Genomic DNA, 144,179 nt, shown 5'->3' with positions numbered 1-144,179 from the left:
GCACCCCCAAAAAAGGTAAGTGTGCACAAATGGCACACACACATGGCACTTTAAAAAATGCACTTTTATGCATTTTTCAAAGAATTCACAGATTACCATCAAATTGAAATTGATGGTAATTTGCGATTACTAAATGCAAAGTCACATTTTGGAAATGCTACATGCATCCCATTTAGGGAATCGCAAATTGCGATTCCCAAATGCATTCGCAAATTAGGTAATCGTAAAAATTGCAATTTCCTATTTTGCGAATGCAACTTTTTTGATGCATTTTACCGGTCACAAACGGGCCTATTCGCAGAATTCAGTAAAATGCTTGATGCATGTGCCCCTAAATCTGGTGTTGAATTGGGAGCCACTTTAAGCACTGCCTGAAGAGTCACTGATTTCAGATCATTTCTTCTGGAAAGCGCTGGAGCGCAGACGCCACCCAGGTCTGGGTAAGGTACCAGCATGCACAAGTTCATCTATGCTTTCTTATGGTGGCATTTCTTTCAGCATGGCCTCTTCACTTGGTGCGCCCTCTCATACAAAAGTCGTGTGAGATACCACCAACTAAACTTTGCATAAGTGTACCCTAAGTTTATGAAATTTCAGACAATATTTGCATTGCACAATTTTGCACCATCATAGGTGAGGCGAGAGTGTTGCAGATGGTTGCGGTGTATTGTGACACAAATATCTCCTCCTTTGGCTTCAAATTAGCTCACTTGTTTGGACCAATCAGAATCAATGGTTTCTGATCTGATTCAAACCAATTGTAAGTCAAAACAGAAATTTGTAGACTTTGTTCAATCCTCCCTCCCTGCCATCTCACTATTACACTGTTTTACACCATAAATTACGTCATTTTTGTTGAGCACCTTAAAGTGCACCTCCGTGGCTATCTGGTGCACTGATATTTGTTTACTGTCAATTACAGCGAATTCATAAGGATATTCATGGTAGCCAGGTAAACATTTCTCCACTGATTACTTACCTTACCATCTCTCGCTCAAAGAAGTCAGAACACGCCTCATGACTCTCCGGTTTTACTTTTGCTCATTGCATTTTCATATTTAATTTCATTCAACGACCCTACCATCAATCGCTGTCACTCTTGTTTTACATGATCTTTCATTTGTTTTCCTTCTGACACTGTTGATTTTAACTACTTTGTGGCTTGTCTATTTTCTCTTAGTAACTCGAGCACAGCTCAGGAATGGTTTGACACCTTTGCACCCCCTTGCACTGTTCCAGCGCCTTGGAAGAGGACTGTCTGTTCATTTCTGCTAATAAATCTAGTGTCCCACAAAGTTATCTCTGGGACATCTCTTCTTTGCACTTTATACTACTTGTTTCTTTAATCCTCTAGCTTGTCTTTCTGGTAGATTTATATGCTGATGGTTCACAGACTACCAATTTTCCAAAGCCATTTTGAATCACAAGTCCTGTGATTTACGAAATCATGAGGTGTGCGACTGCACAAGGTTTTTTGTATTTACACAAATTGCGCACATTTCTGACTTGCACACTGTGTTTTGCGATCCATTCCCAATACGAAGGGGCTCGAGAGAGGTTCCCCCTCCTAACGGCTAATCACAATGATATGTAGCAATTGTAAACAGAAACCACCAATCAGTTACCAACACCTCAAAGAAGGCGGTGACCTATTTGCAAAGGGGTAGGTATCCCCAAGGGGGAAGGTGTCCCTTGGGACGTAGCCCCCTTGTGAATCCTATGGGGCCACTTCAATCAGTGCCAACTGTTGCCCAAGTGGCCATAGTTTACTCCTCTCAATGTATTCTGAAAGAGGATTTTTTTTACAGCACCAGTTCCTTAAAGAATCATGAGTTGCTTTAAAATAAATGTTTCTCTTTTGGGAATGCGAACACATGGATAGAACAGGTCTGATGTTCCTTTCTGACCTGTGTTTGTAGCCAATCATGGGGGCTATTAGGGTTGCAAATAATGACCTGGCTAATTCTCATTCATCATGTCATTACGCAACTCCCTGTTCATAAAAAGTTTGTGGTGCAACTTATTAGCACATAGGTCTTATCACAAAGTCAGAGACAGGTCCCAAATAGTCAGTGCGCAAGGTGTGCCCACTTTTTTTTCTTAACTTTTTTTTCTTTCCTTTACTAACTTTGTCCACGCCTGTATCATGTAGTAAAACAGCGAAGTTCAATTCAGTTCAATAAGGGCCATATGTATCATGCAAATTCGCAATCCCAAAGGCCGAAATTCACAGAATTTCAGCCTTTGCGAATGTGAATTTGCTAAATGGAATGTATGAATCAAAACTGGTGCAAAATAAGGAATCGCTAAATTTGCGATTCCTTATTTTGCAATTGCATTTAAGGAATCTCAAATTTTGCGATTGCTTAAATGCAATGTATGTAGCAAAATAATTTATCAAAAAGCCCTTAAGGAATCGCAAATTACCACCAACTTCTAGTTGGTGGTAAGTTGCACATTCCTTGAAAAATGAAAATTTTTGCATTTTTCAAAGTGCCATGTGACGCACATACATGCACTTAGGGCATGTATGTGCGCCACATGTGTACCCATGCATATTTCAGGGGTGTAACAGGGTGTCCTTTGGACACCCATGCACCCTTGAAATTATTCTCAATTTGCGATTAGCCAATTGCGAATCGCAAATTGAGAATAACTTCCCTTTCATTCCTATGGGCATCCTGGCCCATAGAAATGAATGGGAAATTATTTCTTAATTGCAATTCGCAATTTGATAATCGCAATTAAGGAATTCTAAGGAATCGCAAAAAAAAATTCGATTCTGTACATACATACCCATTTGCGATTCTCAAATAGCGATTTCTTAAAAATCGCTATTTTAGAATCGCAAATGGGTATCTTGATACATATGGCCGATAATCTTTATTCGGATCCATTTATCTTATCCATAAAAGCACAGGTCTAAAATCAATTTACAAAATGCTTAAATTCTTTAAAATACATAAAGATACAGTTTTCAAAGAACAAAAGAAGAATGGCATGTGGAATGTGCACAAGAGATGTATTATTACCCATTGTTTGTAACCAAATTTTAACAAGACTAGGATTCAACCTTCAATCATCGCACATAGAAGTAGTGCCCGGACAGCTGCTTTCAAAAAAGAACATACTCGAATGACCAGAACATCTTCTTCCAAACGAAGAATTTTAGTGTAAGCTGTTTTATGGTCAATGATGGGAGTTTCCTTAAAAAACGGAATTAGGAATAGTTTGGTATACAGTAGATAAAAATGACAAACAAAAATGCAAAGTGAACCATGGTTTGTTTGCCGTGGTTGTCACAAGGGCACGTAATTTGCTCAAGATTACCGCTATACCCTAACGGAAAACAAAGCATATATTTCATGGTATCCACTATTAACCGAAACAATAATCCTCTTTCCCATCGACTAATGTTCTTCAGGAGGTAACCTAATGGCAATTTAGGTGAAATGTTCTCTATTTACATGTACCTTTCTACTGACTGTTTGGGCATCTCTTCAGCCTGTCCCAACGTATTATACTTTTTATATAGCCTCCCCTGAAGTAATTTTCTATTCACACTGCCCAAGTCGCTGGGGTTTGAAAAGAGGTGCTCGAGGTTTACCCTGGATAGGCTTTTTCGCACGGCCGAAAGCCATGGTATGTCCATCCCCTTGCCGCAATTGAGGCAGTCAGAGATTATGCTTGGTGTTAGTGTTGCCGCAGTGTTCTGCCATACTTTAAACCAGAAGATAGCTGGCTGGGCTCTGATGAAATCTTCTATGCATGTCAAATTCAACTTCCCGTGGCAAATGTAATTAGATGCAGTAATCGGGGCGCATAGCAATTTTCTGTAGAATCTATTTTCCTCGGTTTGAATACCCTTACAGCCTGAGTATCCCCAAACCTCTGCCCCATAGGTTGCCACCCGGATATATTGTAATTTGAAAATGTTAATACTAGGTAATACTGCCTCTGTCTTTTTGGGTTGGGGTAATGAAAGAACGGAATTAATGGCTTTAGCAAATGTGCCTCTGCTATATGAGACATGAGTAGTCCACAAGCCATTAGCTGCAAATATCAGGCCAAAATAGGGGAAGTCCTAGATGGGTGCTGTTAGATCTGTTTTGCATAAAGTATAAAAGAACGCCATTTACTTTTACCACTTCCACTCCGATGCAGATGGCATGTAAACATACCTATGTGTAGGCCAATCCTGTATCAAATGCCTGGTGGCCACTGAGACCTGAATGAAACACAACAGCAGAATATTAGGAGGTGACAGACTGAATGTCTAATCTTTGCACACTCACATCCTAAAAAACACACTGACCTTATTTGAGTCATCTGTTGCCATCAGGGCCCATGTGAGAGTCTTAGGACTCAAACTGACCTCTGACCTCAACTTTAACAAAAAGGAGCAGCAGACAAGTCAACCTTCTTCCAAATGAAACTCCTAAAAATACCCAACAATTTATAACTTCAGGCGAACACACAATGTCAATCAGTGCCCGCAAGGCGTAAAGAGCGAACATATTACAAAATGCAGCAGGATGCCTCCTATATGTAGGAGAGAACCAACAAGCCTATGATGTCTTCCATGCCAGCAAGTTTCTACACCATGTACACAAATGGATAAACCTGAACTCAAATACAAATAAAGCACAATCACAAAGTACCAGCCCCCATCCCTTAGGCTTTGCTTAAAGCAGCCAATGGTTCATGCTCAAATCCTGATACAAGAGCACCCATGAGCACTTGCAATGCAACCACAATGTACCAACCCTCAAGGTCATCAGCGGCAAAGTAAAAACTCACTTTTAATTAACTCATACCAAGGGCCACAACAAAAATGCTCATACCACACAAACCAAAAAATGTACATACTGTATCCAACCACAAAATGCCTATCAGTTGAAATGTCCTAGGCTGTCTCTTAAGATAGCCCCATGAAACACCTCCACTCAATCAGTGTGTCTCTCTTGACATGGAATTCCTGCCTAGGTAATTGTCATATTTGTTGTGCCAAGGTAGGGAGCAAACACAGTAACCATGACCCACTCCTCCCATCTCATGGTGACCTCTGTCTAACATGCACCTAAAGGAAACGGTGGACAGCAGCAAGCACTACACAAATTGATATAGGTAAACACTTAATTCATCCAAAACAAAACAAAATCACTTTCTGATAGAGCTGCAAATTTTTGTGAAGTCGATATTACCCTACTTTGATTTTAAAAGTTCAAATATTTCGCTAGCTTCTTGCATTTAGTAACGTTTAAAAACAACCTTCCAAGGAGAAGCAGGTTTGTGGAAAAGAAATCACCCCAAAATTGCAAAAACATTTTTTGTGACACATTTCACTCAGTGGTCAAGTTTTGAAAAGTCGACAATCTCCCCAGCATTGTAAATTCATGATGTTGCAACGTTTGTTTCCAGTCTCCGCTCAGCATTCAGTCCTTCAGAGAGTTCTGGTTCAATGGATAGAACCTCACGGTTTCATCTTTCATGCTCATGAAGTTGCCGCTTCTGTTTTAAAAAATAATGGGGCCGATTAGGATGGCGGGGAATCCGCATCCTCTGGGACGGCGGAAGCCACCGTTAGCCTGGAGGATGCGGATTCAGCGCCGCAGACAATGGAAACACCCACCGCCACATTTGGATGGCGGTGGGATCAGCGGCGGATGGCAAGTCCGTCCGCCGCTGATCCGCCGTGTATGCAGGCAAATATGGTGGTGGTGTCTGCAAGATACCGCCAGCCATATCAGGATGCAGGCTGAAACATGCTTTTCCACTGCGGCTTTTCCGCTGTGGAAAAGCATGTGGTCTTTTGTGTTTGGGGGCTCGTTGCACGCCCCCAGGGTGTCGGGGTGGGGGTTGCACATGGGGGGTACCTATGATACCACCTGCATTTACATGCACAAAGCGGCAGGCACCGCGTGGTGCCTGCCGCTTTGTGCATGTAAATGCAAAGCATGCATTTTTAACCTTGCGGCGGGTGCTGCTTTAAGCAGCACCCACCACAAGGTTAAAGATACGGGATGTGACCGCCAGGGCGGCGGTCACATCCTAATTGGTATGGAGGGACCGCCGCTGCCCCTGCGGACGGTCCCTCCACCTCGGGTGGCGGACGGGCGCAGGTCCGTCCGCCATCCTAATAGGCCTCAATGTTAGGTCCTGGCGGCAACTCCCATGACCCACTGTTTTGAGAATGGCTTACCTTATTTTTGGGAGAGGGACTATTGTCCATGCACCTATCTCTAGATTCTTAACCCGTTGCAGTGTACTTTTTAGTTAAATGACTTCTTCATCAAGCTCCTGATAACAGTTTTGGCAACCCAGAAGGATGTATTCCTAACCTTTCGGGTCATGACCGATCAGCTGGACATGAACTCATGGCTACTTTGTTCTACCTATCTTTTCCCTACTGGCTTCCGCTGTAGCAGAAGTACCCAAGAAGGTGGGGGGAAATGCCCAGTGGGTAGGAAACTTTGACATATAAGCTTAGACTTTGTTGTTATACTATATTAAACGTTTTCACTGAGTGCATCTTCATGAGACACACTTTGCTGCAGACCCTTCAGATACACCTTTTATTTAAATATTATTAGATTGGAAGCACTTGACCATGTTTTTCTCTCTGTGTTCTGCAATGCTGTATGTTTTTGGTCTCAGCTAGACAGCACTTACACTGACTCTTCCAGACATGTTGTATATACTCTATGGGCCTGCAGCCCGCCCAGTTCTTTTTTTGTTCTTTCCATTGTCCTTTAAAAATGCTTACTTGCTAGTGGTGAATCCTTCTTCCTTGTCCCTCCTTTTCGTATTTAACTCCCATGGAGCACCGTCCAAGTACTGTATCTTGACGCTTTGGTTGTTTATGTGCTTGTTTTGTGGGACTATTTCTTTCTTCCTTTGCTGTGCGTGTTTGCTGTTGAAATTTTTTGAGTCATTCGTTCTTTACTGTTATGTGAGCGTGTGCTTGCAATTCTTTTTTAGTAGTTGAAGGCTGTGAAGCGTGATGTATTACAAGCAGAGAAACAAATTATCTCTAAAATGTGCACCCAAGGCAAATGTGAAGAAATAGATTGTGTTTCTAGGTTGAGTAAAACATGCTCTTAAATGGGCTTAAGTCTCGGCCGTTTGCTCCCGGCCTACTCCTCCGAATGGCCGGTGCCTGCCCCTTTAACAATCCTTGTGCCCTCGTGCTCCGCTTTGCCTTAAACTCTGCCCCTTTAATTTCATTTCTTCATCAGGTGTAGCCAGGAAAGAGCAGCTGTTGTGCTCTGATCAGAGCTGCTGCAAAAGGGGTGCTCTGCTGCTCAGTGAGTGTAGATACAATCTCTCATCAATCCTGCTCGTTCTTTTAGTGTGATATAATCTGCTTACAACATATAAGCCCCACCCCAATCCCTCCATTGCTTGCTCCTTGTTTAATTTGTTTTACCTTCATGACATTTCCATCTCCCAGCTCTCGCAGGTCCTGCTCTAGACGGTGTCACACTGAGGTCACTTCCACGGGTATTTTCATGCACATCCACATCATCCCTGTGAGCACTCTTGCAGCTCCACGTCCTCACAAACCCTCAGCTGCACGGTCTTCCTAAACCATGCAGTTGTACCATGTTCACTCTCCACAGAGGGTAATGCTTCAACGCACACCCTTTCAGGTTTGTAACACTCACTTCCATTCTCCGCACTGTGCTGCACACCCTCAGAGTTACAAACAGTACTCCCTATAATACTCTAGAGAAGCATTCCCCAGCCTTGTGCTTTCTCAGCGCCACATAACATCCTTGGATGTCTAGCTCTGCTAAGCGCTATATCGATCGCCTTTACGTATTCTATGGGCACAGTGCTGTGAGGTGAACAAGAGACCTCACTTCCTCATGACTGCGAGCGTCAGCAATCTGAGTTTATGAGGCAAGTGAGAGGCGGAGTTGAGGGACCAGTTGATGACGTCTCGGAGGTGGGGTGCGATAATGGAGTCTGCTTTGTTGAAGATGTGGTGGGGACATGGGTCTGTTGGGGATCCTGAGTGGATGGAGTTCATCAGGCGAATGGTGCCATCAATGGTGATTGGGTCCCAGTCGTAGAGGTTGTTCGAGGGGAGTTTTGGTTCAGAGGTGGGTGGGGTGGACTGGTCTCCGGGTTGGTTGTCAAAGCTGTTGTGAATGTCGGTGATTTTGTTGTGGAAGAATGAAGCTATGGAGTCGCAGAGGGAGGGAGTGATGTCGTTGGTGCTGGCGGGGGGGTTGGTAAATTCTTTGACGATGTTGAATAGTTCCTTGCTGTTGTGGGCGTTGTTGTCTAGTCGGTCTTTGAATGCTGATTTCTTGGTTGTCCGGATTAGTTGGTGGTGTTTGCGGGTGGCGTTTTTGAAGGCGGCTCGGGTGATAGTGTTTGGGTCTTTTTTCCAGGCTTTCTCAAGGGTACGACAAAGCTTCTTGGATTTCTTAAGGTCATCGTTGAACCAGGGGCATTTTTGCTGCCTGGTTTTTCAAGGGTGCTAATTCGTCAGCGCTGTGGGTGATCCATTGTGTGAGGTTGATGGCTGCTTGGTTTGGGTCCGATGAATTGGCAGGAGGGTTTTGGAGAAGCGATGTGAAGATCTGGTCGGTGGTGATTTTGTTCCAGTTTCTTCGCAGAATTGGTTGAGGGTGGTTGTGGATCGTGGTCTTTTTGTAGTTGAAGTGAACGCAGCTGTGGTCCGTCCAATGGAGGGCTGTGGTGTGTGTAGGAAGGTACATCCTGACTATGGTTGCCCCCAACTTTTTGCCCTGTGTTTTAGCTGGTTTTGGACATAGTCGACCTGGGACCCTGCCAATCAGGACCCCAGGCCTACTGCTCTCTCTTTAAAATGGATTCCATGTACCCTAGGTACATTTCCAATTGGTACTGGGCCACCCTATCAGACCCTGTAACTCAGGGCATAGGTGTACCCAGGGCTGCCAGGGGCTGCAGCATGTATTGTGCCACCCCTGGCTGGCCTCCTAAATTTGACACAACTGGCTGCATGACAGCTGGGGCAAAGTCGTGTAATCACCCTTTGCTGTAGGTGTAGTATACCTATACCTAACCCTAACATGGACACACAGATTCCTATCAGTCACTCCTATGGCAGGCCTTGACAATCCTGAAGGCAGAGTGCTTGGAATCGTGTGAGATGGTGCTCTGGCATGAGCTGAGCCTGTCTGCAGCTTGCGGAATCAAGTCCTAATAGCTGCTCCATGATATCGCATACCATATACTCTTAAGTGCATTATAATCCTCGCGGTTAAATGCTATCTTTGGTATTGCTTTATCAAAACATGTCGAGTAAGGTGTCATACGAATTGGAATACTAACCCCTCGCCAATTCTGGCGACGGGGTTAGCATTCCACCCTTCTAGAGGGACACGACATGTATGTAACTGTGAACCCCGGTTAAAGTTAACTGAAGCCTCAGCTCCACAAAATGGATGCTGCCACCACAGACACGAGTCTGACCCCCTACAGCTGGGAGTCCTTCCAGCGAGGGGAGCCTGGACAAAGGGTTTCCTGTCAGGGGCGGTGCTAGCACCGTCCCAGACATGGTTTTGTGTATCCTGGGTAGGCAGGGCTTTACAGGAAGGTGACTGCTGAGTGGCACCCCGGTGCTCACTACGCATAGGCCGGTCTGAACCAGTTCCAGGGGCACACCAGCCCCTGGCCTGGGGAAGTCCGGCATGGCTGAGGGGTGTAACCACCCCCCACCTAGTCCCACCCATAGGCAGGACCTAGTCACCGGGTCAGCCCCCTTTTTTAGTATAAAGATGGGAGCGGGCCCCCTGTTAAAATTAGATCATCTTTGGAATCAAGATACCACTTTCTTCGAAAGGACTTCACGATTTCTTCTTCAAGATTCTCCCTTGTGGCTAAGGAGTAGTCACCCTGCATCCGCAGGCACCATCCTAAAGAACACTGCGGCCTGCTGCAAGTCCTTCATCACGAATCCGACGACCCAGCACGACGAGACCCGGCTTCCCTGGCACCTCTGACCTCTACTCACCTCTACAGCAAAGCTGAGAACCGTGAGTGCGACGAGACCTCAAGGGACCGACGATCGCCAAGACTGCACGACATCTTTATTGCAAGCCCACCGAGTCTTCCACTGGTGAGTGCTTTGGGGTCCGAGAAGCCCCAACCCTGCGCAGCTCCAGCACCCAAGATCAGCCTCCCTGCATCTCCACGATCGGCGTGGGGCCCTTCTGCTGTTTGCTGTGCACCGCGTTGTTTGGCTACTAGCCGGCTGGCTTGTGGCCTTCTGAACGACGCCCGACGACAACTCTTCTGCTGGTCTGGTTGCTCCAGGCTGGCCCTTGCTTCCTTCTTCAAGAGAGGCACCCCGGACCCTCCTGGTCCACTCCAGACGCCATTTTAGGTCCACCGCGTGGGCTTGAATTTGCCAAGGCTTTGTTGCCCAATCCTGGGTCCAGCGACGCCGACAGCTTCTATCTTCGTGGGACAGCTCGATCCTCCATCCTGGTCGCCGACAACGCCTCCTGGTCCGTGAGATCTTCGAGTCAAGCGTCACCCACTCACCTTGTCGAGGTGGCTACCATCCGGTGCCCTCCTGGTGCCACTGACTACTGGCTAGTAGTCTCGAACTTGGTCCCCTCTGCTTTCAGGTGTCATCTATCTTCAAGATCCAGGCTTGGATCCGACTGAACTTTCTTCACTGGTCACCGGCCAGCATCTTTTCTTCCGGCTCCTGGTCCGTCTACGAGGATTCCCGACGTCTTTTCAGACCTATGCAGCTGCAGCCCCTGGGCTAGGTAACTTCGGCATTTCGGTGCCCCAGCATAGCCTCACTATCCAAGGGTCAGAATCTACTTTCGTTTTCTCCCTACCAGGTCGGGTTCGCCCGAGAACACTAACTTTCTATTTCCTAGCTACCATAGACTTTTGTCCCGCATCTCGCGTGAGAGTGCACACACTGCACCCGAGTCCCCTAGGCCTCCTAGACGTAATCTAACGATTCCCTAGTCAAGTCCTAGCGATTCCAAAAGCTATTAGTACTGTACTTACCTGCTAGGAATTTCGCATTCCACTTTCAGAGTATATGGTTTTTCCGTGCCCCTCGGGCATTTGTATATACTGTGCTAACTTAAGTATTTTTGTAAGAGTTTTGGTTTGTGCTTAGTACCCTGTCCTCATAAAGAGTACAGGGCGGTTGTGATCTTTAAATAAATAACTGTTTATTTTCATAACACTTGTGTGGTGTCCTTTCACTTGGTATTCAAGGGGTATATGTGTGGTAAACAGCTGGCTTAACGCGCCCTCTCGAGTCTTTAGCCTTAGACTGCTCGTATCCACGCTACTAGGATAGCTGGTCTATAAGGTTGACTTACAACCAATCATCAATAAGGGTTGCTGGACTGATACATAGTGTTCACTAGAATAGTGAGCACTGCATATCAGGCCACCTTCTCACATTGGTGACAGACATTCATGGAATGAAGAGAAGGCATCCCATGGCAGTAGTCAAGCTCAGCTGGGGTAATGTCACAGGGCCCATGAGAGTGGCAGTGACAGATAACCTACCTGTAGATTGCTTACTGGGGAATGACCTGGAACTCTCAGCATGGGCTGAGGTGGAACAAGAAACTCATTCCAGAATGATAGGCCTATCCAGACAGGTTAGTGGGGCAGTAATAGCTACAGCCCCAGTCCAAGCACCAGTCCTCCCTGAAAAGGTTGGAAGGGCAGTGGTAGCCACTGCCCAGGCTCAGACAGACTTTCCAGAACAGGATAGGAGGGCTGTGACAGTCACAGCCCAAACACAAACTGAGTGCCCTCCTGAAAAGGTTGGCAAGGTTGAAATGGTCTCAGCCTCTACTCAGACAGATAGTGAGGTTGTGAAGCCTGAAACAATGGATCACTCCACTCAAACAGAGAGCATTGAGGAGGAAGAAGAGTCTTCCCCCTCCCAGACACTAGGTGAGAGCCAGCCTCCTCAGGGAACTGACTCTACCCCTGTTGAAGGAACTGCCCCAGAGGTAGTCAGGCCTAGCCTGGCAGAGCCCCTGATGGCAGTGGACCCTTCCCAGGTGGGACCCAGTCTGGAGCAGGTAACCTGCACCTCTCTACCCTGCCTCAGTCAGCCCAGGGCTGAAGAGACCAGGGAGGCCAGTGGTGGACCCCAAAGGGCCCCCTGTCCAAAAGAACCACTTAATCAGCAGATTAGGGTCACTGAAGCTGGTAAACCCAGCCAAGTGAAAATAAGTCAGACTCCTGAGGGATCCCCCTTAAAAGTAGTTAGGGAACTCCCACAGCTGGACACTGTTGGGCACAGCCAAACATGGGGCCTAAAAACCCCAGACCTGACCTGTCCCTCCAGTAAGCCAAACAGAGGGACCCAGCCTCCAGCTTTAGGTAGCCAGAGGCTGACCCTGAGAGCTCAGTGCATCTCAGCTAAAGAAAGAAAGGCACATATGATGGATGGTGATTGGAGGAAGTTGAGCCCAAAGGTAGAGGAGCCTCACTTCAGTACTCCATCCCAGCATCAGCCTTCTTCTTTCCCAAGACACACCAGAGACAGAGATTCCCTATGGTGGAGACCCTCAGATACCCTTAGGGTGAGGGGTTGCCTAGTGGACCATGACACAGGGGGAAACCAAGCCAGAGCTGGTCCTTCCTTATATGGCCACTTAGGTAATAGAGGCTTACCTGGACAAGGATAGCCTTATCTCCTTTCGTTTGGGGGGGGGTTGTGTAGGAAGGTACATCCTGACTATGGTTGCCCCCAACTTTTTGCCCTGTGTTTTAGCTGGTTTTGGACATAGTCGACCTGGGACCCTGCCAATCAGGACCCCAGGCCTACTGCTCTCTCTTTAAAATGGATTCCATGTACCCTAGGTACATTTCCAATTGGTACTGGGCCACCCTATCAGACCCTGTAACTCAGGGCATAGGTGTACCCAGGGCTGCCAGGGGCTGCAGCATGTATTGTGCCACCCCTGGCTGGCCTCCTAAATTTGACACAACTGGCTGCATGACAGCTGGGGCAAAGTCGTGTAATCACCCTTTGCTGTAGGTGTAGTATACCTATACCTAACCCTAACATGGACACACAGATTCCTATCAGTCACTCCTATGGCAGGCCTTGACAATCCTGAAGGCAGAGTGCTTGGAATCGTGTGAGATGGTGCTCTGGCATGAGCTGAGCCTGTCTGCAGCTTGCGGAATCAAGTCCTAATAGCTGCTCCATGATATCGCATACCATATACTCTTAAGTGCATTATAATCCTCGCGGTTAAATGCTATCTTTGGTATTGCTTTATCAAAACATGTCGAGTAAGGTGTCATACGAATTGGAATACTAACCCCTCGCCAATTCTGGCGACGGGGTTAGCATTCCACCCTTCTAGAGGGACACGACATGTATGTAACTGTGAACCCCGGTTAAAGTTAACTGAAGCCTCAGCTCCACAAAATGGATGCTGCCACCACAGACACGAGTCTGACCCCCTACAGCTGGGAGTCCTTCCAGCGAGGGGAGCCTGGACAAAGGGTTTCCTGTCAGGGGCGGTGCTAGCACCGTCCCAGACATGGTTTTGTGTATCCTGGGTAGGCAGGGCTTTACAGGAAGGTGACTGCTGAGTGGCACCCCGGTGCTCACTACGCATAGGCCGGTCTGAACCAGTTCCAGGGGCACACCAGCCCCTGGCCTGGGGAAGTCCGGCATGGCTGAGGGGTGTAACCACCCCCCACCTAGTCCCACCCATAGGCAGGACCTAGTCACCGGGTCAGCCCCCTTTTTTAGTATAAAGATGGGAGCGGGCCCCCTGTTAAAATTAGATCATCTTTGGAATCAAGATACCACTTTCTTCGAAAGGACTTCACGATTTCTTCTTCAAGATTCTCCCTTGTGGCTAAGGAGTAGTCACCCTGCATCCGCAGGCACCATCCTAAAGAACACTGCGGCCTGCTGCAAGTCCTTCATCACGAATCCGACGACCCAGCACGACGAGACCCGGCTTCCCTGGCACCTCTGACCTCTACTCACCTCTACAGCAAAGCTGAGAACCGTGAGTGCGACGAGACCTCAAGGGACCGACGATCGCCAAGACTGCACGACATCTTTATTGCAAGCCCACCGAGTCTTCCACTGGTGAGTGCTTTGGGGTCCGAGAAGCCCCAACCCTGCGCAGCTCCAGCACCCAAGATCAGCCTCCCTGCATCTCCACGATCGGCGTGGGGCCCTTCTGCTGTTTGCTGTGCACCGCGTTGTTTGGCTACTAGCCGGCTGGCTTGTGGCCTTCTGAACGACGCCCGACGACAACTCTTCTGCTGGTCTGGTTGCTCCAGGCTGGCCCTTGCTTCCTTCTTCAAGAGAGGCACCCCGGACCCTCCTGGTCCACTCCAGACGCCATTTTAGGTCCACCGCGTGGGCTTGAATTTGCCAAGGCTTTGTTGCCCAATCCTGGGTCCAGCGACGCCGACAGCTTCTATCTTCGTGGGACAGCTCGATCCTCCATCCTGGTCGCCGACAACGCCTCCTGGTCCGTGAGATCTTCGAGTCAAGCGTCACCCACTCACCTTGTCGAGGTGGCTACCATCCGGTGCCCTCCTGGTGCCACTGACTACTGGCTAGTAGTCTCGAACTTGGTCCCCTCTGCTTTCAGGTGTCATCTATCTTCAAGATCCAGGCTTGGATCCGACTGAACTTTCTTCACTGGTCACCGGCCAGCATCTTTTCTTCCGGCTCCTGGTCCGTCTACGAGGATTCCCGACGTCTTTTCAGACCTATGCAGCTGCAGCCCCTGGGCTAGGTAACTTCGGCATTTCGGTGCCCCAGCATAGCCTCACTATCCAAGGGTCAGAATCTACTTTCGTTTTCTCCCTACCAGGTCGGGTTCGCCCGAGAACACTAACTTTCTATTTCCTAGCTACCATAGACTTTTGTCCCGCATCTCGCGTGAGAGTGCACACACTGCACCCGAGTCCCCTAGGCCTCCTAGACGTAATCTAACGATTCCCTAGTCAAGTCCTAGCGATTCCAAAAGCTATTAGTACTGTACTTACCTGCTAGGAATTTCGCATTCCACTTTCAGAGTATATGGTTTTTCCGTGCCCCTCGGGCATTTGTATATACTGTGCTAACTTAAGTATTTTTGTAAGAGTTTTGGTTTGTGCTTAGTACCCTGTCCTCATAAAGAGTACAGGGCGGTTGTGATCTTTAAATAAATAACTGTTTATTTTCATAACACTTGTGTGGTGTCCTTTCACTTGGTATTCAAGGGGTATATGTGTGGTAAACAGCTGGCTTAACGCGCCCTCTCGAGTCTTTAGCCTTAGACTGCTCGTATCCACGCTACTAGGATAGCTGGTCTATAAGGTTGACTTACAACCAATCATCAATAAGGGTTGCTGGACTGATACATAGTGTTCACTAGAATAGTGAGCACTGCATATCAGGCCACCTTCTCACAGTGTGATTGAAGGAGATGTGCTTGCTGGAGGTGAAGATAGGGTCGAGCGTGTGCGCCTGCATAGTGGGTGGGGGTGTTTACAAGTTGTTTGAGTCCGAGATTGGCGAGGTTGTCCAGAAGGGTGGTGGTGTTGCAGTCGTTGCTCTTTTCCAGGTGGAAATTGAGGTCTCCCAGTAGAATGTAGTCCTCGGAGGGGAGGGCGTGTGGGGTGATGAAGTCAGTGATGTCTTCGCTGAATTGTGTGCGGGGTCCTGGTAGTCTGTAGAGGAGGGTGCCTCTGCAGGAGAGACTTGAGGTAATTTGTACTGATTTAAAAATGAATCAATTAAAGAGACATCACAAGGTACTGGTTTACTATATAACTGAGAATAAAAATTTAAAAATTCTTGCACAATATCATTATGGGAAATAGCAACACGACCACTAGGACTACGAATTGATGTTATTTGAGTTTTGTCCCTCTTAATACGTAAATAGTTTGCAAGAAGTTTTCCAAATCTATTGGTGTTAAAGCGAAATTTAGCATTAGATTTTGTAAGTTGGATTCCTGCTCTAGTACTAAGTATAGCATTAAATTCATAACAAAGCTTCTGCAGTTTAGATTTGTACTGAAGGTCATTAGAGGAAATAAATAAACGTTCATATTTAGCCATTTGTTTTTCCAAATTAGTAATATTAGAGTTAAATTGTTTATTTTCATGTGCCATAATAGAAATAGTGGCACCTCTGATGTAGGCCTTAAAAGCATCCCACCTATTCACAATAGAAGTTGAACCTTCTGGGTTGAATAAAAAATAGTCTTTAATAGTTTGTAAAAGTTTGGACTTATGTTTATCATTGAGAACTATATTTGTGTTCATACGCCAATGATTTTGCCTAGTAAAAGTAGAGGAAATATTTAACACAAAGGAAATCAACGCATGGTCTGAAACATCAATATTACCTATAACAGGGTTGGTGGCTGATTGAAGTAAAGAGGGTGAAAGCAAAAAATAATCAATTCTGGAATGTGAATTATGGAAAGGGGCGACCACTCGGTCCCCCCGAACGTATGGTAGGGTGCCCCGATCCCCCCAGGAAGCCATTTTGGGCGGGAGGCGTGTCTCGGCTGGTATGCCCGAAGCGGCGTAGCCGGGGCGCGCCTTTTTCCCGCCCAAGAGGGGTTGTCCTAGACACCTACACCGTTGGCCACGCGCTGTAGGCAGGCCGGAGGAGGGTACACGCCCTCCCGAGGAAGAATAAAAGGAGCAACAATCCAAAGAAGCATCCTCTTGTTCCTGTGCTTGGAAGCTGCACCTCCTCGTTGCACGTGAGCCCTCGACGGAACAAGGAGCCAATTTTGAGAACTTGTAATCTTTGTGTTTCTCTTCCAGGAGCCTTTCTCTTCCCTTCGAACCTCTGGATCCAGGACCTCGTTGAGCAGCTAAAGCAGCAAAGGTTGAGTATCCAAACAACGATGCCGGGCAAAAAGGGTGGAAAGAAGGCAGGGACGGAACAGATGCTCCGAATGCTGGTGAAAGATATGGCGAACATGAAGAAACAAATGGCGGCAATGAACAGTGCGGGCAGACCGAAGAAGGTCGTCGGACCAGCATTGCCGGGAGTAGTCCCCGCAGGGAGAGGTAAAAGGGCCAGGAATAGGGCGGCAGGGGGGGAAGCCCCAGTTCCTGAGTCACCCCCGGCAAGCCCGGTTAGTCCAGTGGAGGCCCCCGTTCCGATCCCGGACGCGGGACAACCGATCCCCGTTGCAGTTACGCCCAATAATGAAGGGGATATGCCTCCGGAGTTGGCCGCCCAGTTGGCCGCATGGCTGGGGAAAAATACAGAGGGTGCTACGGCGCCAGGGGACACGGCCAAAGAGGCCAGGTTACTAATGAAGCAGTTGCGGCAATCGAGAGATGCTGCGAAGGCGAATCTCCCTATTGTTTCCCCTCAGGTTCCCTCGGAACAACCGGCGTCTGGTGTTGGAACAACAGCAGGATCAGCTACCGATTCGGGTAAGCAGCCGTTGCCAATGGCAGGGGAGGGATCTTTACCCTCGAGGAGGGAAAGGGTGGTTCAACATATCCCGCTGGCCACGAAAGAAATGATTTGGGCTGATAAATATGTGAATATGTTTTCTCTCTTAACTGACCACCACGAGATAGAGCACGGTAAAGGTCAGAAGGATTTGTTGCACCCGAGCGTATGGCGTGCAAAAATGGATGGATTCAGGGTGGATGAGACGATCTCTAATTGGGCCAGGGCATTTGCAATGTTCACTGCGATTATGGGGGAACGTAAGCCCGAGGTGTTGACTGAATTGGCCTGCTACCAGACACGTATAATGGGTTTCTATGAAACATATGAAGGCAATCACTGGTTGGGTTATGATAGTAAGTTTCGTAAGGCCAAGGAGCACGACTCATCTCTGACGTGGGATTGTTTCAACTCCATCTCTTGGCAGAAGCAGCTTATGCCGGGCACGACGAAGTCGTCTTCGCTTGGCGGGAATGGGGCGGAGCCCGCCCGCCATTATTCGGCGGCGCCCTTTCGAGCAGGCACCAATAGTGACCAACAATCAAGGAATGGTGGGAATTCGGGTAGGAAAGGGGTCTGTTGGAGCTTCAACAGAGGCAAGTGCACGAGGCCACAAGGGACATGTAAGTTCAGGCATGAGTGTGCGGGGTGCGGACAATCTTCACACCCTGAGAGTTCGTGCAGAGCCAAGAATGGTGATACAGGGGGTAGAGGAGGGGCCAAACAGGTCTAACATCGACCGAGGGGCACCACTGCCTACTCCCGTAGACATCATGGCAATGATCCCTTGGCTGAACGAATACCCTGATCATGTCTCCGCTGGGGTGTTGCGAGACGGTTTCTCGTATGGTTTCCACATCCCGGCGGGGGATTTTCGGGGACAATTGCAGTGTAAGAACCAACTATCGGTTCAGCAGAATACGGCGGTGGTGCAGGCTAAGATTGCAAAGGAGGTTGCCCGTGGCCGGGTTGCTGGCCCATATGGGCAACCGCCAGTCGCTAACTTCATTTGTTCACCGTTGGGAGTAGTCCCCAAGAAGGACCCAGGTGAGTTTAGGTTGATTCATAACTTGTCGGCTCCGAGGGGTCTCTCGGTGAATGATGCGATTGACCCAGGAGTTTGTTCGGTGCGGTACGCATCCTTCGATGAGGCCGTCGCCATGTTGAATCGCCTGGGGCCCGGAGCGCTGATGGCCAAGTCGGATATTGAATCAGCGTTCCGGTTGCTCCCGGTACACCCTCAGGATCAGCGTCTGCTAGGCTTTGTGTTTCAAGGACGCTATTACATGGATAAATGTATGCCAATGGGTTGCTCCATCTCTTGTGCTTATTTTGAGAAATTCAGTTGTTTTTTGCAATGGGCGTTCACCAGAGCTACGGGCTATACGCAGGTTATGCATTACCTTGATGATTTTTTGTTCTTGGGGACAGCCGGTGACACGGAATGTGCACAGGCTTTACTGGAATTTTGCGATCTCATGAAACGATTCGGCGTGCCATTGGCACCAGGGAAGACAGTGGGGCCATCTACTTCACTCGAGTTTCTTGGAATTGAGCTCGATTCAGTGGAGGGATGCTTCCGTCTGCCCAGGGAAAAAGTAATGAAATTTAGGGCCTCTCTAGAATTGTGCATCAGCAAAGAAAAAGTGACTCTCCATCAGTTGCAACAAGCAGTGGGCCAGCTTAACTTTGCCCTTAGAGTGATACCTATGGCTCACCCCTTTTCCCGCTCTATTGCACAAGCCATGGTCAGTCTCAAGTAAGGGCACCACCGCACAAGACTGTCTGCAGAGGTTCGCCAGGATATGCGCATATGGTTGGCATTTCTGGCGGATTTCAACGGTCGCGTCGTGTGGAACAAGCCACCAGCTTCCTCCGAGGAGCTGGATTTATGGACCGACTCGGCGGGGAGTGTGGGATTTGGCGCCATCTTCGGTAATCGATGGTCGGCACAAATATGGCCGACGTGGTGGCACGACAGTGGGCTCACGGGTAACATTGGGTTTCTTGAGCTGTTCCCCATTTTTGTGGCCTTAAAGACATGGCCAGAGGGGTTTTGTGATCGCACAGTGGTGTTTTGGTCCGACAACATGACCGTGGTTGAATGTATCAATAATCAAGCAGCACGCTGCAAATGGATTTTGAGAATACTGAAGGAAATTGTTCTACTGTGTTTGAGACTAAACGTCCAGTTTAGGGCAAGGCACGTGCCGGGTGTACTGAACCAGGCGGCTGATGCACTCTCTCGTTCCCACATGCAGGCCTTCAGGGGTTATCTACCTTCCGCGGACTTGGTGGCGGCACCATTTCCCGAAGCTCTCTGGTTACTCGGTGCCCCGGATTACAGGACCTCGTGGGAGCAAGTCTAGCACCCAGGACAAGGAAGGCATACGAAGGAGCGTTCCGTTCCTATTGGTCATTTTTGGGTCCAGCTATGGGGGATCATTGGGGGCAGGAAGAGTATGTCCTGAAGTTCCTAGTGTCACTTCACCAGGCAATGGCCAATACGCACCGGGCCGCCATTGCCTTCATGGCGCAGACGCATAGCATCAAGGACCCCACGTCATCCTTTCTAGTAAAGAAGGCACTGCGCGGGTGGCAACGCCTCGAGGGGCGTAGAATGGACGTAAGGCGCCCGATCGGGCTAGAAAGATTGTCCCTGTTAATGTCCGTACTCCCTGCGACATGTTCATCCCAGTCAGAGACAGTGCTGTTCCGGGCCGCTTTTGCATTAGCATTCCATGGGGCTATGCGGGTAAGCGAGCTGGTAGCGAAGAATAAGCAGGATAGGGGGGGAGGTCTGTGTCGAGAACACATTCAGATCAGGGGTGATTCAATGGTAATCACGATAGCCAGGTCCAAAACCGATCAGGGAGCTATCGGGGACAGTGTTGTTGTCCAGCGCATTCAAGGGTCCCCCACGTGCCCAGTGAAATGCGTGGAGGAATATTTGGCGCAAAGGGCAGTATTGTGGGGGGGAAGCTTGCTGAGACACACCGACGCCACCCCGCTGACTAGGTTTCAGTTTCAGCGGGTGCTAACAATGGCAATCGCGGCAGCGGGCTTGGACCCGAGCGATTTTGGGACCCATTCCTTCCGGATAGGGGCTGCTACAGAGGCTACAGCCAGAGGTCTGAGTGTTAAAAAAGTGAAACAGTTGGGGCGTTGGTCCTCGAACTGTTATAAAAGGTATGTGCGGTTGCACATGTTGTGAAGCCAATGTCATGCACTCACTCTTCTTGTTTTCTGTTTGGTTTACAGTTTCGCGAGCAGGCTTTGCGGGGCGGACTGTGCAGTTGACCCGACACCTGGGGACCAGCGGTCAAAGATCACCGGCTGCGGGAAGAGTGGTGTGGGTCGTTGGCCACTCATACGTGCCGCGGACGTATTCAAAGCAGGTGACATGATTCACGTGGCTGGGGAATACGGGTACAGGGTGACCTTCCACGGAAGGGGCAGGCTCTCTATTGACCAATTTCAATGTTTTATTGAGGGACTGTTAGGGCGGACAAGGTCACCGTTGTCTGTAATCATAGTACACCTGGGAGGCAATGATTTGGTGACCATTGGTCGACGAGTACTTCTCGAGCGAATTCTATCCACTGTTAGTTGGTTGGCGAGAAGGGTCCCAGGGTGCACGATGGCATGGTCACACATGATTCCCAGGAAGGTGTGGCGGGGGGCCCTCTCGGTGACAGCTTTGAATCATTCAGTTAAGAAAGTCAATAACAAACTTAGTAGGTTGTTTCGCTCAGGACAGTTGCATTGTATTCCACATGGTTGTATTCGGGGGGACCACATGTATCTCGAAGATGGGGTTCATTTGTCCCGGGAGGGGAATGTCTTACTCTTAGGAGACTTCGTAGCGTGGTTAAGGGGTTTGTGAGTCCATGACCTTTAGTAGGAGTTTGTGGGGGGTCCGGATAGCCGGTCAACTATCCGGCCTGTGGCGGTAAGGTCATGATCGGTGAGCAGTAATTTGAAGATCCCTAGAGGTGGGGCGCCACCCATTATGGATGGGAGCGCCCGGGGGGAGGCGGCCATTGGCCCCTCACACGGGGAGGCGGCACCCTCTGAGTATGGGGTCGCCTAAAGGGAAGGCGGTCATAGGCCCCTCCCAGGGGAGGAGGCGGCTACGGCCCCTCCTACGAATTTGCCGGGGCCAGGACATCCGCGACGGCGGATGTGGTAAGCAGTGTGGGGTGGGAGGGGGGTCTACGCTACCTTCTAGACACCTCACACGAGTCCTCGGACGACCACTAAGATGGCGTCGAGTTAAATAAGGGGCCCCCGCTAAGACAAGGGAAATTGGAAGTTGGCACAGAGGTACAGTCCTCTGTGCGCCCGCCCCTCACAAGTGAGGGGGGAGTTCTGGTATTAGGGATCTGACACCGGTTACGACCTTGCCGTTGGCCCATAATGTTAGGATGTACAATTTTTATTTAGAGAGTATGCATTTGCAGGATGTTTAGACTCGGCTAGGAGAACCTTTGTATTAGAGATTTGTTAAGGTTAGCCAATAAACATCGTAATGTATAAATGAAAAATTGTACATGATATGAAACTGTTATTTTAATGTTTTAATTTTGTTTCATATTTTAATAAATACGGCCGGGAGGGTAACTCCCTCCCGCCTTCCAAAAGTTCAAGAACTGTGTCCGTCTTCCCATCCTTGGGGATTGTGTTGGGAGGGGGTGACGGGTATCCCGGCCATATGGAAAGGGGCGACCACTCGGTCCCCCCGAACGTATGGTAGGGTGCCCCGATCCCCCCGGGAAGTCATTTTGGGCGGGAGGCGTGTCTCGGCTGGTATGCCCGAAGCGGCGTAGCCGGGGCGCGCCTTTTTCCCCGCCCAAGAGGGGTTGTCCTAGACACCTACACCGTTGGCCACACCCTGTAGGCAGGACGGAGGAGGGTACACGCCCTCCCGAGGAAGAATAAAAGGAGCAACAATCCAAAGAAGCATCCTCTTGTTCCGGTGCTTGGAAGCTGCACCTCCTCGTTGCACGTGAGCCCTCGACGGAACAAGGAGCCAATTTTGACCCACCCACCAGCCCCTTATGGCAATGATTAGTATGGTATTAAGTTGATTTGCGGTGATAATATCTCTTTTTTCCAGGGTGTTTATGTGTAATAAAGTTTGGATTGTTCGGATTGTTTTTTAAGGCAATAAAATGATTTGCGTCATCGCATGTTTTCTCACTCAAAGTAAGCAGAGTATCACAGTCTAGTTTGAAAGATGTGTTACATGTGTAGATAAGGTTTATATTGCGAAAGTCCAGTTAAACTGTTTTCCGCTCTTCATTAGGTTCACAACGTCGTATTTATTTTGGTCGGGCGGTAAGGTCATGATCGGTGAGCAGTAATTTGAAGATCCCTAGAGGTGGGGCGCCACCCATTATGGATGGGAGCGCCCGGGGGGAGGCGGCCATTGGCCCCTCACACGGGGAGGCGGCACCCTCTGAGTATGGGGTCGCCTAAAGGGAAGGCGGTCATAGGCCCCTCCCAGGGGAGGAGGCGGCTACGGCCCCTCCTACGAATTTGCCGGGGCCAGGACATCCGCGACGGCGGATGTGGTAAGCAGTGTGGGGTGGGAGGGGGGTCTACGCTACCTTCTAGACACCTCACACGAGTCCTCGGATGACCACTAAGATGGCGTCGAGTTAAATAAGGGCCCCCCGCTAAGACAAGGGAAATTGGAAGTTGGCACAGAGGTACAGTCCTCTGTGCGCCCGCCCCTCACAAGTGAGGGGGGAGTTCTGGTATTAGGGATCTGACACCGGTTACGACCTTGCCGTTGGCCCGTAATGTTAGGATGTACAATTTTTATTTAGAGAGTATGCATTTGCAGGATGTTTAGACTCGGCTAGGAGAACCTTTGTATTAGAGATTTGTTAAGGTTAGCCAATAAACATCGTAATGTATAAATGAAAAATTGTACATGACATGAAACTGTTATTTTAATGTTTTAATTTTGTTTCATATTTTAATAAATACGGCCGGGAGGGTAACTCCCTCCCGCCTTCCAAAAGTTCAAGAACTGTGTCCGTCTTCCCATCCTTGGGGATTGTGTTGGGAGGGGGTGACGGGTATCCAGGCCATATGGGGATTAGAGAAAAAGGAAAACCATTTCTCCGTAGGAAAGTGTAACCTCCATATATCAGTTAATTTGGTTGTGTGAAGGAAAGATTTAAAGGCATGAAACACTTTAGGAGGACGGAATTTTGTAGTGGAAAGCCTATCTAGTAACGGATCAATAATTACATTAAAATCCCCCCCAACAATCAAAGGGACCTGCCCCAACTTCAGTACCTCAGAAGTTAAAGCAGACCAGAAAGAAGGGTCATCAGCCGTAGGACCATAAACATTAAGCAAAAAGTAAACTGAGTCATGAATTTTAACCTTAACCACTATATATCTACCTTCTGAGTCTGTAAACTTACTAAGAATCTGACAATGTAACCGTTTTGCAAAGAGAATTGCAACCCCATTTTTTCTTCCCTGCGCAGGGGAGGAAACAATATTATCAACCCATTTTTTCTTCATATATTGGAGAATTTTATCTTCAACATGCGTTTCTTGAATAAAACAAATGTCAGCTTTACATGCACCCAGGTAATCTAAGATCTTAGTGCGTTTTATCGGATGCCTCAAACCCTTAACATTAAGAGAAACAATTTTAACATTATTAATATTAGCCATTGTGCATTAAGAGAAAAGGACAAAAGAATGATACAGAAAAAAAAGAATGGAGAAACAGCCTTAGAAAAGGAGCGACTCTATGCAGTAAGTAGGAAAAGGAAAGACACAAGAGGAAGAAAGCAAAAAAGGAAAGGAGACAAACAAGGAACATAAATAAGGACAAAGAAACGCACACCCGTTCCACAAGAATGGCCAGAAACCGTTGGAGCCCATAAGTATAAGAATATGCAAAGATGTGACAAGAAAAGTCAGGCTATTCTAAGTCAAGTATTAGGATCCTGAGTATCCATAGATGGAAGAGCTTGTTGCTCAAGAAACAAACGAAGATCTTCAGGACGTTGAAAAGATTTAGAGACATTGTCTTTCCAGACACGCATCGTTGAAGGATCAAAAAGACCATATTTAAATCCAAGGTGTCGCAGCTGTGGACGATAGGCAGAAAACTCTTTGCGAATAGCAACAGTTTCTTTGGCAAAGTCCTGGTGAATAAAAATGTTGGTCCCATTCACTAATAAGGAAGGAATTTCTCTTGCAGCCTTGCGAATAAGGACCAAATGATGATGACGCAAAACCTTGAAAATCATTTGCCTGGGTTTAGTGTGTCTAGGATTCCGATGGGAAGGGACTCTGTGGGCTTTATCAATCTCAAATATTTCAGCGAATTTTATATTCAAAAGGCCCGGTAGAAGAGATTCAAGATATAAACGACAGCTAGTCCCCTCAACTTCTTCAGGCAAATTAAAAATACGCAGGTTGTATTGCCTATTATGATTTTCCATGTCCAACAGTTGAGTATGCATTGGAACAATTTTGGCCAGTAAAGGTGTAAAAGTGTCAAGTTTGTTTTTATTATCTTGAATTTTAATGGCATTGTCAGAAATTTTCATTGACATAGAGGCCATATCTTTGCGGATATTTTTGACTTCTGAAGCAATTGTATCAGTATTCAAGCGTAGTGCTTTCATTTCCTCCAAAATTAAAGCAAAAGCAGGGTCTGAAGACTCTACCATCTTAGACTTTGCTGGAGGAGGAGAAACCTGCTGCTTACGGTTATTAGCATTGGAATTCTTGGAATCCATTTTGAGGTGAGTAATGGCTCTGCAATAGGTGTAAATTGATGAAAAGATGACAAACAGTCTCAAAATGCAAGAAGAATGAGGTAATTATCACCAAAAACACCAACAAACTCTTAAAAGCAGCAGGTGCAGCAGCTATATTAGGCTGGAGGCGTGGCTAGGCCCAAGCCAGGCTCTGTCACAGAAGTTGCTCCGCCCCCAAGCACTCAAACTCGGCAGTACCTGAAGGAGAGACCGGGGTCCAGAACCATGGAGCCAGAAATCGACCTCCCTCCACAAGAAATCGCCCCAAAATCACTCCACAAATCAGCAAGCACTTTATAAGGTAAGCGCCAGCATTTCCGCCGACTTCCTGACACAAAAATCGGCGTTTGAAACGAAGTCGGGCTGAGGGAGTTACGGAGCTCCGGTAATGGTGGCCATCTTGTTTGATGCGCTCGCGCGTCTCTGCTCATTGCATTTTCATATTTAATTTCATTCAACGACCCTACCATCAATCTTTCATTTGTTTTCCTTCTGACACTGTTGATTTTAACTATTTTGTGGCTTGTCTATGTTCTCTTAGTACCTCGGGCACAGCTCAGGAATGGTTTGACACCTTTGCACCGACTTGCACTTAAGCATGGGCGAATTTTGCGAATCTCGCGTTCGCGAATTTTGCGGATTTGCGAACTCGCGGATTTTTTTTGTGTTCGCGCGGGTTTCTGCCAGTTTGCGAGGGTTTTTGTACAATTTCGCAAACGCGAACTTACCTGTCGGGTCGCAAGTTTTGCGAACTTGTTGTTTCTACGTGTCCAGCCTGTTTGGGACACTCTTCTTCATCACTGCCACCCTCTGTCACCACTGCCACTCTCTGACTACTCATGCCACCCTCTGTTTCATCACAGCACCCTCTGGTTGTCCAGTATACATTATTGTGGCAAAGCAAAGCACACCTTCCCTGCCTCAAGTGACCTGAATTAATTTGGGGCTGATTAATGTGTCACAGAATATTTTTTTAGCTGGCACCTGCTTCCTTAGTGCTTCCTGATTAGTGATCTTTTGCACTTGCTAAGTGCTTTCATTGTTGCAAAATTAGTTACAACACCTGCCCTGCCCCAACTGACAATAATTAATTAGGGGCTGATTAATGTGTCACTGGATTTGAACTTCCAGCCTGGCTCCTGCTTGTCTCCCTTAGCTGTAATTCAGGACCTTTGTGGCATATGTGTAACTATTCTGAGGGTCAGAGCAGGGTCACATAATAGTTGCAAGTAGGCAACTGAACTCTGGAGGGGCCCCTCAGGAAGCACTACAGGAAATGGCTACTAATGATGAGCTTGAACTTTTAAACCTGGTAAGTAGTTTCAGTTTTGCTAGGATCGTATTTCTGCAATTTAGTAGCGCTTATTCGCGGGGCGCGAAGTTGAACTGGGAAGCCGCGAACTCACGCGAACAGTGCGAGCAAGCCATAAAATCCGCTGCTCACGGATTTGCGGATTTTGCGGTAAATTCGCGAATCTCGCGGATTGCGAATTTACCGAAAATCCGCAAAATCCGCGAGCGGAACGGATTTTCCGCCCATACTTACTTGCACTGTTCCAGCACCTTGGAAGAGGACTGTCTTTTCATTTCTGCTAATAAATCTAGTGTCCCACAAAGTTATCTCTGGGACATCTCTTCTTTGCACTTTATACTACTTGCTTCTTTAATCCTCTATCTTGTCTTTCTGGTCGATTTTTATATGCTGATGGTTCACAGACTACCAATTTTCCAAAGCCATTTTTGAATCACAAGTCCTGTGATTTACGAAATAATGAGGTGTGCGACTGCACAAGGTTTTTTGTATTTACACAAATTGTGGACATTTCTGACTTGCACACTGTGTTTTGCGATCCATTTCCAATACGAAGGGGCTCGAGAGAGGTTCCCCCTCCTAACTGCTAATCACAATGATTTGTAGCAATTGGAAACAGAAACCACCAATCAGTTACCAACACCTCAAAGAAGGCTGTGACCTATTTACAACGGGGTAGGTGTCCCCAAAGGGGAAGGTTTCCCTGGGACGTAGCCCCCTTGTGAATCCTATGGGGTCACTTCAATCAGTGCCAACTGTTGCCCAAGGGGCCATAGTTTACTCCTCTCAATGTATTCTGAAAGAGGATTTTTTTACAGCACCAGTTCCTTAAAGAATCATGAGTTGCTTTAAAATAAATGTTTCTCTTTCGGGAATGCGAACACATGGATAGAACAGGTCTGATGTTCCTTTCCGACCTGTGTTTGTAGCCAATCATGGGGGCTATTAGGGTTGAAAATAATGACCTGGCTAATTCTCATTCAGCACGTCATTACGCAACTCCCTGTTCATAAAAAGGTTGTGGTGCAACTTATTAGCACATAGGTCTTATCACACAGTCTGAGACAGGTCCCAAATAGTCAGTGTGCAACGTGTGCCCACTTTTTTTTCTTAACTTTTTATTTCTTTCCTTTAATAACTTTGTCCACGCCTGTATCATGCAGTAAAACAGCGAAGTTCAATTCAATTCAATAAATCTTTATTCGGATCTATTTATCGTATCCATAAAAGCACAGGTCAAAACAATCAATTTACAAAATGCTTAAAATCTTTCAAATACATAAAGATACAGTTTTTCAAACAAGAAAAGAAGAATGGCATGTGGAATGTGCACAAGAGATTGATTATTACCCATTGTTTGTAGCCAAATTTTAACAAGCCAGACTAGGATTCAACCTTCAATCATCGCACATAGAAGTAGTGCCCGGACAGCTGCTTTCAAAAAAGAACATACTCGAATGACCAGAACATCTTCTTCCAAACTAAGAATTTTAGTATAAGCTGTTTTATGGTCAATGATGGGAGTTTCCTTAAAAAAACGGAATTAGGAATAGTTTTGTATACAGTAGATAAAAATTACAAAAAATGCAAAGTGAGCCATCGTTTGTTTGCTGTGGTTGTCACAAGGGCACGTAATTTGCTCAAGTTTAGCGCTATACCCTAACGGAAAACAAAGCATATATTTCATGGTATCCACTATTAACCGAAACAATTATCCTCTTTCCCATCGACTAATGTACTTCAGAAGGTAACCTGATGGCAATTAAGGTGAAATGTTCTCTATTTACATGTACCTTTCAACTGACTGTTTGGGCATCTCTTCAGCCTGTCCCAACGTATTATACTTTTTATATAGCCTCCCCTGAAGTAATTTTCTATTTACACTGCCCAAGTCGCTGGGGTTTGAAAAGAGGTGCTCGGGGTTGACCCTGGATAGGCTTTCTCGCACGGCCGAAAGCTATGGTATGTCCATCCCCTTGTCGCAATTAAGGCAGTCAGAGATTATGCTTTGTGTTAGTGTTGCCGCAGGGTTCTGCCATACTTTAAACCAGAAGATAGCTGGCCGGGCTCTGATGAAATCTTCTATATACGTCAAATTAAACTCCCCGTGACAAATGTATTTAGATGCAGTAATCGGGGCGCATAGCAATTTTCTGTAGAATGTATTTTCCTCTGTTTGAATACCCTTACAGCCTGAGTATCCCCAAACCTAAGCCCCATAGGTTGCCACCGGGATACATTGTAATTTGAAAATGTTAATAATAGGTAATACTGCCTCTGTCTTTTGGGTTGGGGTAATGAAAGAACGGAATTAATGGCTTTACCAAATGTGCCTCTGCTATGTGAGACATGAGTAGTCCACAAGCCATTAGCTGCAAATGCCATGCCCAAAAAGGGGAAGTCCTAGATGGGTGATGTTAGATCTGTTTTGCATAAAGTATACAAGAACGTCATTTACTTTTACCACTTCCACTCCTATGCAGATGGCATGTAAACATACCTATGTGTAGGCCAATCCTGTATCAAATGCCTGGTGAACACTGAGACCTGAATGAAACACAGCAGCAGAATATTAGGAGGTCACAGACTGAATGTCTAATCTTTGCACACTCACATCCTAAAAAACACACTGACCTTCTTTGAGTCATCTGTTGCCATCAGGGCCCATGTGAGAGTCTTAGGACTCAAACTGACCTCTGACCTCAGCTTTAACAAAAAGGAGCTGCAGTCAAGTCAACTTCTTCCAAAGGAAACTCCTAAAAATACCCAACAATTTATAACTTCAGGCGACCACACAATGCCAATCAGTGCCGACAGGCATAAAGAGCCAACATATTACAAAATGCAGCAGGATGCCTCCTATATGTAGGAGAGAACCAACAAGCCTATGCTGTCTTCCATGCCTGAAGGTTTCTACACCATGTACACAAATGGATATACCTGAACTCAAATACAAATAAAGCACAATCACAAAGTACCAGCCCCCATCCCTTAGGCTTTGCTTAAAGCAGCCAATGGTTCATGCTCAAATCCTGATACAAGAGCACCCATGAGCACTTGCAATGCAACCACAATGTACCAACCCTCAAGGTCATCAGCGGCAAAGTAAAAACTCACTTTTAATTAACTCGTACCAAGGGCCACAACAAAAATGCTCATACCACACAAACCAAAAAATTTACATACTGTATCCAACCACAAAATGCCTATCAGTTGAAATGTCCTAGGCTGTCACCTAAGATAGCCCCATGAAACACCTCCACTCAATCAGTGTGTCTCTCTTGACATGGAATTCCTGCCTAGGTAATTGTCATATTTGCTGTGCCAAGGTAGGGAGCAAACACAGTAACCATGACCCACCCCTCCCATCTCATGGTGACCTCTGTCTAACATGTACCTAAAGGAAACGGTGGACAGCAGCAAGCACTACACAAATTGATATAGGTAAACACTTAATTCATCCAAAACAAAAACAAAAACACTTTATGATAGAGCTGTGCGAATTTTTGTGAAGTCGATATTACCCTACTTTGATTTTTAAAAGTTCAAATATTTCGCCAGCTTCTTGTATTTAGTAACGTTTAAAAACAACCTTGCAAGGAGAAGCAGGTTTGTGGAAAGGAAATCCCCCCAAAATTGCAAAAACATGTTTTGTGACACATTTCACTCAGTGGTCAAGTTTTGAAAAGTCGACAATCTTCCCATCATTGTAAATTCATGATGATGCACAGTTTGTTTCCAGTCTCCGCTCAGCATTCAGCCCTTGAGAGAGTTCTGGTTCAATGGATAGAACCTCACGGTTTCATCTTTCATGTTCATGAAGTTGCCGCTTCTGTTTTAAAAAATGTTGGGCCTCATTAGGATGACGGTCGGACTTTGTCCGCCCGCCACCCTATCGGTTTCCTGGACCGCCCGCCATAAGGGCGGGGGTCCCGTTGGGGGAATTAGGATGTGCCCGCCACAGTGGCGGGCACATCCTTAATTTTTAGCATTGTGGCAGGCGGTGCACTCTGCACCGCCCGTCACAATGCAAAAAATGCATTTACGCATTTGCATACACAAAGCGGCAGGCACCGAGCGGTGCCTGCCGCTTTGTACATGCAAATGAAGGGGGGTACCATAGGTACCCCCCTGTGCACCCCCACCTCGGCCTTCACCAGGGGGGCCCGCAGGGGCCCCCCAAAGCAAAGACCGCCTGCATTTCCGTGGTGGCATCGCCGCCGCGGAAAGGCACCTATTTGCATGTAGCATAATATGGCTGGCGGTGTCCATTGGACTCCGCCACCATGTTATGCCCTTTCTGCCGCGGTCTCAAGGCGACCGGAGCAGAAAAGTGGCGGACCGTCTTTCCGTCCGCCGCGGTCCCCCCGCCATACTAATATGGCGGGGGGAATTTGGGAAACAGTGTTGGGCGGATTGCCCCCGCCAGGCTGGCGGTGGCTACCGCCAGCCTGGCGGAGGCAATCCTCCCGACATCGTAATGACCCCCAATGTTAGGTCCTGGTGCGGCAACTCCCATGACCCACTGTTTTGAGAATGGCTTGCCTTGTTTTTGGGGGAGGGACTATTGCCCACGCACCTATCTCTAGATTCTTAACCAGTTGCAGTGTACTTTTTAGTTAAATGACTTCTTCATCAAACTCCTGATAACAGTTTTGGCAACCCAGAAGGATGTATTCCTAAGCTTTCGGGTCACGACCGATCAACTGGACCTGAACTCATGGATACTTTGTTCTACCTATCTTTTCCCTACTGGCTTCCGCTGTAGCAGAAGTAGCCAAGAAGGTGGGGGGAAATGGCCAGTGAGGAGGAAACTTTGACATAAAAGCTTAGACTTTGTTGTTATACTATATTTAAAGTTTTCACTGAGTGCACCTTCATGAGACACACTTTGCTGAAGACCCTTCAGATACACCTTTTATTTAAAAATTATTAGATTGGAAGCACTTTACCATGTTTTTCTCTCTGTGTTCTGCAATGCTGTATGTTTTTGGTCTCAGCTAGACAGCACTTACACTGACTCTTCCAGACATGTTGTATATACTCTATGGGGTATAGACAAAGTGGTCCCAAGTACTATCGATAGATATTATCTTAAATGACTTCAAAAGAAGAATTTCACAACATTGTTTTTAATCACAACGTGCACAGTAGAGCAAAATTCATAAAATACATCAACAATTAATCACAATTAATCAATTCATTTAAGATAATATCTATCGATAGTACTTGGGACCACTTTGTCTATACCACTTACTCACCCAGGTCTCAGTGACTTATTGGGTAACCCGTGTTTTTACAGCACATATATACTCTATGGGCCTGCAGCCCGCCCAAGTGCCTTTTTTGTTCCTTCCATTGTCCTTTAAAAATGCTTACTTGCTAGTGGTGAATCCTTCTTCCTTGTCCCTCCTTTTCGTATTTAACTCCCATGGAGCACCGTCCAAGTACTGTATCTTGACGCTTTGGTTGTTTATGTGCTTGTTTTGTGGGACTATTTCTTTCTTCCTTTGCTGTGCGTGTTTGCTGTTGAAATTTTTTGAGTCATTCGTTCTTTACTGTTATGTGAGCGTGTGCTTGCAATTCTTTTTTAGTAGTTGAAGGCTGTGAAGCGTGATGTATTACAAGCAGAGAAACAAATTATCTCTAAAACGTGCACCCAAGGCAAATGTGAAGAAATAGATTGTGTTTCTAGGTTGAGTAAAACATGCTCTTAAATGGGCTTAAGTCTCGGCCGTTTGCTCCCGGCCTACTCCTCCGAATGGCCGGTGCCTGCCCCTTTAACAATCTTTGTGCCCCCGTGCTCCGCTTTGCCTTCAACTCTGCCCCTTTAATTTCATTTTTTCATCAGGTGTAGCCAGGAAGGATCAGCTGTTGTGCTCTGATCAGAGCTGCTGCAAAAGGGGTGCTCTGCTGCTCAGTGAGTGTAGATACACTCTCTCATCAATAATGCTCGGTCTTTTACTGTGATATAATCTGCTTACAACATATACAGCCCCACCCCAATCCCTCCACTGCTTGCTCCTTGTTTAATTCATGATATTTCCATCTCCCAGCTCTAGCCGGTGTCACACTGAGGTCACTTCCACAGGTATGTTCATGCACATCCACATCATCCCTGTGAGCACTCTTGCAGCTCCACGTCCTCACAAACCCTCAGCTGCACGGTCTTCCTAAACCATGCAGTTGTACCATGTTCACTCTCCACAGAGGGTAATGCTTCAACGCACACCCTTTCAGGTTTGTAACACTCACTTCCATTCTCTGCACTGTGCTGCACACCCTCAGAGTTACAAACAGTGCTCCCTATAATACTCTAGAGAAGCATTCCCCAGCCTTGTGCTTTCTCAGCGCCACATAACATCCCTGGATGTCTAGCTCTGCTAAGCGCTATATCGATCGCCTTTACGTATTCTATGGGCACAGTGCTGTGAGGTGAACAAGAGACCTCACTTCCTCACGACTGCGAGCGTCAGCAATCTGAGTTTATGAGGCAAGTGAGATGAAGACTGACCACCAAAGAAAACAATTATTCAGTGTAAAATGTAATCCTGCAGCTGTACCTCAACTACAATGTGTAAACACTTCGATAAATATTCAAATACAGACAAAAGGCAGTACGGTTACTACCACCAAAGTAAGAAGAAAGAAGAAAAACAAAGAACCGGTAAGTTTTGCAAGTGCAGAGTGGAAAAAGAAGAACCCTCAGGCACCAACTGAAAGTCGGATGCCAGTTGTCTTCATTGGGTTCTTATGGAATACATGATTTAGTATCCACAAGTGCTGAAAAAGTGAATTAAAAGGAGTATGGACTACTCCCCAAATCAGAGAAATTATTTTAATGAAGGGGTAGTTCTAACTCCATTAAAAACATTAGTGAGAGCGGACATACATTTGGTCGTGTTAATCTAAACCAAGAAGTCCTATACATAGAAAAACAACAAAGGTCGACATGACATGTTTCTGCTATAAAGAGCTACTAATCAGCTCAGCATTCATCAGGACCTAAAAGAAGAAACCTCGTCTAGTGGCTGGTGCACTCTAAGGCACCAATACCAACTGTGGCGGGACAAAAAACACAGATTACAAACTTGAATGCAACCAATGCACAGGTCCTTACTCGTGCGCCCTCTCCAAAGCGTGAGAGATGAAGTTTCTGTAATATATCAATAAACATAAAAAAGAAAAAAGAGGGTAAACTGCTAAACATTTCCCCATTTTTGGCTGTCATTTTCAAAAAACAATTATTGCCAAGAAAATATTGTAAGCAAAACCCACCGAAAGGTCAAAAAGGTGGTAACATCGTGGTACTCACTATATCCCACCAAATGATGTTAATAAGCCGATTTTACACAATATCAATCAGAAATTCATGTGCATACAACTTTGCAGCTTTTCTGGCGAAATCTCACGTTTGGGATATCAACCTCTTATAAGCACTCAATCAATCAATCAATCACGGCATTTGTAAAGCGCGCTACTCACCCGGGAGGGTTTCAAGGCACTGGGGGAGAGGGGTATGTTACTGCTCGAACAGCCAGGTCTTGAGCTGCTTCCTGAAGGTGAGATGGTCTTGGGTTCCCCGAAGGTGGGTGCGGAGGGAGTTCGAAGTCTTGGCTGCCAGGTAGGAGAAGGATCTTCCTCCGGCGGTGTCTCTGCGGATGCGTGGTACGGTGGCGAGGGCGTGGCTGGTCGATCGTAGCTGGCGGGTGGGCGTGTTGAAAGTCATGCGGTTGTTGAGGTACCTGGGGCCCAGGTCGTGGAGGGCCTTGTGTGCGTGGGTGAGGAGTTGGAACGTGATTCTCTTGCTGACGGGGAGCCAGTGAAGGTCTCTCAGGTGTCCAGAGATGTGGCTGTATCGGGGGATGTCCAAGATGAGTCGTGCGGAGGTGTTCTGGATGTGTTAGAGTCTTTTCTGGAGTTTGGCTGTGGTTCCGGTATAGAGGGTGTTTCCGTAGTCCAGTTGGCTGGTGACGAGTGCCTGTGTGACCGTCTTCCTTGTTGATGTTGAAGCATGATGATGAGACGGCGTTGACTTGTCTGGTCATCGAGAGGGAGGAGTCCAGGATGAAGCCCAGGTTGCGTGCGTGGTCCGTTGGTTTGGGTGCGCTGCCCAGGGCAGGGGGCCACCAGGAGTCGTCCCAGGCGGAGGGTGATGATCCAAGGATGAGGACTTCCGTCTTGTCTGAGTTCAGTTTCAGGCGGCTGTTCCTCATCCACTCGACTACGTCTTTCATCCCTTCGTGTAGGTTGGTTCTGGCGGTTCCTGGGTCGTTGGTGAGGGAGAGGATCAGTTGGGTGTCGTCGGCGTAGGAGATGATGTTGAGGTTGTGTTGGCATGCGATAACTGCAAGGGGGCTCATGTAGACGTTGAAAAGAGTGTTGGGCTGAGTAAAGATCCCTGTGTACGCCGCAGATGACTTCGGTGGCCTCGGATCTGAACGGGGGGAGGCGGACTCTCTGGGTTCTTCCGGCGAGGAACGAGATGATCCACTCCAGTGCTTTCTCTTGGACTCCGATGTTGCTGAGGCGCTGCACTAGGGTGCCGTGGCAGACAGTGTTGAACGCTGCGGAGAGGTCCAGGAGGATGAGGGCCGCTGTTTCCCCATTGTCGATCAGGGCTCTGATGTCGTCGGTGGCTGCGATCAGGGCGGTCTCGGTGTTGTGGTTGGCCCGAAACCAGGACTGCGAGGGGTCGAGGGATCTGTTCGTCTCGAGGAAGGCGGCAAGCTGTCTGTTGACGGTCTTCTCGATGACTTCGGCAGGAAAAGGAAGGAGCGAGATGGGACGTAGTTCTAGAGGTCGGTGGGGTCCGCTGTTGGTCCGCTGTTGGTCCGCTGTTGGTTTCTTCAGGAGGGCGGTAAGCTCGGCGTGCTTCCAGCTCTCCGGGAAGGTGGCAGTGTGGAAGGAGGTGTTGATGATGTCCCGGAGATGGGGTGCGATTATGGCGTCGGCTTTGTTGAAGACGTGGTGTGGGCAGGGGTCAGTTGGTGATCCTGAGTGGATGGAGTTCATCGTGCGGGTGGTGTCTGCGGTGCTGATCGGGGTCCAGTTGCATAGGGTGGTGGTGGCGGGCGTTGGTTCGGTGGTAGGGTGCATGGTCCGTGCGTCGAAGCTGTTGTGTATGTCGGCGATCTTGCGGTGGAAGAACGAGGCGAGTGAATTGCAGAGGTCTTGCGAGGTAGTGATGTCGTTGTTTCCGGCGCTGGGGTTGGAGAACTCATGATCTGTTATAATACATGGGCCAAGAGGGATTCCCTAAGAAATTATTTGAACGATTGTCCATTTTTTAATTAAATAGATACATTAAAATACACCTTCAGACAGGGATATCGGTAAGGAAAAGCCTAGGGCATAACACTCACTCGTTTTACTCCGGAGCGGAACCCCATAGGCGCGTGGCAGGGGGAATTCTTCACGCCCGGATCATCTAAAAGATAAAACCCGGGTCAGCTGACAACCGTAATTACACAGCATGACTTGTCCTCTTTAAAGCTCTTTCAAAGGGGGGCGTGGCTTCAGAGCCTTCGGCCGAGACGTGAGGGCTTGGATCGGCTCCAGGACGTATTTCTTTGGTCCGGACCCGAATTTTCTCCTCTTCGGACATCGGAACCAGGGCTGCTTCTAACGCAGTGAAAAACTGCGCTCATGGTGAGCCCAGCAACTTTATTTTCTTCAATTTGTTGTTACCCCTCAGCGTAACGTCGTGGCCGCCATTTTGTTTTTCGGCGCTCCCGCTGACTTTCACTCTTTCTGTGTGCAATGAATTTTTCTCTCAGGAAAACTATGTCTTTGTAATGACAATATTTTCCTTCGTTATTGGGTACCTCTGACCCTTTATCAGTACGTTGATTTATTTACTTTGCTCTCTGCTGACAGACTTTTCCGTTTTTACCTCATACTCTATGACTCTCCTCACAATTTCCCTGATGGGCTTCTATTTGTACGGCTTTTCATGGCAACGTCTCGAAACAACCGTGGTGGGTCACTTCCTTCTAAACAAGCTGGTTTAGAGGACTTTAATCCGTTCAATGTTCTACAGGAACCTGTGGACGATTCTAACAATGATTCTAATGCGTCTAAAGGCTCTGCATCTCCTTCTGGTTCTCGTACCAGCTCAAAGCAAACCGCTAAAGTCCCCTCGACGTCAAAAACTGCCTCTGGCAAAAGAGTGAAAGTTAACCCGCCTTCTCCCACTAAAAATTTGGAGTCCTCATGGGCCCTCACTGAGCAGAGAGTTGGAGATTTGGAAAGTCGTATTGACTTAGTTCAAGGACTTGCTAGTCAGGTTCCTCTCATGTCCAAGGAGATATCTCACCTCAAACAGCAGATTGAGCTGTTAGAAAACCGTAATAGACGCAATAATCTACGCATTTACGGTTTGGTTGAAGGTCTTGAAGGACCAAATTCAATATCCTTTTTTCAGACTTTCTTACTAACTCTTCTGGGTCTTCCTGATGCTCCACCTCTGAATATTCAACATGCCCATCGTCTTGGCTCGATTTCTCACTCAGCTTCGTCTTCTTCAAAACCCAGAGGTGTTATCCTGTATTTTCTGGAATACAGAGTTATTCAAAGTTCTTCCTGCTGCTAAAGAACGTGGAAAAATAATTTGGAACGGTTCTAATCTCTTTTTTGCCCAATACTACGCTAAAGTAACTGCAGATCGTCGGGAAAGATTTTTGGAGATGAGACCTTCTCTGCGCAGTTTGAATGCTAGATTTGGCTTGTTCCATCCTTGCCTTTTCAGAGTGACTTATAATAACAAGACGACCACCTACGAAGACCCTGCACTGCTTCAGAAATTTTTGGACAGTTGCAATGGAGAATCTATGGAAGTTCCTCGACCATGATGGCTTAATATTTCTTCTTTGAGGATTCTGTTGTGTTTTATTAATGTTTCTCTCCCTTCGTTTGTAATATATGGTGATTTTTGTACCGTCTTTTATTGATTTTTCTTGTTATTTATTGCTTTGTGTGTTTTATTGCTCATCTCTTTATTTTTCCCTCATTTCTCTTTTAGGTAGCAGTTTTGTGGTCCCTCATCACTTTGTACCTCATATGTTTCTCCTGGGAGTTGTTCTTCTGCTCACAATCTCGTTTTGGAGTCTCCTGTTCAGCATTCCGTTTTCTGATTTTGCAGTCATTCCTAACTTTTCCCATCAGCTTTTTCTTTTCCTTACTTCCAATATCTTTCTTTCTCTATTTTGGTTGTGTTGTTTCTACTTATTTTTGATACGTTTTTAATTATATACTCATGTTATTGTTTCATTGTTCTTGCATTTTTAGATATTGTTCAAAACCTTTAGATGTCGATTAATGTAATTTCCTGGAATGTTAGAGGCTTGGGGTCTCCTATTAAGAGACAACGTGTTCTTTCTCATTTAGCTCATTTGAAAGCAGATATAGTATTGTTACAGGAAATTCATGTTAAAGATGTTGAAATCCCTAATTTGTGACGTACCTGGGTAGGCCATGTTTTTGCTTCTCCTGGTTCGGGTAAGCGTAATGGGGTTGCAGTTTGTGCCATAAACGTTTGAATGTTCTGCTTATATCTCAAGATACCGATACTGAAGGTCGGTGGGTAGTTGTTTCATTATTGGTTAACAAGATCCCACTCACTATTTTTAATATTTATGCTCCCACTGCACCAGACAAATTATTTTGGCCCCTATTCCTTTGCTCCTCCATGCAATATACTGATGACTATTTTATTCTTGGTGGGGACTGCAACATGATTATGGACCAGTTTCTAGATAGGAAATCTTCCTCCTGTTTTTCTCCTTCTCAGGTTCATACTCAATTTACAAACACCATTTCTCAACGGTCTCTAGTTGATTCCTGGAGGCTTTGCAATCCTACTTTACAAGAGTACACATTTTTCTCTCCCATTCACTCTTCTCAATCACGAATTGACTATCTCTTTATTTCCAAGGCTTTGATACCACACATAACTCACTCAGGCATTGGCTCTATTCTAATTTCCGACCATGCTCCTGTATCCTTAGGTCTTGATTTACTCCCTCCTGTTAAAGGTACAAGACGATGGAGATTTAATAATTCTCTCCTTCTGGATCCATCTTTCACTGCTGCTTTCCAAGATTTTGCTCCACGCTTTTTTACAGAAAATGAAACTTCCCACACATCTCCTCAATTAATTAGGGACACGTTCAAAGCTGCTTCTAGAGATTTCATTATTTCCTATGTTGCCAAGAAACGTTGTCTTGCTTTATCCTCTTTAACTTCTCAAATTAAACAACTTGAACATTCTCATTTTTCATCCAAATCGCCTTCTGTCCTTACTCAACTCATTAATGCAAAACTTTCATTTAATAAATTATCTACTAATTCTGCCAACTTAGTCTTACTTAAATCTAGTGCTAAGTTCTACTCTTCTCAAAATAAGGCAGGTAATGTTCTCGCTAATTATCTTAAAGTTAAAAAAGAGCGTACGAAAATTGATTCAATTCTGTCTTCTTCTAATATCGTTCTCAATAAAGATAAAGATATTTTGGAAGAATTTACTAATTTCTATCAAAATATTTATACCCCTGAATCTCCTCCCTTACCTTCTCACATTGATACTTGCCTCTCCTCCATCCCTCCGCCCTCAGTATCAGATGTAGACTTTTCTCCCCCTATATAAAGATATTCTTCCTAAAGACATCTTAGAGGCAATCCAAGTTCTTAACCGCATTGCTGCTGCGGCTATTTTTGCGCTGTGCGGCTTTTTTTAAAAAGCTGCGTTACATGACGAGCTCAGCTCGTCATCAGCACACGCCACCCGTGGCTAATGACGAGCTGAGCTCGTCATCAGCAGCGAAGGGGTTAAAAGAGGCAAGGCCCCTGGCCCGGATGGATTTTAGATCGAATTGTATTCCCATTTCTCTTCTTTTCTAGTTCCTAAACTTCATCAGTTATTTTCTTATTTTATATCCTCTCAGAAATCCGAAGGCTCGTTTCAAGAAGCATTAATCTGTCTTCTTCCCAAAGATATTAAAGATCACACTTTATGCAAAAACTATAGGCCTATTTCTTTAATCAACTTTGATTATAACATTTTTGCCAAAATTTTAGCTTTACGTTGAGATAAAATTCTTTCCCAACTCATTGGTCGAGAACAATATGGTTTCATAAAGGGTCGCCATCTTTCGGACAATACTCGCCTTTTCTTTAATGTTCTCAGTAAATCCCCTTCCTTTTCTCACTCCTTGGCTGCTATCGCACTAGATGCTGAGAAAGCTTTCGATAGAGTCAACTGGTCTTTTATGCTTTCTACTTTGTCTTGGTCCCAAATTCATTTCTTATATATCTTTATTGTATTCCTTTCTTAGGTCTTTCATTTATGCTAACGGTCTTATCTCCTCCTCCTTCCCTCTTCTTCCGGCAGGGTTGTCCTCTTTCTCCTCTTCTTTTTATTTTAGCTTTAGAACCATTTTTGTCCCGGATTAGATTAAACAATGATATCTCTGGTTTTTTGTATGGGGAAAACCATTTGAAGTTGTCTGCTTACGCAGAGGATATTCTTTTATTTATCTCCCAACCTCAAACCTCTGTTCCAGCCTTTTTATCCGAAGTATCTTCCTATGCAGCAGTTTCTGGTTATAAGCTTAATGTGAAATTCTCCCTCTTAATAAATATTGTTTTCATGCTGATTTTATGATTTCATCATTTCACTGGAGTCCCTCTAAAATAAAATACTTAGGTCTATGATTTACTCCTTCCATTAAGGACACGGTTGCCTTAAATATTAAAAATCCGCAGACCACTTTAACAGAATCCACTACTAGATGGCACCCTTTATTTCTATCATGGTGGGGTAGATTAGACTCTATCAAAATGATGTTGGTTCCAATAATTTTATTTTTCCTTTCTAATCTTCCTGTTAATCTTCCTAAGTCTTGTTATAAATCCATTTACTCTATCTTTCAAAATTCTTGTGGCAAAAAAAAGCTAGGATGTCCTTCGCCAAACTCAATCGTCCTAAATTTTTGGAGTTAATTTTCCAGATTTTTCTTCTTATCATACTTCATTTTTTCTTTCTCATTCCGTTTCCTTTTTACTAAACTCTACTGCTGATGTTTCCTCTTTTCCTTTATGGGTTGCAATTGAATCCTCTTTCTTTCAACCCTTTACCTTTAAGGAATTTATCTCTTTGCCACATATTCCTCCGAAGCTGTCTCTTCCTATTCTCAAAAATGCTAGGAAACTCTTTCTTCCTCTTTTTCTCAATGGTCTTGATGACCAAACTCGTTTTTTACAATCTCCCATTTGGTACAATCCTCTGATTAAGATCAACAATAGAAAGATTTTCTGGAAAGACTGGCACTCTCTTGGTCTCCTTTGGATTCATCAATCCCTTCAAGATGGTCTTTGTCTTCCATTTTCGTCTCTCCTATCTCGCTTCTCTCTTCCTGACTCCTTTCTTCCCAAATACAACCTATTGTGTGCGGCTATTCAATCTAGTTATAACTCTTTTTCTACTTCTTCTACCCCTACTTTACCTTCCTCTCTTACTATTCCCTTTCTTATAGCTTCTTCTTCAGCCTCTCAAATCTATAAACAATTGCAGAGCGTTTCTCCTCTTCGTGATAAATCTAAAACAGAACAAGACTGGGAATCTGATTTAGACGTTTCTTTTGATATCCCTTTATGGCAAAATATATGGAATAAACTAAGGAAATCCTCTAGAGCAGCCAATACCACCTAAACGTTATTTTTTGTTTATAACAGAATTCTTATCACCCCTTCCAAATTACATGCTATCGATCCATCTATCCCTTCAACCTGTTGGTACTGTCCTCATACACACGCTGATCTCAAACACATGCTTTTCACATATCATTTGATTCATCTTTTTTGGTCCAAAGTTTGAGAACAAATAAATTCTATTCTTTCTACTCATTTTCCGTTTTCCCTCACCCACATTTTTCTGGGTAGTTTATCTGACATATGGTCTTCCCACACTTCCAATATTTCCATTATTGACCTTCTCTTAGCGGTGGCTTTTCAACCGATCACTAAGGGCCCGATGTAGGAGCCCTAATACCGGTCGGAAACGGCCGAATTCGGCCGTTTCCGACCGGTATTACGGTTTTCTTATGTAGGGGGCTACATAAGTACAGATTCGGTAATTTTACCGATTCTGTACATTTACCGATTCGGTAAAATACCAAATCGGTAAATGTACAGAATTGGTAAATAGAGATGTAGGTGGTACTCTGAAGAGTGCCACAGGCCTTCAGGAGTCGGTATTGCATGCACACCTGTGCCATGTGACACACAGACATGCCCTTAGGGTATGTATGTGTGCCACATGGCACACAAGCCTGTAATTGGGGTGCTAGAGGGTGTCAAAGTGACACCCCCTGCACCCTTGCAAGAATAGGTAATTACCGAATCGGTAAATATGGATTCGGTATTCCACATTGATTCCTATTGGCTTCAAGGCCCATAGGAATCAATGGGGGATACCGATTCGGTATTTACAGAATCTGTAAATACCGAATCTTACAGATTCGGTATTTACCGAATCAGAATTACCTACATTTCCCCCCCTCTAATTTACCACTTCTTAAATACAGAATCGGTATGATTCGGTATTTTAGAAGTGGTAAATTAGATTTACCTACATCGGGCCCTTATGGAAGAATGCATCTAATGTCTCTTTTCAAGCTTGGTGGAGTGGTATGGTATCTGCTACAACCATAGACTTGACAGAGCATATGTATATCCTGTTCAACTTGCTATCAAACAAGATTTATTATGGTTACCAGTTACTGAGTTTTTAGATGTATCTGCTCAAAGTCAAAGTCAAAAGCCAGCTTTATTCGATTACTTAAAATCATAAAAGCAACAAGACAGTACTATTTATAAAATTTTAATTTTTTTTTACATATCATATAATTCACATGGTTAAAATCAATTAAAAGATCAGTCCCAAAGATAATATATAATCCAATCAATAATTTAGACGTTGGTACAAAAACAATACATTCGCAATGTGATAATAAGAAGAATGATTGATTTAAAAACGTTAACAGAATCTGCAATATAGTAAGGTCACCCTTCCAAGTGCTTCGGGGATAGCTTCCTGGTTTTCGTACGCATAGCTGCGACCAGAAAGCTAGCAACCCCGAAGATTATCCTGGTGCTACCTAGTAACTGTAAATAAAGTAGTGCTGGGCGTACTTGCACAAAACCTGCTTCCCTTAGAATAGGGACCAAGTACTGTTTTCTGCTCTTCTTAAAATGTTCACAAAACATTACAATATGTATAAGGGACTGCTCTGAGAAGTTATCGCAGCTACATGGGGTTGGCTCATCTGGGACCCCCCATACAGGGAAGACTCCTAAAGAGTACTGTATAATGTTGAACCTAAATCTAATAAGTAGATGTCGATGGTATGGAAGGCTTACAATTTTTAGATAAGGTTCAATCGAGGGCGTAGTAAGGAGGAGGAAATTGGCTCTAGCTCTAGGTTTAGTCAATTCTTCACTCTCCTGCTTTAGCGATGCCCTCCTCAGAAAGTTATCCTTAATCCATTTCACGTCCCCCTTACAGATTGTGTTTGGGTGGCTGAAAAGGTTAGGCCTGCCAAGACTTCCCAGAGCGCCCTTTACGTAAGCCAACCACGGAATCTTTGAGACATTATCCAGAGCCATGCAGTCCCTAAGAATGGTGTGGTTAAGTTTAATATCGTTGTATCTGCTCAATCTCACCCATTACATACCCCCTCTTGTGAAGAAGTCTCTAAATCTCCATGATTTGGTTATATACTTTAGTTTACTATCTTACATGACTGTTTTCTTTTTATTTTATGACCGTTTATGTAGAATTCCTCCATGTTTTCTGCTCTTACTGCATTTTTTATAAGAAGTTTGCTCTTTAATTTCTCCCTCTCCCGTTTCTCCCTCTTTTTCTTTTTCCTTCTTTCTCTTTTTCCTTCTTTTTCTTCTCTTTTTTCTTCCCCCTATATTGCAGTTCATTATTTCTTTGACTTGATTGCTTTTCTTTTTGTATTAAGACTATTATAAGTTTATGTAATGCAATCTTTATTTCAATAAACTCCTTTTGAAAGTACAAAAAAAGCTCTTTCAATAGCAAATGAGTTCAGTCAGAGCACACGGCAGCCATTAGAGCGGAAGACGGAGCATATCGCCGCAATCACTTACTTTCTACTAGGCGACTACCCTCCAGATAACCTACAGCGTCCACATCCACAGCACTCGTGGATACTAAATCATGTATTCCATAAGAACCCAATGAAGACAACTGGCATCTGACTTTCAGTTGGTGCCTGAGGGTTCTTCTTTTTCCACTCTGCACTTGCAAAACTTACCGGTTCTTTGTTTTTCTTCTTTCTTCTTACTTTGGTGGTAGTAACTGAACTATTCTACTGCCTGTTGTCTGTCTTTGAATATTTGCTGTCACTCTTTTGTTGATTTGCATTTAGTAATTTAAAGGGGTACAAGAGTGGCTTTCTGACCCTTTCTCTCATGTTGTTTATATAAACACTTCAATAGTCACAGACACACTGCTGATACCTACTGTAGTATGAACACCACGCACACTATGTCATGCCCAGCCGCTTTGAATGAAACAAAACTACAGATGAAAAAACAAAATGGTGATGGCGTCTCCGAAGCCAGCTCTAGGTATTGCTCACAGTAAAGCTACTGGGGCTTTCATCTCTGAAACTGCTCTTATGCACAGAACTGCTTAAAAGTTTGCATGGCTGACGAAGCCCTCCTGCTCCCTCCACTCTAACCTTCATCAGGTACGCCTTCTGTGTTGCCCACCATTCCCATTGTACTCGCCGCACTTTGTAGCACATAGGGCCCGATTCACAGAACTAACTTAAGACAAAATCCTAAACTTACTACTTTTGGTATTCACAGAAGTTAGGATTTTGTCTTAAGTTTGTCTTAAGAAAAACTTAAGACAGACTTAAGACAGACTTAAGTTAGGATTTTGTCTTAAGTCTGTCTTAAGTTTGTCTTAAGACAAAATCCTAACTTCTGTGAATACCAAAAGTAGTAAGTTTAGGATTTTGTCTTAAGTTAGTTCTGTGAATTAGGCCCAAGTGTAGACGTGTATATGCGGCTATAAGCACCCCGTGCCCAGCCAGTCAATCTCTCTCCGGGTGTCCCTCCTCACTGTTAAAGACTCAATTTCATGCCCTCCCAACACTTGACTAATACCTTGTTCTGCATACAGACTCGGTCTCTTGTTCTGACTCAAACTTTGAATTTTAATAACTTGTTCTACATGTAGCACTTTATACCGCAGTTCTTATTTTAAAGTCGGCTGTTTGCCAAGATCTTCTGGTGTTAACAAAATGTGATAATGTACTTAACCTGTAGGGACTTTTACCAAATCTCCTCTTCAATGGTGTCTTGTTGTGTCATTCGGATATCTAAAGTTTTAATTGTTAGTTCAATTTCAATTAAACAGGACCCATCACTACTCCTGCCTGTGTTCGCTTCCAGCATCTTTTGGCATACTGTGGGCGACCTCTCACAGGCACTGAAGGTCCCTGAGATATCTAGTTCTCCTGCTTTTAATTATCCTCCCTCTCCCCTACTCTTCTGTTCCTAGCCCGCCACATACAGTTTTATGTGCACCACAAGCAAGTTTGAATCCAGAGATTTAAATAAGTTTGAAAGAGGGGAAAGCTGAAGGGGCGAATGTGCAAGTCGTTGTGCCGCTTTTTCTACCAGGTATATAACAGAGAACGATGATTCCATTTACAAGGATAACAGTTAGAATTTTAGTGTATTCTTAAAAACGACGAAGACTTCCCCAAAATTGAGTGAATCAATATACTCATCATGTACAATTTTCACTCAGGCATAAAAGCTGCAATGTGGGTGTTAGGGGGCAGGCGTTGAGGGGGCACTGCCCGTGAATGAATACTACTGCTGGGATATCAATAAAACCAGCCCCAGAGCTGTACACAAATGCATTAACATTGCCAATGTCTATAGCTCTCGGATTACCGATCCCTACCGAATTTGCCAATGCTTGTTTTCTTATGCAGTCATAGTCTCTCCCCAAATCCTGTATCTAATTAGTCAACCAACACAACAGCTCTTCAAGTTTACATCATGTATCACCGACAGAATGAATGCGTCCTTAAACATCTTTAACATAGTCTGTGAAATTGAATCCTGTAATTGACCATATTTCACTATATTTCCCATACTCACAGAATCAAACTCTTCTTGGGTAATTGATAAGCAGTTGGTTTTATAGTTCAAGGGCATTTTGCTCTTCAAGGGGACATCATTGTAAGGATCCGGAATTTAGGCATAGGCAATTTATTTGCATAGAGATTAAATCTTGCAAAGTTAGCAAATTTTCCATTTGCATGAATATCAGAAAATGTCACAAGATATTAAGCATAACATTTCAGAGGATTATTATTTGGAGGAACTGGTGTGAGGTGTGAGCAGAAAATGTCTCACAGAAAGATTAAAACCATGGTCAAGAGACATTTTCTTGTTGAAACAATGTACTGACTGTACCTTACATTACTTTTGAACAAGAGTTGAACCTTTGCATTTAATTGTCCTGTTAGATACCAACAAGTACATTTCAGAAGCATTTGTATATTTTTGTGCAATTTTTGCGAAATTTCACGAAATAAGACATTTTCACAATCTTGCCCACCCATGAATTCATTTTAGATGCTAGCAGGTATGGGCCATTTTTCGCCCCAGTGTCTTTTAATCTCAGCACATGAAGCGGGCTGCAGCAAGGGTTCAGTGTAACCCATCACAGTTTGCCTTATATTTATCCTCTGATTTGAGCAGGGTTCATCATGTTCCCTGTGCTCCTGATGCATCCAGTTGTGAAGCTTCATTTTTCTAATGTTTTTGTATCACATTCTTTTCGGCTTTTCTTTGTTTGGATTTATTAGTTTTGGAGTCCCAACTTGGCTTGGTTTTCTTCCACCAATGTTTTGTTTATTAGTCTTATGGTTTCTGGAGAAACGTCACCAGCCAAGTATCCCTAGTGTTTGCACTTGGCTCCCAGGGCTGTGTTCTTCCAGTAGGTTGTCCAGTGCCAGAGCTGTGTTGAGGATTTATGCACCATGAGCTTGCTGCTGGGTTTAGAATATGTCTCTACAGAAGTGTCATACAGTCAGATTAAGCAAACAAACTCTTCTAACACAGTTTCTTCAGAGAATTGTACTGGACACTTCTGATCAATTGTTATCATCCTCTTAGTGCAGTACATAAGACAAGTTAGATTTAAGGAGCTAAAAATGATTTTAACAATGAATCAAAAATTGTCAATTAAATACTTTTGAAGGCATGGACACATATGACCTATTTTTCCCCAGAACTGATAAAATAAACTCCAGCAAAGATTCCAGTAGAAGCCGAACTCTTAGCTTGCACACAAACTATGCCAACTCTTTGCAGCTTTAATCCATACTAATATAATAAAGAGAGAGCCCAAACCTTTGAGGCGGGTAATCTCAGGAACCACAGCACCAATCACAACACCCAATACAGCGTTGGAAAGGGCAGTTGCAGCAGAAGGACATAGGCTATGCAGACGCCCACCATATACATTTAAAAGGTAAAAGAACCGTGCCAGCAAAGTAGTCCCTTGTGGGCGTGTCTGCGTTGTGCTGTGGGCGTGTGCTGGGGCGCGACAAACTCTGGGGGCGTGTGGTACGTTCCGCCCTTCATGTCATGTCTCATATCGTGTGCTAATCCCACCCTCCTCCCTTTAAATACCCCTGCACCCCATAATCATAACCCACCATTACTCCTTAAAATTCCCCAACACCCTTAAACACTAACCCATCTTAACACTATAAATATACCCTGTACCCCAAAACCCAAACCTATCCCTAAACCCTAAAAATACCCCTGTACCCCAAAACCCAAACCTAGCCCTGAACCCTATAAATACCCCTGTACCTCAAAACCCAAACCTACCCCTGAACCCTAAAAATACCCCTGTACCCCAAAACCCAAACCTAGCCCTGAACCCTAAAAATACCACTGTACCGCCAAACCTACCCCTGAACCCTAAAATACCCCTGTACCCCAAAACCCAAACCTACCCCTGAACCCTTAAAATACCCCTGTACCCCAAAACCCAAACCTACCCCTGAACCCTAAAAATACCCCTGTACCCCAAAACCCAAACCTAGCCCTGAACCCTAAAAATAACCCTGTACCCCAAAACCCAAACCTACCTCTGAACCCGAAAATACCCCTGTACCCCAAAACCCAACCCTAGCCCTGAACCGTAAAAAAATACCCCTGTACCCCAAAACCCAAACCTAGCCCTGAACCCTAAAACTACCCCTGTACCCCATAACCCAAAACGATATCTAAACCCTTAAAATACACAAACACCCCAAAACATATACCTCAGTACCCCAAAACATATACCCCTATACCCATACTTACCTTATCCAAACATTACAAAAAAAACATGCTTTTACTATTCATGCATTTACAACGAATTTCGTTGTAAATGTGTGCGTGGTAAAAGCATATAAAATGTAATGCCATGAGTTATAATGGCATTGCGGAGTCATGGTACTTTCGTAATGAAAGTATGCAGAGTGATGGTATGTGGAAAGAAAGTTGCAGAATAATGGGTGTTTACCCTCCCCCGGTCAGTACATTGGTGGCACGGCGGCCCACATCTCCAGCAACATACTCATATTTTTTCACTGCCCATTTGAAAAATGCACAGGTCTCTCTCATTGATGGCCATCATCGACATACACTTTTAGACACACCTCCCGCCACAAGTTCTAGAATTGCAAACTTTAGAGCTGGGGAGCTACGTTCGAATCTCGGCATCAGCTCAACATCCTGTGATTCAAGGCAAATCGCTTTGTCTCCCGTGCCTACCACAATTGAATGTGTTCTTCTGTAATGTAAATTGTGCCCATGGCATGTTGTCGAGTTTGCGCTATATAATATTGCAAGGAAAAATAAAGTAGGGAAACTCGAGTTCACAAACTACTGAACGCGCACTCTTAAGTGCATCAGCAGTGCACTGTGAATCGGAGCGTTTCACAGGCCTGTCACAGATAAGAAATGCTATCAAAACGAAATCCTACAAAACAATATACTACTGGCCGGCAGCAATTCATACCCGGACAGTGTCGGGACGGGCTGCTAGTAACGTTTATAAAGGAATCAAACCTTTGATTCAATGTTTGCTGTGTGACAAGCTGCTGGCGGACTGGCATTACTGTTCTGTGTATATTATTAAAGCATAAATAGTGCATACAGCATGCCCTTCAAATGTAGTTTCCTGTGTGCATGCTGAAACACAAAGAACATGTTACAACTTGCGAGGCCAGAGGGGTTCCCACATTTGTATCCAGCATTGCCTCTGAAAATCATGGCAGCCCTAAAGTTGTATGGACTCCTGCTCCCAGAATCCTTAGGTTTGCTTGATTTCATTTATAATAGTTTGTAGTAGAATAGTTACGAACATACACACAAGCACTCACAGCCACACACACCACATGCACTCACACACACCACATGCACTCACACACACCACATGCACTCAAATACACCACATGCACTCACAAGACATGCACTCACACACACCACATGTAAATTGTAAATTGATACTTGTGTAGCGCACTACTCACCCGCAAGGGTCTCAAGGCGCTTGTACGAATACCGCTGTGGAACCCATCCTGGCTTTCCCTGTGAAGCGTCCACTCCTGGGCACCCCCAAGGTGGAGGCCAGGCATCCTTAGCGTTGTGGGGGCCGTTGTGGAGATTAAGCAAGCTATTGCCCAGAGTTGCAGAGTGGGACTCCATGATTGGAATAGGCACCGAGGCGAGAATTATCAGGTCCGTGGATTTTTTTAACCCAAGACCCGCCGAGGCAGGGAATTGAACCCTAATCCCGGGCTAGACCTCTGCATCAGGGTCTGCCGCTCTAACCATTGAGCCACACTTCTCCACATGCACTCACACACACCACATGCACTCACACACACCACATGCACACACACACACCACATGCACACACACACACACCACATGCACACACACACACACCACATGCACTCACACACACCACATGCACTCACGCACACCACATGCACTCGCACACACCACATGCACTCACACACAACACATGCACACACACACACTACATGCACTCGCACAAACCACATGCACTCGCACACACCACATGCTCTCACACACACCACATGCACACACCCACACATGCACCCTTGTTCCTACACACCAAAGACATTAACTTCCTTACTTTAGGACATATTGAGAGAATGCCTAGGAGGAAACAAAAGGGAGGAGAGAGTCCAGGAGAAGAAAAGGGGAACCCAGGGACACAATTATACCAAAAGCAAATAAAAAGACCTTGAAGGCAGGAAAAATCAAACCCATCCTTTCTTTTTTACTTTATTAATATAATTATTAATATTTCTCCCTCAAGGCGTAAAACCACTGATGGAACCAGAGAAGATGCTCATATCTTTCAAGCAAACAATTATCTCAGTAACAAAAACTTGAGTCTCAATAGCACTTGATGTCCAGGGGGCGAATGATAACCCTAGTTTTGCACATCACTGTGCAATGTGCATACGTTTCTACATTCTATGCAGCTTGAGACAAAGGGTATGCAGTCAGAAGATGAATTACCAGAGTTTGACGTATCTTCAGATCCACAATCCAATAAAGTGCATGTTTCTAAACTGCGACCATGGGGGGGGGGACAGGGGGCGAGGCATGAGACTTCATTCAGATACCAGGTCATAGACCAGGAGTAAAAGTTCTAAGAATGAAGGATTTTGAACAGGGGAGTGAAAGTGCCTTCTCTCTCTTAGGCAGTATTAAATTAGTACACATCTTAATTGTTTGATTGTCAGACTATGCAATAAGTGATCCCTTATGGAGGGAGCAAGGATTTGGAAATAAATATGTCTATATGTGACTACAGGCAGTCCAGAATTGTTTAAGAAGATACTTACAGGGGAGGAGCCAAGATGGAGACCTGAACGGACGTGTGGTCGCTCGGCTCCGCCGGCTCTGGAGACCCGTACCTACATCCTGCCTGTTATCCTGCGGATCCTTTTGCCTGAAATGTGCGGGACAAGGAGCTGATTCTGACGGTGTCCCTCTGACCTCTCCGCCCGCCCGGAGTCGGGAGTTCCTGAACGGATCGCCTTTGCCCTGGGTCTCCGCCCGCTCCTCGGCGCCTGCCGGACCTCGTTTGCCCCGAGGTGATTGTTCTGCTGCGGCGGCTGACTACAACACGGGGGTGCCTCACTCGACTGCTGCTTGGCTGATACCTGCCTTCGCTGCCCTGCCGAGGGCACACGGAGCTGCACCGGGACGAATGTGAGAGGGCTTGCCTGAGGTTCCTTTGTCCGTGGCCGCCATGATGCTGGTCGGCTCTTCCCGTTGTTGCGCCTAATACCGGTGAGCTCCTCACAGTCCTGTCCGCCTACCTCGCAACCGGCTGTCCTCTGATTACATGGCATACAGGAGGGGATACAGTCTGCTACAGGGACGCCAACTGCTTCCTGATCGGGTCCTGCGGCCCCCCCGTTTCTCCCCCCCCCAGCACTCCGTGGACTGAGGACAAGATGGCGGTGCCTGATCTCCGGCGCTGTGGGGATGACACTGTGCTTTCCTCTTGGGAAGGCGAGTACACCTTTGTGCAAGGGGCCGGATCTGATTTTTCCTCCGGGAGTGAAGAGCTGCGTGACTTACAGCCGGATTGGACCTACAGGGATGTGATGACTATCTTGGATGAGGTACGATCGGAGATGCTGCATGACTACGAAGTACTGAGTGCGACACTTGATGCATGTGCCCATGATATGAGCCGAGCGCAGGGGGTTTACCCCCGACAAGGTCTGGAATTGACTTTGCTACATTCTGCCAGCCCATCGCCGCCTCCTGGTGCTACTGTAGCGATTGAGGGAACTACTGCGGAGGCTTCTGGAGATTTGTTGCCACCCGTCAGAACTGCTTCTGCAACATTGTCTCCCCTTTGTTCTCTGACTGGCTGTCTGCCTCGTGTAACAGTCTCGCTGCTTTGTTCACTGCTAGCCTACTCTCCTGCCTTGTCCCCTGCTCCTTCCTTGAAAAATTTGACTTCCCCATCTCGTGACTTTTGTCGCCTGTATGCCTCGGAAGAGCGTTTTAATAGGGGGATACTACCTACAGGGGACAGGCGATGCTCTCTCAGCGACTGTGCACCTCCCCCATCCTCGGAGCGGCCATGTTTCTTTGCCGACTTGGACTGCATCGGGCTGCCACATAGGGTGGGTGATAGAATGAATCCCAGGTCGGGCCAGGGCTAGGCGGTCCCCTCGCTGCATTAATATACTGGCGGGTGGAGGCTACGAGGGACCTGACTTTTGCATATGACATTGTGTACTGTTTGCTGACTCTCCCTAATGGTTAGACCTTTGGTGAAGCTATCTGCTACTGCTACTGGGGTAGAGAATATTCAATGAGCCGGCGGTGTCCGAGCGTGTATGATGTGGCCCTCCTCCCCGTCGTTCTTTAATGGGAGTCCAGGGATAGATTTCTTTCCTTGCTCCCTATATCACTGGTGAAATTTTTCTTCTTTTCTTTTTTCCTTTCCTCTCTCTACTTCTCTTTTCTACCTAAATTTCGGGTTTTTGGGGCGACAGACACTCTGCTGGGGGGGGGGGCAGGCTGTAGCCTCTGCATGTGTGTAGGGTGGGGGGTTACATTTAGTTTTAGTTAGTTTCTATGGTGCCTATGTATGATCGTCTCTTATGATTTTCTCTTTCTTTCCGTTCTGAGTCTGCGATAGGGTTTTAGTAGGGAGTGGGTAGCACTGTGGGTGGTGCGTAAATGTGAACTGACTCTCCTGTTGCTTTGTACTGTACTGCCGATTTGACGGGGGGTTCCTCACTACTGTTGTTACTTCTTGATGCTGCCTGCCCATGTGGTGAAGTTAATGTACGGACTCAGTTCTCCTTGGTTCTATTCTTCACTGATTTATTTTTAGACTAAAAATTTAAAAATTTTAACCTTCAATGCTTCTTCTTCCTAGCGACATGATTCCGTTCAGTGTAACTGCTGTTAATTGTTGCTATATTGCCTGATGGCGCTGGGGGACCGTATAGTTTGCCTCTGTGCATAAAAGTATCGTGGCCGGCCTGACGGTTGTAGGCCCGTATTTGTACCATTCTTCTAGCACAATAAAGGTTTTCAAAAATTTAAAAAAAAAAAAAAGAAGATACTTACACCAAATTTGAAGAGGGATTGTGTTCTTCCCAATTATAGACATTATTAGTGGTCAGCCCAGCCATGGTGACTTGGTATGTTAATTAACAGTCTACGGGGAGATACATCGGTCCAGATAATAGTACCCTCTACACAAGTGCAGCAGAGCCCCAGTTAACCACAGAAGAACTGAGATTAAAGATTTTACCGTTTTAGGGGGCATATTACCAAGCAATAGCGATAATTATCGCTATTGCTTGGTTAGCGGGAAAAATTTACCGCTGAGCTGCGGCGATTTTTACCGCAAATAAACCTTGGTATTACCAAGGTTTATCGCAAATGCGATAAAAATCGCCGCAATGCATGAATATCGCTGAAAAGTCAGCGATATTCATGCATTACCGAGCTAATGCTCTTAGCCATGTTATCCACCTCCCATTGGATAACATGGCTAAGAACTGCTCAGGGCAGGTGTTAGCTTTTGGAGATATTCGCGCTTAGCGCGAATATCTCCAAAAGTTGGTAATAGGAGATAGCGATGTTAGCGACTGTTTTCAGTCGCTAACATCTTGGCACGCCCACTTTGCATGTCATTAGTGATAAATATCACTGACATGCAAAGTGGGGCCCAAGATGGTCGCTATCTCCTACTAGCTGTCGCTAACTGGTGTTAGCGACAGCTAGGTAATAGAGAGATAATTTTATCTCCGCTTTCTTGGCTTTTAAAGCCAAAAAAGCGGAGATAAACCCCCTTGATAATATGCCCCTAGGTTCTTAAAATAGCTTCAGATTACCAAATCTGGTTTTCTTAATCCAGTTCAGAATAGTGAGTGAGATTTAGAGCCACAAGCAATAGACAGAGATAGTGTAGATTATCCCAGATTTGGGGGCATATTAACAAGGCGGCTCTATAAAATTATCGCCGCTTTTGCGGCCTTTTTCGGACTAAAAGACACGCTATTGCATGTTTTGCTGACTTAGCGCCCGTTTCCAGCACGCCTAACTTTGCATCGCTAATGAGATGCAAAGTAGGCGTGACTGTGAAACTAACCAGGGAAAATATCGCAAAGGCAGCTTCGGGATATTAACAAGGAAGGATAGCGATTATTTAAATCACGTTAAGTATGCCTTAATGCAGGAATGTAACGTCTGTTAAATTCCTGACTAAGGCATACTTAACATAGGGGGTGGATTCTGTGGCTAAGACCACAGGCCCTATCATCTAGGATATCGCCGTTTTCCACCATGGAAAACGGCGATATCCACACAATCTCTGGAATTTTTATTGCCACGGCAATGCGAGTTGTTCGTAACGCGCTAACTGGGCGATAAATTCAAGAGATAGCCTGCGATAAATATGCAAGCGATAAGCGCGCTTTGTGATATTTATCGCCGGCCCTTGTTAATATGCCCCCAAGTGAGCAATGAGAAATGTCCATCATATGAGGACGTAACAGCTAGATTTCAACAGGCGAGAATAACTTTCTGTATTACATGGAAGCAAAGGAACCCGGGAAGCGATATAGCATAGGCCTAGTTTAACTCGGTTAGACATTGGAAGAATCCAGTGGACTCAGGTTGGTGTGAGTTGAAGAACTCCTTGAATATTGATGGACAGAAATATTAATTTATGACTATCAAGGTCAATGTAAAACGTGGGGGGAGATGTAAGGACAAGTGGAAAGTTCCTTGGACAAGTTAATATTTTCAGAAGGAGTAGGTTGTTGTATGTACCCAAAATGGGGTTGAAAATGGTGATTACAACTAAATGCAAGGCAAGTGTTTTGGGGGGATGGCTTGAACTTGAGCATACTACAGGGAGTAGGCCCTGAAATTTCCACCTGTAGATGGGAACGAAAAGTTATGGAGACCAAATTTAAGGTTTGAGGTGGAGAGAGCAAGATACTTGGGTGTGTGCTTCCCATGATGAGTGTATTTGACAATGCTTGGTTTCTCATGGTGTTTGTAAAAGATGAAGGAAAGTACTTTGTATGGAGATGTGCTCCTCGTGAAACAGGAGAATGACATCACTCATGGTTGAAGTTAGCCAATGCCTGAAGTGGGCTCACGCCTATATGCTGCAGCGGAAAGAAGGAAACGTGACTGCTACAACAAGAGACAGAAGAGAGCTGGCCGACAGCCCCGATGGTAAGTACAATATATACACAATGTAAGTAAAATCAAATATCCTTGGCTAACGCCAGACCATGCAGGGAAGAAACAATGTGTACAATCGCACACTTCCAGCTCCCAGTAGATAGAACTCAACTCCCAAAGTGGGCAGAGGCAGCTGGAAAAGGAGGACTTGAAGTAAGTGCATGATAGTGTGTTGCACAAGTGATCTAAAAGAAAGTTCTTCCTAACCAGAGGCAGGTAGTGGTATCTCAGTGGTTTAGAGAAATCCCTTAGATCTTGAAGGCCGGTGGAGATCGCAGTGTGCGTGGACTAAAGAAAGCGAGGTTTTTTATCTAGCATGCACCTTTAGATCTTGTCTTGACAACATCCAAAGCTTGCGGCCCCCCGGGCTCCCAGCCCTCCCTTGACCAGAGCAATGCAAGCTTTTAGTTGGAAGCCTGGAGCCCTGGCAGCTGTTGCAAAGTAGCATTTTCTGCAGTTTGTAGAGAGGATAACCTCACAGTGACCCACACTTCAGAAACATACCGAGCAACAGCCAGAGATGTACAGTAAAAACATAACAGCGTGGGGCCTCAGCCCCGCAGAAATAAAGCAGAGCTTGGGCACTTCACCCCTGAAGCTACCACTGTTTTCCTGACAACGCAGCCTTGTTAACGTGATGGAAAGCCTTTACCAAGGCCATAACAAATTGGTGTCATAGTTACTTCCTCTAGTGAGCTAGGTCCAGCAGGAGAATAACACCAACAACAATAATAATAGGAATAATAATAATAATAATCATTGTCATAATACATATTATTATTGTGATTATTATTAATAACAATAGTCATCATAACAAGTATTATCAGCAGCAACATCATAATAAATATTATTGTGAGTATTGTTATTATCGCTATTATTATTAATAATAATGATCATTATCATTGTAATAAGAATAATAGCATTGCAATTACAAATATAGTATTATTATTATTCATAATACAATAATAACAGCAATAATAATAATCACAGTAATAATATTTATTATGATGCTGATGATTATTATTAGTGGTATTGTTGCTAAAAGTCTTATTGTTAATAATAATAAAAACAATAATTATAACATAATTATTTTTCTTATTATCATTAATATTATTATTAATAATAATAATAATAGCAACAATAACAAAAACAATAATAATAATAATTATAATAATACAATAACACAAACAATAATAATCACAATAATAATAATAATAATATGTATTTTGCTTGTGATTATTAGTATTGTTATGTTGGTATAATTATTTGTGTTGCAATTCATAATATAATAATAATAATAATAAAGGAACCTTGGATCTATCCTTTCCAGGTAATGTTAAAATAATAGTATTACAAAACTTAACAAACGGATCAGAATTATAGCAGGAAATTTGTCTCTCATTTCTTTGGATACCATTAGGTGAAATAGTGTTCTCGCATTCATAGTGGCACTGCACTTGATTGTACCCATTTGCGCCAGTTCATGAGAAGATGGATCGTCAACCTCCAATGAGCAAAGTTTGTGCAAATAATCAGAAGTCACATAAAAAATCTCTGTGCTTGCGATCAGTGGCGTACCAAACTTGAAGCCTCCCCCCTGAAAAGTACGCGGAGGACCAGCACCCGGCCCACCACCTACCAATTTTGTTGAGGGTGCCCCCCTGGAGCTCAAGTGCCCCCACGCACCCTGGGGGCTTATGTTATGCCACCTTTTCCGATCCCAAAGGACTTAAGTCATATCAGCCTAGGTTGGTATTTAGAAATTAAGCCAACAAAGGCTCCTCATACTTGCACCTTCCTGTACCATTCACAATTTAAGCCATCAGAGCTGCAGTAGGGGTTTCACTGATGCGAAAGTAGTTGCTATACTTCCTGGGGCTGTAGTATAGTAATAGTGTACAGGCCCATGTACCTCCCCAGGGCACTGTTTGTAATATGGCCCTAGGCCTGTAAAGGGTTATCAAGATAAGGATCATACTCGCAGTCACACCTTCTTTCTAAAATTGTATTACCTTTTCAAATACTCCTGTCTGCTGCCAAATTACATAGGTATTTACTAATGAAATGCTACCATTTGGTTGCAGATGGACTTTGTGGGGAAATGTGTCATGAAAATAGTTATCCAATGCCATTCAAGCTTTCAAAGAGAAACTAGTCAATAGAACGTGGACATAGTCAACACCATAGACCTTCAATGCCTCCCGAAGACAACTAGCCAACATCTTAGACCCTCAACGCCAACCGAAGACAACTAGCCAACATCTTAGACCTTCAATGCCAACCAAAGACAACTAGCCAACACCTTAGACCTTCAACGCCAACCGAAGACAACTAGCCAACACCTTAGACCTTCAACGCCAACCGAAGACAACTAGCCAACACCTTAGACCTTCAATGCCAACCGAAGACAACTAACCAACACCTTAGACCTTCAATGCCAACGAAAGACAACTAGCCAACACCTTAGACCTTCAACGCCAACCGAAGACAACTAGCCAACATCATAGACCTTTAATGCCAACCAAAGACAACTAGCCAACATCTTAGACCTTTAATGCCAACCGAAGACAACTAGCGAACATCTTAGACCTTTAAACCAACCAAAGACAACTAGCCAACATCTTAGACCGTCAATGCCAACCGAAGACAACTAGCCAACATCTTAGACCTTTAATGCCAACCGAAGACAACTAGCCAACATCTTAGACCTTTAAAGCCAACCGAAGACAACTAGCCAACATCTTAGACCTTCAATGCTAACCAAAGACAACATAGGTTCAGGTTTAGGTTTACTGGGGATCTGAGTATTGATGGGGTACATGGATTCTGCCAGATGTCGCTGGAACTTGCTGCCTATCGATCTTCTAAATCTTATTGCCAAATAGGGCCTGGAGTTCTCCAATCACATTCAATTGAGTGTGAAAACCATGCCACACCTCACAGAAGGCTAAAAGGCGTTGAAGAGTCATCTCTAAAAAATGTACTGATTGCTAAATAGGAACATTTATAAGGAATCACTTTACCTAAGCCATTTATAAACCTGCAGATTATTGACAGGAAATGTATAATTCAATGAGTATGGCAGAGATCTGAACACCAGATAAGACTGCATATTAAAGGGTTTTGAAATAAATCCACATCCAGCCTGAGGGCCCAAGAGTCTGCACCTCATCCAATAACATATCTTCCGGCAGCAGCACATGGAGGAGGATCTCTCAGAGTCCAGACACCCAAACTCTGGAGTTCCTGGAATATCACCCTCATTTCCGAGAACTCTTTGAAACTTAACTCTACAAGACAATGTTTTTCAAGAATTGCATAAATACGGTGCACTCCAGCCCTTTCACTATGGCGTAGGGCAGCACAGCAAGGTGACTTGTGGCCCTGCCCTATGGCAAAACCCCATAAATGAGGGTCACAGTCTTCTATTGTCAGCAGGAAAGTGGACTGAGGCTGGAAACCTCCCTTCCACGTACAATCCGTGACAAAGGCACACCAAAGGAAGAGGCATTCTCACTGAGCTACCTTTCAACCTGTTGGGTGGTAACACTTCTGAGAACAATTGAGCTGGAAGGAGGCAGTTGTTTGCCCTACATTTCAGAGGGAGTTTATGTCAGCTGCCCTCCATGAAGTTGAGTCTTGTCCACTACAAGGGCTCCAAGGAATGCATTGGTGAAGCCCACAATTCTCACTGCTATCTTGCAGGCTCTCTTCAGCCTCCATCTTATGAGACACCCATGTGAAGGAAATCAAAATGGATTCCTGTACTGCTAAAGTTAAACATAGCATATAAACATCACACACCTCCTACCGTACATGCGTCATTGAAGTGCCATATGGATGGTGTGAAGAATCCAGTTCCTGAGGACTGACAGACCAATTTAAAAAAGAGAAGAGAACAACATCATCTCCTACGCCGATGACACACAGCTGATCCTCTCCCTTAGCAAAGACCCCCTGATCACCAAAACCAACCTCCACGAAGGAATGAAGGCAGTCGCCGAATGGATGAGAAACAGCCGACTGAAGCTGAACTCGGACAAGACGGAGGTCCTCATCCTCAGATCCATGATCCACGGCCTGGGACAACTCCGGGTGGCCGATCGCACTAGGAACTGCTCCAACACCCACCGACCACGCATGCAAAGTAGGGGTCATCCTCGACTCGACCCTCTCCATGACGAAGCAGGTCAACGCCGTCTCTTCCTCCTGCTTCAACACCCTCCGCATACTCCGCCAGATCTACAAGTGGATCACCACCAAAATGAGAAGGACGGTCGCCCAGGCCCTCGTCAGCAGCAGACTGGACTACGGAAACGCCCTATACGCAGGAGCCTCGACCAAACTCCTGAACCGGCTCCAATGCAGCCAGAACGCCTCCGCACGCCTGATCCTCAACATCCCTCACTGCAGCCACATCACACCCCACCTGAGAGACCTGCACTGGCTCCCCATCAACAAAAGGATAAACTTCAAGCTCACTCCTCACCCACTCCTCACCCACGCAGACAAGGCACTCCACAACACCGGACCAGCATACCTCAACAGCCGACTCAGCTTCTACTCCCCCACCCACCAGCTCTGCTCCACCGACCACTCCCTCGCCACTGACCCCCATATCCGAAGAGTGACTACTGGCAGCAGATCATTCTTCCACTTTGCCGCCAAGACATGGAACACCCTCCCCATCCGCCTACGGCAGACCAAAGACCTACTGACCTTCAGATGACTCCTCAAGACCTGGCTTTTTGAACAGTAGCAGCATTCCCCCTCCCCTCAGCGCCTTGAGACTAAGCATGGGCGGAAAATCCGTTACGCTCGCGGATTTTGCGGATTTTCGGGAAATCCGCAATCCGCGAGATTTGCGAATTTCCCGCAAAATCCGCAAATCCGCGAGCAGCGGATTTTGCTCGCGCTGCTCGCACTGTTCGCGTGAGTTCGCGCCCCGCGAATAAGTGCAAAATTGCAGAAATACGATCTTAGCAAAACTGAAAGTAACTACTTACCAGGTTCAAAAGTTCAGGCACATCATTAGTAGCCATTTCCTGTAGTGCTTCCTGAGGGGCCCCTCCAGAGTTCAGTTGCCAGTTGAAACTATTATGTGACCCTGCTCTGAACCTCAGAATAGTTACACATATGCCACAAAGGTCCTGAATTACAGCTAAGGGAGACAAGCAGGAGCCAGGCTGGAAGTTAAAATCCATTAATCAGCCCCTAATTCATTATTGTCAGTTGGGGCAGGGCAGGTGTTGTAACTAATTTTGCAACAATGAAAGCACTTAGCAAGTGCAAAAGATCACTAATCAGGGCGCACTAAGGAAGCAGGTGCCAGCTAAAAAAATATTCTGTGACACATTAATCAGCCCCAAATTAATTCAGGTCACTTGAGGCAGGGAAGGTGTGCTTTGCTTTGCCGAAAATAATGTACACTGGACAACCAGAGGGTGTGGTGATGAAACAGAGGGTGGCATGGGTGGGCCAGAGGGTGGCATGAGTAGTCAGAGAGTGGCAGTGGTGACAGAGAGTGGCAGTGATGAAGAAGAGTGTCCCAAACAGGCTGGACACGTAGAAACAACAAGTTCGCAAAACTTGCGACCCGACAGGTAAGTTCGCAAATTGCGAAATTGTAAAAACCCTCGCGAACTGGCAGAAACACGGGCGAACACAAAAAAAAAAAAAATCCGCAAATTCGCGGGAATTCGCGGATTTTGCGGATTGCGAATCCGCAAATCCGCAAAATTCGCGGATTGCCAATCCGCAAAATCCGCTCATGCTTACTTGAGACCCTCACGGGTAAGTAGTGCGCTTTACAAATAATTGATTGATGGATTGATTGATTGAACAGTGCACAACTCTCCCTGGCAGAGGAGAGGTAAACTTCTCTCTCATGCCGGCACAGTTTGTTGCTGCCACCAATGTCTGTCCTGCACTGCCAGGGAGTTGAGGGTGTACACTCTCAGTAGAGAAGTAGTGTGTGCACGTGGTGTGTGATAATCCCATGACTGCCTTTGCATTGACACAAAAAATGAAAATTACCAGAAACTTGCCATGGGAAACACATGGTAAGGGGTGCATCCTCTACACTGCTGTGCAGAGGACCTTTTCCATCCAAACAGGGAATGAGTATGTAAGGAAAGACAGAAGTAAGGAAGGAAAAAACAATGGTAAAATAAGACTATAAAAGAGAAAGGATAACGAAGAGTGAGGCAAAGGTAGGACTGAAGAATGTGAAGGAAGGGGGAAGCAAGAAAGCAAGAAAGAAAAGGGAAAGATGATAGTACAGGAGTGGGAGAGAGAAGGACAGAGAGAATAGGAAAAGGGAGACACAAGAAAAATAGTGAATGGATCGCTGACAGCACAGTGGCAAAAATACATTACATTTCTTACTTTTCCCTTTCATATAGGAAACCAGAGCCATTTGCCTTACTAGAGGAGACAGCTATCTCAGTGTATAAATTAATGGTGAAGGGTATACATTACCTGCATGCCATATAGCTGCAGTGCCACAGGCACTTTCTGTTCGACCTTAATGTCTGTAGGAGTTCCTATACAGAAGAACTTAAAATTCCGATAAAGTAAAAGGTGGACTGCTTGAATTAACCTCAGCCACTGGCAATTACTGTGGGTTCCATTACAGCTCATCGTTCTTATGCTCGCTATGCCACTATAGAGCAACAGCGGTTTCTTCATGAGGGTGTCGCCCCCCACCTGCTGCAGAGGAGCTAAACGGGAAAAATAAAAATGCAATGAAATTATTTCATTGGCTTTTATTTTTCACATTAAGCGCTCAGTAGCCTCCAGCCGGGATAAATGGGGGGGGGGTGTCGTCCGCTGGCGATTGACAGCATAGAGGACTGGAGGAGCAAGATGAACCTTCCAAAGTACGTATGTCAGTTTGGCTGGCTTTCTTGAGCCGGTCATAGTGACATGCACACTTTGAAGCTCTCCGCTCAGCTGTCTCAGACAGCTGGGCGGAGACAAGCACAGGCCTGAAGAAGTGTGTAGCCAGGACTCTCCATCCAATCCAGGCGCTGTTCTCATGCTAGCACCAGTATTGGTTAGTGGAATTTCCTGGAGGCTGGGGCCCATGGAACTGACAGAGGAGAGACCGAGGAGGATGTCGGACATGCAGCAGGCAAGGTAAGTGACTTTATTTTTTATTATTTGCCACTCATCTTGCCTGAATGCCACCCACCCACCACTTAGTTGCCTGCCCCTCTCGTGCATATATGTGCCAGCTGACCCTGCTATAGAGAGGAGCAACCCTAGGCAAATCCGCCTCAGTCCTGCTCCAGTTGAAGTTGTCAAGTCCAGTCTCCCAGGCCGTATCCCTGTTTAGCAGAAACAAAAGCAACCACTGATGATTTCAGCCTATCTAGGCCACCATAGTGTGGTGCAGCTTGAGTCCTTTGACACACCAAGCAGGGACCATATTTCCTCCACTGTACTTTCAATGTGGGGCCTTCAGCTTAACATAATATTCCTGAAATACTCATACATTTTTATGTTTTCCATGTAGCATATAACTGTCTCGCTACTGGTTCCTTTGTATCAGGAAACACAGACGTTCTGACTATACAAATTGTCTCACTTTAAACAATTCCACATGAATGATTTTCATGTTTGACCCCTCTGTGACTTCTGGGATCCCTAACAGGTGATGATTATTACACTGACATTCTTGTTAAGTTCTTCCAATTTGGTACTCCATTAGGAAGAGACTTGTGCCAGTAGTGCTGCTGAAGGGAATTGATCTTCCAGCTGCACCAGTCATTCTTCTGCATCATTCAGCCTCACAGAGAAAACTACAGATACAAACATTGATTTCCACCCATCATGAATGTCATGTCTCTTGACACTGAAGACATAAATAGATGGCCTAATAAAGGTTTCTTGTGAAGAGCTTTGCCATCTGAAAGCCCAGTGTGTTAGAAGCTGATACAGTTGAAAAAGTTAATTCTGTCCATTGAGTACATTTTGCAGAGGTCTGAGTACAATTAACAGATCAGAAATTTAAATCCGGAATAGTAAATTACACATTATCCTTTCTGAGTATTATTATCCAAACATCAAAGGAAAATTTACTTTGTAGGGAGTTGTTCATACGCATTTTAAGGATTCGTAGTTTCCAGGACAGTGCAAAAGAAAGCATACACATATCATAGATTGCCAGGAGTATTCCTGGTCTTCGATGTGTAGTACCCCAGTCAAATGTCCAAATGGTGTGGTAAGCATGTCAAAAATCAGCAGATTTGTTTGTCTTTTCTTTCCCTTTTTTCTTTAGATAGAAAGTATACTTTCCTGGGGAAAAAGCTCCTCCATTACACCCCCTTTCCTCTACGTGTTGCAAAAGTACATTTCCAGACAGGAGGAAAACATGTTAAAAGTTTGTTAATTAACATAACCCACCCTTAGATGCAGCTTTACATCATTACTCAATCAACTAGCATGAGGGTGGATTGCCCGCTGTGATACAACCCATCAGCATGCAGAAGTGGTTATGGAATTTCTGTATGAAGATTAGTTTTTGCACATGAAAATCACAAAAACTTCTCTGAAATGGGCTCTAAATATTTTATTGACTAAAACAATGGATGAAAGTCTGAATTTACGTCTTTTTCTGTGATTTGATTTGATACGTATATTACAGTTTTTGTCGCTTACTGTTTTATAGTAACCTGATATCGTTTTCACCAAATAAAAAAATATTATTAAAAAAATAAAGTGATCTCCTTTACTTATTGTTTTTCAAATAAAATAAAATTGCATTGCCATGTTAACATTATAAGACAGCAATCCACTACTGTAATATAGCACAGGGGAAAAATATCAGTTAACAGTAACTTGTTAAATTAAATTACACTAAAACCCTGCCTGCTCACAACTCTATAACAAGGAGGAGGGGGGTTTCTAATTGTGTTCTACAATGTGTTGGGCAAAAAAGTTATCTTTTCGGGAGGTCACAAAGGCTTTGCAATAAAACAGTCCAGTTTTCTGAAAGAAAGTATGCAAACTGCCTTCCTTCACTGAGAGTGGAACTGAATCACAGTTTTATATGATAGTGATTTAGAATATTTAGTGGGTTAATGCTTCAGCTTCAGAAATCTGTGACCTATTATTCACAGGCTCACATCCAGGCACAGCCAACTCAACCTTTCATCCCTTTAAAGGTGTATAGCATGAGTACCGCTGAGTTGGGTATAAAAAAATATTTTTGCCGCAAAATGCTACCCAAATAGTCTGAGCATTGCATGTTATGGTCAGTGAGAAGGTACGGATCCACACAAAAATGGCTGCCAAACCCCAAACGCATTACAAGATCACATGAATGGTGGCAGAAGCACGTGTTAACACATTCTCTCCACCCCCCAAACCGACAGAGCCCGACCAATCAGAGAAACCTCCACCATTTTACCACATTTCCTACCTGCTCAACGCTTGCCAGATGGGCTAGCACTTTGAAGTGACCACAAGGTAACATTTAGCAATCTACCGACAAACAAAAATGAATGCATACATAAATAGAAACATCAGTAAGATAAGCTAAATAAAATAAATATTTATATAAGGTTGTGTTACAGCACCAAATGCAGGTGTAAATGGCCAACTGATCCACATCATGTCTAAGTGTGTCTGGATCCTGGGCTTAGGTGAGAGACAAGTTTGTCAAAAAGAAGCCCACAGACATCTTCTTACCTTCACTGCAGAACAACGCTCTATCATATGCCAGCAAAATGGGGACACAGACGAATGGCCTACTGCTCTCACCCAAGCATTGGTAGAAATAAGAAATTGTGAGGAGGAGCGACAGGAGCAATGGTATGGAAACCTTGCTCTGTTGGGATGTAGTATAACATCCTAGGGGCAAGCTCCTACAACAGGCACACTGGGTGATGTTGTGATTATTGCTAAGGCTCCAACAAAGCTTCTCGGGCAACCGGTTGCTCCTAGTATACACTCGAGACAGTTTGTATTTCACTGTATCATCTGCCACTACAACATGATGACTACATTGAGTACCACTAATTGTCCGGTTAAGTTTTTAATGGTGTTTGCCACTACATTCACCTAACTACATGGACCCTACAAATAACTCTGTTGCTAATTAATTGCTAATTACTTGTTCTTCCATAACTGAAAATGTAACCATTTTAAATGCATATTATATATTTTTTTATTATTATTCATAACCTAACCCTTTACTGTATTTCTTGCATATGATATACTATTTTTTATTTCATTTTTTTCAGTATCCTTCTTTTAGCTCTAATGGTACACTAATCGATCTTTTTTTACTTTACTTAATAAAGAATTGAATTCTAAATATACTATTATTTTTAATGCTAACCCTAGTACTAACCCCAGCTTTTTACAATTCTTTACATTATTTCAAGATTTAACATCACTCTTTCCCTAACACTATCCTTCACCTTTGATGAATTTATTTAAAATGTATAGTTGTTTTTTAACCATTCCAAACCAACCCATAAACTAACAATGATCCTATATAATTTTTTTAATGATGCTATTATATCAAGTAACATTATCTCATTGTCGTATGGTGTCATTTTAATGCAATATGTATCTATGAATTGCATTAAGTACATATACAATAGTCTTAATAATCAATATGGACTTGTAAAAGTTATTTAACAAGTTTATTAAATACATTTTACAGCCTACAAACCCGCCCCACCCTTACATGCAGAATTACCACCGTACACAATCTATCAGAATAAGTGTGGATTTCCGACTGTGATACAGCCCATCAGCATGCAGAAATGTTTGAGGAATTTCCGTACGAAGATTAGTTTCTGCACAAGTAAATTACAAAAACTTCTCTGAACTGGGTCCTAAATATTTTATTGACAAGCACAGTGAGTAAAAATCTGAATTGATTTCTTTTGCTTTGTTTTTATTTGATCAGTATATTGCAATTTTTGGCACTCACTGTTTTATCGTAACCTGATGTCGTTTTCACCAAATAAAAAAAATATTAAAAAAAGAAAGTGATCTCCTTTGCTTAATGTTTTCCCAATAAAAATTAAATTGCGTGTTATGTTCACATTTTAAGGCAGCAATCCACTACTGTAATATAGCACATGGGAGAAATATCAGTTAACAGTAACTTGTTAAAGTAAATTACATGAAGAGCCCTGTCTGCTCACAACTCTATAAGAAGGAGGAGGGGGTTATGATGGTGTTCTGCATCATGCTGGGCAAGAAATGTGTGCAGGACTTCTCAAGGGCCCTGCCATGAAACAATCAGGTTACTGCAATAAAGAATTATCTCTCTTCATCCACTGAGAGTGATACTCCAGTACATTGGGCTGCTCCTTTCCCCGAAGCACAGATACTTTTTTTTGTTTTGTTGATTTAACACAGTGGCGGCTCCTCAAGGGAGTGCTGCGGGGCGGTGAGTCGGGCGGGGGAGGGCCAGGGTGGGGGTAGTAAACTCCGGCATACGGTCAAACAGAGCTAAGTAAGTAAATAAATAAATACAACAAATTATATTGTGCGCGCTGCATTGCAGGGCTGCAATAAACGACTCGCAATGTAATTTTTTTATTTATTTATTTACGTACTTAACTCCGTTCCAGCCGTATGCCAGAGTTTAATACTCCGCACCCTGCTCCTCCCCCTCCCCACTGCCCCGCAGCACTCACGCGAGGAGCTGCCACTGGATTTAAATAGCACGGTTTATCACACGTGAGGGTATCCAGGCACTGTTCATAGGCACGGGGAGCAGGGGGCATTAAGTGATTTGCCCTGAATCACAAAATGTTGCACCAATGCCGAGACTAGAACCTGGATCCCCAGCTCCCGAGTTGGCAGCTCTGCCCCCTGTGCCACATCTTCTCCACCTATTCTCCTTCCGGTGGAGCTGTGGTGTTGGAAGAAGTACGCACATGGACGTCACAACTCTGTACAGAACTGCCATTGGGGCAGATTGCGGTAGCATGGAGTGGGGTAGATCATTTTAGAGTGGAGTTTGGTAGATTGGTTTAGAGTGTAGTGGGGTGGAGAGGGATGGAATGGGGTAGATTGTAGTGGGATATATTGGGGAGAGTGAGGCAGACTAGAGTGGGGTAGATTGGAGTAGATTGGAGTGGAGTCAAGTGGGGTAGATTGGAGTGGAGTGGGTAGATTGGAGTAAGATAGATTGGAGTGGGGTAGATTGGAGTGGGGTGGACTGAATTGGGATAAATATAATTGGGGTGGATTAGGGTACATTGTGGTGGGGTGTGGTAGATTGTAGTGGAGTGGGTTGAATGGGAGTGGAGTGGGTTGGGATAGATTAGTGTAGAATGGGGTGAGTATATTTGGGTGGATTGGGGTAGATAAAAGTGTGGTTGAAAGGAGTGGGGTAGATTTGGGTGGAGTGGAGTGGGGTGGGGTAGAGAGGAGTGGAGTGGAGTGGGTCAAATTGTAGTGGAGTGAGGTAGATTGGATTAGAGTGTAGCAAATCGGGGGGATTAACATAGGATACATTGGAAGGCAGTGGGGTATATTGGAATGGAGTGGGGTGGATTGGATTATCATAGAATGGACTGGGTCGTTTGAAGTAGGGTGGATTAGAGTAGAGTGGAGTAGAGTAAATTGGAGCTGAGTATGTTTGGGTGGATTGGAGTGGGTAGAGTGGGAAAGCATGGAGTGGCTAGATTGGTTTAGAGTGGGATAGATTGGGGTAACATGGAGTGGGGTAGATTGGGGTAGTTTAAAGTGCAGAACATTGGAGTGGAAGGGAGTGGGTGGACTTTGAGTGGAGTGGGGTACTTGGAGTGGGGTAGATTGGGTGGATTAGAGTAGGGCAGATTGGAATGGAGTGGGGTTGATTGAAGTGGGACAGATTGGAGTGGGATAGATTGGGATGGGATAGTCTGAAGTGGGTAGGTTGGAGTAGAATGCAGTAAGGTAGGTAGGAGTGGATTTGGGGTAGGGTGGGTGGGGTTGATTGGAATGGGTTGGGGTAGATTGGAGTGGGGTGCGGTGGAGCGGGGTATAGTGGAGTGGAGAAGATTGGAGTGGAGTAGATTGGGCTACACTGGCGTTGGGTAGGTTGTGGTGGATTGAGTAGACTGGGTTGGATTGGAGTGGAGTGTGGTAGACTGGAGTGGAGTAGAGTTGAGTAGAATAAGTAGATTGGAGTAGGGTGGAGTGAAGTGAGGTAAGTAGTGGTAGAGTGGAGTGGGGTACAATGGAGTGGAGTTGGATAGTGTGGAGGTTGGAGCTGGATACATTGGAGGGTAGTACAGTGTGGTAGGTTGGATTGGGTAGATTGGAGTAGAGCTGGATATATTGGAGTGCAGTGGATTGGATTGGAGGGGGTAGATTAGGGTGAACTGGGGCACATTGGAGTGGAGCAGATTGCGTGGATTAGAGTAGGGTAGATTGGAATGGAATGGGGTGGATTGAGGTCAATTGGAACAGGATAGATTGGAGTGGGGTAGATTGAAGTAGAGCTGGATATATTGGAGTGGAGTGGATAGGAGTGGAGAGGGTAGATTAGGGGGAAGTGGAGTACATTGGAGTGGAGTAGATTGCGTGGATTAGAGTAGGGTCGATTGGAATGGAATGTGGTAAATAGGTTAAATTGGAATAGGATAGATTGGAGTGGAGTGGTATAGATTGGTCTGGAGTACGGTAGACTGGGGTATATTGGTGTGGAGTGGAGCGGAGTAGAGTTATTTGGGGTAAATTGGGATGGAGTGGGGTAGATTGGAGTTTGATAGATTGGAGTGGTGTAGATTGGAGTTGAGTGGGGTAGATGAGGTAGAGTAAGGTAGAGTGAGTGAAGTGGAATGGGTAGATTAAATTGGAGTGGGGTATATTGAAGTGGCGTGGGATTTGGAGTGGAGAGTGGAGAGTGGAATTGCAAGATGTGTCCTAGAGTGTCTTACATTGGAATGCGGTGGAGTGGAGTAGAATGGCATACAGTGGAATGGCATAGAATGGAGCAGTGTTATAGAGTGAAGTGGTGTAGAGTGGAGTAGTGTAAGGTGGAGGATCATAGTGTGAAGAATGTATGGTGTGATATCAACCTGACATTACAGACAACACATTTCCAATATAAATGGCAATAAAATTTGCACAGACATACTGTTTTACTGTGAAAAATGATAACGTGTGGAAATGTCATCACCTAGTGAATTGATGTGTTTTGATCATATTAAAATATTTGTTTCCACCACACTTTAGAATTATGATAAAATTTGCTTCTTTTCTACTTTTCTCAGTCTGATGTATTCTGAAGTATCAGCACACTTCATTTTTGTTGTGTTCTAGAGAAAATAGCATCCTAAAGCCTGTCCTCTCACATGGGTACACAGCTGGATGGATTGTCACATGTATTCTCTCACTTTGATGTCAGTGAAAGAAAGGTAAATACCAAGCTCCCTTGGAAGACACAGCTTGGCATTTGACCTCTGTCTTAGAATGCCCAGCAAACGTGAGAAGAGAAGAACAAGATTTAAAGGCATGTTTACAGAAAGCAAGTTTGTGAAAGAATACAGTAAACAAGGTTTGGGCACCGGGAGAGATTACCTCTAGCTGGACAGCTTAAAGGATATAAAGCCAGCAAATAGAAAGCAAGCAAATGTGAGTTACAAATCACAAAGCCAATGGTAAGCATTGGGCGGAATGTATTCCTAGGTCAACTTTCTGAATATCCCCAAATTGTCTTTAGCAGACCAGACAACTGCGCCCTCTGGTAAGCTGCAAACTAAAAAAACATGCTGAGGCTAATGCCAATGTCCTGGATGGTTTACACACACCTTAGTGGATGCCGACAGTTCAAAGCCTCCGAAAACGTATTTTCCCTGCCACCATGTGATATAGGCTCCTCCCCATCTGACCGTGTAAAGGGAGCTGATATTGTGTGTCACACTGTAGCACCATGTTGAAGTTCAAGTTCAAGTTCAGTAATTTATATAGCGCACTACTCACCCAGAGGGTCTCAATGCGCTTGAGGGAGGGTGAGTGCATTACTCATCGAATAGCCAGGTTTTTAGCTGCTTTCTGAAGGAGAGGTGGTTCTGTGTAAGGCGGAGGTGAGTGGGGAGAGAATTCCAGGTTTTGGCCGCTAAGTAGGAGAAAGATCTTCCCCCCATGGTGGATCTATTGATGCGCGGAATTGCGGGGAGGTCTTGATTGGATGAGCGAAGTTGGCAGGAGGGTGTGTAGAAGGACAGTCGTTTGTTGAGGCATTCGGGTCCTAGGCTGTGGAGGGCCTTGTGTGCGTGTGTGAGGAGACGGAACGTTATTCTCTTGTTGATGGGCAGCCAGTGGAGATTTTTCAGGTGACCGGAAATGTGAGCTTGTCGGGGGATGTCCAGTATGAGTCTGGCTGAGGCGTTTTGGATGCGTTGGAGTTTTTTCTGTAGTTTGGCTGTGGTTCCGGCGTAAAGGGTGTCTCTAGTCGGCTAGTGACTAGTGCGTGGGGGACTGTCTTTCTTGTTTCAAGGCCAAGCCACTGACCAATAGAAAACTAAACAATTGCCAATACTGTTACTTTAAATCCTTTTCTTTTCACAACAGCACATTAGGGTTAAACACAATGTGGGTGCAAGACCTCTAGTTCAGTCTGAATTATTTCTCTTTGTTTATTTTTTACTTTAAATACATTCGTTGGTTAAATTCACCAAATTTACATTTTCAGCATCTACATCACAAATACAAAAATTCTTACTTTTCATAAAACATTGAACTCTACATAGTCATCATCATTCCATACTCACAGTCACTCAACATATCAGACATTCAACCACTTTACACTTACATACACAGCCGCAACACGTTATTTACAGTTCAAAACTAATTACAATATTATACAGCAACCATAGACAATCAATTTGTCAAATCTCATAAATCTCATAAATTTGGAGCACTATTTTTGATTTGAAGATCTTATGGCTCAACAAACAATGGTCTACGCGTTTAGAACTCCTACTTGGTATGGAGTTCTCATCAGGACCCAAAGAAGCTTTGCTGAAGATAGCTTGGCTCTGTTTAACCCGACGCTCAACAATCAGGCAGAAAACACACATACACTTCTGACTTTCTGAATTGTACCGGGGCCTTATTTCCTAGGTCGTAACTTCTTACCGACGTGCAGATGCGGGCGCCCGGGTAATGCCTCTGAGTGCCGCTGTTAGACACGAACCGGTTGCGACGGCGTGTTCGTTCAATGGCATTGCATGACATTTTGATACCATAGGCCTCCCACTCAGAGTTTTGTGGGTGGCCTGACTGGGGCATGAAATCCCAGCTGAAAATTGGACGAAAAGTCTCAGGTTGGTGAAACAGATCCCGAAAAATGCTAGAAGGCGATTCACACAGTTGAATTGTTTACTCTATACATTTTTAACCCCAAAACGCATGCATCAAATGTACCCATTAACATCCAGTATCTGTCCCAGATGCACAGAACCAGTGGCTGAATTTTACAATCTGGTGTGGCAATGTCCAATAATCACTGTCGTTTGGGGGCAAGTACTGGTCGTGGCAGCGATTAGTACTAGCGCGATCTTACTTCGGGATCCTCACCACTGCTTGATAGACATTCGCCCTTGAATAAAAGAAGCAAAACATGTTATCCTATGTGTGGCCCTGGCTTTGGCGCTGGTGAAGCACTTCATAGCCATGACGTAGAACCCTCGTGGCTCCGCTGGCATCGGAGTGGTGCAAAGATTCGATGAAATAGGGGCAAGCAGAGACACCCCCATGGTCCAATCCCTGATACGGTGCTCCCTAAGGAGAAAGATACATCAAGATACATCAAATGGGACAACAACTTGGATAAGCTAGAGCACAAGTCTACCTAGGAGGTACTATGCAAGGGAGCTGACTAGTATGCCTGATTGGTTGGAAATGCACTGTGAAACTCTGCCAAGCTTGCTGTCGTGAGACTCATGACGGTAACATGGAGACCAAAAAAAAACAAAGTCTTAAGAGCAGTATCAGCTAGAGCTTGCCTTAGACTTGGTCCAACGATGCTGCTCTCTTTCTCACAAGCTAAACAACAAACTACTGTGTTGGACTGTACACCGAAGGTTCAAAGATGGCGTTTGTGCTATGCAAGGTGCTGCATTCATATGTGCTACGTGATTATTGTATATCCTCGGTTCTTTCATGATTTTTTAGATTTTATGAGAAAATTGAATAAAGATCTTTTAAACAGCTAGAGAGGAAAACTCCAGCATAGTGTTACATGATTGTGATTTAGGTGGTTTAGTGGGTTAATGCACCAACTTTAGAGGTCTGCGGACTGTAATTCACAGGCTCACATCAAGGCAGAACCAACTCAACCCTTCTACCTGCTAGGCTGTATAACATGAGTGCCACTGATTTGGGTGATATTAATAATGTATTTTTAGCAGCATGGTGCCCCAGCAGTATGAGTATTGCGTGGATATGGTCAGTGAGAAGTCTCAGAACCGTACAAAAAGGGTCCCCAAACTCTGAAATCACTGCAAGACCACATACATGGTGTCAGAAGTGTTGCTAACACACTCCCCCCAAACTCAACATTGGCCAAACAATCAGAGAAACCTCCACCATTCTGCCAAATGTCCTACCTACTCAGCGCCTGCCCGGCGGGATAGCACTTTGAGTCAACCACAATGTGACACTTACCACTCTACAGACCAACACAAATAAATGCATAAATAAAAGCTGTTGCTGGTGGGATAAGATAAAGACATCTTTTTTTAGTTTAAGAAATAATTTTATTTATAACAAAAATAACACAATGCAATACATATAGGATAAAGTCCATCTATATGGAATATTAGGTCGGTACATGAAGAATAAAAATAAAAATAGAGAATAAAAAATGACATCCTATACATTTAATTAGCATCTAATCACTATATAGCCATACTTAAATAACAGAGAGAAAGAGAAACAGGAGAGTTCATTGTTAAATATCATTAAAAAAGCATAAGGAACACAGTTCATGGAGGTTTAGGGACTTCCTCAATCCGGGGAGTATGAAGACCTGTTTTGCTAGCAGACGTATCTAAAAAATGAGTAATGGGTGGTCATAAAATATTGTGTTTGATAGCAAGGTATATTGGAGTAACAAATGCTCTGTCAAGCCTGTGATTGTAGCAGACACCATACCACCAGGCCTGAAAGGATACTTTAGTAACATCCTTCCATGCCTTGGTAATCTGCTGGAAAGCAAACGCTAGAAGTAAATCAATTATGTGAAAATTATTAGATTGTGGATCCTAGTTCTCAGAAACACTGCTAAGGAATAAAGTAACAAAATGAAAAGGGACTTGTTTGTGGAAAATGTATTTGTTTGTTGCCAAACCTGCAACCAAACATTATAGGCATGAGAACATTCGATTAGCTGGTGTTTCAAGTCAACTGAATTAGTATTGCATGTCCAACAGGAAGAGGCGATAGTAGAGTTTATGTTGTGTAAAGAAAGAGGAGTGTACATGAGTCTATAATAAATGAAAAACAAAGATTGAGTAGTATTAGCTGCTCTACAGGTTTTCCCAATTTCTGCCAAGATTTTTTTCCAAACAGAAAAAGAAAAGGAGGGGGCATATTACCAAGAACCTTATTAAAATGAGCGCCATTTTAGCGGCAGTAAACTGCCCCTTTAACGTTGATAATGGGCTTGCTAATATGTGTTATAGAATTCCAATAGAAGCTCAGGTTAGATGTCCTGCACATCTAACCTGGGCTTCTATTGGAATTCTGTAAAGCATATTAGCAAGCCCATTATCGCTGTTTTAGCGGCAGGAAACTGCCGCTAAAGCAGCGATAATTTAAACGAGGTTCTTGCTAATATGCCCCCAGGTCTGAAAATTGGATTCCCAAGAGAGTTCTACTTCTGTTTTAGGTCGATTATCTGGAAGGGAAGTTATCTGTTTATATAGTTGAGATGCAGATGGAGAGCTAGCTAGAAGAGAACAAATCTTAATATTGAGAGATATAGAAGTAGGGACAGACACAAGTTGATCGTAGTTTGAATGAATTACAGAAGTTAAATAAGTATAATGAGATTGATAAGAGTTAGGTAAAGCAAAGCGTGCTTTAGCAGATCGAAAACAAATACATTTATTTTCATGAAAAAGTTGATAAACTCAACGAAGACCTTTAGCATGCAAACTTTTCCAAACGATACACCTGTTATTAATCTTAAGATATTTATTGTACCAAAGAGAAGAGTGCAACATTTTTTTAATGGACTTGATCTGAAGTAAAAATAGGTTGTAGAATTTTACAAGTGTTATTTAAAATAGGAAGAGATAAGGATGGGGATCTATGTGTAAGAGTTATAAATTCCTTAAAAGGAAATTGATATAAGAAGAACTTATTAATCTTTGTCCATAAGGGCAGATTGGACGTGTCGTCTTCCTGTAATAACAAAGAAGATGGTCTAAGGGAAAAAGCTGTATGATAGGAAAGGAAATCCGGGAAATGTACTCCATCTAAGTATTTGGGTCATTTGAGTTTTTAAACAAACATACAAGCTTTTTTTCTGATTCCAGAGGAATTTAGACAGGATTGAGTAAAGTCATTTATATTGAGAATTAGAAATGTTAACCGGGATATTAGAGACATTAAAAAGCATCATCTTTATAGTATCTAGGCAACCCCACCGGGACAAAAATAGGGGGTTCCAACTGGAAGTAAGTGAATTCAAAGTTGCATTCAATTCCTTAAAGTTGAGTGAAACAGTCTCTTTAATGTATGAAGTAAACAATAAACCAAGACATTTAGTTTTTGCTGAATTCCAATGAAATTGAGAAGAGATGAAATTAGCATGAAAGCATAATTTGTTTAATGGAAGAAATTCACATTTGTCTGGATTTAACCTGTAGCCCGAGACGAATGCAAACAGTTCTACCTCTGATAAGAAGGCTGGCTGCGAAGTTTGTGGATGAGACATAAAAAATAAAATTTTATCAGCATAGACAGAAAGTTTTAGCTGAGTATTACGATAATTAAAACCTTTAATTTGTGAATTTTGATGAATCTTAATCAAAAAGGGTTCAAGAGAAAGAAGAAAAAGAAGAGGAGAGGGCAACCTTGTTGAACTCCTCGATAGAGGGAAAAAGAATTAGAAGACCATTTACTAAGATGGCAGATATAGGAGAGAAATATAGCACAGAAACATAATTAATAAAAGAAGATCCAAAACTAAACCAAGACAAAGTTGAAAAAAATAAAAGGCCAGCTAACTCGGCCAAAAGCCTTTCCTGCATCTAAAGAGATAGCGGCTAGCGGATATTTACAAAAAGTAGATTTGCTGAGTACATTAAAAAATAAGCGAGTGTTATCAGAAATATGTCTACCCTTTATAAACCCACAGGGTTTATGACCAATCAAAAGCAATAATAAGGGTTCTAAATGAAGAGCTAGAATTTTGGCAAATATTTTATAGTATGCGTTAATGAAGGAGATGGCTGTAAAACCTTTACATAATGTACGGTCTTTATTGTCTTTGGGAAACGACAGATGAGAGCATCTTGAAATGAACCACTAGATTTGTGAGAAGAGAGAAGGAAGAGAAAAAGCTGATGTAATTTGGGAAGAAGAAGTTGGGAGAAATGTGAATAAAATTCTATAGTAAGGGCCAGGTGCTTTACAGCGTTTAATAATACGAATGGCATTTGAGACGTCTTGAAGTTGAATATCATCATCTAATGATGCAAAGTCTATATCGGAGAGAAAAGGAGGAATATCTCTTTGAAAAGTTAAAGATTTAGGGGTGTAAAGTTTCTGAAAAAACGGAGTAAATTATTTTAAAATGTCTTCATTCTTATAAACCATGCTATTAAAAGAATTGAGAAAATACTCAATAGTACTACGATCTTTTTTAACTTTAAGATAATTCGCTAGCAGTTTCCCAGGTTTGTTTTGACCACTGTAATATTTAACGGAGGATCTAAGTAAAAATGAATTTTCAGTGGATAACTTATTAAAGGTGAATTTGGATTTAATAAGCTCTTCTAAACAAGTTTTAGAATTACATTGTAAATACGTTTTTTAAATTGCTTGGTATGAATTATAAGCGATGTCAATTGAATAAAAGATGCTTTTCTTTTACGAGATACAAAAGAGGTGGTGAAATCTCTAGAGGCAGCATTGAAAGTGTCCCAAATGACTTGAAGAGAAATTGCTGGGTTCTCATTTTCAAGGAAGAAGGTGTTAGCAAAAGATTCAAAGCTTTGAGGAGTGAAGTTGTGATCCAATAAGAGGGAGTTATTAAATCTCCATATTCTCGTCCCATGAAACGGTGGCAAAAGATCCAAATCCAGGGTGACTCTTATGTGACTTGAGGTTAATATGGATCCTATAGTGTTGCAAAAGAGATTTGGAAATGAATAAATACTCCAGGCAAGATTGGGAAAGATGTACAGGTGACAAAAACGTGTATACTAGAAGTGTAGGGTTACACAATCTCCAAGCATCTACTAAAGACCTGTGTTTGATAGCAGATGCAAATTGAGAATGCAGGAAGGAAGGAATGATTTTTGATTTAGTATTTCTATCAATGATGGGATCAAAGGCCATATTGCAATCTCCACCGACTACTAAATAGTCATCTTTGTAAGACATCAAAATTGATAGGATGTCAGGCCAAAGGGTGTTGTCTGGTGAAGTGGGAGCATAAAGATTAAAAATTATTCAGGGAACTTTATCGATTAGTAAAGAAGTAGATACCCATCCACCCATCGTATCAGCATCTTGAGTGATCACTTACACATTCAATCATTTATGACACAGGATGCCAACACCATTACATTTTTCATTGCCAGTGGAAGCAAACACATGGCCAACCCATTGCTGTTTAAGTTTAGGTATTTCTTTGTCCAGAATGTGAATTTCCTGCAGCAAAGTGATATCACATTTTAAATGAGAAAGATGGGTTAAAACGCTCTGAAGTTTTATAGGTGAGCCCAAACCCTTAACATTCCGTGAAATAAATCGTAAAGTCATCTATAATATAGTGGTACAAAATATATCTGTGAAATAAAACAGCAATAGTGGTTGGAATACATCAAAATCGTAAATGTAATACAAATTATCATAAGGATATTTACAATAAATAAACAAAATTGAATAATGTATAAAAAGAGACATATGAAGAAGAATATAAAAAGAAATAAGAGCAAGAATAAGAATAAGCATAGAAAGAAAAAACATGTATCTAATACAAGAGAAACTAAACTGATAGAATACTAAATATAGATTATCAGTGAAAAAAAGAAGAAAGGAGAAAGGAGGACAATAAAGACAAAATAGAGAGCGTGAAGCAGAAGGACCAAATAAATAAGAAACATATTGACATACCAGAAAAGACAGGGATGGAATGGGGGTGGTGACACCACATAAGGAAGTCAAAACAACCGATCAGAGAAACCCATGACAGATCAGGAGGGAAGGGTACAACAGCGACAAGATTTGGACTAGGTTGATCAAATACGAAGACTGCACCTAACAAGAAAAAAGACAGATGAGTAACCGTGAACGGCCACAGTTACAGTAAAAGTTTATAACAAACCAACAGGTAATAATCAACAATGTCAAACAGCAACAGAATCTAGACATTTGAATGCTTGGAGATATCCATTTCTTCTTCCCTGCAAGCAACCAAAAACTGCTCTAACATCAAAGGATCCTCAAAAGTAGTGGTTTTGTTTTTATAAGTCATTTAAATAAACAGGGATGAAAAAGGCCAAAAGGAGCATTCAGGTTGCGAAGAGCTGGTCTCCTGTCCAAAAACTTCTATCTCCTATCTGCTGTTTCTTTTGCATAATCTTGGGAGAAGAAAAGACTGGAACCCTGCCAAGAGACTCGACCTTTAAGTTTGGCTGCTTGAATAACTTCCAATAGGTTAGTATATTCCAAAAAGTAGAAGATAACTCCTCTTGGCTTAGAAGGTGAAGATGAGGTGCATGGTTCATGACCCAAACGATGGGCTCTTTGAATGTTCAGAATTGGAGAAGCCGGTAGATCAAGAATCTTTGGAAGACAACATTTAAAGAATACAGTAGGGTCCGGACCCTCCAACCCTTCTGCCAACCCATAAATATGCAAGTTGTTACGTCTTTTGCGATTTTCAAGATTTTCTATTTGTTTCTTGAGATGTGTAATTTCCGATTTCATAGGAGGAACCTTGATCACTACTGCTTGGAAGGAGTCCATACGTTCTTCCATTTGTATCATTTTATTTTCCATGCATACCCATTTATCCTCTCAATTTTGAAGGCATTTATTAGTTTCTTCCATATATGGTCTAAGTGCTCGGATCTCCTCAATGAGTAAATCCATAGAGTTAGGAGGGGGAGAAGTGACTGGTGAAGGAGGCTCTTTTTTAACACGTTTGCTAGCCTCAAGTGAGCAGGAAGTATTCACTTTGGATGTAGGTTTGGTGGTTGCAATTGGAATATTTGGAGTACCGTAGTTCCTATAGAGGGAGGCATAGTATTGCAGTCAGCGTGCTTCATGTCTGAACAAAGGATATTGAAGGGGTTATAATCCTCTAACAGCACTGGTGAGGAAGTAGCAATAGATGTGCAACGTACAGACTTCATTCTCCCCATAAAAGTAAAGTTGACCTCAGTTAGGACATCCAGGGAAGGCGAAACAATCAAAAGCTCATGAAAAGTAAGGCAACATAGCTACTACGTTCTTTCTAGCCGTAGGTTGAATGATTTGTTAAAACCAGCAGAGTTGTGAAAACATGGTACCTGCGGGCTCTGAGAAGAGAATGACCTTCACTGTGGAGGAGAGCAATGAATGGGATGATATAACTATGTTTGTGTTGACCAGGTGATAGCTATGGTCTGCATCTTGGTCGCAGCATTGCTGGTAATGCAGAATCAATGTTCTATTCAGTGGATGAGTGGAAGTTTCTCTGTTAAGTGGCACACAGCATATTCCAAGGTTTAAGAGTATGGCACTGAGAACTGTGGAGGACCTTGAATTAACCCCACACTCATGAGGTTAGTGAAGTGCCATGATTTCTTATTACCATGCTACCACTTTATAAAGAATTTGTTTTCTGACTTGCCACTCCACAACATCAGCAACCTCTGCCCTTTCTTGGGTTCATTTGTGCAAGTATCAGGTGCTGGCACCTAATAATAAACTTAAAGAATGAATTCCACTGTTGGACACAATAACTAAAAAGTAGCTGCTTCTGTTATTTTTCAGGAATCAAATTCACTAGAAGTAAATTGGCTGCATTTGCTTATAAGGGGGTGCGTGAGAGAAAAATAAAACGCCGCTCCGTGTGACAGGAAAAATGGAGCAGCAGTTGAACAAAATTGTGGGCGCGAGTTCAAACGAAGAAACGTGCCCGCTGTAACAGTAATTACCAGCATCCTTGTCGAAAACAAAGTTCGTTCCCAGCACCGCAAGACTTTATGGCTCCACTGACCCCCGAAGAAAGTAAAATGCGGTGCGGGAAACACCAGGGAGTCCACGATCCTCCCAAGCCACCACAGAGCTCCGCTAACAGGCAACCATCTTCAACGGAGCCTAAGTCACGCCCCCAAGATAAAGACATTGAAGTATTAATATAAGGTTGTGTGCAGCAAAATGCACGTGTAAATGGTGAACTGATCCCCAACATGTCTAAATGCGGCTGGATCTTAGGTTTAAGAGATGAGTTTGTCAAAAATGAAGCCCACAATAGCTTCTTACCTTCACTGCAGAACAAAACTATTTCATGTGCCAGCCAATTGGGGACACAGCTTAGTGCCCCATTTCCTTGTCCCATGCACTGGTGGAAAAGGTGAGAAGGAGAGACAGTGGAACAGAAGCTATAGTATGGAAACCTTGCTCGATCAGGGTTAAGCATGGGCGTAAAATCCATTCCGTTCGCGGAATTTGTGGATTTTCTGCAATTTCGCGGTCCGCAAATCTCGCGAAATTGCAGAAAAATCCACGAAATTGCGTGTGGGACGGATTTTCAAAAACTGAAGTACATGAAGCACTTACAGGGTTACAGCAGGTGCCCAAGTTGAAGCTTATTTCTTTGTAACCATTTACAAAATGGTTACAAAGAAATTAACTTCAACTTGGGCACCTGCTGTAACCCTGTATGTGCTTCCTGAGCGGCTCCTCCAGAGTTGTTGCCTACTTGCAACTATATTCTGATACTGCTCTGACCCTCGAAGCAGGGTCAGAGAATAGTTACAAGTATGGCACAATGCTCCAGGCTGTCACAAAAATTAAACCACAACAGGAAGCACTTACAGATGAGGAAGCAGGTGCCGGACTTGAAGCTCAAATTCAGTAACACATTAACCAGCCCCTGGTTGTGGCTGGGCAGGTGTGCTTTCTCCCCATAATCTACAGTGGTGAACTAGAGGGTGCTGTGATGAACCAGAGGGTGGCAGTGATGAACTAGGGGTGGAAGTGGTGAACCAGAGGGTGTCCGTGGTGAACCAGAGGGTGGCAGTGGTGAACCAGAGGCTGCTGTGATGAATCAGAGGGTGGCAGTGATTTACCAGAGGGTGAAAGTGATGAACCAGAGGGTGGCAGTGGTGAACCAGGGGGTGGCAGTGGTGAACCAGAGGGTGGCAGTGGTGAACCAGAGGGTGGCAGTGGTGAACCAGAGGAGGCTGTGACGAACCAAAGGGTGGCAGTGATGAACCAGAGGGTGACAGCGATGAACAAGAGGGTGGCAGTGATGGCCGAGAGGGTGACAGTGATGAACCAGAGGGTGGCAGTGGTGAACCAGAGGGTGTCAGTGATGAACTAGAGGGTGCTGTGATGAACCAGATAATGGCAGTGATCAACCAGAGGGTGGCAGTGGTGAACCAGAGGGTGGCAGTGATGAACCGGAGGGTGGCAGTGGTGAACCAGAGAGTGGCAGTGATGAACCAGAGGGTGGCAGTGATGAACCAGAGGGTGGCAGTGGTGAACCAGAGGGTTTTGTGATGAACCAGAGGGTGGCAGTGATGAACCAGAGGGTCACAGCGAGGAACAAGAGGGTGGCAGTGAAGACCCAGAGGGTGACAGTGATGAACCAGAGGGTGGCAGTGGTGAACCAGATGGTGCTGTAATGAACCAGAGGGTGGCAGTGATGAACCAGAGGGTGACAGTGATGAACCAGAGGGTGACAGTGGTGAACCAGAGGGTGGCAGTGGTGAACCAGAGGGTGGCAGTGATGAACCAGAGGGTGGCAGTGGTGTACCAGAGGGTGGCAGTGATGAACCAGAGGGTGGCAGTGATGAACCAAAGGGTGGCGCTGCTAAACTGCCCGGGAGCCCTGTGGGTGTGAGCCCCCGCGTTGCTGAGCTGCCCAGGGGTTGTGAGCCCACGCACTACTGAACCGCCCCGGGGCCCAGTGGGTGTGAGCCCACGTGCTGCTGAACTGCCCCGGAGCCCTCTCGGTGTGAAAATCATTTGTGCTCAATTGCCTGGGAGCCCTCTGGGTGTGAGCACACATTGTGCTAAGTGCCCCCCTGCCCCCAGTACATATATACCCGTACCACACAGCACCATTATGCTCTTGCACCATGAAGTCTGGTGCCTGGATGCTCCTGATCCGTGTAGGTGGTACCACCGTCTGGTGCAGTCAAAATGTAAAGTCATAACTTGCTACACAGCACCAATAAACACGTGTCCCCCCTGGCACCGGTAAGCGCATGTACCAGGCGTGGAGCACCCACATGCCACTGCACCCTGTACCCAGCGCCAGCATATGCCTGTACGGGGCAGTTTAGTATGAGATGGGACATTGTCCAGCAGCAGCTGCATGTGCCTGAACCCACTGAGCAGGAACACAATGGCTTTGTATCAACACGCGCAGCAGAGCTATCTTGGATATCTGAAGGATTCTGGGGTCCTGTGCCAAACATATTTTTGCATCTATGAGATTTTCTCGAGCGCCATCCCCGTGTTTCTCCTCATCGGCTGCTCTGCTAGGTCTCTGACCCTTTATAAACAAGATGCATGTGAACTTGCATAGAAGCCCCACCCATTTGGCCCCATCCACCACACACTAGCGGTATGAAACGTCTTCCCGCCCGTCCCTACTATAATGGCCAGCTCACTCAAGGGACCTTGGCACCTTTTGGCGGCTGGCAAACTTACAGGCACACGTGGTCCCATATTTGTGCAAATGGCACAATAATCTGCGAGTTAGTGGGAAAATTCACGAACTCGCTAATTATTTTTGCCATTTGGCACTAATTCGCGGACCGCGAATTCGCAAATTTCGCCCATACTTAATCAGGGTACAGCCTGACATCCTAGGGGCAAGCACCTACAACCTGAGCACTGATTGATGGTTTTTTAGGTGCCATGCCACTAACTAAGCTTCTATGGCAACTGGCTGCTCCCAAAATAAAGTCCAGGCAGTTGTATATTACTATATTGCCAGACACTATGCTCACCTACCACTACATCATAGTCACTACATTGAGGACGGCTATATCGTTCAGTTTACCACTACCTTCCTCAAACTACATCAACCCTCAAATTACACATCTTTTGCGTGTTAAATGAATTGTTAATTATTTTATCATAACTGCAGTTGCACCAGTTTTAAATGACTATTACATATACATATTGTAAATATTATAACAAATTTATAACGAAAAATGGACAAAAACAGACATTTTGTGCTACATTGCATTTTTATTATTCAGTGTCCTCTTAGCCCTGACCCGTACACTAATCAATATTTGTTTTTAATGTATTTACTAATGAATTTCATTTTAATTTATTAATATTATTATTAACTCTAATTCTAATTCTAGCCCTAACCTTTAAACTATTTTTAATTATTTAATTTTATGTTTTTTCATTACTCTTTCCGTAATATTAACCTTAACTCTCACTATTCCAAAACTTATCCTTTTACTAACTATGACCCTTTATTACTTTTAATATTATTTTATTCTATTCAGTAACATCATATTATCCTTGTATGATGTTGTTTAAATGTAATATGCATTACAAATGCAGTAAATACTTGCATAATAGTCTTAATAATATTAACAACAACAATTATAATATCATAATGCACTTGGGGATAAAAAAAACTCTATTTTTTGCACTTTTTTATTTATTTAAACAAGTAAAACTTTATTCTTAATTATGCATTTTAATGATAAGACCATAATTATTATAATATTTGAAGGGGTAACCCTTTAAACTTCCCACCCCCACTTTATTATGTAATGAAATGTTACCCATATTTTTTAAAGTTTTGACTTAATTTTATTTAGACCAGCTTACCTCCAACGTTCTATTACACTTACCTACAGCGATAGGCGTGTCAGGCGATATAATGGTTGCTGCGATGTATTGAGCTCACTGAAGTGGGCAGAGTATGTTACAAGGGTGATATAGTGATTGTACACCATCAGGGGGAACTCTGGGCACAAAGAGCAAGAGTGTGCCTTCTAACAGCCTGATTCAAAGCAGAGGAAGAGAATGAAGAGCTCGCTAAGCTGGACCAGGATACTGATGAGTATGCAAATGTGCTGCTGGTGTTAAAGATCCGCGGCACCAGCTCGTGGCCCTGGGCTCTACACAAAGTGCCTCCGCGGATCCACTCCTTTTGCTCTGTTATCCATTGCCTCCCATGTGGACCTTGCTGCGAGGCGCAACCCCTGTCAGGGGGCCTGTAACCCTGCAAGTGCATCTCAAGAGTCTCCTGAAGAAGGGTCCAGCAGTTTGTATATATAACAATATACATTGAAATGTACACAAACATGTGTGCAAGTTTACTTCAGCCCTAGTGTGAAGTAATTACCAAAACACACCTGCTGCTTCCAATGAAGCAAATGCACAAAAGTCCAATTAAATGGAACCCATGGATTAAAAGGGAGACTAAATATTATGCGTCCAATCAACGCTGACTATACTTTATAAACCAGCAGTGAAACGAAGCAAAACAGTGGCTTAGGCAAAATAAATTGAAACACTTTTGACTAAGGGAAGAGGTGTGGTGCCGCGGCCAGGGCGACTGACGCTGGATGCTAGGGATCACAGTTCGATCCCCGGTGCCGGCGGCAGATCAGCCCAGCATCATACGACTCTAGGCAATAGCTCGCCTAATCTTCCCAACGTCCCCCAGCGCTGAGAAACCCCTTTGGAGGTGATTTGTGGGCTATACAAGCATTGTATTTACATTTTTTTTACATTTTAACTAACCTCCACCCAGCGTCGGACTGGGACAGAAAATAGGTCTGGGCACTAAAATAATAGTACCCTCTCCCCCCGCTAGTTAATTGTGCACCTAAACGTGGCTGTGTTAGCTGAGGCAGATTCGAACCAGTAAAGAAAGTTGTAAAAGTGGATTGCAAGGTATGGAAGGCAGCATCATTTGAGCTGGCTGTAGTAAATTTTTGTTTTAATGTCAGGGAAATCAACAGTAAAAACAAGCACTGGCAATGCCAATGAGTCTGGCTTTAAAGAAAAATTGTATGGTAATGTGAAGCATTACTAGTAATTAGCATGGGAAAAGATATGCATTAGTGTGGAAGCAAAGAACTCTAGAATAATGTTGGTGTAGGTTAGAAGATCAAGTGACAATTACACTGTGAAGCCAGGAGTAAACTAACATATAGGTTAATGACTGTCCTCCTCCCATCGGTGCTGCTGTCAGAGAAAAACACCATAAATGATATACTTACCTAAAACACTTTAATAACATTGGAATGTCCTGTGTGTCCCTGAACATAACAAAATGAATAGTTGCTAGGAGGTCAGGCACTTTTTTTGTGGACGCACACAGCTTCTGCTTTGTGGAAACATGCAACTTCTGCCCAATCACAACACATACTCCTGGATCCAAACATGTGGGACGAGCCAAAGCACCTCTCTAGTGATCATCACATAATTTTGTGGCAATAGCTGCACTGTCAGGCCAGACCACAACCAATCCAAAACAACATAAAACAGGTCTACAAGCACCCAACAAAACAGCCCACACACTGATCTGTCACACCATCCTATCAGGTATTGTATGATTTCCCCATAGGCAGACGTATGTCATAATTTAAGAAAGCAAACACAAAGAGAGGATGAACGGAGCGCTGAAACTTTTCAGACACTCACCCCAGTCACAGATCTGGGTTGGATCCATCATCGTTCTTTAGCTCACTTCGCCACCTCAGTTCAGACCCAGCTATATGCAAATCAGTCTTGACCCTCTGCCTCAGGGCAACAGCCTAGACCGAACTGCCAAGCCAGGTCTTCCCTGGATCAGAAATAAGCATCCTGGTACCGGCTTGAATCCAGTGGCAATGTGAGCCCATGTCTGTGCATACCCTGATCTGGGTTGAATCCATTATCGTTCTTTATCTCACTTTGTCACCCCAGTTCATACGTAATGGGGTCTAGACTGATTTGCCTATGTGGGGTCTGAACTGAGGTGGCGTAGTGAGCTAAATAACGAAGATGGATCCAACCCAGATCTGTGACTGGGGTGAGTGTCTGAATAGATTTAGGGCTCCGTCCATCATCTCAATTGCAGTTTCTACCACGGGCAATACCAGTAACACTGCCGGCCGGACCCTAACCGAGGTGCCCATGCCTGGACCTAGCGGATTGAAAAGACGCTGACCATCACGGGGCACTACGACCACTCTGGGACCAAGCCAGGGGCCCGCGCTGATGCCTCCCCACGGACGCTGCTCACATCGCGTACCGGGAAAACCGAAAAGCCGAGTGTGACGCACAATCACACAGCAGGCAGCGGTGAGTAGCACTCCACACTCCGACCAGGTACTGAGTTGCCCTTCAACCAGATACTAATGGGGGGCAGAGGCCAGCGCACAACACAGCAGCTCGAAACTAGACAAGTATGGCTACTCTAAAGACTTCCCGGCCCTGCCCAAGACTGCCTCCAAAGAACCGACCCCCATGCAGGAGGGCCAGTCGGAAGTCACACTACAGAATAATATTTCTGTACTCACCTGCGTCCAGACAACAGTGGGATCAATCTCAGCGGACGTCTCCTTCCTTCGCGCTGATTTTCAGAAGATGCCACGAGAGTAAGGGAGGTCGAAAATGTAACGACGTCCCTCATCAAATGTAAATGTAAATGTATTTGAGCTTATATAGCGCACAGCTACCCGCAGTGGGTTTCCCGGCACTTGCTTAGGGAACCCGTCCTGGTATTCCCCTGTGAGATAACCCCGGCAGGGTATCCACAAGGTGAAAGCCAGGCATCCCGCCGCGAGGGGCCGTTGTGGAGATTAAGCAAGCTAATGCCCAGAGTCGCAGAGTGTGAACCCGTGAGTCGTGAAGGCACCGGAGCGAGAATTATCGAGTCTGTGGAATTTTTTGAGCCCAAGACCCGCCGAGGCGGGGAATTGAACCCTGGTCCAGGGCCGATCTCAGCTTCCGGCTCTAACCCCTGAGCCACACTTCTCCACACTGCCACCCTACCACCCTGCAATGGAAAGTCAAGCAGCTAGAAGCAGAACACAAGCTAATGGCGGCAAAGCTTGACGACCAAGAAGGACGTTCTCGGCACAACAGAATTGAGGGCATTCCATAAAGCGAAGGGGAACCAGCAATGGACCTGTACTTAGAAGAGCTCTTCAAGACACGGCTCCAGCTGAGAGGACTACCCAGTTTTTTCTTGGTTGAGAGGGCTCACAGAGTACCTGGGGGCAGGCCCAAGCCAGGGGCTCCCCCAGACCCATTTTGTCTCGTATTTTTAACTTCTGCGACTGCGATGCCATTCTGCAGATGGCACGAGTGGCCCCATCTCTGCATATAGAGAACTCAGTGGTCTAATTCTTCCCGGATTACACAGCAGTCACCAGCAAGAGAAGAGCTTCCATGAAGTGAAAAAAGAACTCAGGCGCAGAGAAATCCCCGACGCTATGTTGTTCCCAGCAAAGCTGCGGGTGGTGGCTGATAGCAAAACCTGGTTCTTTGATGCGCCTGAGGCTGAGGAGGCCCATGACTGGTTTGAGGGCTGGAGGCAGGTAGGAAGCTCACGACGACCGGCGAGACAACAACAATGGAGTCCGATGGGGAAGGCCTCACTAAACGAGAGAGACGACGGTGAGGAACAAGACCCACCAGAGGAGGAGGCGGGAAGATGAAGTTAGACCACATCCAGCAGTGAAGGTCGCACACTACAGAGGGATTTGCTGGAAGAGGGCGGTGAGACTAGATGTTCAAGTATGAACAGCATTAAAGAACTATACACAAGTCCCACAGTTCAGTCTTTGAAAAGACCCCTAGTATCTACCCCTCATAACTCAAGGTAACCAAATCACCAACAGAATATACAATGCAGTGTGAACAGTAAAATTAAAAAAACAGTTAAAAAAAATAAAGCATTTTATTACATACAATTCAATCAAAAATGTTTGATCACCTCTTTGACTTTGTGCAGCGCATGTGCTTGTGTTGGGTCGCATGGTGATCCTGATTTCACTGATGTGAAAAGTTTGGAGAGGGTGTTTATATCTAGGGTTGGAATTTCCATAAGGCCGACCTTATCCTCTTTGGTACTTCCTGGTTCTGTCATAGGCTTACCTGGTTCTGTGACTTGGGGGAAGGCATTATATATGTCGAAAATGTTTTTGTTAAAGAAATCTGCCACTTCCACACAGCGCTGGGGGGCTGATTCTGTGGGCTTTTCCGGCTGTGGACATTGTGACAGCTTTTTTACTATTCTTGCAATTTCCCTGGGTGCATTTGCTACCATGTTGATCTTCTCTTCAAAGTATTGGGCCTGGGCTGTTTTAGTTTCTTTTTGATAGATCTTAATCACCTCTCTATTTTTGTTTTTTCTCCGGGAAGTAATCCTTTCGCCACACCCTTATTAGTTTTTTACAGTTCTGCTTTACTTCCCGTATTCTGGGGTAAACCATGGGGATCGTTTTTCTGTCGGTCTCTTTGAGCTCCATTTGTGAGGGATGATATAATGCAGTGACCTTTCAATCCATTGATTGAAATTGTCCTTGGGTAAACTGGGGTCAGGGTCACTTTTGGGGCTTTCACTGGCTAGTGTCTTTGACCAGATTCCAGTGTCCAGTTTGGCCCATGATCAGTCCCATTTCTTTGCTGACTGTTCATTGGAGACAATTGTTGGTGACTTCCAGCTCATTATGACTATGAAGTGGTCTGACCTAGGGATTGGGGAAGGGACATCAACAGAGAGATTCTCTTCGTTGGAAAATACTGGGTCTAAAAGATGGCCTTTATCATGTGTTGGGCTACTGACTTTCTGTATGAGTTGTAGGGCCTGCAGATTTTGTGCGCGGTTAAAAGCTTCACCTTTCCTGTATTCCTGTAAGTGTAGATTCAGATCTCCTAAAATATTAAAGTTGGCAGTGGAATTTGCCCTTAATGCCGCCATGTCTGTCAGGGATTCGATAACCGCCCCACGCGGGCCCGGTAGTCGGTATATTAGCATTCCAGATAATGAGCAGGTAGGGGAGAGGGTGAGTATGAATCCCATGCTCTCACAGTCCTGAATGACATCTGGTTCTGTGCGTCCTATTACATGTTCTCTCATGATTATAGCAATCCCTCCACCCCTACCGGATCCTCTGTCTTTTCACAGCACCGAAAATAGATGTTCCTAGCTTCTAAGACATGTATAATGCATTTAGAGCGACCGGGGACTCGGTGAGCAGGCTTTGTGCACTATTTAAAATCAATAACATGCATTCCAGAATTGATGCATCTCACCAGAACCTAACTTGAGACTCCAACATAAGGGATACAATGATCCATGAAAGCACTAGGTTGGGCAAAAGCACTTTTTAAAAAACTAGGCAGCAGGAAATCAAAACAGAACCAAATCCGCACATTCCATTAATAATGCATATGTTTGTTTTCCCAAGGTGTGTTTGAATGTAGTCAGTGTCAGTCACAATACCAACAATGTGTCACGAAATATTCACATTTCTTTGCTTATCTGAATAGTGTGCTCTTCTCCCCACCCTGCAAGTACAGGGATAGCTCAGTGGGTGAGCAGCTGATTTCAGTCTCCCACCTTCAGGACACAGCTTAAAATACACATGAAGTGTGCTCCTCGGATGGGAAGTCACAGCTTACAATACACATGAAGTGTGCTCCTCAGATGGGAAGTCAGCATAAAATACACATGAAGTGTGCTCCTCAGATGGGAAGTCAGCATAAAATACACATGAAGTGTGCTCCTCAGATGGGAAGTCAGCATAAAATACATATGAAGTGTGCTCCTCAGACGGGAAGCCCCAGCTTAAAATACACATGAAGTGTGCTCCTCAGACGGGAAGTCACAGCTTACAATGCACATGAAGTGTGCTCCTCAGATGGGAAGTTTCAGCTTACAATACACATGAAGTGTGCCCCTCAGATGGGAAGTCACAGCTTACAATACACATGAAGTGTGCTCCTCGGACGGGAAGCCCCAGCTTAAAATACACATGAAGTGTGCTCCTCAGACGGGAAGCCCCAGCTTAAAATACACATGAAGTGTGCTCCTCAGACGGGAAGTCACAGTTTACAATACACATGAAGTGTGCTCCTCAGATGGGAAGTCAGCATAAAATACACATGAAGTGTGCTCCTCAGATGGGAAGTCAGCATAAAATACACATGAAGTGTGCTCCTCAGACGGGAAGCCCCTGCTTAAAATACACATAAAGTGTGCTCCTCAGACGGGAAGCCCCAGCTTAAAATACACATGAAGTGTGCTCCTCAGACGGGAAGTCACAGTTTACAATACACATGAAGTGTGCTCCTCAGATGGGAAGTTTCAGCTTACAATACACATGAAGTGTGCTCCTCATACGGGAAGCCCCAGCTTAAAATACACATGAAGTGTGCTCCTCAGACGGAAAGCCCCAGCTTAAAATACACATGAAGTGTGCTCCTCAGATGGGAAGTTTCAGCTTACAATACACATGAAGTGTGCTCCTCAAACGGGAAGCCCCAGCTTAAAATACACATTAAGTGTGCTCCTCAGACGGGAAGCCCCAGCTTAAAATACACATGAAGTGTGCTCCTCAGATGGGAAGTTTCAGCTTACAATACACATGAAGTGTGCTCCTCAGATGGGAAGTTTCAGCTTACAATACACATGAAGTGTGCTCCTCAGATGGGAAGTTTCAGTTTACAATACACATGAAGTGTGCTCCTCAGATGGGAAGTTTCAGCTTACAATACACATGAAGTGTGCTCCTCAGATGGGAAGTTGCAACTTACAATACACATGAAGTGTGCTCCTCAGATGGGAAGTTTCAGTTTACAATACACATGAAGTGTGCTCCTCAGATGGGAAGTTTCAGCTTACAATACACATGAAGTGTGCTCCTCAGATGGGAAGTTTCAGTTTACAATACACATGAAGTGTGCTCCTCAGATGGGAAGTTTCAGCTTACAATACACATGAAGTGTGCTCCTCAGACGGGAAGTTGCAACTTACAATACACATGAAGTGTGCTCCTCAGATGGGAAGTTTCAGCTTACAATACACATGAAGTGTGCTCCTCAGATGGGAAGTTGCAACTTACAATACACATGAAGTGTGCTCCTCAGATGGGAAGTTTCAGCTTACAATACACATGAAGTGTGCTCCTCAGATGGGAAGTTTCAGTTTACAATACACATGAAGTGTGCTCCTCAGATGGGAAGTTTCAGTTTACAATACACATGAAGTGTGCTCCTCAGATGGGAAGTTGCAACTTACAATACACATGAAGTGTGCTCCTCAGATGGGAAGTTTCAGCTTAAAATACACATGAAGTGTGCTCCTCAGACGGGAAGCCCCAGCTTAAAATACACATGAAGTGTGCTCCTCAGACGGGAAGTCACACTTTAAAATCCAGTCTCACGAGCTTTATGAAGTTTAGCTGGGTTGCATTTTCCGTTTACCTTGAACAAACTAATTAAATAACATTATAATAAAATAAATCATAAAACAAAAAGAAGCAAAAGAAAAAACTCTCGAAGTTTCAATGTATTCTCCTCAAGCTGGTACATTTAATTGAGGGATCCGAAGTACTGGTTGTTAAGGCACTGAATACACCAATCAGTGACCTCCACTGGTTCTTTTAGGGCGGGCATCGTCCTTTCCAGCTTTCCCATCTTTTGATTCACCTCCTTATTTCTGTGCTCAATGTTCTTGTTGCCTTTTCTTGTTCTTCCTTTGGTGGATATTGTTAAATCTTCCTTAGTTCTTTTTGTGAAGTTGTTATCTCGTGGCTAAGGAATTTGAACGTGTGCCTTCTACTTGTAGATTTCTGACTTGTGCTCCTCTTTTTATATAATAATATTATCTATTTGATGGTTTCTGAATGGGCTCCTCCTTTTATCCAATTATATTATCTATTTGTTGGCTTCTGAATGGGCTCATCCTTTCAACTAACGTTGCCATCTCGTGGCTGTACTTGTGTGCTTGTTCCAGCTTCCCTTGAATTGTGTAATTCAGTATGCTGCATCCTGAGGGAGCCTTCTGGATTTGTTGTTTTGTGGAGGGTGCTTTGGCTGCGGATTGTTGTTGCATGGTCTGCTGGCTTGTATATTGTGCTGCGCTCTGTTTTGCTCTAAAGTTGTGTTGTTGCACATTTTCTTGTTTTTTATTTGTTCCCTTTAACAATATCTTTCTTTTCTAACATAAGTTATCTGTGACTCCATTGTGTTCTTGTACTCTGCCTTCTGTACTTCTTCTTAGAGCTTGCCTGCAAGACTTGTGAACCACAGTGCACTCATTGCGAGGTCAACAAATGCTCACCGCTCTCCTTTCATATCGCAATGGCATTTATCAATGCTTTGTGGCCACAATTGTGCTTGCAAACCATTGGTCATATGCCAGCTTCTCAAGAGGGTGGTAGCTGCCCCCCCCCCCCCCGGGACTGATTTTCTTTATAAAGTTTTATTTAGCTCTAGCTAGACCCGTGGGTATCAGAGCGCTTTACACACACACATAAAGAAAAGGAATTACAAAACATCTCTGTACATGAGGATGCATAAAGACAAAAGTACAAAGGGGCAGATTTATGAAGGGCTTGCGCCACGTTTACGCCGCCGTTGCGTGACGCAACGGCGCGGAAACGTGGCGCATCCCTGCGCCCTATTTACAATGTGACGCATCTAGGAGATGCGTCACGTTGTACAGCACTGCGCCATGAGGAGGTGTTCCTGCGCAGGAGGGGGCGTTCCTGCGCAGGAACGCCTCCTGAAAGTGGCTGAGTGAAATCTATGAGATTTCACTCAGTCACTTTCAGGGCAATGCTGCGTCAAAACCCTGCGCCTGCTTGAAGCAGGCGTAAGGCTTGAGGCAGCATTGAAAGAATAGGCCCCCCCAGAGCATTGCTGGAGCTGCGTCGCGCTTGCGACGCAACTCCAGCAATGCTTCACTTTTACGGCACAGATGCGTGACGCATCTGTGCCGTTTTTGCCCCATTTGTCCACCCTAAGCGTGGAAGGGTATTCTCAGATGTGAGACCCTTGCTCACTGCACCATCAGGATTCAAGCAAACCGGGCCGAAGACGGCTGTAATGCCAGAAACCGGTCCCCGGGAGCTTGTTTCCTTCCCAGTGTAAGAATTGGCTTTTGTAGTTTGGTTTGCCCTGTTCCCATCATGCACTGGGACAGGAACAGACTAATTTGCATACAGCCGGTTCTGAAACTGGGATGGTGCAGTGAGCTAAAAAACGGTGTTGGATCTAGCCCTGATCTCTTGACTGGGTGAGAGCTTTCTGCTTAATTCAGAGACTCTGTCCCTCACCACCCCTTGTTGTAAATATTTTTGTCCACCCTAAGCGTGGAAGGGTATTCTCAGATGTGAGACCCTTGCTCACTGCACCATCAGGATTCAAGCAAACCGGGCCGAAGACGGCTGTAATGCCAGAAACCGGTCCCCGGGAGCTTGTTTCCTTCCCAGTGTAAGAATTGGCTTTTGTAGTTTGGTTTGCCCGGTTCCCATCATGCACTGGGACAGGAACAGACTAATTTGCATACAGCCAGGTTCTGAAACTGGGATGGTGCAGTGAGCTAAAAAACGGTGTTGGATCTAGCCCTGATCTCTTGACTGGGTGAGAGCTTTCTGCTTAATTCAGAGACTCTGTCCCTCACCACCCCTTGTTGTAAATATTTTTGTCCACCCTAAGCGTGGAAGGGTATTCTCAGATGTGAGACCCTTGCTCACTGCACCATCAGGATTCAAGCAAACCGGGCCGAAGACGGCTGTAATGCCAGAAACCGGTCCCCGGGAGCTTGTTTCCTTCCCAGTGTAAGAATTGGCTTTTGTAGTTTAGTTTGCCCTGTTCCCATCATGCACTGGGACAGGAACAGACTAATTTGCATACAGCCAGGTTCTGAAACTGGGATGGTGCAGTGAGCTAAAAAACGGTGTTGGATCTAACCCTGATCTCTTGACTGGGTGAGAGCTTTCTGCTTAATTCAGAGACTCTGTCCCTCACCACCCCTTGTTGTAAATATGTTTTTGCCCCATGGTGCGCCGCATCATAAATGCGGCGCACCATGGGTGGCGTAGCTGTGGTGCACTGTGGCGCATGTTAACTGGGGCATCCCTCGGGATGCGCCAGTTAACATAAATCTGCCCCAAAGTACTTATGTATCCAGAGAGGGGACAAGGACTCAGGTGGCTGAAACAGTCAGAGAACCTTTTTATTTTGACCAACTGATAATACATACAGATATACATATTGTCTGGAATATATTATCCACTCTCTAAAGGATTACTTTTTAACCATACCCGCGGCTCCACGAATAAAGTATCTAGGAAGCATTCGGGAGGTATTTTTAATTTTAATGTAATCACACTCACATAATCACACATCACACCATCTCTGTAAACCAGCTCCACTGTAATCCAGGTGTCGCAGCACAGCCAGGTAGCATTCGGCTGCCTGGCTGGGGCCCCAATGATGAAGCATGACACCAACCAGGTTGGTGTGTGAGGGTTTTATTAACAAACCTGCGAGGTACCAACACGTCAGTCAGCAAAAGCTCCTGGCCGTCTTCTTTTGGTTATAAACAGTCAGAGAACCAACATCCTTGAAGATCACAGTGAGCGGGGAGTCTACTCGGTTATTGATGCCGGGGACGGTTGCCTTGGCCAGAGAAGTATTGGTTGAGGGGAAAGAATTTCAGGTCCTTTTTGAAGCAAGAGAAGGAGGGGTTGCATCTGAGGTCAATGGGGAGTGCGTTCCACATCCTAGGTACGTTGCCAGAGAAGGACTGGCACTGGGTCGTTTTTTTTTTTGCAGTCTCAATACTTGCACCTCTTTTACTCCTACATTGAAACCCATTTGCCCAGTGGTTGTTACTTGGCAAATACTTAAACAATGTAATCCTCTTCCAACGGCTGTAACATTGTCAAAGGCCCCAAACACCAGTTATAATGTCGTAGATGGTCTCTAACCCAATCCTGCTTGGCATACTTGCCGTTGTGGTGTCCATGCATTCTGGGTTACTAATAGGTCAGTGAAAGGATCAGGGATGTAGTGGTAATTCAATCCCAATATCGTTCTTTAGAACAGCAGACACAAGCACTACACTCCGGAAAGACACTACATATACTTTAAAGTTTTGAGTTTAACAGTCTCAACCTGTTGCTTAGTAAATTAAATGTTAAACGTCGTATACTTGTAAAGCGCACAGCTGCCCCAGCAAAGGGGCGTCCTGGCGCTGTATACCGCTGGGGAACCCATCCTGGCTTTCCCTGTGAGATGGTCCCTCCTGGGCATCTCCAAGGTGAAGACAAGCATCCCCGGCGCTGATGGGGCCGTTTGTAGAGATTAAGCAAGCTATTGCCCAGAGTTGCTGAGTGGGACCCATGGTTGGAGTAGGCACTGAGGAGAGAATTATCGAGTCTGCTGACCATGACCCAAGACCCTGCCGCATCGGGAATCAAACCCTGGTCCCGGGCCGACCTGCTTCCGGGTCTGCCGCCTCTAACCAGTGAGCCACACCACTCCACTGCAATAACCACGCAGAATATAATTACAATAGCACTAATGCATGTAACAAGCAGCGAAAATAATGTGAATACTCCTAACGATTGTAATATTCCTAGCAGCCTAACACCCTGAAGACTATTTCTATGTGCTACACCAGGAGAGCGTGGAGTAGCTAACGTGCCTCTATAGTTTCTTGGGATTCAGCACACTGCATACCTGTTCTCAGCAGAGCGGCTGCGATCATGAGTCTTCAGCTGGGAGAGAGTGCTCCCTCAGAAGGAAAACACACATCGGATGGGCTCAGCCCCTCTCCTCTCTGTATCAACTCTCAGCATAGGAATGGATGCTTCGGCCGTCTGTCAGGATCTCTTCTGAAACCCTGGAGTGAAGACTTGTCTGATTCAGTCATTAATTCACATGGTTTATATGGCGTTGATCACTGACTTTTACCCTGCACTGGGAGACTTTCCATTAATCCGAGGCATAACCAGTATGAAACAGTATGGCGAAAATACTAACAGCCACATGCATCAAGCTAAAAACCGGTCGCAAACGGGCAGATTCTCAGAATCGGATGTATGACGTTACATCACAAACTTTTACAACGCACACCGTTACAACGCATTTTTTATAACGCAGATGCATTTACAACGAATGCCTTTACAACGCATGACATTACATAGCAGATGCTACTACAACGCATGCCATTACCACGTAAGTATAGGTAAGTATATTATTTTATAAAAAAATGTAATTAATTAAAATTTAATTAATTTAATAAATTAAATTATTTTTAAATATTATTTTGTACATATAAATATATATATATATATATATATATATATATATATATATATATATATATATATATATATATATATTGAACTATTATTATTAAAGAACTATTAATAATAAATAATAAAATTATTAAAATTAATTAAAAAAATTAATTTAAATTATTTATTTTAAAACTGAACCCTAAAAATACCCCAGTTCCCCAAAACCCTAAAAATACCCCTGTACCCCAAAATCCAAACCCAACCCTGAACCCTAAAAATACCCCTGTACCCCAAAACCCAAACCCAATCCTGAAACCTAAAAATACCCCTGTATCCCAAAACCCAAACACAACCCTGAAACCTAAAAATACCCCTGTACTCCAAAACCCAAACCCAACCCTGAAACCTAAAAATACCCCTGTACCCCAAAACCCAAACCCAGCCCTGAAACTTAAAAATACCCCTGTACCCCAAAACCCAAACCCAGCCCTGAAACCTAAAAATACCCCTGTACCCCAAAACCCAAACCCAACCCTGAACCCTAAAAATACCCCTGTACCCCAAAGGCCAAACCCAACCCTGAAACCTAAAAATACCCCTGTACCCCAAAACCCAAACCTAACCCTGAAACCTAAAAATACCCCTGTACCCCATAACCCAAACCCAGCCCTGAACCCTAAAAATACCCCTGTACCACAAAACCCAAACCCAACCCTGAACCCTAAAAATACCCCTGTACCCCAAAACCCAAACCCAACCCTGAAACCTAAAAATACCCCTGTACCCCAAAACCCAAACCCAACCCTGAAACCTAAAAATACCCCTGTACCCCAAAACACAAACCCAGCCCTGAAACCTAAAAATACCCCTGTACCCCATAACCCAAACCCAGCCCTGAAACCTAAAAATACCCCTGTACCCCAAAACCCAAACCCAACCCTGAACCCTAAAAATACCCCTGTACCCCAAAACCCAAACCCAACCCTGAACCCTAAAAATACCCCTGTACCCCAAAACCCAAACCCAGCCCTGAACCCTAAAAATACCCCTGTACCCCAAAACCCAAACCCAACCGTGAACCCTAAAAATACCCCTGTACCCCAAAACCCAAACCCAACCCTGAACCCTAAAAATACCCCTGTACCCCAAAGCCCAAACCCAACCCTGAAACCTAAAAATACCCCTGTACCCCAAAACCCAAACCTAACCCTGAACCCAGCCCTGAACCCTAAAAATACCCCTGTACCACAAAACCCAAACCCAACCCTGAACCCTAAAAATACCCCTGTACCCCAAAACCCAAACCCAACCCTGAAACCTAAAAATACCCCTGTACCCCAAAACCCAAACCCAACCCTGAACCCTAAAAATACCCCTGTACCCCAAACCCCAAACCCAGCCCTGAAACCTAAAAATACCCCTGTACCCCATAACCCAAACCCAGCCCTGAAACCTAAAAATACCCCTGTACCCCAAAACCCAAACCCAACCCTGAACCCTAAAAATACCTCTGTACCCCAAAACCCAAACCCAACCCTGAACCCTAAAAATACCCATGTACCCCAAAACCCAAACCCAGCCCTGAACCCTAAAAATACCCCTGTACCCCAAAACCCAAACCAAACCCTGAACCCTAAAAATACCCCTGTACCCCAAAACCCAAACCCAACCCTAAACCCTAAAAATACCCCTGTACCCCAAAACCCAAACCCAACCCTGAAACCTAAAAATACCCCTGTACCCCAAAACCCAAACTATATATATAAAATTACTTTAATTAATTTATTTTAATTATTTTTAATATTTTTGAAATAAAAAAAAGGTTAAATAAAATGATATACTTACCTATACTTACGTTGTAAAGGCATGCGTTGTAATAGCATCTGCTATGTAATATCATGTGTTGTAAAGGCATGCGTTGTAAAGGATCCTGCATTGTAATGGTGTGCGTTGTAACGGTGTGCGTTGTAATGGTTGCGTTGTAACGGTTGTTTCCCTCAGAATCTGCCCCTTTGCGACCAGTATTTTTGCATTTGGGATGCATCATCCCAAATGCAAAAATCGCAATTTAAGGAATCTCTAAATTGAGATTCCTTAAATTGCGATTGTATTTAAGGAATCCCAAATTGACATTCCTTAAATGCAATGCATCAAAGTAAAAAAAATAGCGATTTCGCTAATAGGAGTAGCAAATTACCATGAAGTTGAACTTCATGGTAATTTGCAAAAACTTTGAAAAATGCAAAGTGCATTTTTCAAAGTTTCATGTTGTGCACACACATGCCCTTAGGGCATGTGTGTGTGCTCAGATCAATTTCAGGGGTGAAACAGGGTGTCCTTTTGACTCCCTGCCACCCTTGAAATTGCATTCTCAATTTGCGATTCTCTAATTGAGAATCGCAAATTGAGAATGTCTTCCCATTTATTCCTATGGGCCTCTAGGCCCATAGGAATGAATGGGGAAGTAGTCCTTAATTGCGACTCGCAATTTGCGAGTCGCAGTTAAGGAATGCTTAGAAATCGCCATTTTTTAAGCGATTTCTACATGCATAGGCTTTTGCGATTCTTTAATTGCGATTCCTTAAAAATCGCAAATAAGGAATCGCAAAAGCCAACATTGATGCATGTGCCTGTAAATTCATGTTTATTTTACACATTCATCATCAGACTTTGAAATGTACATAAGAGGGAACTTGTGGCAGACGCGTGTCACCCCAGGTGTTAGCAAAGTCACCTTTTGGATAAATTGGCACTTTCACAAGTTCTGTGAAACATAATAACATGCGGCTTAAGGGCCAGAGGCAGACAGGCTAACCTAACATGGTCAAATAGAATTTGTCCTTGGGATTTTTACAACATAATATCATTGATATATTGCAATATTTTAAAACAATTTGTACCTGAAAATCAATTTCTGAATGCACAAACGACAGCAGATTGAAATGACACCAGACAGCTAGGGATGAAAGACCTCCACTCACTGCTGAACATACTCTTGAACTACAAAATAATGTCTGCACACTCTCATAACTGACAAACACAGTTGTAAGATTTGCAAATGTGAAGATTTTAGGTGCAGATCAAAATGCTTTATTTTCTAAAAAAGCAACCTATAACTCATGTGAATGATCTATTGTTATACATTTAGAATTAGGTTCAACCTGTGAAAGGCAAGAGTGACTGAGGCCTTCTTCATCATCATAAGGTCATAAAATGACTATTGACTGCTGCAATAACAGCACTTTGGGGCTTCCTTATTTGAGCGACAACATAAGAATCATTCCAGTCTTGTTGTGGCTATCAGTATGGCAGAGGTCTACAGTGGATTTGACACAAACCATTATCTAGGACTGTTGTATATTAGATTACTATAAAAGAATTGGATGGTTAAATTACGTAGTGGTCCATCTGAAAGCGTTAGGGATGGGAGAATTATTTCAGGATCCTGAGTCCTGCAAAAGGTTCTCAACGGAAAGAATAACTGATATATTCATTAAGACCTCAAAGTATGCCGGAAGAGAAAAGAAACGTATTCATCATTCCTCCATTCTTTATGATGTGGTACCACCAAGATCGGGGATGGTTTTCAGTATTTATCACGCATAAATAATGCGCAACACAGATTTATCCTTTTGCGTTTCCGCATAAACATGATCCCGCTACTCCTGGGATACCCCCAAAACAAATATAAATTAGCAGACCTCTTACCCTGTCCCTGTAACAACTACGCAGTACAGTCAGATCTACTCATTGTATTATTTTGCAAGACCTATACAGAGGAAAGGAAAACATTCATACTCCCAATCCTGAGGTACCTCAATTTTAGGCAGCGCCGGGTGGCCATGTACTTTTTAAAAACTCTACCGGATCCATTTGTATGCTGATCTGTTGCCTCATTTTTGTGGGCTTGTCTTAGGAAGAGGAAAAAAGTGGGATGACATTTTAGTAGCAACAACTAATTAATTAATTTTCAATTCTGAACTGCTTTTTTTTCATAAACGTTTTTATATGAATTTACCCGGCTCACTGCAACTGTTTAATTCTTATTTTAAATGTGTATATATGTGTATATATTGTGTTGGAATTATTAGATAACTTGTGCTTTTATGATCCGTTTTAAAAAGATCAAATAAAGCTGTGTGACTGACTAACAGCACTTGTTTTTTTCTATTTGCTAATGAACGTAGTGATTGAGTACTGGAAGAACTGCAAAAAAAGTGCTGGATTGGATGCTTCTGAGCTCAGGGACCACGCTACAGCAGGCGATAGATCCCTGCGATGGTTGAGGAAAGAGAAGGATCCAGTATAAGACATGCTGTTTGGTCTTCAGATACCTTCATAGTCCAACTTCATCCTACTTTATGCAGTGGACACATGTTCACGTGTCTGCTCGAAACCTGAGAAGCGCTCATACCCATCCGCTAGATGGACCGTGTATCAAACGTGGTCCAAAAGGAGGAAAAGCCTCTTCTCATCAGGACCAGACCTTCTGGAACTCAATCCACACACATCTGACCAAATCAGCTCTATGGGCCCCTGGAAGGTTTGAAGACCCACCAGTTCTAAGGATTGTTTAGGCGTCTAGAACTAAGACTTGCGCCAATGCGCCACCTGTATTGTGGGTGCAATGCAGGTCTTCTTGCTCCTTCAGTCAGAGATGTCACATCCCCAGGTAGACTTGGTGGGTGTGCACACTATCACACGCATAAAATGTGGGAACAGTATTGTTTTAGTACTTGAAAATAACCATATAATGTACATATATGTGGGCAGGTGAGAAGCCTGACCCTCACTGTGAAGTGTCGGGAGAGCCACAATCCTGCATAGTGATCCACTACCATTAGAGTCTGGGTTGGCAGTGAAGAGCTATAATCAGCCACAAGCCTGGCATGACACACCACTATTACCAGGCTCTGTTCTGGCAGCGCTACTGTCAGCCTTAAGACTGGTACAATACACCACTACCATCAGATCCTGTCTTGATATGCAGAACCACCCAGTCCCAGGGTCAGCCTTGCACAGAACTGCTTTGCAGACCTGCCATAAAGACACCAGACCCGCAGGCCACAGCACTGACAATCAGTGCACTAGTGAGCTCACAGTCGTGATATCACCCATCGAGCATATTCCAAGAAAATAATATCCATACCTCTCACTGTGTCAGTAATACATATGGATACAACTCAATGTACCATCACACACACAATAATGCTCAATGGCATATAACTGGCTATGTGTTTCCCACCTCAACAGCTCTTTTATATCAAGTTATACTCAATGTGCCCTACATCAGAGACACACACGAGACACAACCCCTGCACGCGCACAACAAAGAGCCATATGATATAGATAGTCTAAGTGGTGGCCATCCACCTCAACAGCACAAACATTTGAAGATACTTTTATAGCACACAGTACTCCAAGAGCACATTAGACACAATTCTTATGCACACAACACGCCCCAAACCATGCTTTGGGCTAAGTATTTGCCACCTCAATTGCCCTACACCCTTGTTGTATGTTGTACAAATTTTGCATAACTTGCTTTTGTGAAATGTAGACAAATTTACGTGAAATTGTGTGTAATTATGTAAAACTAGAATTTAAACATGCATTTTACCAGGAAATGCATCTTCACCAGGATATATTTTATGCAAAAAAAAAGTACAATAGCACTAGGAACAATAGTGGTTCTTTCTTTCTCATCTGCGTACTTCCTGTGTGTTTGTGGTAAATTTTCACCAGAAAAGGCTCATTCATAATAGCATAATCTGAGCCAAGGCTGGTGGCTTACTGGACTTATGTGTTCACTGTAGGGGCCAGTGTTTGACCTCATGCTCACAGGTACAAATTCCGTTGGGTTCACTCAACTTTCATTCCTCTGAGGACGATAAAATGGGTACTGTTGAGTAACAATAAACGTCTATTATTCAACATCAAAATACCCTTCTGAGTGAATGTGTGCTTTACAAATACAAGTTATGTTAATCATGTACTTTTTGGGAACTTCGAATAACTTGATCAATACAAAATTACTAGTATTATGATAATTATTTCAGTTTAACACAAATTTCACCAAGCACAATCCCCAGTCACCATCATGCGCACAACACAAGGTTTACACAACAAGCAGTAGGCCTGACTTTTCAATTAACCAACCTACCACAGGCAGGGCTATGCACACACCTGCTCAGTGCCAGGATACCCTCACAAGTGACAGTGCTCTTTACAAATACACATAGCATAACATGAAGTTATCTTATGAATTTGCTGCAGACAGGGCAGTGTGGGCAGTTCCCAACAGCTTTTATACCATTGAAAGTGAGGACAGGAATGTTCCATTTTTTGTTGTACCCTCCACTAAAAGAGTTGCTGAAAAGCATTATGTGGTACCAGTGTATGACCGACAAACAGTAGGGATGGGAGAAAATAATTATTTTACTTCACGAAACTGGAAAAAATGCTAAGAAACTCTTATTTTTGCGATCATCTGCTAAAAGCATAATGTTGGTGTTTCGGGTGTTTGGTTTTTTCCTGTGTGTTGGAAGGACGTGTATATAGTCAAGACAAGACAGCACTCCAGCCAGGAAATAACATTTGCTTCACCATTGGGTTCCCTCCTCTCTGGACTTGAGTCTCTAGTACCTGTGCCCGTCAGCAGCTGAGATGCTCGTCAGTAGGGACTTTTCTTATGTTATATGTTATATTTAGATTTGTATCGTGCACTGTTAGTCAAGACTGTCCTGGCGCGATGGGGAACAACATGCATGTAAGACAGACAAGGTAGATAGGCCGCTTGTTGGAAAATTCCAACAAGCGGCCTGGTACCACGTGGCCCCTGAAAAGAGGAGTAGACAATAAGTTGGCCTTATAAGTTCGCCTAATGGCTAGGGCAATTGTCCTCATATCTGGGGAACTGGGATCGAGTCGTGGCAATGACGCTGAACGTCCTGTGATTCTGGGCAAATCGTTTAATCTCCCCATGCCTAACAAAAATGAATGTGTCCTCATGTAACATAACTGGTGATATGTAAAGCGCTCTGATACCCGATACCTTCGGGTCAAGATCGTGCGAAATAAAACTCCATTAAAAAAAAAGTTACGAACGCCTCTATCATCAAAAAGTTGGGGATGGGATTTCTGGCTCTTCATTCGCTGGCATTCTGAATCACGAGTTGGGCCCAACATCACTCATTAACTCTCCCTGATTTCTGCATTCAGAAAGTGCAGAATGTTGTGGGGGACCAGCTATTGGGGTGTTTCTTCATTCCACCGTTTCATCTTAGCTTGGCAGTAGGCAGAAGATTTGAGTCTCCACAAGTGGACCTCTGTGCCAGCTCCAGCAATGCTCTTATGCCGTGCTGTCTTTCTCAGTTTTAAAAGAGGGAGGTTTGTGGCAGGGATGCGGAATCCTCATGGCCCTATGCCCATGACATATTTTTGGGCCTTGGTTGTGGCGGGCTTTGTAATGCTTATGACTTTCTACTTGGGGACTGAACTACCGTTACTGGGCTTCAGTTCATCCTGTTTTCTGGGTTGATCCTTCAATTTCAATGATGGTGAACTTAAGCAGTTTTTGTTTTGTTTCAACATGGTAGTTTTGTCTTGGGACTAGCACTGTCTATTGTTTGTGTCCAATGGGCAGGACTTAAAGCGTAAGGGCTCCTTGGGGGGCCTTTCAGAGATGAAGAATCTAGGCAGGGGGCTCTTGCAGGGCTGGTCTCCCCGTCACCCTCCTCTCCACTTGATGGTCCTAGCTTGGGACTTACATTTAGCTGTCAGAGCCCTTCAGCTTTCTCCCTTCCCTCCAAGGTTCTTACAGAAGTCAACCTCAGGCTTTTGACATTAAAAATTATTTTTTCATGGAAGCCATTACCTCTGCCCTTATAAGTGAGCCTATTATGTCTGGTGAGAACATGTCGTCAAGCCTTTATAACTTGTCTCTCTGGGAACTCGCCTCTCCTGACTACCCAGTTTGTAAAGTACATCCTTGAGCAGAAAAAAGCTTTCCTTAGAGTGTGACATCTGATATTAAATGCTTGCCTAGAGAATTAATGATTGGTCTAACAGGATTTTTTTTTAGTCTTAAAGGAAAAAAGGGGGAAAAAGTAAAGAAAAAAATGCTAAAATTCCTTATCTTTTTCTGTTTGATGTAAGTAATTGCACAAGTGCACTTTTATTTTTGTTGCTAGATGTAAGTCATCGCATAAGAGCACTTTAACAATCGCTGCTAGAAGTAAAACATTGCACAGGTTTTTTTCCCCTTTTTTTTCTCTTTTTATTAGTCTGTAATTGTCTCTCCGGGAACATGTAAAGTTTATCTTTATTGCAGGAAAAAACTATTTTCAGACTTTGACTTTTGATATTAGATGCTTGCCTAAGAAATTGCACAAGTGCACTTTAATTATTGCTGCTAAATGTCAAAAATGGTACAGGTCTATTGTAACAATTTTTATTTTAATAAGGTATTTTAAATTTCAATTTTAAATTAGAGGTAGTGTAGGTGGGTAGCTGTTATCAAAAAATACGCCATTAGACGGAACGGAATGTATTAGAGCACCTTAAGTATTGCAATTTAATTATGATACGAATTTTATAATTTGGGGAAGTGTAGGTTGTTCTATTGAGATCATTTTTGTAATTTTTTTCTTCCCAATTTGAAGTGATGTCTTATGTAATTGGCATGAAATATTGAAACGAAATATAATGTACCTTGTTCTTATTTTCAACTTAGTGCATTGTATATGTTTTAATATGCAAAGACATGATTTTAGCTAGATCATATTGGTATAATTAAGCATTGTCGCAACTCAAAGGATTTTTTTTCCTCTTTTTATTTCTGTTTGTAATGATTTTTATTAATCAATAATAAAGAATTTCTCTCTCTCTCTTTAATGTCTGGACCTTACTTTTGTACGCACTATAGCGCCGGGACACTTGCTGAGCAGCTGTGCTCGGTACAAGCCCCTTCATTCATTCATTAGAGTAAGGGTCCCTTCGATCACCTTATCTAAGGATCTTCTCTGCCAGAGTGGTGTTACGTCTGTGCCAGAATTTTATCGTAAGTTAATGTTTTCTTTTCATCAGAAACATAAAATTAGACCTCCTTCTTCCTTTCCTTCTCCCTCTTTGCCTGAGAAGGGTTCTTGGCATCTTTTAGATGTTGTCCTTGCTGTTTACATTTATCTTTCCTGTTCTGCTGGTTATAGACCCTGCTAGAGTCTCTTCTGATTTTTGGGTTTGGTGCAAGGTTGGTCCACTGGTGGAATGGCTGCTTCATGCCAGACATATGCAAAGCGGCCGCCTGGACGTGCCCCACCTTCATTTCACACTACAGGTTGAATGTGGGAGAGCCACTCTCCCAGGAGTCTGCAGGCAGAGTACTTGTGGCTGTTACTTTCAAGAAAACATCTGTGAGAAGGAGTTAAAGCTGAGATCGACCGTGGACCAGGGTTCGATTCCCCGCCTCGGCGGGTCTCGGGCTCACAATTCCACGGACTCGACAATTCTCGCTCTGGTGCCTACTCAACTCACGGGGTCACACTCTGCGACTCTGGGCAATAGCTTGCTTAATCTCCACTACGGCCCCTCGCGGCGGGATGCCTGGCTTTCACCTTGTGGACACCCTGCTGTGGTTTCTCACAGGGGAATACCAGGACGGGTTCCCTAAGCAAGCGCCGGGACGCTTACGGGCAGCTGTGCGCTTTACAAGTCCAGCACATTTACATTTACATTAAACTACAGGTGGTGCGTCATTTGGAGTTGGGCGCGCATTTCCTGTGCATTGAGCTGCAAGATTCTACTCGGGTAAAATTATTTTTATTTGTAAGGACTGGGATGAGGGAAGGGTGAAGGTAGTGGTTAATTTGTAAAAAAAGAAGTGCTGGGGCTCTCGTCAGGAGGCAGCTTTGACCAGCCATTTTCTGCTGTAAGCACTTCCTAACACAAAACCAACAAATCCTAGAAGTGGGGAGGAGATGTGGCCTAATGACCAGAGCTGCCGACTTCCGAGCTGGCGAACCAGGTTTGAGTCTCGGCGTCGGCTCAACATTTTGTCATTCTGGGTGAATCCCATAATCTCTCTGTGCCCACCAAAAATGAATGTGTCCTTAACTGGTACTCATGAGCCGGTGTTGATGAATAAGTTCTGGTGCTCAGCACCGGAAACCACCGACTAAAATTAAGCACTGGGTAAGGGAGGTAATGTACAGATTACTTAGTGATCAATACTCTGGTTATCCTATCCTAGAATCCCAGTCCCACCTCAGGCAATCACCGTCTCTGCCCCAATACTGGAAGGACCTCAAGACCTGGCTCTTCCACTCAGGGCACAAGTCCTAAAAAAAGAAGTGGGGGGACGCTGATGTCATGACAGGAAGTGACATCACGAAAGGTGGCTTGGACCATCAGACTCATTGCCTCCCCTCGCTCATCCCTTAGATGCGATTGCATCAGAGAAGCCAGCGCGTGAGCGGCGTTCTGAATGGGCTCCGATCTCGCCCCAGAGAGGCCAAAGAGTGAATGTGTGGATCCATTTGCTCCAGTTATCGAGCTCCCGGTAAAATAAGTGGGGGGACGCCGTCCACCCGCGTGGTACCCCAACTCGAGCCCTGCTTCCATTGAACCACAGTGCCTTTCACAGATCAGCAGTCCCCGCCCCCCAGCGCCAGTAGCGGTCGGCAGTAGGTGTTTCTATAGGGCGGTGACGTGGGCAGGAGGAGGGGCAGGGTGGGGGGAAATAATGTATGGATTACGGAGTTTTACAGGTAAGTAAACATTTAAATACATAAAACGAATTTCGTTGCGCGCACTGCATCACATTTGGTGATGCAGTGTGCGCAACGAAATTCGTTTTATGTATTTAAATGTTTACTTACCTGTAAAACTCCGTAATCCATTAATTTTTTTCCCCCACCCTGCCCCTCCTCCTGCCCACGTCACCGCCCTATAGAAACACCTACTGCCGACCGCTACTGCCCAGCGCCTTGAGACCCTTACGGGTGAGTAGTCGTGCTTTACAAGTCACTTGATTGACTGAGTGCTTGCCGTTGAAGATTTCAGTAAACCGACAGAATGTCTGCATGCATTGTATGAAACAGGGCCTTGAATAATACGGGAGCTGAACCTCAATCTAACCCCCCTGTGCCAATACTTCAAGCTCCGCTGATATGGTAAATTAATGAAGATAATGTGTGCTTCATTGAGCGTAAACCTCACTAGTTAAGCCAAACACAGTCAGAGCTGCTGTTACTGTTAACCAGCTCAGTGGTACTCCTTTTATCATCCTTAAATAGTTGACAGGTGGAGTCCATTCTGCCGGGGCTTCAGTAATTGACCTCTCCAGCTGACGCGTTAACGCACTGATCTACATTTCCACCTCAAATAAAAAGCCGTAATTAAAAACAAGTCCGAGTATCATAGTCCAGCGCTCTGTAAATAAAGACATTCTGTGATTCTCAGAGCACCGGCTGCTTCAAGCCAAGAGCACCGGCGGAACTGTGCCCCACAATGCATTCTTCCATGCATTAAACCATTCCTTCGTATACCTGACAGCTATCTATGTTTGCAGATAATTTTGGATTTTAAAAAATGCTTTACTTGTGTACAGCAATACTCCAGAGGCGACGAGGCAGACGTGCGCCTCGATGCCCACTTCTAGGCGAGCATGTGGTTATTAATTGCCCATTTTGAATGCCCCCGGCTCTTGTGGCCACCGGGCACCCGCCGCCAGCGCTCCGCCTGGTCGGTGCCCGCAGCCCGGGGATGCTGTGAGAGCACGAGGAGAGCCGCCCTCCCCGGGCTGCGCCGCGTGCGCCTCCATCAGCCGCGATCCGAGGATGAGGGGCATCTTATTCTTCTTGCAGGATGCGCTGAAGGGTCGACATCTCCCCCACGAGGCTCCCGCGGACACGCGTGCCCGGCTGCGGTGCCTCTCTGGATGCTGCGGACACTGGTGCAGGGGTGCCCTGGCAACCGCGGAGAGACAACATCCTGGTGAGTACCATGAAAGAATGATGATTCCGTGCAGGGGGGCGCCGCTCCCCACGTGCGAGGCGCGGGATTAAAGACACCTGACAGCACCTCGGAGCTGGTGCGCTGATGAGAGTAGCTGAGTCCTTGCAGTGCTCGTGGGTCACACAGATTCATTCACATGTTTTCGGCTTCACTGGTCCCTGAGGGTGACCCAATGAGGAGCGCTGAACGTGACATGCAACAACGGTCACATCTGTTATCTATAGCGCTTGAATCTGCATGAATGTGGCACTGAGTGATGTGCAAACACTGCGGGTCTATTTCTGTATCCTGCTCCTTAACTTAAACAATGATTGCGGTTGCGTCAAGTCTGTTTCACTGTTGAACGTCCGCTCACCTCTCCCGTACGCAGCTACGGTTAGAAGGCGCTACAGCCAGAAATACAGTGGGGCGTATTTACAAGTCCCTTGCGCCGCCCGTGCGTCAGTTTCTCCCCATGTTAAAAGTCACGCACTGGCGGCGCAAGGGGCTTGTGAGTAAGCCCCAGAGATTTCAAGTTCTCCTGGCATAGGCATGCAGCGCAGCCTCAGCTACGCTCCGCTGTGCAATCTGGGACTTGTAGTTTGCTATTTCCTTTGATGTGTCTGTATGACTCACTCTGTCTCGGAGTTGACAGGCTTCGCCCTGAGAGCTCGGCTGTCACTGTGCGGGCCCTGAATATCTTTTACAGATTCGTTTTCCAGAGTAAGGCGGAGTTCATACTGCAGCCTGAGCGCTGCTGCGTGAGGAGTGCACTCCGTGGAGGCAGAAACTCCTGTCTCGGTTCAGACACGGGCTGAATAGAAAACCGAGAAAAGTTCAGAGGCCCTGGGCTCTGGAAAGGCCGCAGCAGCCGGGTCCTTGTCAGTAGTGTCCGCTTAACTCCGTGGAGCAGGGAGTAGGGTCCACTTGGCTTCAGAGTAGGGAGTAGAGTCCACTTGGCTTGGTGGGGCAGGGAGTAGAGTCCACTTGGCTCCGTGGGGCAGGGAGTAGGGTCCACTTGGCTCCGTGGGGCAGGGAGTAGGGTCCACTTGGCTCCATTGGGCAGGGAGTAGGGTCCACTTGGCTTCAGAGCAGGGAGTAGGGTCCACTTGGCTCGGTGGGGCAGGGAGTAGAGTCCACTTGGCTCCGTGGGGCAGGGAGTAGGGTCCACTTGGCTCCGTGGGGCAGGGAGTAGGGTCCACTTGGCTCTGTGGGGCAGGGAGTAGGGTCCACTTGGCTCCGTGGGGCAGGGAGTAGGGTCCACTTGGCTCCGTGGGGCAGGGAGTAGGGTCCACTTGTATCTGTAAGGCAGGAAGTAGAGTCCATCTGGCACTGTGGGGGCAGGGAGTAGGGTCCACTTGGCTTCAGAGCAGGGAGTAGGGTCCACTTGGCTCGGTGGAGCAGGGAGCAGGGTCCTCTTGGCTCCGTGGGGTCCACTTGGCTCCGAGGGGCAGGGAGTAGGGTCCACATCGTTCTGGGGGGCAGGGAGTAGGGTTCACTTGGCTCCGTGGGGCAGGGAGTAGGGTCCACTTGGCTCCATTGGGCAGGGAGTAGGGTCCACTTGGCTCCGTAGGGCAGGGAGTAGGGTCCACTTGGCTCCGTGGGGCAGGGATAGGGTCCACTTGGCTCCGTAGGGCAGGGAGTAGGGTCCACTTGGCTCCGTGGGGCAGGGAGTAGGGTCCACTTGGTTCTGGGGGGCAGGGAGTAGGGTCCACATGGTTCTGGGGGGCAGGGAGTAGGGTTCACTTGGCTCCGTGGGGCAGGGAGTAGGGTCCACTTGGCTCCATTGGGCAGGTAGTAGGGTCCACTTGGCTCCGTAGGGCAGGGAGTAGGGTTCACTTGGCTCCATGGGGCAGGGAGTAGGGTCCACTTGGCTCCGTAGGGCAGGGAGTAGGGTCCACTTGGCTCCGTAGGGCAGGGAGTCGGGTCCACTTGGCTCCATTGGGCAGGGAGTCGGGTCCACTTGGCTCCATTGGGCAGGGAGTAGGGTCCACTTGGCTCCATTGGGCAGGGAGTAGGGTCCACTTGGCTCCGTAGGGCAGGGAGTAGGGTCCACTTGGCTCCATTGGGCAGGGAGTAGGGTCCACTTGGCTCCATTGGGCAGGGAGTAGGGTCCACTTGGCTCCGTTGGGCAGGGAGTAGGGTTCACTTGGCTCCTTGGGGCAGGGAGTAGGGTCCACTTGGCTCCGTAGGGCAGGGAGTAGGGTACACTTGGCTTTGGGGAGAAAGTAGGGTCTACTTGGCTTTGATGCAGAGAGTAGGGTCCACTTGTCTCTGTACGGCAGGGAGTAGAGTCCACCTGGCACTGTGGGGGCAGGGAGTAGGGTCCACTTCGCTTCAGAGCAGGGAGTAGGGTCCACTTGGCTCGGTGGAGCAGGGAGTAGGGTCCTCTTGGCTCCGTGGGGCAGGGAGTAGGGTTCACTTGGCTCCGTGGGGCAGGGAGTAGGGTCCACTTGGCTCTGTGGGGCAGGGAGTAGGGTCCACATGGTTCTGGGGGGCAGGGAGTAGGGTCCACTTGGCTCCGTGGGGCAGGGAGTAGGGTCCACTTGGCTCCGTAGGGCAGGGAGTAGGGTACACTTGGCTTTGGGGAGAAAGTAGGGTCTACTTGGCTTTGGGGCAGAGAGTAGGGTCCACTTGTCTCTGTAAGGCAGGGAGTAGAGTCCACCTGGCACTGTGGGGGCAGGGAGTAGGGTCCACCTTGCTTCGTAGTGCAGGGAGTAGGGTCCATTTGGCTCAGTGTGGCAGAGAATCGGGCCAACAAGGCTTGGTAGAGCAAAGAGTAGCATCCCCTTGGCTCCGTGGGCCAGGGAGTAGGATCCACTTGGCTCTGTGGGGTAGGCAGTAGGGTCTACTTGGCTCCGTGGGGCAGGGAGTAGGGTCTACTTGGCTCCGTGGGGTAGGCAGTAGGGTCTACTTGGCTCCGTAGGGCAGGGAGTAGGGTCTACTGGGCTCTGTAGGGCAGGGAGTAGGGTCTACTTAACTCCGTGGGGCAGGGAGTAGGGTCTACTTGGCTCCATAGGGCAGGAAGTAGGGTCCACTTGGCTCCGTGGTGCAGGCAGTGGGGTCTACTTGGGTCCGTGGGGCAGAGAGTAGGGTCCACTTGGCTCAGTGGGCAGGGAGTAGGGTCTACTGGGCTCTGTAGGGCAAGGAGAAGGGTCTACTTAACTCCGTGGGGCAGAAAGTAGGGTCTACTTGGCTCCATAGGGCCGGGAGTAGGGTCTACTTGGCTCTATAGGGCAGGGAGTAGGGTCTACTTGGCTCCATAGGGCAGGGAGTAGGGTCTACTTGGCTCCATAGGGCAGGGAGTAGGGTCTACTTGGCTCCATAGGGCAGGGAGTAGTGTCCACTTGGCTTTGTAGTGCAGGCAGTTGGGTCTACTTGGGTCCGTGTGGCAGAGAGTAGGGTCGACTTGGCTCAGTGGGGCAGGGAGTAGGGTCCAAGTGGCTCAGTGGGGCAGAGAGTTGGGCCCAAGTGGCTCAGTGGGGCAGGGAGTAGGGTCCACGTGGCTCAGTGGGGCAGGGCACTACTTTCGGTCTTTGACTTGTCTGTTATAAGTCATTGTCACTTGTGAGTCCAATTGGATATGGGAAGCAACCCAAGACTGCAAGTCCCAGAACACAATGGGTTTTCAATAAAAGCAACAGACTGAAGCCTTGGTGTCCCAAGAACAATGTTACATGGCAATGTTACTTGTCAAGCAAAGGCCTTATACGGAATCAATTCTGACCCAGCCCTACCGGCCTTGCATAAGCAATGGTCTGTAGGAGATCTTCGCTGATTCCACTAAGGCAAGTCTATCTCCAAGAACCCGGTAGTGTACAAAAATGTGTGCAGCAACCTAACTAGGGGTGCTTCTGGTGGTAGGGGCCTTATCACCCAATCTGCACCCCCGCAGCAGAGACCTTAACTCACTCATTTCAAGTAAGAGTCACGCATCTGGAGATCAGGTTGAGATCTCACTAAATGCCACATCTGCTCACAAGGACTAGAATCTGATCTCTAAATATACACCTCTGTCTAGACCTCTGCTTTCCGCAGAGAGGCTCTTGTGAGCTGTGGAAGGTTCAGGAAGCAACCCCGCCTCCGGAGGACCCCCTGCGGACTTCTTCATTTGCTGGGATGAGCCGATTTGGACACATCCAATTGCTCAAAATTTGCCAAGCATTCTTCTATCTCAGTGAAGTTTGGACTTATTCTATTATTTTACATTTAGTTTGACTGTTTTTTTATTTTATGGATGTTGAGTCTTAAATTGTCACTGATATCAACATATCTGTGACATCACTTCCTGGGATTTCATCAACTAAGCTAATTAGTTCTCTTACGAATGTTCAAAACTTGAAAGCTCTGCTTTGGAGCTCCCAAGTTTCCAAGATTCATGCATAACTCACAATGCCCAGGATTTACTTTGCATTCTGGTACTCGTAGTCCACGATTTATAATGGAACAAAAAGAATTACAAGTGACAGAATACGCAGAGAAAACTCCACTGGATGAACTACTCACGCATGGACTTCAGTCGCACGCGAGCTCTGCAGATGGAATCAGTCACAGCAGTTCACATTGTTAGTGTTGCTTGTTTGTAACATCTGCAAATGAATGTGAAACGCTCAGGTTTGTCACTGTCAAATTATTAAAAAAGGTGAGAATGGCTTCCTACTTTTGTAGGCCCTTGGTATCATCTAAAGACAGAGCGATGAAGTAGAAAGTGCTTTACAGAGAAGTTGTCTTTGTATCAGTGCTCTATAGACCACAGGATGGTGGACATGGGCCAGTATCATGTGTGTGATCCTGAAGACATCAGATTAGAGAAACTGAATTTTACAAAAGCATGTAAGTGGAACTGTACATTGTTTGTTTTCATTGCTAATGTTTTACAATAATTGGGCAAATCGGGATAGTGTGACTGGTTGAGAATTATGAAGGGCCAGAATCAGGTTCAGAAGTGAGATTGCTGCCTCAAAGGTCAGCAATGAAGCCACACGACCGCCTCTTTTCCAACGATAACATGGTAAAATGAAAAAAAGCGAGTTTACTACATGTCTTAGCGAAGAAACAATGCCTGACTCCTAGAGTGAGGGGCTGATTCCTAGAGACCACCCTGGAAATGTAAATTGCTTTCCTCCGTGGCATTTCTTCTGTATTTGGGGTCCCAAATCTTACCTTTTGGGATTCACTAAATGTGTTTAACCTACACCCCACAATGCACGACACAAGTGACAACTGAAATGCTGTTAATCAAAAATTCACCTAAACAAGGCCCGATCCACAACTCTTCAACACTGGCGAAGGCATTATCATCACACCCCCCCCATGTGCTACGTACAAAAAGTGATTGGTCCTCCTAAAACAGTGTCTTCATACAGATCTTGGCTAATGAACATCTTTGCTGCGCCTGGCATTTTTGTGGAAACGCGTCATTTTGCGGGAGATTTAACTCCAAATTGAAATATTCCAGGAATTTATTATGTTATACATCCATAATGATGTATACTAGAGAATCTAACAGAATGCAAAAAAGACATTGAATTTAGCCTTGAGAAAGCCCTGGCGCAAATCGCCACAGAGGGCGAAACATGTGTCGGCTGTCAATGTTCAATTCTGCATCAATAAAATTCTATTTTTTCTAAAATTGGATCGACCCTACTTTTTGAGTGGAAATTTGATTCAATGACTACAGGATTCAACCTTAAAACAATACGTATATAAAACTGGAAAACATACCCCCCTTTTTCTAAAACAGATCTTGCAAACCACCTTGTGATATTGTCATCACACAACCCTCTATGCTACATGCATGGAGTGATTCTCCTTAAACCTGTGTCCTCTCACCGATCTTGCAAACCACGTTGATATTGTCAACAGACATCCTTCTATGCTACATACATGACGTCTACCTGCTTAAATCTGTGTCTTCATACAAGTATTGCAAACCACCATGCCACCCTCAGATCCACCACACACATGGCCAGCAGTCTCCAAGACATCATCATCAAAACCCTGCAAACGAACAGACATGAATACCATGAAGTCCTGGGTCCAGCAGCTGCAGCAGGGGTTCCAACCAGGCCTGCTGAGCTGGCTGTTGCAGTCCTGTCTCACACTGAACCTTTGATCAAAGGCGCAGGGCTTGGAAGAGACAACCATAAAAAGACACTGCAGGAGAACGGCAATGAGGAGCTGAAGGGCAGCGATCGTGAAATATTAAATGAGCCGGACTATACCAAGCAATAGCGATAATTATCGCTATTGCTTGGTTAGAGACAAAAATTTACTGCTGAGCTGCGGCGATTTTTATCACAAATAAACCTTGGTATTACCAAGGTTTATCGCAAATGCGATAAAAATCGGCCGCAATGCATGAATATCGCTGAAAAGTCCGCGATATTCATGAATTAGCGAGCTAATGCTCTTAGCCATGTTATCCACCTCCCATTGGATAACATGGCTAAGAACTGCTCAGGGGTAGGTGTTAGCTTTTGGAGATATTCGCGCTTAGCGCGAATATCTCCAAACGTTGGTAATAGGAGATAGCGATGTTAGCGACTGTTTCCAGTCGCTAACATCTTGGCCCGCCCACTTTGCATGTCATTAGTGATAAATATCACTGACATGCAAAGTGGGGCCCAAGATGGTCGCTATCTCCTACTAGCTGTCGCTAACTGGTGTTAGCGACAGCTAGCTAATAGGGAGATAATTTTATCTCCGCTTTCTTAGCTTTTAAAGCCAAAAAAGCGGAGATAAACCCCCTTGATAATATGCCCCTAAATGACAGAGAACAGCAAAAGAGAAATAATACAAGGTGAGAGAAGTCCATGGAGCAGGTGAGCCCAAGAAAAGAATAACTAAAGTATAGGGTGTAAACAATAAATAATGGAGTAAAAGGAAAGGTAATAGAATGAGGGCGAGAGAACAAAGATAAAACACCCGAGGAAGGAGGAAAGAAATGCCAAAAAAGGAAAGATGAAAGAAGTAACAGGAGGAAAAGGCTATAAAAAGAAAGGATAGCGAAAAGAATGATAAAAGAGATGTAGTAAGGATGAAAGAGCGAGATAAAGATGGTTAGTTGAATGAAGATAATAAATGCAGGAAGAAACTGAAAACAGCTAAAAGGCAAGAATCAAAGAAATGACGAGAGTAAGGTTATTGATACAAATGGATAAACAGATCGAAGACAAAAGAATTAGAAAAAAACGTTGATAAAGGATGAAATACAGCAATAAAGATGAAAGAAGAAAAAAAGTTAAGATGGTAAAGAAAATGAGAAATAAACAGGAACAAAGATGGAAAGAAGGAAAGAGATGCAGGAGAAGAAGAAAGGACTATAATAAGAAGGAAAGTGGTAGAAAGAATGAGAGGAAAACAGAATGACAGATGGAAAAGGCTAAACTGTAGGAAAGGGAAAAATAAAAGAGAGCAAAACAAAAAAGATATAAAATATGTGCAAATTGCAGAAACATTAAAGGAAGATTAAGGCAATAAGAGCGTGTTTGAAAGAAGAAGTTAGTGAAAAGAAAGTACGAGGTTGAAAGAAATGAAGCAGAAAACAGACACGCAATCTAAATTCAAGGCAGATGAATGAGAAAAAAGAAAACATATAAACGGAGAAGGATGCAACAATAATGAATTTAAAAGGGTTAGTAGTACAATAAGTGGAAGAGGTGGGTGGTAAGAAAGCAGGAGTGAGAAAAATGAAATAGAACAGCTCAATAGAAAGAACTGAAGATGAAAAAGCATTTGTAGGAAAGAGAGGAATAAAATATGCTCCAAAATAAACCTAAAGAAGACAGTGGGTGGAAGCAGAAAATAAATTAATATGACCATATAGGCGGCAAGGGGTGAGAAGAGAATTTTGAGACAGTAGGAAAGGGGAGTTGGGATGAGAAAGGGTGAAACAGATGAGAGCTGACAGGTGGGATTGAAAATAGGAAGAAAGGGGATATGGAAAAGACTGAGATAGGCGTCGAATAAGAAGCATTATTAAAAGGAGGATGTGTAGTGGGGCAGGAACAATAGTTTGGGGAAGATAAGTTTGAAAATAAGAGATAAAGTGAGAGAAATAGAGGTAGGAATTCAGGCAAGAGACAAACTTGGAAAATAGAGATGACTGAAACTAAGTAATGGAGGTTTTAAAAAAAAACGAGGAGATGGAGATTGAGGTGACTTGATACTTGCAGAGTTTGAGATGGCAATCCTGGCATATTGCTGGCCCTTCTTGGCAATCTCTGGTCATTCACAGAATTATGGTGGCCCAGGTTTAATGTGATCCTCATCGACGTATCATGAACGTTCTGGGCATCAGGACAGCCGTCGCCGGCATTCTGGTGGCAGCGGCGTAAGGTGGCTGTGGTTAGTATCCGCAACATTATTCTGGACACGGCAGGCTCACTGGGGGTCATTCCTGGCAAAGGGGGTGTGCATGACTGCTGCTCATCTTGGCAAAAGGCGGGCATCCATGACATTAACATAAGATGGACATTTATGGCATGTAATTGTAGCTATGGTACATGGGCGAAAGAGGTGGATTCTTTCCTCATTAACGAGTAGAACAGGTTATGAAAATTTTGTATGGGGGCAACCTTTAGGATTTACTACAAATGAAAAAACTGGTGTTTAGGCAATCAAAAATTATTTTTTTTTGTAACCTACTAGCAGCCCGCCCCGGCGTTGCCCGGGGCAGCGGGGGCTTGGGGCAGCATCGCAGCAGGAGAGGCTCAGCAGAGCGGCGTTTTGTTGGTCCTGTCCGCTTCTGCCCACGCTTTGTTTTCCCCGACGTCCCGACTTTGTGGAAAAGGCTTTCTGAGCACTCAGTGTTCATGGCCCCCGCCCGTCGTAGGTCCTGGCCGCTTCTGCCCAAGCTTTGTTTCCCCCGACGTCCCGACTTTGTGTAAAAGGCTTTCTGAGCACTCAGTGTTCATGGCCCCCACCCGTCGTAGGTCCTGGGCGCTTCTGCCCACGCTTTGTTTCCCCCGACGTCCCGACTTTGAGGAAAATGCTTTTTGAGCACTCAGTGTTCATGGCCCCCGCCCGTCCCTTGGTGCGCACCCGCGGCTGCTTCACTTACCTCATCCGCCGCTCCTCCCCGCGCTGCTGAGTTTACCGCTCCACTGCTCCTCCGCTTCTCGCCGCTCCTCACTGCTTGTCCGCTCGCCGCTCCTCCCCACCTGTCCGCAGCTCCTCCCCGCGCTCATGTCTGCCGCTCTTCCTCTTGCTCCTGAACGCCGCTCCTCCCCGCGCTCCCAATGTCATCACGCACGTCGCGGCCGGCGCTACTTCCAAGGGACAACTTTTTTTTTTATTCGTAAATTTTTTAAAGAACGTATATATTTTTTTTTATATAGCCTATGTCCTTCTGCTTGCCGTGACGTTTTCAAAGATGTCTTGGGTGTTTGGATTGGTGGTGTACTTTTCGAGTTTACCTGGCTCAAAGGACGCAGTTCTCTCTTTATAATAGTACTAGCAGCCCGTCCCGACGTTGTCCGGGTATGAATTGCTGCCGGCCAGTAGTATATTGTTTTGTAGGATTTTGTTTTGATAGCATTTCTTATCTGTGACAGGCCTGTGAAACGCTCCGATTCACAGTGCACTGCTGATGCACTTAAGAGTGCCCATTCAGTAGTGTGTGAACTCAAGTTTCCCTACTTTATTTTTCCTTGCAATATTATGTAGCGCGAACTCGACAACATGGCATGAGCACAATTTACATTACAGAAGAACACAGTAATTTGTGGCAGGCACAGGGAGACAAAGCGATTTGCCTGGAATCACAGGATGTTCAGCTGATGCAGAGATTCGAACGTAGCTCCCCTGCTCTAAAGTTCGCAATTCTAGAACTTGTGGCGGGAGGTGTGTCTAAAAGTGTATGTCGGTGCTGGCCATCAATGAGAGAGACCTGTGCATTTTTCAAATGGGTGGTGAAAAAATAAGAGTATGTTGCTAGAGATGTGGGCCGCCGTGCCATTAATGTACTTACCAGGGAAAGGTAAACACCCATTATTCCGCAACTTTCTTTCCGCATACCATCACTCTGCATACTTTCATTATGAAAGTACCATGACTCCGCAATGCCATTATAACGCATGGCATTACATTTTATATGCTTTTACCACGCGTACATTTACAACAAAATTTGTTGTAAATGCATGAATGGTAAAAGTATGTTTTTTTTAATGTTTAGATAAGGTAAGTATAGGTATAGGGGTATATGTTTTGGGGTACTGAGGTATATGTTTTGGTGTGTTTGGGTATTTTAAGGGTTCAGATATAGTTTTGGGTTATGGGGTACAGGGGTGGTTTTAGGGATAGGTATGGGTTTTGAGGTACAGGGGTATTTATAGGGTTCAGGGCTAGGTCTGGGTTTTGGGGTACAAGCGTATTTTTAGGGTTTAGGGATAGGTTTGGGTTTTGGGGTACAGGGTATATTTATAGGGTTAACATGGGTTAGTGTTTAAGGGTGCTGGGGTATTTTAAGGAGTAAGAGTGGGTTATGATTATGGGGTGCAGGGGTATTTAAAAGGAGCAGGGTGGGATTAGCACACGATATGAGACATGGCATGAAGGGCGGAACGCACCACACGCCCCCAGCGTTTGTCACGCCCCCAGCACACGCCCACAGCACAACGCAGACATGCCCACAAGGGACTACTTTGCTGGCACAGTTATTTTACCTTTAAAATGTATATGGTGGGCGTCTGCATAGCCTATGTCCTTCTGCTGCAACTGCCCTTTTAAACGCTGTATTGGGTGTTGTGATTGGTGCTGTGGTTCCTGTGATTACCCGCCTCAAAGGTTTGGGCTCTCTCTTTATTATATTAGTATAGATATCTTAAAAGGGGGCTCTTATTAATTCCCGTTGCCGAATTACAGTCTGTACATTGTTGTGTCGAACTTTTGTTTGTTTGCTTTCCCTGGCTCCAGCATTGAAACAGCTGTGTTACATTTCTGACCTTTTCATCGTGACACCACCGAGGAGTATTCATTTGATCTCACTTTACATTTTATTTTCGCCTAAGATCTTAAACCCGATTGTATGATTTAGTTTTGGGCAGTTTGTCAGTGTGCCTGCACAAGTCCATGTGAAAATCCCACTTCATTCTCTTCCCCATTTTGGAAAAACTGGACAACACTGCTATCTACTGGTTATTTTTTTAATTGAATATAAAAATTGCTCTTGCATACATTTTCTCTTCAGGTTCTGTGTTGCTCGAGTACTGGAAGTCAACACGGATGTCTACGTTTTAGGTTTCGCCTGCACAAACAGCTTATTTTAATCACATAGGAGAAACCTAATGCATTTACCAATGCTTATTGGTTTTTGATTTGGTTACAGGGAAAAACGCAGTAGGCCTGGCCCACTAATACAGCTGGGTATATTAGCCAGCAAGCAGCCTTTCCCACCTAATCTACCAGATATAGATATAGCCATCTCTGGGATGGAAGAGGTTTGGCACAGTGGCCAGGGAGGCTGACTCCGAAATACAGGGCTCACGGTTTGATCCGCGGTGGTAGGTCAGCCCAGCACCATGTGACTCTGGGCAATAGCTTGCATAATCTTCCAGATGGCCCCCAGCGCCTTGACGCCTTCGGGTAATTGTTCATGCTTTACAAATACTGGATTTACATTTGGGATGATATGATGGCCGTATGTTCTAAGACACATATAATCTGTCACACGTAATCTACATGTTTTGTGAAGCAAAATGATGAGTACATATAGGGGCATATTATCAAGTGAGGGCGTTACATTATCGCTGCTTCGATAAAACGGCGATAATGGGCTTGATATTATGCTCTATGAATTCCAATCGAAGCCCATCTTAGATGTGAAGACATCTACCCTGAGCTTCAATTGGAATTCATCGAGCATATTATCAAGCCCATTTTCGCCGCTTTATCGGCAGTTTCCTGCCGATAAAAGCAGCGATAATGTAACACCCTTACTTGATAATATGCCCCATAGTTTTTTATAGGATAGTGTGCATATTTCTTGGCAGTTTCACCACCACCTCTGTTTTGTGGATATTACAATGTATTTAAAACCCTCATTAAAGCATGTTTAGTTTTGTTGGCGGCATAGGGACAGAGTTTGTTTTCTGGGTGTAAGTCTGTCACACTTGAATTAATATGGACTCCACTCATTTATGTTTTGGAGAGTTATGATAAAATTTCACCTCCTCCATATCAGAATGTTGGTCCAATCAGATTTCCCAGACTGCCATACGTAGGATGTAAAGTTCAGTAGCCTTTGAAGCTTCACCAGATACAGGACCAACTGCGCATAAACTAACCCTCTCTGAATCCTTTGGCAGCTTGAAGCACCCGGGAATCAGCACTGCACTCAAACTTTGGAAGTGTCGGTGTCTACAGGGTCATTCAGGTATTTACTATTGCGCTTGTGTTGACCTTGATAATCATGCCTTTCATACCGATAAAGCAGCTTGCTGAGGGCACAATCTCCAAAGGCAGCAAGAGCACCGTATTGCAGTCTGAAAGCTACAAACATAGTGCTTTTTGGAGCGGAGCAGGTGCTGGGGAAAATCCCATAGCTCCTACAATTCTTACACTCTCCTTGTTGATTTTGTTCATCATGTTTCAAAGTCCATAATGAAGAAAATATAGGGTGCTGGTTGAGTTTTGAGCACAAATCAGTAACCAAACATGAGCCCGTCCCGACGTTGTCCGGGTGTGCGCTTCTTAAAGTGTGGCCCCTGACTTTTTTTGGTTGTATGTCAGCCCCCTCATAGACCGGCTTCTTTGTAGGTCAGCCACCTTAGAGAATGGCGAGGCCCACCACAGAGTTAATGTTAAGAGGCTTGCCTTGTTAAGAGTGCATCCCACAGTGAGAATGTGCGCGTTTCCGAAATGATGAAAGCTTTGTTTTCCTTCGCACCGCAAGGACTGTGAGTGTTACAGTGCTACTGCTGATAGACACTGAAGTTATTTTAGGTTTGCTGAATGTGCAAAAGATGTCCGCAACATATAAAGTAATTCGTGTGACTCTTATGAGTAAATTACCGTCAATGTTCCTGCGAGTGCCTTCCTTGTGTGACAAAGCCGCGCCTCTTTTGTTTTAGGTGAGCCCCCTCTGACAACGTGCGAGCTTGACAAACGGCGAAAGCTTTCTTTTATTTATCGGCGCAAGTACTGAGTGTTATGAGTTATGTGGCGTGATAGGGCGGTTGTGAAAGCCGCGCCCCTTTCTGTAAGCGTGCCCCCCGTATGCGAAGGAACGCTGAGGGTCACAAATGAGCGTACTTTTGTATTACTTAGCGCCGCAAATAGTGTGAGTGTTCGGCGGCCATGGATTTATTTTCAAGCTGCGCCACTTACTTACTTGATGTCAGCCTCGGCCCCTCTGACAACGGTAACGCCCACGAAGTTTCATTTGACACGCCCACGCTACTTTCATATGCCCATCGACAAGGCCAACGCCCCCGAGGGACTACTTTACCACTAAGGTCGTTTCCCCTTTGTAATGTATATGGTGTCCAGATGTATAGCCTATGTCCGTCTGCTGCAGCTCCCCTTTACAATGGTGTATTGGGTGTAGTGATTGGTGCAGTACTTTTTGAGATTACCCGGCTCAAAGGTTTGGGTTCTCTCTTTATAATAGTAGTATAGACTAGCAGCCCGCCCCAGCGTTGCCTGGGGCAGAAGGGGGCTGGGGTCAGCATTTCAGGCTTGCGTGGACTCCCACCCCGGCCCCCGCCCCGGCCCCCCCCGCCATGACATTGTCTGTGTCCCGGACAATGTCGTGGCGGGCGGGGTCCGGGGCGGGAGTGCACGCAAGCCTGAAATGCTGCCCCCAGACCCTGAGCCTTACCGCAGTTGTTCCGGGCCAACCTCCCGCACCGGCTCCCTCCCGTCCCGTGTCCCTGAAAGGCTGCCCCCAGACCCTGAGCCTTACCAACCCTGAGCCTTACCGCAGTTGTTCCGGGCCAACCTCCCGCACCGGCTCCCTCCCGTCCCGTGTCCCTGAAATGCTGCCCCCAGACCCTAAGCCTTACCGCAGTTGTTCCGGGCCAACCTCCCGCACCGGCTCCCTCCCGTCCCGTGTCCCAGAGCCTTACCTGAGCCACCGCTCCTCCCCGAGCTCCTCATTTCACCGCCGCTCCTCCTCGTCATCACGTAGGTTGCGGCCAGCGCTACGTTGTGGCCGTCAGCATCGCGGCCGGCGCTACTTTCAGGGCACTACTTTTTTTTTAAGTTATATTTTTAAATGTACGTTTTTTAAAAATTTTCTATAGCCTATGTCCATCTGCACACCCTGAGGATTACAACAATGTATTGGGTGTGTCGATTGATGCTGTGGTTCCCGAGTTTACCTTGCCAAAAGGTTTGTGTTCTCTCTTTATAATAGTAGTATAGATAGTATATAGTATATAGTATATATAGTATATAGTACATAGTATATATAGTATAGATTGTGTTTTTGTTGTTATTGTGCTTGTAAGTAGTGTGACTATTGTAGTGGTAACACAGACTTGAATTGTTATGTTGCTGAAAGTGTATTTTTCTTTTTCCGTATTTCTATCCCTTTAAAAAGATTTTTTTTTTTAGGATGGCTGTGAGTAGTGCCACAGTTTCAAAATAGAAAAATGTGACCTGTTTTCTGATGAACGTTTTTTTGGGAAGTCTCTTTCTTTGTTTTACGTTTTTTATGCCTTAAATAAAGTTTCTGTTTCCTTTGTTGAATTGTGTGGGCAACCCTTGGCACTGTTCAAGTGTTTTTGGGCAGTTGTGTTATTTTTGTAATAGTTCTGTATTGCTAGTATCGTTTGATGTTCTCCGCAAGATGGGAGGAAAGTGTCGTGTGACCTGTTCAATGAATCAGCTTTTATTTTCAAGTCTGTTTTCCTTTTTGTATTCCTTTAATAAACTTTCCTTTCCTGTTTGTCAATTGTGTGTGCAAGTCGTGGCACTGTTCGAGTGATCAGGGCCAGTTGGGTTATTTTTGTTTGTTTGTATGTATTGCTTTCAGCGTTTAATGTTGTCCGGAATGTGGGAGGAAAGTCTGTTCAATGTGCACTTGTTTGCGTTTCGACCGTGAAGAAATGTCGGCTTGCTTTCTTCGTGTTTCCTCCCCTTATCACGTCATTGGGCAATGGTTAAAGAGTTCTTATTTTTTTTCTGAGAAGTCGTGTGTGTATTTTTATTTCCGCGTTGTGATTGGCGTACTGTTTGAATAACACTGACCCCAGTGTGACGTCATTTTGGAGTCATCTTCGATGGAAGTCACGGCCGCTTTTAAATGTAATGGGACGAATGCGTTTTTTGTATGTATTGCTTTCAGCGTATTATGTTGTCCGGAATGTCTCGTGAATGAGCACTCGATGTCGGCTTGTTTTCTTCCTGTTTCCTCCCCCTTATGACGTTGTTGGCCAATGGTTAAAGAGTTGTTATATTTTGTATCCAAAGTCCTGTGTGTGTTTTTTTTGCTGCCTTGTGATTGGTGTACTGTCTGATTAACCCTGCCCCCTGTGTGACGTAATTGTAGAGTCTTCGTGGATAGAAGGCACGCCCGATTTTTAATGTAATGGGACGAAGGCGTCAATGTTGTCTGGGTAACTGCAAGGAATGTGTGTGTTTTACTACATTTGTCATTCCGCGCTGTATGTGTGTACATAAATAGATTGAAAGTGCATTTCCGATGTATTTTTGGGATTTGCAACTGTTTGTTATAAATTTAGTGAAAGCGCATTTCCTCTCTCGGTCTGCATATTATGCGTTATAAATTCTGTAAAAGCGCATTTCCGGTGTATATGTACAATGTAAGTGTGCATTTCCTCTCTCGGTCTGCATATAAATTCTGTGAAAGCGCATTTCCGGTCTATGTGTGCAATGTAAGTGTGTTGTGAAGGCATGGCCCTGTAAACGCCCACATTTGTTGTTTGAGACGCCCACGGCCACGTTCTTACACACGACCACGCCCCCAAGGGACTACTTTGACACTTTTGGCGTTTTTGTTTTTTTAATGTATATGGTGTAGACATGTATAGCCTATGTCCTTCTGCTATATCTCCCCTTTCAAATGGTGTATTGGGTGTAGTGATTGGTGCATTACTTTTGTAGTTTACCTGGCTCAAAGGTTTGTGTTCTCTCTTTATAATAGTAGTATAGATATACTTTTTGTTGAGACAATCCAATAAAATTAGTTAAAATAAGTTTTGATTTGGAAAGAACTGTTATGTTCAAATTTGTAGAATTTGTATAATGTGTGTGGAACTGATGTTTGATTAATAATTCACACCTGAGCTGAGGTCACATACTGCTGATTTTGTTTCCTTGGTACCAGAGTTTGCGCACTTTTATGGTTGTTATTTCGTAATTCATATAATGTGATCACTTTTTTAATGCTATTATCAGGAGTGCTGTGTGAGACAAGAGCCTATAGCATTGGCATAGCCGCAAGGATCTGTCTTGTCTTCCAAGCCGCGTCGATTATCTAACACGTGGGACCACCAACTGTATACTCATCTGGCCTAACCTGTCGCAGTTCCACCTTGACAGTGATGGGTATGTTCTCAGCGAGAATGTATAATGTATTTGGGGTTGATCTGCCCAAAGGATATCAATGATAATCTATAATCACACTTGGGATAATCTATAATCACACTTAGGATACTACTATATAATCACACTTGGGATTGATCTGCCCCATAAATGGATGCCTTTGTCATCACTTTTCTCAGGGTCCTTTGTCTTTCCTCAGTGTAAAATGGTCACTGGTAACAGGTATTAGAGGGGGTTCGTCTTAGTCAAAGAAGGCACCACTTTTGAAATACTCCCATTTCTTGCCCCAAGGCATGGTTTCTAGTGCTTTGCTCCGACCAAGTAGCGTCAGGGTAGGAAAATGAAGGAAGATACAAATGAAGGTAAATAATACATGGAATCCCTTTCATATTGATAGTGGTAGGAGGTCTCGTGAAACTGTGCATTAAACAATGTGAGCTACCTTTAAACCCTGTGCCTTCCTAGGCTACATTTTAGGGAAACCTGACAGCAATGTGCCAGTCCTTTGAGACTGGACTGGCACACCACAATAGTATAAGAATACTTCGTAAATGTCTAATCATAACTACCTGTTAAGCATCTAGTTTTTCTGCCAATTAATTTTATATTTGTACTGTAAAATGAACAATAAGTCCTAATTTTCAAACTTTTTTTGAGTATGAGTGACTCTCCCAAACACTGTAGGTCAGATTCAGTACAAAGCTCTTTATGTTTTACATTATTTCACGAGTGTCCTTAGCGCTATAACGTGTTCTTGGCAAACAGGCTGACAAATGCACCCTCTTGTCTGCTAGATTTAAATATTTCTAGCATGTCTTCAAGTCGTGGCAGTCCCTTAACCTCACTAGGGAGCCCTGGCCAGCTGGCTTTACTCACTTGCCAAGTTCAGGTCAGGATACTCTTAAAAGTAGGGCATATTTCATCTGTCTAGCTACTCCTGTGCTCCTGCTCTGGAAACTTCCCATCAAGCACAGGTAAGTGCAGCCCGCAGCAGAGCGCGCACAGAGCAGGCTCAGCATCCGGGTACCTAAGAACATAGTGGCAGGGTTTAGCCAAAGAGAACAGCATAGCTGTGCACCAAATTTACACCAAGGCTTCTCCAGGGATCACGCGTGTGTTTACAGGCGTGTTTTGCAGGCAGAAGATTATTGACTGCAGAGGCTTGCAAAGAACTGATCAATAGAGCAGTATGTAAAGACACAGGGGCGCTCCTTGCCGAGCGATGCTAGCCCAGGAAGCTCTCACGTCACAGGGAGTCATTATGTTGGCACACTATAGTAAAGCACCTTTCAGAGACTGTAAACAAACACTGCCTTCTTATCTGCACCTTTTACTAGTTTGTGCTCTGTTAGTTGATATCTAATAATAAGTATACCTGTACCAGTGGACAGTGTACTGAAACATGTTTCCACTATTCAGTGATATATGGGATAAAACATTATAGGGATATTGCAAGTTGAAGGAATTCGATGACCAAATAAAGGAGTGAGGCTGATGGGTGAGTTACTTTCTAAGTTCATGAATCTCCAAGGTCACTTTCAACATCCTTATAATGTAAGGCATAGGGTATTTTATTCCTTATAACTCAAGGCCATACCATCACCATTCCCGTAAACTGCTTAAATCCTTATCGGACTGATCTTTGTCTATTGGACTCTTGATTTTAAAATCTGAATTAAGTTAGAAGAACATAAGAGCAGCACCCGTTGCAAAAATTTAGTATTGGACATCCACCCTCCACACTTTCAAAACACCTACTTAAAAAAGCAAAATAGGATTTGAAAAAATGTTTTCACTCAGCATTTGAGGTTATCTGGTAAGACCATGAGCAAGATATGGCAGGCCCAGGGAAGGGCCCTGTAAAAGACTGGGGCCCTGGGAAATTGTCACCTTTGGGAAAGTCGTACAATATGTCTGGGCTGGCCTACAAGCATGTACACACATGACAAAGTGAGGAACAGAAAAAGAAGCATTTTATGGCATGCAAATTAACCACCAACAATTCAAAAAAGTATCCCACCCAATAGAGATATCGGCTAGGCTCAATCCTCCAGTCAAGAAGTCTCATTAGATATTGCTAGTATGAATGGGAGCAATTCCTTATTGTATGGTAACCCTCACACACTCTAGTAGTGTCATGCTTCATCATCGGGTGCACCCTGGCTCCTAAAGGTCAGGGTGGGCCCGACCGTATTCCAGGGAGCAATTTAGGCAAAAAGGCCAGGGGGTTAAAGATTAAAAGTCCTCCCGGTACTCCCGGTGTGTGCACACACCGGGAGATGCAGAGCCGAGTAGGTGGTATTGCGGAGTCAGGATCCTTGATGACTGTGTGACTACAGGACTGCCCCGTTTCTCTGCACTCCTTTGAGACATGTGGAGTCCGCCCAAGTTGGGTTGGGTGAATCAGGACTGAACACCCACATTAAGTATAAGTATATGCATGAGGCGAATACGGTGGAACAGTCTTCTACTCCAATACTTGCTTTATATTGCATCCAGGGAGGGATTTTTTTCTGTTGTTTGCCCTGATGAAAGCCGTGGACCCATAGGGGCCTTTCACTGGCTGAAACATGTTGGCAATGCTTGTAGGGTCATAGGACCATTTTATCCTCGTGATACCCTGCCATTTTTGTTTTAATATCCCCTATCACTCCATATTAAAGGGATACCTGGAGTACCGGGAGGACTTTTAATCTTTAACCCCTGCCCTTTTCTCTAAAGTGCTCCCTTGAATACGGTTGAGCCCACCCTGGCCTTTGGGAGCCAGGGTGAGCCCGATGATGAAGCATGACACTACTAGAGTGTGTGAGGGTTACCATATAAAAAGGAATGGCTCCCATTCAGTACTAGCAACATCAATGAGACTTCCTGACTAGAGGATTGTGCCTAGCCGATATCTCTATTGGGTGGGATACTTTTTTGAATTGTTGCTACTTAGTTGGGAGGACGTACCCCCACTGTTGTGTTCCTCTTCCAATACTGTGGAAGATCCTCTACAGCATTCAGGCCTTTGGCCATTTTTGTACAGTAGACATGCAAATTAACCAAACAGCATGGCTAAAACAGTGCTGTATAACCTAGCACAGGTACCCTTGGACTGCAATCTAGTCATGTGCAGCTGTATAGTGTTTGTTGCATGCCTGACAAGGTTACCAGGTCCATGCTTGACTAATTGGTCCAGTCCCTTTCTTTCTTAGAACCCTGGGCCTTGTTGTACGGGTTAAATACGACTACAAGTCCCAGAATTCTAGTAAAAACACGGGAGTGACCTAGCTACTGGACATGGGAACCTTGGCAGCTATGTTTTTGGTGTATGGTGAGGGTGCAGGGGGTTTTATAGATGTACTGGGGCATTTGTACTGCAGGCAAGGGGAGCGGGCAACTGCTTTCATTCATTACTTCCCGTCCCTATGCGTCCTCGTCTCTCTATTCCAGCCCTCTCAGGCTCGCCCACCTTCTCTTCTAGCACAGGGGCGGCCTTAAGCATGTGCAAGCTGTGCACCTGCACAGGGCCACCAAACCCCAAAGGCCACCACGCCAATATATCTCCTTAATATAATAATCCTCTGAGGATGGATACATATTTGCATGGCGGCCCCTGGCAGGGATTTGGCGGCCTCCGGCTTTGTTCCACTTCCAAACACCCTGACCCCCTCTCCCCCCCCCCCCTCTTCACTGGCCTCTGCGCTCTGCCCTGCCCCGCCCGGACCCCCTCTTCCAGGGCCCCCTACCTATGCTCCCTGCCCAGGGCCACCTTGAGCCTAGAGCCGCCCCTGTCTAGCACCTCATGATGTCCACATTAATAGAGAGGGGCTAATCGCCAGTGTTGGCTCATGGCCCATATTGGCCTCCACCAAAGACTCACCACACTCCACTCCGCTGCAAGGAAGTATCGCAGAGACTACTTGCTCACGGTCGTATAAGGAGCACCATACGAAGTATCTCCCAGGAACAGCCTGAGCTGACTCCCCAGTATTTTCTGATTAACACCCAGTGCAGTCTGCTGCTTTCTGTAATATTATGTATAGCACTACCCTGTGTGTGACGCTAGTAGAGTACTTTTTTATTTTTCAAAGACTAAGATCTGGCTAGAGACGTTGGACCTGCTCACAAAGGTAAACTTATACTTCTGTAGAAGTTTACACTTGCTGTTAGTAACTTTCATACTATCTGGTAATCTCAAAATACAAGTGTCATTTTACTACTATTAGTAAAATGACACTTGTAAAATTACTAGTAGAAAAATTACACTCGTAGTTTGTGAATACCAAAACAGCAGTAAAGTTAGGTAAGTGTACACTTTTGTATAAGTTTACACTTGCTGTTAGGAAGTTTAATAGTTTTTGGTATTCACAAAATACAAGTGTAATTTTATCACTAGTAAAATTACACTCATAAAATTACTAGTAGTAAAATTAGAATTACACTCGTAGTTTGTAAATACCAAAACCGTAGCAAAGTTAGGTAAGTATACAATTTTGTGTAAGTTTACACTTACTGTACAGAAGCTTTACTGCTGTTTTGATATTCAAAAACTATGAGTGCAATTTTACTACTGGTAATTTTGCTAATAGTAAAATTGTGCTTGCATAGTTCTTAGTAGTAAAAATACACTCATAGTTTGTGAATACCAAAAGAGTAGTAAAGTTACTACAGCAAATGCAAACCTACTCAAAAGTGTACATCTACCTTTGTGAATCAGGTCCACTGAGTTATTAACTTGTGTTGTGAGATTTATTAGACACCGAGTCTCTAACTCCACATCACCTCCCTGGGTAAGTGTTGAAATGCTCGACTGCACTACCCAGAGGGGCAGGTGCTACAGGGGTGCACTAATTGGTACTGAGGATGAGCCCAGGACACCAGAGGTAAATAGCGTTGATTGACACAATCTGAACCAAGTAATCCCTGCCTGGCCTGGGACTCCTGAGAAAGTTCTCCCAAAGCAGGAGAAGACGCCTGTTCATCCCCTAACGCCGCATTTTTCTGACGGATGCATATTTGTACGGTAAGACCTTCAGCACTCTGAAGCAAAAGCAATGAGGCACATACATCTTCATACAGCGCCCAAATAAATAAATGCCATGCCAATAAGGAGCTTGTTCATTTATTTATATAAAAAATCAATTGAATTTAAATGTACATTTAGTATGTGGCCAACGATTGACCGGTGTGTTCAAAAGATGAAGGAGTAATATATAGAATCGGTATAAAAACCTATCACAGTGAATGAGATTGTCCTTTCTTGTACCAACAACCGCTATGCCAAATAGTAAGCGAGTGGGAGCACGACCACCGAGCTCTATGAGTGGAAAAGTTCTGTGTGGGTTTTGGTCAGGTGATTTGTTTGTACAAATGGCAGTAGAGGTATTTTGCCTTTTGCAAGTGGATTCTTTTCTGGTGAAACCTGAGGTTATGAGATCTCTGGAGCGTGGTTGCTTCCCGCCTTGATCATCTGGCGCTCTCCATCTAAATAATTGCAGGATTGATGGTGCATAAAATAATTTTTATACTGGACCTACCTGCTTTAGGAGGGCACGATTCTGTTCTAAAAGCCTGTTCTCAATTTCCTCCTTCCCCGCCCCGGTCCGACGCGGTGAATAGCACCGTTGCGCAGAGGGCGAGGAAAGGCACTTCCGGTCGGCTGGGGGGACGGTTAGCGTTCTAGTCGCCAGCCCCTGTTTCAGCCGGTAGGGATTTAAGGCGTATGCTTCCGCAACCGCGCAGCGGGCGCACCAAAGGCAAGCCCGTCTGCGCCTGTCTGCGCCCGTCCGCGGCCGGACGGGGACAGGGGCCAGGACCTCTGGTCAAAATGAGAGAAGTCTACAGTATGATAGGGCGGAGCTGCTGGCCTTATGCCCCCACATGGATAGGATGTGTAAGCACAGTATGTTGGCTATTCAAAGTAGCGGCTGCCTGCACTGTTCATTTAGTTGGATCTCAGACTACGCTAGGAAGCCAGGAGAAGTTACCCTTTGCGGGGGTCTATTGAATTGTAGATCTCTCTGTAAGCTTAAAATAGAAATCTCGGATCTACTGGTAGACCACAAAATTAGACTTTCTGTTTCTGACTGAGATATGGTTGGACAATAACTCCGACCCAGATATCATAGAGGCACTCCCCCCGGGGTACACCATAGCGAGAATTGATAGAGCTATGGGAAGAGGAGGCGGGATCGCGGTGATTCTTAGATCCTCCCTTTATGTTCCATTGAACCAGTCACAACATCTGACAGTGAGGCAGGGTCTTTTTCATTAAAGTTAAGCCCTAATCTGACGGTGAGAGGGCTCTTGATCTACAGACCCCCGGGTCCCACCACCCGCTTTCTGCCGAATCTATCGGAGGGCATTGCCCATTTAGCGTTAAGGCATGACAAGCTCCTGGTTCTGGGGATCTGAACTTTCACTTAGAAGACCCCTTGAATAAGGAAGCTTCAAACTTACACCATGACCTACAGTAGTTTCATCTACATTTAAAATCACTCGCCCCCACCCATCAGCACGGACACCTACTTGATCCAGTGTTCGTCAACTGGGAGGATGTTGAAGTATCTACGCCGCTCCCAGTCCCTTGGTCAGATCACTTCCTGGTGCCAGTGGTGATTAGGATACCAGAGAGTGAAAATCGGAAGGCAGAGAATGGTACCCACTCCTCTAGGAAGTGGAAAACCTGTGTTCAGGAGGACTTTAATAGAGAGCTGACAGAGGGAGGCCCTCCGGGTGCATTTGACAGTGACACCGCCTGTATGAACCTGGAGAGACGCGCAATAAAGGCGCTCGACAAAGTGGCGCCGTTGCTCTTAAACAAAGATGGTGTCAGACAGCGCAAAACTGCTCCTTGGTTCACCCAGACGCTGCATTGCATAAAAGCGGAATGTAAGCGTCTGGAGAGGCAATGGAGAAAGGGCTTTCATAATCAGGACAGACTGTTACACCAGAGGAAATACCAAGGACAGTTGAGACAGGCCAAGGCCACTTACTATAAGGATAAAATCGGTATGACCGAGAATTCGACCAAGGAACTTTTTAAAATATACAAGGAAATCTCCTCCTTGGCAGAGAAGGCCACTCCTAGCAGGGGCGATGCAGAGAAGTGTAACTGTATTGCTACCTACTTCTCTGAGAAGGTAGAGGTGATATATTCATCCTTCTCTGGGACTGTAAGACGAGGGGCAGACTATGAAGAATTGATGATAGAGTCTAAGATAGCGTCTAGACTAAACAACTTCATCGTTCCCACCCCGGAGACTCTTAAGAGTATCTGCCTCGGTGTCAAATCTGGCTCGCCCAGAGATCCAGCCCCTGCTAAAGTGATGTCGGAGAGCCTGGTTATTCTCGAACCTTTTATTAGACATGTGCTGGATTTAGCTTGCATACGCTGCCTGAAAACTGGAAATGTGCTATCGTTCTTCCAGTCAGGAAGAAGCCAAACATAAGTCTGGACATACTAGACAACCTTAGGCCGATCTCGCTTCTGCCTTTTCTGGCAAAGGTGGCGGAGAAGGTGGCCAACCGCCAACTTATGATGCACCTGGAAGACTCTGGCCTCCTTCACCCGTCGCAATCTGATTTTCGGGCAGGTTATTCAACGGAAACTGCCCTGTTAAGGGCCACAGAAACCATCAGGCAGGGGGCAGATGCGGGACACACTTTGGCTTTAATAATGCTGGATCTGAGTGCAGCCTTCAACACTGTAGCGCATTACACCTTGCTGCAGTGTCTGAATAAAGGCGTTGTCTCGGGATCCGCTCTAAAATGGCTAAAGTCCTTCATGACTGGACATAGCTTTCAGGTCAGGCTGGGTGCGCACCACTCCAGATATATTGAATTGCAGCAGGGGGTGCCTCAGGGCTCCGACCTGAGTCCGACGCTGTTTAATTTATATATGGCGCCGCTGGCAGAGATAGTGCAGGACTTTGGAGTGGGGGTGGTCTCCTATGCGGACGACAACCAGCTGCTGATCTCCCTATCACAGGCTGCGGAGATTGCTGCATCCAACTTTAGGGCTTGCATGCAGGAGCTTGTCTCCTGGATGGATAAGAACTGGTGGTAGGGGGAAGTACCGCGAGCTGGTCGACGGAGTGGTGGCCCTCGAGCTTGGGTCCTACCCCTGTACCGTGTACCGAGGCAAAAAATCTGGGGGTTTGGGTTGACCCGGCTCTCTCCTATGAAGGACACATAAGAAGGTTAGTTGGCAAGTGTTTTGGTGGGTTGAAAGTCTGCGTAAAACACTGGATCTTGTCCCTATAGGGGCAAGAAAGACCATGGTACATGCGCTCATAACGTCGCGCCACGATTATGTCAACATACTGTATCTTGGGGCCACGGATAAGAGTCTCGGTCCGCTGCAGGTTCTGCAGAATGCCGCTGCGTGGCTGGTCCTTAATCAGCCTAGGAAGGCGGTTTCTAAAAAAGCCCTTAACGCATTGCACTGGTTGCCAGTGAAGGAAAGAGTCATGTTCAAGACACTATGCACTTGTCATCTAATTCTTAACAATGCGAGCCCATCCTATCTAAGCGACCTGATCACCGGATATGAGCCTAGGAGGTCCCTGAGGTCCACTGGTACCGGGCTATTGGTGATCCCTAAGGTAAAGAAGGCCAGGATGGGGGGACACTCTTTCAGGGTACGGGGCGCTCAGAATTGGAATAAGCTCCCACAAAAACTTAGGCTGGAAAGATCCGAGATCAAGTTCAGAAAGATGTTGAAAACCTACTTTATCTCTGGCAGCATGTAGCGATCTCTGCTGAGACGTTCTGCGCTTCCCTCTCACCCAGCGGGGATACGCCGAGGTGGCATAACCATGCGCTTTATAAATGTCTTTATTATTATTTATCGCAAGAGTGTGGCCTTCCTTGAACTGTTGGATTTTGGTCCCTTTTGGAGTTGCCACTGCTCGTATTGTTGTCTTTGGCTTGTGCTCTGTTGTGGCCACCTTCAGATGGTTATCCTGAGGTTAATTCTCATATCCCTGTATTTTCTCTTATGAGCCTAGAGCACACATAATGGAACTTGCTGAGTCACACTTGGAATTAATCTGCACATAGATGGATCCTCCATGGATACATTTGTCATCACTTTCCGAGGGTCCTCTGCCTTTCCTCACCGTACAATCATCACTGGTAACCGATGTTAGAGGGGTTCCTTCTAGTCATTTGGTCACAAGAAGACATCCCTTTTGAAACACTCCTATTTCTTGTCATACAACATGGTTTCTAGTGGATTTGGTCTGGCCAAGAACGTCACGTATGCTTGCACTACTTCAATAGACCTGAAGATGTCTGTCCAACATCCAGCCTTTCATCATGCTGCAGGACAGGCCTGATGAAGGCGCCTTATCTTCTACCTGTCTCCTCACAGGAGTTTTATTTGGTGAGCCGCCCAGATTTCTATGGTGGACAGTGTCATTCTTTGCCAGGAGAATCCCAGGAATTTTTGAATTGTGTCTGCTCTGAAACACCATCGATACTCCGGACCCGGTCGCCCCGTAGCTTCACCATCTTTTCTCCTTCTATCGATTGAATGCTCTCCTGCACTAAGCCTTGGAGGACTGCCCACGGGCTTCCCTGAGGGCCCGGCTCCTTGATTCTGTTCCTTGAACCCCCCGCATCACGGCCCGCATTTCCATTAACTTGCCTCATATCCTAGCTCCCAGTAATCCCCTGAATTGCATTTCTACCGTGAGGACTCCTCTTACCCGGAACCCTCCATACCCCCCGTTCTTTTCCGCACTGACTCCGCTGTGCCTTTCCTAGAAAATTCATCCCTTTACTATTGGCTGACATTTTGTTCTATCTGTTTAAGCTAACCGCCTCGTGAAGTTCTTCTCTTATCCATCCGCTCCCTACAGATACCCCCACTCCTGTCTCCAAGGAGACACGTGCCCTGATGAAGGTGAGACCTTTTGGAGGTCGCACACCGAAACGTACGTCGGCGCAACAACTATAACCTGGTGAAACCTATTTGAACTGTTTGTTTTCCTATAGCCTTTATTGTCATTACATATGGAGGAAGATATTCCCCACAGTTCAATAATGTTAAATCCATTTTTTGTGATAATATTTAGTTTATTTATTTTCTTTTGTTTAGCCTGGAATGCCATTCATTAATAAGACGATATAACACTGTACCCAGCAGGATCTTTCAGTTCACTGCTTTTCATCTTATTTAGACTCATAGGTTTTCACCCCCTTTTTGTTAATTTTAGATTTTTTACTTCCTTTGAATGAATGGATCCCTTTAGGATCAGGATGCATGAGATTGAATGAGTGTGAGTTGGAGTGAATGTTCAATTTCTGTGGGGAACTATTATCTTTTTTCTTATTGTGTTTTGTTATCAAATGTTTTGAAATGTATGAATTGTTTATTTATGAATATTGATTAAAACGTTTTCATGTATCCATACTGCATGCTGTCCAGTTGACCTATTCCCTCCTGGGAGGGAGATGTACGTATTCAGTGACTTTATAAGCACTTATTGACTTAGTCCAGGTGGAGATTTTTCGCTTTATTGTATTGTTCCTTTCCCCTGCATCTCCACCTATAGCAATTTTCAGGGGTCCCCTTGGTTTATTGGATGCTCTGAAACACCGGCAGTGGCCTTGACTGAGATCTCAGTTACTTTTTGCAGCCTCTGGGGTGAAGAACCAGATTCCCAGCAAGAGAAAGTTGTTCGCCTCCTCTAAATAGTGGATTTCCTAGAGAATTTGTTTTATGTAACGTTCTCTGTTCCATGACTGAAACAGACCTGGGGATGTTTTACTTTCTTTTCAGAGACAACTTAGCATTGCAATTTGGTCTGAGCTGTTCCAATTGGATCAGGGTCAAGGCTGATTTTCTGAGGATGGCCTCTGTGTGGACTGCCACATTAGGCAAAAGGTCATGGACTAGTTTACTCGAAAGTGGCCCAGAGTAATTACCAGTGATGGAGAATAGTCCAGATACTCGGCTCATCACTTTTTCCTATATCTAATAGCCCTTAGCTACTTAACCCCCGGTTAGCACACTGCAACTCTCATGTAGGGTGCTGCCAGACTTGGCATCTTCCGCGCCCTCTTATAAAGGTGATTGAACAATTAATATCAATAGGATCACTAACCCAAACATGCAACGTCACCATACGGAGCCAACATATTGAGAGCACTTTGAAGCAGCCTGCAACAATAGTAATGCACACAACATTTATGAACACAACGTCATCAAAAATAGGCTCCTGGTTGGAGCATTCTTAAATCTGGTCATTAAAGGCTACATGGAAAAGGTGGGTTCTTTTCTCATTTTCAGTTGTCCTTATGTATATTGGTGCAATGGCAACTGGCATGGACATTATTAACCCCTTGGGTGCTGATGATGGCCCCCGTCCGTCATGCACCGCGGTGGGCGTGTGCTGATGACGGCTGGGGGCCGTCATCCACCCGCCCACTACGGAAAACGCCACACAGGCGCAGAATCGCGGTCGCGCCCAAGGGGTTAAGGGGTTTCAAGAAATCATAGCTGGCACCCCAGTCTTACCCCTTGTGACACCTAGCGGTAATTTTCCGATCCCTGGAATCAAAAAGGGAAAAATCAGTGCCAGAAATATGGGCAGCTTATTCTTATGGTTGTTGGAGCTCTGCTCTCCTTCTTTTATTTCTATTTCTTTTACACTAATAGTGAATATTAGTTTAGTATCTACTATTAGTGTATAAAAAAAGGAATCACCAGGAGCTGGAATGACACTTTCACTGGTAGCAGAAGTAAGTAGAAAAACAACTTTTAAGGTATATCATGTGCATGCATGTGGGTAAGAGTTTGTGTGAGAGAGACAGTGTGTGTATGTGGAAGCAGGTGTGACTACATGTGTGATTGAAAGTGAGTGGGGGAGAGCCAGTAAGTGAGTACGAGGAGCCATGTGAGTGAGAATGAGTGAGTGAGAGTAAAAGTGATTGGAAGTGAGGAGAGTTGATGAGTGAGGATGAATGAGTAAGAACGAGTTTAAGGGAGTGTTAGCGAGTGTAAGTGAGAATGGGTGTGGGTGGGTGACAGCGAGTAAGTGTAACTGTGAGTGAGAATAATTGAGGATGAGTGAGAGTAAAGGTGAGTGGAAGTCAGTGTGAGGAAGTAAGAAAGTGTGTAATAATTATTGTGCTCAAAACAATTACCCGGTCTGTTTGTGTAAAAATTCAATTCGAAAATGTAATTTCGTCGTGATTTTCGGTCTCTCATGATGAAAACACTGCCGCTCTTATTCAAACTTGTAGTTTTGTACTAAAATGTTTCATGAAGGTTCTGCTCAGGTAAAAAATCCACTTACACCATTCGTTGACAGCTCACTATAAAGGAACTGCGGCTTATGTTCAAAACACTGCTACTTGAGTTTGGATTTTGCCTCGTGCTCACAAATTACACGAACGGTCTGTTCGGGCAAAAAATCGACCTGAAAGGGCTCACTCGCGTTCAAAAGTTAGCCGAATGGTACATCTCACGATGAAATTTCTTCCCGTAATTCCATGACGTGACATAATCACATACATTTCATTATCTGAAATTACCAACATTAGGCTAATTAAGCTGCCGTCATTCAGATTTCCCCCAAGCCTCCTTTAAAGATGTGTGTCTTCTATTTTTTCCTGAATTGGAGCAGCTTTGGGCTTGTCCTGGTGGACAAGGAAGTGTGCATGCTTGGAAACCATGCATAGACAGTTGCATGGCACTGTTCATTCTCGCGCAAACACTCACAATTGCACAATTATGATATTGAACAGAAACAGTCATTTGGGGGCAGATTTGCCTCAGTGCTGATATCATGGAACATGTAATAAGCTTCTAAATTGGGTCTTTCGAAGCTCACAGGCCCAGGTTCTGGTCATGTCTTTGCTGCTTTATTAAGGAGCCAGTCATACTTGCCAAATGTTTATGTGCAAAAAAATATTTTAGATATGTGTCCTGTAAATTTGCAGATAACAATTGCTTGTTTGCATCCAACACTGTCCCTATTACTTTCTAGCATTCTTTGTGAAGCCCTAACCCAACTTTGCAGACATGTACTGAAGTGTAAGCCACCAGCTCTCGAAGCATCCCCAGACATTATGATTAGCTGAAATCCTCAATCCTGCTTGAACATTAAGGTAGAAATGACTTTATCTGGCAACCGGTTTTACTCCTGTTGGGACGGTGAAGGGGCAAGCAGGGGCTGATGCTCTCCACCGTGTAGCTGTTTGCCTCTGATGTACCTGGGCCCATCTTGCTCGAATGTCTCTTCCTACATGGCCAACTAGTACAACCCCTTCAGCACTTGACTCTCAATGGTAGTGATTGTAAGAAGCAGAGGCTCTCCGAGAGGTAGCCTGGGGTGATTGCGCTCAGGAAGAATAGATAGATCAGGAGAGAAGAGGTCTTCCTAGGTTGCAGAGATATGGTTCCAACGAAGGAGAGGTTTACTACGGAATGAGGCGTGGGCAATTGACTAGAATACAACAAAAGAGGTATGTAGACAGGCATGAGACTTGGACTAGGCTATTATCAGACAGAGGATGGAGGTAAAGAGAGGTCATTCCAAGGAAAGAAGAAGAGGGAACAATCCAACCTTTTAACCCTTTCCATGCTCATGACGGCTCCACGCTGTCATGAGCCACGGTCGGCGTGTGCTCATGATGGCGTCATGCAACTGTCGCTCCGCCTGCGCAGCACAAATTCCACGCCTGTGCTGGCGAATTAGTGAGTGGGCGGGGTCATGACGGCTCCACGCCGTCATGAGCACACGCCGCCCGTGACTCATAACGGCTTGGAGGTGTTATGAGTAAGGGAGCGCCTGTGCCGTGGCCAAATTCTGGCAGCAGCAAAAAGGTTAAGCCAAGGTCGGTTTTTTATTCAGAATTTAGGAATACAGTGGGAAGGTTAGTTTGAGATATGTAGATTCTGAGGTTGGGAAATGTAGGAACAAATGACATTATTTTCGTGTGACCACTCCTCTGATTCCAGACGGTTCCCAGCTACTCTTATTTTTGCGGGGAGGGGGTTTCCATACTTTACTCGGTCCGTACCACATTCTCATTGTATCTTAGGTTAAAAGCCAGCTGAAAACTTTTATATGTAAATAGTACAGAAATGTTGAAGGACTGGGTTCTTTTGGACCCAGCGGTGCCAGGGCACAACACCTGAAACCTTCGTGGGTAACCTGTTCCGGCGTACAAGTCACAGAGACACGGGACACTTCCTTCGGCGTCAAAGAGTCAAGGTTTATTTACTGCAGGGAACACAGAAATCACAGGAAGTACATCGAGTGTAGTTCGGGGAGACTGCTTCAAATTGGTTCTGTGGATCGCTCCTTTTATACAGTTTTTACCCATAGGCTAACATTGAACACAAAGGTTTACAACTCAGTTCCCACATCTAGCTCCCAGAGGGGTCGCTTTGGTCGGTTTGAAACACATAAGGTCCGGAACATAACTGCGGAAACATTTGGCGGTTCCCAACTGTAAAAACCCATCTTCCCACCATTAGCAAATTCCAATCAGCAATCAAGTAGATTGAAACAGGAACGAAGACAGGTGCAGAGGAAGACGGAGACAGTGAGGAGATCGGAAAGGGTGTAAAAGGGGAGGTGTCGGAAAACACGAGATACAGGCATCAAAGGGACGTGCCTAATGAGATGCACGGCTGAGACAATAAGTCCGTGCGGCAAGATGAGCCTCGAGCGGCGCCACCTGCCTTACAGTAGCAACCCCCTCGTCATAAAGACACTTTCAAAAGACATGTGTCTTTCGCAAATATCTTGGGAGTCCCAGGGTCGCGAAGCGGACAGCGTCCGTTCGCTGGCTACTTGAGGGCAAGAGACAAAATGGATGCCGTATCTAAGATGGAACCCGTGGGTACGGATGAAAAAGCCTACGTAACAAACGAACGGTTTAAGTTAGCACAGCGAAACTGCGCACACTTACTAAACTCGTCATTTGCGGTTCATAGATACCAGACTCGACCATATTCGTACGAGTCGGAAACACCACTTACAATTGTCACGGAACCTCAATGTGAACCCGTACCGGCAGCTGTTATGACACACATAACATACAGCTGTGCTCCCTGGAGCATTTTGGAAAGGCACTCTACTCCTGATTCCCACATGAATAAATGTGCTTCCATAGTGGGGGAATTATCTACAGGACGTTTGTGGAAACCCACAAACCTGGAAATGGAGGGGTGTTCATTGCATGTTTGCAGCTCCTCACCGCAACGCCTCATTTTCTTCCTCAAACCCTGAAATGACAATGGTGAAACTGTATCAAACTGTAGCAGAACAGGGATATATACGAATTCCAAACTCCTGACTGCCATGTTCAGCTTAATGACGCGTTGCTTTTGCTTTTCAGGGACTTGCCCCAATGCAGTTCCTTACCTGACTCAAACAATCCAGGTCACTCTGTGTGCACTAGGCCTGGGCGGAGTTTGCGGAGTTCTGCTCTGCGGAACTTTATGATGTGCTGAAAAAACTCTGCAGCGCTACACGAAATTCTGCGAGCGGCTGAGTGTGGTAAGTTGCGCTGCTCGCATGAATTTCTAGCACCTGAAGTTTGCCCCATGCTGTAAAATCAGTGTGAAAGGCACTACGCATCATACCAGAGGGCGCTGCTTCTTTCTGCCGCTCGAGTAGATATTCTACTTTTGCGGCAGCTCCTCAAAGCGAGCGGCAGCTTCCTCAACACAAGCAGTCAAGCCCTTTTGCAGAGTTTTGAGGAACTCAATACAGACTGGGAAAAAGTCAGTGAACTCTGCCGGCGGAGCGGAATTCTTCACCCACCCGTTGTGTGCATGTGGCTCCACATTTCTATTGTTAACGCTAATCTTTAAAGGTGGGTAGATGTCCATGGTCTTTATATGAAATGAATTTTAACCCCATAATATTTCAGAAAACTCTAAATTGGCATTTATGTAAAACCAGTGCATTTAGGAAAGACTTTGAGAGCCACCAGATGACATCTAACCATTCATATTGCCAATAATGTATGATGTTATGTGTTCTATTTCTTAACTAATTAGAGCTTTTGAGCATACTTCTATAGACCTCATTATTGCCCGACCCCATAAATAAAATCTATTACCCCGAATCCCAAAATCAAACAGGGGAAATAATTTTATGAGCGCCTAAGTGTTGTTGGGGACACCCACATTGTAAGTCTTTCATTGCACCCTTTGTGCATCTGATGCATTAGCTGCAGGGTTGGCAAGCTCTCTTAGGCACTTAAACTGAGCCAGCATCAGATGATGCAACCTGGGTGAATACCAACCAAACCTATCCTGCCACTTAGGCGCTTTTCAAGGTGAGTCGGACAGAAGCTAGACAAGCCTGATATATTTCAGTAACTTGCCTCTCACTGACTCAACCCTGAAAGCCAGAATGGTGACAATAGTGAGTGAAGCAGTCAATTAATCAATCAGAATTTATAAAGTGCGGCAAATCACCCCTGAGGGTCTCAAGGCGCTGTGCAGTAAGATATAAAATGGGGCATCAGAGCTGCTATGATGGGATGGATTCTGAAAACCATTCCCAAACTACAAAGGGAGTACAAAAGCGAGCTGTCTGGTTCAGGGAGGTTGGCAGATGACGGTGCCAGGAAGGGCGGCACACTGGCGCTTTAGTGCCACTCAATGGCGGCTCCTCTGCTAAGGTGGAGGAGCGTCGCCCCACTGCCATGAAGCAGCAAAAGAAAGGAATAGATAAAATTATAATAATGTAATGTTATTATCATTTTATTTTGTCCGCTTCTGCGTCAGCTTGCATGAGTAGGCGGGGCTTCAGAGCAGGGGGGAGTGATAGAACACTCCTAAGAGTGCAACAACTGTTTGGCCGGCTATGTCGGGCCGCCCAAAACAGTCATGCACACTTTCCCTGTTCTCCATGCAGACTGCATTACATCCTGCGTGGAGAACATGCCCACCCCAACAGCCGCTGGATGAGCGCCGTGTCACGGCACTCAGACCAATCACAACGCAGCATTACAGCATTGTGATTGGCTGAGTGGAGCGTGGGAGCCCTGGTACATCCTGCTTCCTGTTTCTCCCAAGAAACCAGGAAGAGGACGCAGGAGGGGCGGCCGGCCGGAAGGTAAGTGTTTTTGCTTTTTTTAAACCCATCCCCTGCCCCTTCGCCCCCAACTGCCCCACTGCTGCTTCCAGGTAGCAGCCGCGACGGGTGCCACTATGAAACTGGGGCCAGCATCCCCGAAACTGGTGAAAGTACCTACATCCCAAGGCATTTGTCACAATAACTGGTGAACATCAGTAGGAATCAGCACCCATGACCTTCCAAAACTAACAAGAAATGGCAACCAGAATAGATTTTACCTTTTGCTGATGCTGTTCATCATCAGCAAAGCAGGAAAAAATGGTTAGTGAGGATGCTGAACAGCGTCGAAGAAAAAGCCCAGTGTAATGACACATACGTGTACATGCATCATCACGCTGGAGCATGTCTGCGCCATGACGTCATGGGGACCATTTTTTCTTTCTTCTTAGCCATTCCATAATAGAGGATACCCGTCTTGAAGATGTAAATCAAAAATACGACAGTAAAAAAAATATAAGATGTCTGCAAAGCTTCATAATTTAGAAAGAAGTGGTCTGGCAGCAAATTGAAGGCGCCGGTTCATCTAGATAACAAAAGGAAACAAGCAAAACATTAAATTAAATAAGAAGTTAAGGAAAGACACAACAAACGAGTCATGGAGTACACGTAAATGCAATCGAGCAGCAGGAATAAGTTATTTTTTTTGCAGATTTTATACAGCGCGAACTCGACCCGAAGGTATTTGAGCGCTTTACATGAGCACCGGTTACATTACACATTCAGGCACGGGGAGATTGAGTGATTTGCCCAGAATCACAGGATGTGGACGCGACCTGAGGCTCGAACCCTGGTTTTCAGCACCAGAGTCGGTAATCTAGCTGACGGACCACATCCTCTCCCCTAGTTGTATCCAGGGGCGGCTGGTGACATTTGAAAGTGGTGAGGCGTAAACTAATTTGCATATTGCACCGCAGCGAGCGAGCCTGAACCACCTTGCATCCATCCATACATCATTCATGCATCCACCCACCCACCCATCCTGCATCCATACATCATTCATTCATGCATCCACCCATCCATCCATCATGCATCCACCCATCATTCATGCATCCACCCATCCATCCACCCACCCACCCATCCTGCATCCATACATCATTCATTCATGCATCCACCCATCATGCATGCATCCATCCATACATCATTCATGCATCCACCCATCCATCCACCCACCCACCCATCCTGCATCCATACATCATTTATTCATCAGTTATGTGACCTGCAGGTTACAGAAAGATCACTGCTGTAGGTACATTACTCCCTGATCTATCTAGCTGGAATTCGAACCTGAGTCCTCCAATCCCGAATACACATTAGTACAGCTCAGACCTTATATTCTAGAGTGTCACAGTCATTTGTGTATTGTTCTAGATACTTTTAAATTTGTGAATATGTACAGGAACAACTATTGCCAGGGTGACTTTAAATACACGGCAAGGGAGGACTAAATTTTGTAGCAAGAAATGGCAAATTATGAGCCATAATGGATGTCATTTTGTGAAAATATGAATGCATTATGTTGTCATTTTAACACTTGTTAACACAGTCGGGCGTAGGTTTCAACATTATTAGTACCAGTGTAACACAGAATGATGACAACAAGCCTGGTTCCGCACCTCCTCTTCTCCTCAACCCCTTGGCACCTTCACGTCGTCGAATGGCACTGGCAGCCCCTTGCAGCCAATCCTGGCACTGCAGGGGCACAGGTTACTCTACGCCCAAAGCACGCCCATTAGGAGACCGAAGGGCTCCTAATGGGCATGCGCAAAAAAGCACGAACACAAGTACGCATGTGTGGGCACGGGTAAAAAAATCACCCTCCGTCCCCACGCATGCGCACTCGTGTTGCTGCCTGCCTGGTGACAATCATGTCAATCAACATGACGCCTCCCGACGTCATGTTGACTGGCATGCATTGTCAGTTCTCCCTCGGTGTCTCCTGCGGGTGCCTGCGGGTGGCTGCGGGCGGGGGGGGGCTACGCCCCCACGCCCATATGGACGCACTGCGCATAGTTGTATCAGGAAGAGGCAGGGGGCAACGGAGAAGCTGGGTTGTGAAGTGGGGGCAATGGGGAAGCCAAGTGGGCTGGGTAGGGGCAGAGAAACAACAGGTTTGGAGGGGTTTGGAGCTACAGGGAAAGCCCCGGGGGTGGAGACTAAAGAGGGAAGCAGCAGATGGAGGGAAACCAAGGAAAAACATGCACTCCAATGGAAAGGAAAAAGGAAAGAAGCATTGGCAAAGCCAATGTGTCTCACCTTTTGACTGAGCCAGAGGTTTTGCTGATGCTATTGATAAAGTTGAGCAGTGTTCTAAAAGCCAAGTAGTTCCCTGAATGTAAGCCGTGAAAGTCACCCACTCAAAAGGATGGTAAAGAAGTCATGCTCCCGAGGGCAAACAAAAGAAGTAGAAGTAAAGTCATCGAATAAGAAGCATGCACATGAGCTTTGCAAACAAGCTTGCTTCTTTTTGCTCACTGTGGGAGTGCATGTGTTTTCTTGCTCTCTTCCTTGGGTGCTTCTTATCCCATTTGCACCCCCACCTTACTCTGTGCTTTGGTCGTGAAAAGACCAGAAACATGGCCGAATCTGCCATCACGGCTAACTAATGCACTGGCCTGTAAAGGAATTTTCCAAATTCCCTACATCATATTTCTCAGGCAGATCGCTCCATCTCACCAGAGATACTATGTTTCAACTTTTACCAATGCATTCTGGGAGTTGCAGTTTTGGTGTGCTTAAATTGTTTTGGTTAACTAAAAGGAAGATTACTGTGACAGGTAAGATGAAAGACAAGTACTGGGTGGCATGGGGTCCCCAGAAAACCTTCACCTAAAATCTACTTGCCTCTAATGGTGTTACATGGGAAATGACAATACCACTTAAAAGAATGGGTGGAATGGGGACAAACGAGCAGCCAAATGGAGCGCTATTCAATCAATTTTCTA

This window comes from Lissotriton vulgaris, chromosome 10 (assembly GCF_964263255.1).
Source record: "Lissotriton vulgaris chromosome 10, aLisVul1.2, whole genome shotgun sequence".
NCBI classification, from domain to species: Eukaryota; Metazoa; Chordata; class Amphibia; order Caudata; family Salamandridae; genus Lissotriton; species Lissotriton vulgaris.
The sequence above is the reverse complement of the archived record's forward strand: the minus strand, read 5'-3'. Positions refer to the sequence as shown.